Source organism: Gopherus evgoodei, chromosome 13, assembly GCF_007399415.2.
Source record: "Gopherus evgoodei ecotype Sinaloan lineage chromosome 13, rGopEvg1_v1.p, whole genome shotgun sequence".
NCBI lineage: Eukaryota > Metazoa > Chordata > Testudines > Testudinidae > Gopherus > Gopherus evgoodei.
The window spans coordinates 31,400,036-31,542,639 of NC_044334.1; the positions used below are offsets into that span (position 1 = coordinate 31,400,036).

Consider the following 142,604-nt stretch of genomic DNA (forward strand, 5'->3'; position numbering starts at 1 on the left):
TCAGTACCTGTTTCATAAGCCCAAAAGCGATGGTCCACTGTGTGCATCTGCTCTGTGAATTCCAAAAGTCATCGACTGTTGCTCTATCCATGTCAGACAGCACACCTGGCAACTGTGAATCCTGTTGAGTTAGGAAATTCACGATTAACTGCACTGCCATCCACGCTGTGTTAATGACAGTCAGAGGACATTGGAGAGCAGTGCAGGATCCATCCTTTCACAAAGAGATGGCGGGGCGAACAGCAAACAAGGGCCATTGAAAAAATACTGCAAACCGAAGAGAGAAGCCCATGGAATGCTGGGACAGAAAGCAATGCATTGTGGGACATTGAGCCCGGACCTATGATGCACTGCAATCCACTTCCACCTTCCCACAAGATCTAGCAGCAGAAGGTGGTGAGCTGAACTGTGAGATAGCTACCTACACTGCTCTCACTGTCGATGCTAGTGCCTCAAGTGTGGATGCCCTCTGCCGACAGAGGGAGCGCCGTAGCGTGAATGTGCAATATTAATTTTCTTATAGCTCTTTTTGATCATCAATAAAGCTTTTGCCGACAAAACTCTGTGGTATAGACAAGGCCTTGAATGCACACCAGCAAACTATCCTGATGTAAAGGAAGTAAAAGGAAGGGGCAGAACTGGTTAAACTCTGCCCTTCAGTAGGTGTGCGTGCTTACCACATGCACCGGTGTCGGAAGTTTTTCCCCTAGCAGTACCCATAGAGGAGTGCCCCTAGAGACTCCTGGAGTGACGTCTCCATGGTGTGGTATAAGGGGCGCTGCGCGCTCCCCCCCCCCCCCAGTTCCTTCTTGACAGACAGCTCCGACAGAGGGGAAGGAGGGTGGGATGTGGAATGGACATGAGCAACCCATCTCAAAGAACACCAGTTACGGAAAAGGTAACTGTCTTTTCTTCTTCGAGTGACTGCTCATGTGCATTCCACAGTAGGAGATTCCAAGCTATATCTGTTGGGGGTGGGTAGAAGTTCATAGACACTCGGGACGCAGTACAGCCCTGCCAAACCCAGTGTAGTAAGTGAAGGCCCTGATGAAGGCCTAGTATGAGGCCTGAGGCCTGAACTAAAGTAATGGTCAAGACTTTGCTAACATAAAGCAAAGTGAAGCTGTGAGCCAGAGGCAGGCCCTGCTCACAGAAGCTGGCAAGGAAAGGGCTGATGCTGCAAGACGATACGTACCTAAAAGGTACTGAACACTAGAGATCAGAACATTCACATACTTGCACATTCCACACAGATAACAAGGAACAGACTGACCCATCCCAATGACAGGGGCAAAAGGGTAATATGATGGATAGAGTTGTTTTGTTCAAACCAACATGTACAAGGTGAGAGGCGACACCTTACTGCGTAGAGGGGTTGTACATTGCTACGTAGAGGGGTTGCACCTCAGTACGTCAGGAGTGATGTGTAACCTGTTTGTACCTGTGTATAAGAATGCATCCCTGGGGAGGTGTCTTTGTCCAGCCGAGGGGGCAGTGGAAAGTCCCGCCACTGACTGAGCTGAGTCCATTGACTGTGGGTACATATTTGTAGTATGCCCTGTAGAGTAACGATCTGGAGGGAACTACTATTGTGTCCAATACGGCAATAAAACTGGCTGACGTGCCTTCATACCTTACTAGACTCTGTGGTCATTGGGGGTTCTCGTCGAGTCTGCTGTGTCAGCTATCTGCAGAGCTGGGGCAGCGCACAAGAGGGAACACACGCATGCAGCCGAGTGATACTAACATTGAACAGAGCAGAGCACCACACCGGTAGCTTCTGACAACACATCTGACAACAACCAGCGTCCTCCTTGGTTTGGGAGATGATCGCGTAATGTGAGGTGAACGTGTGAACCAAAGACCATGTGGCAGCCCTACAAATGCCCTGAATGGGGACGTGGACCAAAAAGGCAGCCAACAAGGCTTGCCCCCTAGTCGAGGGTGCCCTCACAATCGGCGGCGGGGGACTCCTGCCTGGTCAGAACAGGTACGGATACATGATGTGATAGAGTTGGAGAGCCGCTGAGTGGAGATTGGCCGACCTCTCTTGCATTCGGCCAAGGCAATGAACAGCTGAGAGGACTTCCTGAATGGTTTAGTCTGCTCTAGATAGAAAGCCAGAGCCTGTCACATATCCAGGGTGTGGAGGCGGCGCTCCTCACTGGTCGTATGGGGCTTGGGGCAGAGGACCGGCAGGAAAATGTCCTGACCCATGTGGTTGGTGGAGACCACCTTTGGGAGGAATGAAGGATGCGGGCGGAGCTGGACCTTATCCTTATGGAACACCGGGTACAGGGGTTCAGATGTCAGGGCCCTCAGTTCCGAGACCCATCTAGCTGATGTGATCGCCACCAGGAAGGCTACCTTCCATGAGAGGTGCGACCAGGAGCATGTAGGTAGCGGCTCAAACGGGGGGCCTGTGAGGCAGGCCAGCACCAGGTTCAGGTCCCACTGTGGGACTGGGGGCCTGACACACAGGAAGAGACGATCCAATCCCTTAAGGAATTGGCCAGTCATAGCATGGGAGAATACCGTGTGTGCCTGCACTGGCGGGTGGAAGGCTGATACGGCTGCCAAGTGTACCTGATGGCCGAGGCTGAAGGAGGTTGTCCAAAATGAGCTGGATCAGGGCAGCCAGGGGGAAAACGCCTCACTCATCCGCCCATCAGGAGAACCAACACCGCTCTGCCAAGTAGGCTCGGCACATGGAGGGTCGCCTGCTTTCGAAAAGGACACGCTGAACCCCCTCCAAGCACGTCCTCTCCTCTCAGCCTAACCATTGAGCAACCACGCCATGAGGTGGAGTGCTGCTAGGTTGGGGTGAAGGAGGCAGCCCTGGTCCTGGGAAAGCAGGTCTGGGCAGGACAGCAATGGCACCGCAGGGTGACTACCAGGCCCGTGAGGGTTCTGTACCAATGCTGCGTAGGTCATGCCAGGGCAATCAGTAGGATCTGGGCCCTGTCCATCTTTATCTTTTCCAGGACCTTGACTATCAGTGGAAATGGGGGAAAGGCATAGAGAAACCGGCCCGACCAGGACAGGAGGAAGACATTGGAGATAGTACCCTATCCCAGTCCCCCACACCTGCAACCGGGAGCTGCCCTTGACCAGCCAGTCTCCAGGTAGGGGAAGATCTGGACCCCTCTGGTGCCTGAGGTAGGCTGCTAATACTGACATACACTTTGTAAATACCCTGGGGGCAGTGAACAAGCCAAACAGAAGGACCATAAACTGGTAGTGCTCCTGCCCAACCATGAAATGGAGGTAGCGTCTGTGCCCCTCAAATATATGGATGTGGAAGTACGCGTCCTGTAGGTCGAGGGCAGTGTACCAGTCCCCGGGATCCAGGGAGGGGAGGATGGAGGCCAGAGAGACCATGTGGAACTTGAGCTTCACCAGGTTCTGGTTCAGGCCTCCCAGGTCCAGGATGGGCCTGAGCCCCCCTTTGGTGGGAGAAGTACCCCTCTTGTTTGAACTCCACGGGCACCACTTCCACCGCTCCTAGACCAAGGAGCTGCCCCACTTCCTGCTCAAGCGGGGCCTCGTGAGAAGGGTCCCCCAAGAGGGATGGAGGCAGAGGGTGGTTGGGCAGGATTGAGGACCCACTGGTCCGAGGTCGGTCGCGACCACTCCGGGAGAAAAGCACACAACCAGTTGGAGAAAGGAAGCTTTATTGTGGGTTGATCCCTGATGAGAACTGGCAGGGGGCCCCCAGGCATCTCGTCAAAACTGTTTCCCAGCCTGTTTGCCCTTGGAGAACCCAGGCTGGAAGGCAGACCGGGACTGCCTCTGCGGGCATTTCTTATTGTCCCATGACTTTTTATCAGTGGGTTCATATTTAGAGTGGGTGGCCTGGAAGGGAGCCTTCTGCAGCTTAAATTCAGGTTTAGCCAGAGCTGGAACATAGAGGCCCAGAGTCTGAAGTGTCGTACAGGAGCTTTTCAAGCCATGTAGTTTTATATCCATTTGTTCTACAAACAGAGCCTTGCTGTCAAACGAGATCACCTGCAAGGAGTCTGTGCCTCACTAGACAGCCCAGACAGATGGAGCCACGACGCCCTTCTCATGGACACTGCGGAGGCCACGGACCGTGGCCGTGTCCACCGCATCCGATGCTGCCTGTATGGTTGCCCTGGCATCAGCTCTACCCTCCTCCAGCTGAGCTTTGAACTCCTTCCTGTCATGCTTCTGGAGGGAGTCCTTGAACTTGGGCAGAAAGCCCCACAGACTGAACTCAGGCTGGCCCAGGAGAGCCTGATGGCTTGCCACCTGTAACTGGAAGCTCGAGGACAAATAAATTTTCCTTCCAAATGAGGTGCGGTACTTTGCCTGTCCACCAGCACAGGAGGATCCACCACCTGGTCGGTCTCTGGGCACGGTGCATCAGGGGCCATGGTGCCCACTGGTACCATTGTGCCGGCCACGGGGCCCAGTGTCACTGCACCTGCTGTGGCACCAGGGGAGCAGGCTGTTCAGCCTGGCTGGCCCGACCTATTGATGGACAGCTACGAAGGAGGCTGGGCTGATATATGACCTGCCGCTGTCCCTGGACCAGGAGGAGCGGTGGCAGCGAGAGCCGTGCTGACCCCAAGACCACGACCTTGACATGGAGTACCAGTACCGTCAGTAACAGCTGCTCGGCAATCGGATCCAACAGGCAGATCCGCGACGGTGACTTGCAGGCAATTGACTCCAGGAGCTGTGGGAGCAGTGCCAGTGCCATGGCAGGGTCCTGGAGTGAGACGACGAACAGGAATGGCATTGACATTCCTGTCGCGACCGGCTGCGATAGGCCCTCCAAGACAAGGACCTTTGGCGGCGTCTGCATCCGTCCCATCACTGTTTACTCCTCAAGGTGGAGCAGTTCCTGGAGTCCCGGTCAGACGGAACCCAGGCAGACAACCTGGTGAGAGTCTATGGTGACCACGGCCGGCTTTAGGAAGTGCGGGGCCCGATTCGAACAGTTTTGACGGGGCCCCGACAGGGATGACTAAAAAAAAAAAAAACACGTAAAAAAACACGTGGGGCTTGTACTCACCAGGCAGCACTCCTAGTCTTCAGTGGCAGGTCCTTCACTTGCTCCGGATCTTCGGTGGCACTGAAAGACCTGCCGCTGAAGTGCTGCTGAAGACCCGGAGCGAGTGAAGGACCCACCGGCAAAGACCCAGAGCGCTGTCGGGTGAGTAAAAATTAAAAAGGAGCCTGTAGCCAGGGAAGGGATTCTCCACCACTTGCCCCACCCCCCAGCGGCTCTGCCACTGGGCGCGCGGCCCTCTTAGGCGCGGGGCCCGATTCGGGGGAATTGGTGGAATTGGCCTAAAGCTGGCCCTGATGGTGACCTACGTGGACTATGTACGGGATGGTTGCTGAGCAGCAAAAGGCATCAGGAACATTCCCTTCACCGAGACCGGTACCAAGTCGGGGGTGACTGCGGAGATCCCAGCGGTGGCTTGCCTCTGGAATGTGGGTCCAACATTGGTGGTGCTCCTGGTACCAGCATGGACACGTCGTCCCAGGTCTCCTGCAGGGCATGGAGGGCATCTGGACATCCAGGGAAGCCTGCTTGGACTGGGCCAGGCTATTCCGCTCGACTTGAGTTGGAGGCCTAGAGGCCAATGGAGATCAAGGACTGCTCAACACGGGCCTAGTCTCTGCCCCAGATTTACTTTGGTACTGCGGCGGAGAAGGCCTCTTCTTGGCCTTCTTGGCATGCTCCGCAGATGGGGAGCAGTGCCAACTAGTTGATGGCACCGGGGGGTTGCCACACACTGTCATTGAGGTGCCCGGTGCCAATTTGGAGTGGTGCGCCGGAGTCAGGGTCAACGCTGACTCCATGAGGATGGCCTGGAGCTGAATGACTCTCTCTCTCTTGGTCCGAGGCTTGCAAATCTTACAGCGATCACTGAGATGGGTTTCACCCAAACAGTGTAAACAGCCCATGTGCGGATCACTTACTGGCATCGGGTGCCTGCAAGTGTCGCACGACTTAAAACCCAGAGCACGGGGCATGCCCCATGCCCTGGCCCGAGCACACTAAACTAAACTAAACTCAAGCTAACTGAGTACTAACTGTAGGTCACATACACTGAACAAACAAGAGATCTGGGGATAAGCTACAGCCAAGCTGGAGCAGAGCAGTTCAGAAGCACCTTCACTGGCGGCAAGAAGGAACTGAGGGGGGGCAGCAAAGAATCCTGTGGCACCTTATAGACTAACAGACATTTTGGAGCATGAGCTTTCGTGGGTGAATACCCACTTCGTCAGATGCATGTGGTGGAAATTTCCAGGGGCAGGTATATATATGCTAGCAAGCAAGCTAGAGATAACGAGGTCAGTTCAATCAGGGAGGATGAGGCCCTGTTCTAGCAGTTGAGGTGTGAAAACCAAGAGAAGAGAAACTGGTTCTGTAGTTGGCAAGCCATTCACAGTCTTTGTTCAATCCTGAGCTGATGGTGTCAAATTTGCAGATGAATTGAAGCTCAGCAGTTTCTCTTTGAAGTCTGGTCCTGAAGTTTTTTTGCTGCAGGATGGCCACCTTAAGGTCTGCTATAGTGTGGCCAGGGAGGTTGAAGTGCTCTCCTACAGGTTTTTGTATATTGCCATTCCTAATGTCTGATTTGTGTCCATTTATCCTTTTCCGTAGAGACTGTCCAGTTTGGCCGATGTACATAGCAGAGGGGCATTGCTGGCATATAATGGCGTATATTACATTGGTGGATGTGCAGGTGAATGAACCGGTGATGGTGTGGCTGATCTGGTTAGGTCCTGTGATGGTGTTGCTGGTGTAGATATGTGGGCAGAGTTGGCATCGAGGTTTGTTGCATGGATTGGTTCCTGAGCTAGAGTTATTATGGTGCGGTGTGCAGTTACTGGTGAGAATATGTTTCAGGTTGGCAGGTTGTCTGTGGGCAAGGACTGGCCTGCCACCCAAGGCCTGTGAAAGTGTGGGATCATTGTCCAGGATGAGTTGTAGATCCTTGATGATGCGTTGGAGGGGTTTTAGCTGGGGGCTGTATGTGATGGCCAGTGGAGTCCTGTTGGTTTCTTTCTTGGGTTTGTCTTGAAGTAGGAGGCTTGTGGGTACACGTCTGGCTCTGTTGATCTGTTTCCTTATTTCCTCGTGCGGGTATTGTAGTTTTGAGAATGCTTGGAGGAGATTTTGTAGGTGTTGGTCTCTGTCTGAGGAGTTAGAGCAGATGCGGTTGTACCTCAGTGCTTGGCTGTAGACAATGGATCATGTGATGTGTCCGGGATGGAAGCTGGAGGCATGAAGGTAGGCATAGCGGTCGGTAGGTTTTCGATATAGGGTGGTGTTAATGTGACCGTCACTTATTTGCACAGTGGTGTCTAGAAAGTGGACCTCCCGTGTAGATTGGTCCAGGCTGAGGTTGATGGTGGGGTGGAAGCTGTTGAAATCGTGGTGGAATTTTTCCAGAGTCTCCTTCCCATGGGTCCAGATGATGAAGATGTCATCAATGTAGCGTAGGTAGAGAAGGGGCATGAGTGGACGAGAGCTGAGGAAGCGTTGTTCCAGGTCGGCCATAAAGATATTGGCATATTGTGGGGCCATGCGGGTGACCATAACAGTGCCACTGATCTGGAGATATATATTGTCATCAAATTTGAAACAGTTGTGTGTAAGTATAAAGGCACAGAGCTCAGCAGCCAGTTGTGCTGTGGCATCATCAGGGATAGTGTTCCTGACAGCTTGTATTCCATCTGTGTGTGGGATGTTTGTGTAGAGAGCTTCTACATCCATGGTGGCTAGGATGGTGTTTTCTGGGAGGTGACCAATGCATTGTAGTTTCCTCAGGAAATCAGTGGTGTCACGGAGATTGCTGGGAGTGCTGGTGGCATAAGGTCTGAGTAGAGAGTCCATATATCCAGACAGTCCTTCAGTGAGAGTGCCAATGCCCGAGATGATGGGGCGTCCAGGATTTCCGGGTTTGTGGATCTTGGGCAGACTAACATGGCTACCCCTCTGATACTTGAGGGTGGGGGCAGCGCACAGACATGGAAGCACCACTCTAGGGGTCGCTAGGGAGCTCCCCCACCGGTACTGCTAGGGGAAAAACTTCCAGCACTGGTGCACGTGGTGAGCACACACACCTATTGTGGAATGCACATGAACAATCACTTGAAGAAGAACAGTAGAAGACCAATATGGCTCCATCAGGAGCTCTTTAATGACCTGACAACCCAAAAGAAATCTACAAAAGTGGAAACATGGACACGTTGCTAAGAAGGAGTACAAAAGAATAGCACGAGCATGTAGGGACAAAATCAGACAGGCCAAGGCACAAAACGTGTTACACCTAGCCAGAGACATAAAAGGCAATAAGAGGTTCTTTGAATACATTAGGAGCAAGAGAAAGATGAAGGCAAGTGAAGTCTTCTAATCTTTTAAGGAGAGCTAATAAATGATGATAAGAAGGCCGAGAGGTATAATGCCTGTTTTGCTTCAGTCTTCACTAAACGGGTTAATGGTGACCAGATAATCAACGCAACTGTTATGAACAACAAAGAGGAAGGAATGCAAGCCAAAATAGGGAACGAATCAGTTAAAGAATATTTCGATAAGATGTACTCAAGTCAGCAGGGCCTGATGAAATTCGTTTATGGTACACAAGGGATTAACTGAAGCAATCTCAGAACTGTTAGCAAAAACTCTTTGAGAACTCCCAGGGGACAGGAGAACGGCTAATATAGCACCTAGCTTTAAAAGAGTGCACAATGTGGACTGGAAAATATAGACCACTCAGCCTAACTTCGATACCTGGGAAAATACTGGAACAGATCATGAAACAATCAATTTTAAGCACCTAGAGGATAAAAGGGTTATAAGGAATAGCCAGCATGGATTTGTCAAGAACAATCATACCAAACCAACCTAATTCCCTTTTTTGACAGGGTTGTTGGCCTAGTGGCAGAGGGAAAGCAGTAGACGTGCTAGATCATGATTTTAGTGATGCTTTTGACACAGTCCCACATGACATTCTCATAAGCAAATGAGGGAAATGTGGTCTAGATTAAATTACTGTAAGGAGAGAGCACAACTGGTTGAAAGATTTTAGAGCAGTTTTCAATGGTTCACTGTCAGACTGGGAACGTGTATCTACTGGGGTCCCACAGGGTCAGTCCTGGGTCCGGGAAGACTCAATATCTTCATTAATGACTTGGACAGTGGAGAACATGCTTATACAATTCATGGATGACACTAAACTGGGAGGGATTGTGAGCACGCTGAAGGTCAAGATTAGAATGAAAAATGACCTGAACAAATTAGAGAATTGGTCTGAAATCAACAAGAGGAAATTCAATAAAGACAAGTGCAAAGTGCTTCACTTAGGAAGGAAAAATTAAATGCACAGCTACAAAATGGAGAATAACAGGCTACGCAGCAGTACTGCTGGGAAGGATCGGGGGATTACAGTGGATCACAAATTGATTGTGAGTCCCCTGTGTAATGCAGTTGTAAAAAGGGTGAATATCATTCCGGGCTGGATTAACAGGAGTGTCATATGTAAGACATGGGAGGTAATTGTCCTGCTCTATTCCACACTGGTGAGGCTTCAGATGCAGTATTGTATCCAGTTCTGGGTGTCACACTTAAGGAAAGACGTGGATACATTGGAGAGAGCCCGGAAGAGAGCAACAGCAATGATAAACAGTTTAGAAAACCTGCCCTAGGAAGAAAGGTTTAAAAACTGGGGATGTTTATTCTTGAGAAAAGAAGACCAAAGGGGGACCTGATCATCTTTAAAAATTAAAGGGGTTGTTATAAAGAGGCCAAGCAGTGACCAGTTGTTCTCCATGTCCATTGAAGGTAGGATGAGAAGTAATGGGCTTAATCTGCAGCAAGGAAGATGTAGGTTTGATATTAGGAAAACCTCTACTAGAGTAGTTAACTACGAGACAAGCTTCCTAGGGACGCTGTGGAATCCCTGTCACCTGTCAGGGCCAGTCTAGGTTTATTTGGTCCTGCCCCCGCACAGCAGGCTGAATAGATGACCTCCCAAGGTCCCTTCCAGCCCTACACAGCTATGATTTTATACTTCCGCCAAGCAGTGTGCATCCACACCAAAGTAAGACGCCAGTGGCACGAGCTTCCTCGCAGCAGTGTCCTGCCAAAGCTCTCCCCACATCTCAATAGCAGAGTATCTGATAGGTCGCCTCTCCTGGTAAGCAAGCAGCGCTGTGATTAATCAGTGACAAAGTGAGGAATAAGTTGCAAAATGTAATCAGTGCTTGGGAGGAAGAAAGGAATAATTGAAAAGCGTTTCTGTGCCGGGATAGCTTTAATCAGTAGCTCCTTTTTGCTGCTGCAGGCTATTTTTCCACTGAAGATTACTGATTTTTACACAGATGCAGATTGGATACGCAGGGCTTGGACGATGCACCCCAAACTGGGGGAGCAAGGAGAGGGAGAACCATCCTGCAAATGGATGTCTTTATTCTGGGCTCTTTTTGATGTTCATAACGAAGGATTGAACAGAATTCTTCTCTACCTTCCACCACAGCCAATATCTCCAGCAAAAGCCAGAGAATGGCCCTGGCGTCACCCCACAGCTAGAGCAGAACTAGGCCCCTTATTAGCACCCAGCCCCACGCCCAGCACTGATTGTCCTGAAGGCAAAGCACCAGGCCTTGCTGAGTACTAGTTACGGGGGTTTGGAATGAAGCTGGGATTTAGGACACAGCAGTTGAGGAATGACTTGGATTAGTTAGCCTGGAAGGAAGAGTTAGGGACTGATCCTGCTAACTACTGAGAACCTTCAGTTCCCAGTGAAGTTAGCAGGAGATGAGAGTGCTCAGCACCGCACAGGGTCAGGCCTTTTCAGGGGACTTGACTAAATTATCCCAGACTAAGACCCGGACTAAGGGATTGTAACTGAAGTCAATGGTAAAACAGCCATTGAGTGCAGCTGGACAGGGTCACGCTGTGTGAAGGTCACAGTTTAAACAGACCTGCCCTCTTCCTTTTGTGCCCTCTGCTGTGATACAGGATGGGGAGGGTGTCACTCAATGAAATCAAAGGGCAGGCCACTTAAACCAGTACAATGAGATTCTCCTTCACACGGGGTGCAATCGACCTGCAGAACTTTCTGCTGCAGGAGGGCTAGATACCACAGCTGGATCTACAAAGGACCGGAAAATCCTACTTCCCCCTCATGCAGCCAAGGGCTATTAAACCCCCTGACCGGAAATGGTAGGCACAATCAAGACCGGCGCTAGGGTTTTGAGCGCCCTAGGCGGAAGGCAATTTCGCCGCCCCGCGCGCTGGTCCCGCGGCTCCGGTGGAGCTGCCGCAGTGGTGTCTGCGGGAGGCCCACCAGAGCCGCGTGAGCAGCCGACCGCCCACAGGCACCACTGCGGCAGCTCCAGCGGGAGCTGCCTGCCGCCCCCTCCGGCGGCGCTCTGACCCAGGGGACACCCTGGGCTGCCGGCTGCCGTGGAGGCGCCCTGAGCCAGGGGACACCCTGGGCTGCCAGCTGCCACGGAGGCACCCTGACCCGGGGGACGCCCTGGATTGCGGGCTGCCGTGGTGGCGCCCTGACCCAGGGGACACCCTGGGCTGCCGGCTGCCGCGGCGGCGCCCTGACCCGGGGGACACCCTGGGCTGCCGGCTGCCGCGCCCTGACCCGGGGGACACCCTGGGCTGCCGGCTGCCGCGGCGGTGCCCTGACCCGGGGGACACCCTGGGCTGCGGGCTGCCGTGGCGGCGCTCTGACCTGGGGACACCCTGGGCTGCGGGCTGCCGTGGCGGCGCTCTGACCTGGGGACACCCTGGGCTGCCGGCTTCCACCGGCAGCTCAGACTCCCTCTCTGTCCCAGCAGCAGCGGCTGCTCAACCATTTAAAAAAAATTAGGGGGCGCTTTTTGGCGCCCTCAAATCTCGGCACCCTAGGCAACCACCTAGTCCGCCTAAATGGTTGCACCGGCCCTGGGTGCAATGGGAACTTGTTTGTCCAAGATGTACCATTGCCAGAACCAGAACAACGAACATAGCTGCACTTATGGTCTTGCCTAGTAGAGCAGAAGGTGAGGTTAGCAGGTGCGGTGGCTGGATGGTCTGATTCAGTACAGCTGGAGCTGGGATACCCTGTTGAATGCAGGAGTGGGCTGACCCAGCATGAAAGGAAGGCAAATCACCACTGATCAGATTCATTTCAGCAGGAGGGAAGAGTGGACCGAGCAGACCAGTGACCTGGTGTTGCAAATTCAGAGTACAAACCCTTCTGTCAGAAACCGTGAGGGTGATGGTCATGCCTAGTGATCAGAGCTGGAGCAGTAATGCGTGTTGGTCAGAGCCAAAGTCAGGAGCCCAGGGCGGGGTTGGAATGAGGCTGGAGCAGGCTGAGTCTTGGGGAGTCCGTTGCCACCAACAGGTCAGAGTGACCTCCAAACCCTGGAGTGACAGACTGAGTGGCCGGACCACCTGTGAGGCTTTTATACCTGGTCTGGGAGTCACAAGACCAGTTCCTGGCTTGTGGATTGGCTGAAGCCTAGCACAGGAGTGACTCATCATTACACCTTCTGTCGCAGAGCTATGGATGAACCAAACCGTCCTGCACTAGGGAAAGCTCCAGTGCAACCAGTAGGTGATTCTGCATGGGCCCTGCACCCCTCACACAGCCTAGGAGAGGAGCTGGGGGTGCCCTGTTTGCTGCATTGACCCCTACAGTCCCCATACATCAGGCTATGTTTTTTCTCATGGCCTGCTAAAGCTGCACACTCTCATCAGTGACTATTGGGACAGGGTGGCTTGCTGGCAAATATTCCCCATTGAGAAGGCCTGGGAGGCTGCTGTTGATCGTTCAGTTCTACTACCCAGTGCCTAAAAATGCATCCCCTTACCCGCTGCCGGGGGCAAGGCCAATCCCTTGGATAAGTTCTGCCCCACTGACAGTTTGATGGGTGATCCGTGGCCACTGGCTGCACCAGCAGTGGCTGGTGTTACCCATTGTGGGTGTCCTTGGCTCATTATAGTCCTGCTGTATCACAGCATCTGGCTATTAAAGCCATAGCAGCCGCAAGGGACAAAGGAGGAGCTTGTGGCTACAGCTGAGAGGTAGGAGTCAGGAGGCTTAGGCTTGACCCTGTGACCTTGGGCAAGCTGTGTCTGCTCCCTCTGCCTTGGTTTCCTCTTACATACAGTGAGGATACTGGGACTGATCCAACCATGCAAGTGGGGAGGGGCTGTGTGAGGTTTGGGGAATGTTTGTAAAGTGCTTTGAGCTCCTCAGCCAGAAAGAGGTTAGAGAAGGACAACAGAATCATGGTGAAAGCCGTGCCCATAAATACAGAGCATAAGGCCCATGGCAGGAAATGCCACTGGCCTGGGGACCCAGAGCAACACATCCCCAGTGAGAAACCATTTAACAGCCATTGTGCCAGGGAAAGGTGGCAGCCGGTTTAAATTCCTCTGTGGCTCTGCACAAGCAGTGGCAATGAGCCAGGGATTGGTTAGGAGTGTGCCATGGCACTTCACAGGCAGATATGGAGTTGGAGTTTCCGCCTGGAGCAGCCCACAATCTGAATAAGCCAAACTCAATTCCTCGCCCACCCACGCACATAGTGCCCCGCCCATGTGCTGCTCTTCTCACTGCTTGGATGAGATGGGAATACAGTCTCCATGACTTAGACTCACAGACTTTAAGGCCAGAAGGACCATCACAACCATCTGGTCTGACCTCCTGTGCACTGCAGGCCACTGAAACCCACCCACCCACTTCTGTAACAGGCCATAATCTTTGGCTGAGTTACTGAAGTCCTCAAATCCTGATTTAAAGACTCCATGTTACAGAGAATCACCCCTTACTAGTTGAAACCTGCAAGTGACCCAGGCCCCATGCTGCAAAGAATGGGGAAATTATTCAATCCCTGGTCTCTCTGTCGGGACTGCCCACAAGGAAGGGGGCCATTTGGGGTGGTAGCTATTACAATACAGACCCACATGGGGCTGGACTGAGACCCAGCAAACTCGTTTCACACCAGCCACCCAGTTGCTATCAGGTGGTAATGACATGCAGTTACTGCTGCAGTGCATCTCCTCTGCAACATCACCTGTCCTCTGCTCCCTACACTGGCTTTCCATCGAATATTGAACTGAGTTCAAGGTCTCAGTCCTGATCTTCAAGGTGCTCCAGAGCCTGGGAACAGGGCGCCTAAAAGCCCTAAAGCTCCAGGAAGGGGACTGTGGAATGAACTCCCCAAGCCACCCCAAACCTCACCACTTTCGCGCCAAGGGCAGGACGCGTTTCATTGACTATGTCCCCCTGGCGCAAGGAGAGAACAAACTTGTGACCGGTGTTAGTCACATTGCTTAATGCCAGACTGGGAGATGCTCTGATGCTACAGTGTTGAGCACAGCACAAGCTCCCAACAGAACAGAACTGCGCAGGCTCTGCCTCCCATTGCTGGGCCCCTGGAGCCAGCCAGTCCCTGGCAAGCCCATGAGACTGATCTGACTGAAATATCTTCCTGCACATTCCACAATGCCCCATTTCTCACCACTTCCTCCGAAGCATCTAGGACCCATCGATATCTGTTGGAGGCAGGAGACTGGGCTAGATGGTCTGATCCCGTCCTAGGTTCTGGCCTTCCTCACTGCACAGCTTGTCCACATTCACAGTGGGATGGAGTCCTGCACATGTTAGATATGTGTGACCTGTCTGGCTGGGGAGAACATAGGGGAAACATTGACAGCAGGATGAGACTGAGAGATGGGCGCTCAGCCCTGCTTGGCACAGAGGCACCTGCTGGAATGTATTTGTGTTCCCCACACAGCCCTACACACGGGCGTCTCCCAGGCGCTCTCCAGCAGTGCCTAGGCAGAGTTCTGCACCTCCTTTGCTGCCACAAACAGACTCCCTGGCTCTGGGCAACGAAGGGCAGGCTCTAGAGGCCAGGCCAGGCCATAAGCCATCTGGCACGATGTGGCATGGCACAAGAAACTCCTGTCTGCTCCAGCTGCAGAGCCCTGCAAATGGAGCCAGGTTTAAAGACAGACCCAGGGCAAGGGGGGCCTTGTGGGAACTGCGCCAAGCAGAGTCTAGGAAGCTAAGGCTAGGGAGCACTAGCTAGTGACTCTCCAGGGCTGGGGTCAGCCTAAGCCTGGGGTGAGAGGCCGGTGCTCCCTGGCCTTCCTCCCGCTTCCTGCAGGTGGTTTCACTGCTTCGTTGCGCGGTGGCCGCTCAGATGTTCACTTGCTTGGCGGTGGGGGGAGCATGTGCGCGCCGGGCGCCAGGCAGAGGCAGAGGCAGGCACCGCACAGAGTGGAGAGAGGTTGTCAGAGCAAGTCTAGGGCTGAACTCCTGCTGGGGAAACTTAGCGCACTGCCCCCCCTGCGGCACCCGGCCCGAAGCCAGGCCAGCCCCCCAGAGGCCCCGGGGCAGGGGCTAGATGGGATCCGTGCTCCCGAGAGTCCCGGGGTGAAGCACTAGGGAGGATGCCCAGCCGTGTGCCGCTGCCTGCCTGAGAGCCGCGGGGATGGGGAGCGGGGTTTGACTGGAGCCAGCCGCCAGCGGGACCGTTTTGCGGGGGGACCCCAGCAGTGTGTGTGGAGGGGCGCAGGGCGGCCAGCGAGGCTGCCATCTCCCCCGCCGCCAGCCGGAGCCGCTCGCCCGCCCCAGTCTCTGCCGGCCGGGAGCGGGGCAGCTCTCGCTCTCCCGGGGGGCCGGCAGGTGCGGGGGGAGCCCTCTCCCCTGTCCCACGCTCCGGCCCCGCCAGGGCGCCTCGGATGAGAGCGGGGGGTCCCGCGGGGGATCCGGGCCGCTCCCACCATGCCGTTCCACCCAGTGACCGCGGCGCTCATGTACCGGGGCATCTACACTGTCCCCAACATCCTCGCGGAGCAGCACCCCGTCGAGATCCCCGAGGACGAGCTGGAGGGTAAGTGACCGGCGGGCGGCGGGGGCCCGGCCCGGCGATCTGCAGGGGGGCTGCAGCTCGGGGCTCCCTCCCTTTGCAGGGTTACTTCGCCCGGCAGCCGCACAGGATGGGGGGGGGGGAACCTGTTTCCTGGGAGCGGGTCGCGGCCGGAGTTTGGCAGCGATCAGTGTCCGCTGCGATCGCCAGAGCCAGCCCTGCGGAGCGCGGCCGGGGCTGCCGGGGGGTCGCACTCGGGGGCGGCGCGGCGCGGCGTGGCTGGGCCGTGGGGCGAGCCAAGCGAGCTGCCCCGCAGGACGTGCCCGGTGCAGGGGGAGGAGCAGGGGCCAGACGAGCTGCCAGGGATTAGCGCCCCAGCGCCAGCGGGCTGGAGAGCGGCGGGGAGCGGGGCGCGGGGGGACAGCCCCGGTGCAGAGGAGAGAGGAGCAACGGGCGGGGGCCAAGCGCTAGAGCAGAGGGCACCTCCCACCCTGCCAGGGCAGGGCCCTGCTCAGGGGCCGGGGAATCAGCCCCCGCCCCAGGGCTGCGCTGCGGCCCCAACTTGACTTCCCCCCCCCCCGCCGCCTCCCTGCTGGGCACGCTGCGCCGGCCCGGAGAGCCCGGGGGCCGCTGTCCCCGTGCCAGTGCGGCAGCCCCGGGCGCCGGCTGCCAGCCACCGCCATTGGCATTCCGCTCGTGTCGGCCCGGGAGATCCGTGCGGGCTCCCGCCAGCCAGGCAGCCCCGCCACGCTCCCCATGCGCCCGGCCGCGGCCAGTGCGGGGAAGCGGTGTCAAGGCAGGAGGCGCAACCCGGGAGGGGCGGAGGAGCCGGGCGCTCGGCGTGGGCTGCCGCATGCAACAAGCGATTGATCCACTGCCACAATGGCACCGTGACAGGGCATGGCCGGTGCTCGCTGGCCCAGCACGGCCCGGGTCACCCTCACAGGGCACGGCCAGTGCTCGCTGGCCCAGCGCGGCCCGGGTCACCCTCACAGGGCATGGCCCGTCCTCGCTGGCCCAGCACGGCCCAGGTCACAGTCACAGGGCACGGCCGGTGCTTGCTGGCCCAGCACGGCTCAGGTCACCCTCACAGGGCATGGCCGGTGCTCGCTGGCCCAGCACGGCCCAGGTCACAGTCACAGGGCACGGCCGGTGCTCGCTGTCCCAGCGCGGCCCGGGTCACCCTCACAGGGCATGGCCGGTCCTCGCTGGCCCAGCACGGCCCAGGTCACAGTCACAGGGCACGGCCGGTGCTCGCTGGCCCAGCACGGCTCAGGTCACCCTCACAGGGCACGGCCGGTGCTCGCTGGCCCAGCACGGCCCAGGTCACAGTCACAGGGCACGGCCGGTGCTCGCTGGCCCAGCACGGCTCAGGTCACCCTCACAGGGCATGGCCGGTCCTCGCTGTCTCAGCACGGCCCGGGTCACCCTCACAGGGCACGGCCAGTGCTCGCTGGCCCAGCGCGGCCCGGGTCACCCTCACAGGGCATGGCCGGTCCTCGCTGGCCCAGCACGGCCCAGGTCACAGTCACAGGGCACGGCCGGTGCTCGCTGGCCCAGCACGGCTCAGGTCACCCTCACAGGGCACGGCCGGTGCTCGCTGTCTCAGCACGGCCCAGGTCACCCTCACAGGGCACGGCCGGTGCTCGCTGTCCCAGCGTGGCCCGGGTCACCCTCACAGGGCATGGCCGGTCCTCGCTGGCCCAGCACGGCCCAGGTCACAGTCACAGGGCATGGCCAGTGCTCGCTGGCCCAGCACGGCCTGGGTCACCCTCACAGGGCACGGCCGATGCTCGCTGGCCCAGCGCGGCCCGGGTCACCCTCAAAGGGCACGGCCGGTGCTCGCTGTCCCAGCACAGCCCGGGTCACCCTCACAGGGCACGGCCAGTCGTCACTGTCCCAGCACAGCCCAGGTCATAGTCACAGGGCACGGCCGGTGCTCGCTGTCCCAGCGCAGCCCGGGTCACCCTCACAGGGCACGGCTGGTCATCGCTGTCCCAGTGCGGCCTGGGTCACAGTCACAGGGCACGGCCGGTGCTCGCTGTCCCAGCGCGGCCCGGGTCACCCTCACAGGGCACGGCCGGTGCTCGCTGTCCCAGCACAGCCCGGGTCACCCTCACAGGGCACGGCCAGTCGTCACTGTCCCAGCACAGCCCAGGTCACAGTCACAGGGCACAGCCGGTGCTTGCTGTTCCAGCGCAGCCCGAGCCACCCTCACGGGCATGGCCGGTCCTCGCTGGCCCAGCACGGCCCAGGTCACCCTCACAGGGCACGGCCGGTGCTTGCTGTCCCAGCACAGCCCGGGTCACCCTCACAGGGCACAGCCAGTCGTCGCTGTCCCAGCACGGCCTGGGTCACAGTCACAGGGCACAGGCAATTGTTGTGGTTGCAGCACAGCATGGGTCACACTCACAAGGCATGGGCAATCGTGGTTGCAGCATGGCATGGGTCACATTCACAGGGCATGGGCAATCGTTGTTGTCCCAGTGTGGCGTGGGTCACACTCACAGGGCACAGGCAATCGTTGTGGTTGCAGCGTGGCATGGGTCACACTCACAGGGTACGGGCAATCATTGAAGTTGCAGTGCAGCATGGATCACACTCACAGGGTACGGGCAATCATTGCAGTTGCAGTGCAGCATGGATCACACTCACAGGGCACAGGCAATCATTGTGGTTGCAGCGTGGCATGGGTCACACTCACAGGTACGGGTAATCATTGCAGTTGCAGCGCAGTGTGGGTCACACTCACAGGGCCTGGGCAATTGTCATTGCTCCAGCATGGTGTGGGTCACACTCATAGGGCATTAGCCATTGTTGCAGGCCTAGCACAGTATATCACAATTGTACAGCATGGGCGATTGACGCTGTTTTAGCACATTGTGTCACAATCTTACGATGGGTGATTGTTGCTTTTTTTTTTTTTAAATCCCACTATGTCATAAGCAACGTTTACCTTTCTATCACCCTCTGACCCACGTGGTTTGTTTTTGTATAACAGTGTCACCGTATCATTATAAATGCCTGTTGCTTTCTCACAGTGTGATTGGAGCAACAATTGCTTTTATATCACTATAACGGCAAGACATCTGGTGGCACCTTAAAGACTAACAGATTTATTTGGGCATAAGCTTTTGTGGGTAAAAAACCCACTTCTTCAGGTGAAGAAAGCTTATGTCCAAATAAATGTGTTAATCTTTAAGGTGCCACCGGACTCCTCGTTGTTTTTGTGGATACGGACTAACAGGGCTACCCCTGGTACTTTACATCACAATGTGTTTCTATCAGAATAAGATATGAGTAACTGTTGCTTATGTGTTGCAGTGAGCTGCGTTTATGTAACATTTTGTCACACTAGTACACTGACAAGCTGTTGTTATTATAATCACAACATGGGCTGAGTGACGGTTACTTTTCTATCCTATGACATGAACAGCTCCTGCTCTTCTCTTGTGTCAGGATATGACGAGGGTGGTTTTTGCTTTTCTTTAACTAGGTCCCAATAATATGACAGGACCACCTGGGGCTGCCCTAGCACAATGTAATGTGAGCAGCTGTTGCTTTCCCATCACAATGCAACATGACTGTTGCTTTCCCATCACAGTGTGTCAGGATGGAATGTGAGCGACTCTTGCTTTCCTGTCACGAGAACAGCTGGGTCACAGTGGCTGTGTTTCCCGTCGCTTTCCCATTGTTAATTCCAACAGGGATTCTCTTCTTCCGATTTCCAAAGCAGACACAGGAGGGAGCAAGCAGCAAGCGCTGGGGCCCTATAAAGCTTTCTCCATCCCATTCCTACTCACACACACCTCCAGCTGGCACCTCCTTCGCCACCTCTGCCAAGGGCTAGTGTTCAGGCAATCTGGCCGTAGGAGGCAAACCACCCTCCCCCCTGCTGTTTGAACCCAACCTGCCCAGAAATGCCTGGCAGCAAGTGGTGCTTCTGCCCCTGTAATCCCTGCTCTGCCCACAAAGCTGACATTGAAATGTCCCCTTTGGATGTCTTGTGTGCAATGAGTTGCGGGCTCTCAGTTTAAGGGCTGGTGAAGAGGCGTGCACCAGGCAGAAACGTCCCCAGCTCCTGGCAGCCAGATTGAGCAGAGAGGCCATGGGCCAATAGGATCACAGAGACTGAAGTACCCTAGAAGTGGGCAGGGTAGGCTTGAGGCACTGGGGTGAGGTTGGGTGCAGAGAAGCTGGCCCTGCTCTTGTCTCTGTCCTGGGGCTGGAGGGAGTGTCCCCCCCCCACCCAAGACATCCTCCCCAGCGCTGAATCCTAGGGCTGGTCAGAACGTCCTTTTCATTGGTATATGGCATATCACAGTGTTCCCCAGACATCCTGGTCTCAGGGCAGATTTGGACAGGAAGCTTTCTGTGGCCCAGAGATGCTCTGCTCATCTCTGTTCAGAGAGAGGAAGGCAGAATGGACAGCCAGTGCTTTTCAAGTGCAGAAAAGACGTTTCAACACAAACCCGCTTCGCGAAACATTGGGCAGGTTTTGGTTTCATTGCCATGTGGAACGGGCACAGCTCGAAACCACAAATGTTAGCACAGAACAGAATTGCCGTGCACTGGCCAGGTCCGCAACCTGCACGGAGGTTAGCCCCACTGCAACCACTGCAGCATGGGCTGGCACATCCCAGCTAGCTCACTAAAAACCAGCAGTGTAGCCAGGATGGCACAGGCAGCAGCACAGCCTAGCTGCCCAGTACTATCCCGCCTGCAACCCTAGGTACATACTTGGGCACCTCACCCCTACCACCGCCTGTGCCACCATGGCTACCCTGCTATTTTTAGTGAGCTAATGGGTATGCCTGCACGTGCTGGCCTAATTGAAGCATAGGCAGACCCTAAAGGAGAAAACATCCCAGCCGAGAGCAAGGTTCCTCCGGGCTCTTTGATTTCACTCAGGGAAGCAATGAGGCAGGTGACACCAATGAAGCTTGCTCCCACATCTGTCCCTGCCAGGCTGCTGGCAAGCTTGGCATAGGAGGATTCCTGAGCACCTGGATCACCATAGGCATGTCAGAAGCTGGAGTGCCAGGAACTTCAAAGCCCCGCTCTCTCCCTTTCCCCTCATAAATAAGATCCTCCCCTCGACCTTCTAAAGTCTCCCCCTGCTCTTTTGAGAATATGGTACAACTTGCCCATTCCCATCCTGAATCATGGGATTTGAGGAACATATGAACTGCTTGGCACAGACCATTTGGACCCTCTAGAGCAATGTCCCATCTCCCCGCTGTACTGGACCAGACCAATGGCCCATCCAGTCCAACCAGCTGATGGCCCCAGCTGTATGGTGTCAAGTCTCCAGGGCTGTTCAATGCCTGATGCGAAGCCCCCACAACCCATCTCGTTAGGCTGTGCTGTGCTGATGTGCATTCTTTGCTGCACTGCCAGCCTGGCATCACCTTCTGCACAGAAATAGATGGGGAATGCTGGATGTGGAGTTTGGGGGTTCATGATCTTTGCAGGAAGTGGTGGGGTTCCCTGGTGCTTGGGAAGACTGAGTCTTTCTGTGTCACCGTAACCTGGGTTCATGTTCAAGTGTGATTTGGGTTTTGTAGAAACCTGTGTTTCACTCTGAATGGAGCCTGCACTCTCTGTTAGAGGTGGGGGAGCCGAGATGGGTGAGAGCCATATATGATATCCAGGCTGTTGCTCCTGTTCCTCCTTGCTGTTCCTAAGCTCACACTCTGCCTTTGATTCTTGCTTCCTGCTCACCCTCATTTCTTTCTCCCCTCTCCATCTCTGCTCCTTTCACTCCCAGTCTCCCTCTTTAAATGGAACAAGAGCCCAACAACCCAGGAATACAGCAGCTGAACCACTGGGGTCAAATGCCTCCCTCTAGAAGCCTGCTGAAGCCAGTGGGCTTCCATGAGGAAGACTTTGGTGTATGGTCTCAAAATTAGAGTGCAAGGAAGGACAATGCCATAGTTAAGGCTCCCAGCTGGGACTCAGGAGATCTGGATTCAATTCTTATCTCTGCTACTGACCCCCTGCATGACCTTGGAGAAGTCACTTAGCCTCCTTGGGTCCTGTGATGTTCCCAGTCTCTTGTCTATTTGGACTGTAACTTCTCCAGGACAAGGACTGGATCTAACTGCACAGTGCCCAGCACAGTGGGGCCTGGATCATGGCTGAGGTTTCTAGCTGCTGCTGTAATACTGAGGAGTTAACAGTGTTAACAACATTCACAGTATCTCTGCATAGATTAATGCCTGACCCTGGAGCACTCTCCCATCCTACCCCGGGGAGTTCCCCAGGTCAGTCACATTTGTGTGAAACACATATATTTCCTTTTCACTGCTCCCAGGGCATGGGGTGGCCAGGTGCTCTCAGCGAGCCATGTCTCTGCCAATCCTCATTATCTGGCCCTTTTTCCTGTCTCCTCCCCCTCTCTGCCTTTCCCACCTAAACAGCCTTGTATCCTCAGACATATCCCCCCCACCCTGGCCCACCCCCATTCCTGATGCCTCTGAACATTTCCACTGCAGCGTCTTCTCTGCTCATCCTTCTGGAGTGGAGGGTTCAGGCTGAATGCAGCAGCCAAGGTCAGGCTGAACCATTGCTTCAGAGCAGCTCCCTGCACCTCTCAGGATGCTCCTGCATGCAGTGGGTCCTTCCAGCCAGCCCCTCCCTCAGCCCCCTCACAGGCCCCTGTTCTTCTTGGCCCCACACTGCTCTGAGCCCCCTCCTGTCTCATACCAGCTGCCCTGCCTAAGCCCTCCCACATGCAATATATAGCCTCACTTTCTGGTCCCACACCCCCTCCCCCTCCTGCATGCAGTACGCCCCAGGTCCTTGCCTTGACCTACTCCCTTTGGGTATGAACTATGCCCCCATTCCCTGCTCTACCCCCCTTTTCAGTACAGCCTCCCTTCCCCACTGTGCCCCTCTCTGGAGCCCTGCACTGGGCAGAGAGCTTTCAAACCAGCCTGTCCAGGCAGGAGTGTGGCTTGACAGATCCAAAATCACCTACCGTAGAGCACTTCCTTTGCTGTCCCCTGATCTTTCTTTATGGCCAAATCCCATGACTACCCCAGTGCTGCCCCACCTCTAACAGCCCTGTGCACGTTATGGGTGAGTTTTCTGACTGGCCACTGGCTCCTAGTCCATGTCATGGAGGTTGTGTCTCTAAAACCCCTGGTTGGCTTTGCAAACCTAATCCTCCATTTCCAAAACCTGGTGGGATCATAAGCCAAGCCAAGCCTCCCCTGGGAGGGCAGCAAGTGTTGTTATCTCTGTGTTACAGATGGGGAGACTGAGGCATAGGATATGAAGTGACTTGCCCAAGGTCCCCAACAGGCCATTGACAGAGCCAGGAGTGGAACCCTGGCACTTTGGGTATCTAGCTCCACCCAGCCCCCTGTGCTCAACTACTAGACAGCACTGCCCCTCACATCACCTTTCCCTCTTTTAAATCAGCAATGAAAGGAGCCATCCCAGCCAGCTCACACCAGGGCACTGATTAAATTCCTCCTCCTAAAGGGGTCCCAGATAAGGATATTTATATTAGAAGCAATTGTAAGACTGGAATCATTTCCTTTAGACAGGATAGGAATAAGAGGGAACCAGAGTCTATGTAATAGTGAGAAGATTCGGTGCTTCTGTTCTTTGTTTCCTAACACAAGAACAAGGGGACAAACAATGAGATGGAGATGGGGGGCGGGTCAAAACCAAGCAATTTTCACACAATGCATATTCAGACTGTGGAACTCACTGCCACTGGAAGCCAGCAAGGCCAAGAATTTATAGCATGAGTCAAAAGGGATTGGGCATGTATATGGACAGTGAAAATATGCAAAGTTATCCCAACTAATTATAACAATTGTGGAAGAAAGATAAAACCTGGTGCTTCAGGGCTTAAGCTGATCTGTGACTATAACAACCCAGGGTCAAATCTAATATGGGATCAGATTATCCCAAACCTGCTACTACTGGGTTTTTACACCTTCTGCTGAAACACATTGTGCTGGCCACTGATGGAGAGAGAAAACAGGACTAGGTAGACCTGCCTATGTTCCTAGGTGAGCTAAATGCCAGGGTATTGGAAGGTGTAGGCGTTTATCAGACAAGAGCTTGGTGGTGGCTGTCAGGGTGTCCTGAGCTGGAGGAGTGGGGAACATTACCAACTCCCTGGTGTTCCTCTGCCTGGACATGCTCTCATCTGCACAGCAAGCTATCAGTGTTTGGGTGGGACGCCCTTTTCTTTGGAGGGACCTGATACTTAGCTCAGTGGTGGCAGGACATCCTCAGGCTCTGCAAGGTGGGAAGGTGCCAGCGCAGAAGACATTGGGCTGCTCAGGGCAGTGGTTTCACAGCAATCAGGACATTCCATCTACTGAGAGGCCCCTCAGCACAACACATCAGCTCCTTGGAACCGTGTTATGAAGGACAACGTTTGTGTTTAAATCAGACTCCTCCCATGGCTCCTGAGTTAGCAGGGATTCCAAGTGTGGGCAAACTACGGCCCATGGGCTGGATTCAGCCCACCAGCAGCTTTAATCTGGCCCTCAAGCTCCCATTGGGGAGCGGGGTCTGGGGCTTGCCGCGCTCCAGCCAGGGAGCAGGGTCAGGGGCCACTCCACGTGGCTCCCAAAAGCAGCAGTATGGCCCCACGCCACCTCCTATGCATGGGGCAGCCAGAGCTAAAGGTGCAGGCCCCTTGGCTTGGTGGCAGTAGCAGACACCTATAACACTATGTGTCCAGCCATGAGCAGGGGAACAAAGATCTGTACTGTGGTGATTTCCCTTGGCCAAATGTTTTCCAAGCCCGCTGGAGGGTAACAGGAGAATTTCTATTCTAGTCTAGTTCTTATACAGCCCTCACCATCATTGCACATGGGGAAGAAGCAGGTGATCCAGGTTCATGGACACTCCCGCCTGCCTGGTCTCACTGTTTGACTTTGTGTTTTGTAGCAGCCATTTGTTGATAACATCAGCAGGATCAATTCAATTCAATTAGGCCTCAACTCCTTGGCATCCGCAAACTGTTGCATATGGATGAGTTAGGAGCAGGCATGGAGGCAGAGGGGCCAGGACACACAGTACAAATCAGTGACAGGACGAATGAGACAGAGACGGTGCCTTTTCTTATGTCTAAGTGCCAGGCACACCAGCAGCACAAAGGAAATGATCAATCATTTTAATGAAGATCAGATCATTACACTTGGCATCTTCAAGTTACTTACAGCCATCAGCTAATTAATCCTCATAAGCCCAAGGGAGGTGGGGAAGTATTAGCATCATATTTCAGAGGGGGGAATTGAGGAACACAGGGGTCAAAGCCAAGATTTCAAACCTAAAGTTAGGTCCCAATTCTGAAAGTTCAGGCTACCTCTGCGGTTACTGGGAGCTTCTTAAAATGAGCCCGTGGCACAGCAGAGAAAGGCACAGTGTTCAGTGTCTGTGCTGCAAGGATACCCACCCAGCACTGACTGAGGCCTTGTCCACACACACAACTAGCCCTGGTTTCACTGAAATCAGTTTTAAAACTCATTTAGCAAAATTGGTGCCAACCCTGGCCTGGCCTCTGATCTCAGTTTAGAACTGGTTATGCTGGCTCAGCTCCTGCCTGCTCACCACTGCCAGCTAAGCAAAAACAAACCCAGTTAAATGCAATTTAAGAGTGTCCACACAGGGGCTTTGCACCGGGTTAGTTAAAGTCATGCAACTTTGTGTTTGGAGACAAGGCCGGAAAGTCCAAAGCCCCGCCCCAGTATGCAAGGGGCTCAGTGTAAGATTCTCTGGGCAGGAGGTAGCTTCTTCTTGGGTGGTTCCCAAGTCCTGGTCAGTAGCTTGGAGGGGATGCCCCAGGGCTCTGGAGTTTGTGCTGGCAGCCCAGCTTTGGCGTGTGTATCCAAATGGAATGGCTAAGCCCTCTGAGGCCTGCCTGCCTTATTATTCTGAGACAGCCACCCTGTCTTTGGCAAGACGACATCTTTATCCCACCTCCTGCACCCATCCTGCTCCCACATTTCTGCCTGTTGAGCACCTCCTCAGCAACATCCCACAGTGAAATCCTGGCCTCAGTGAAGCCAATGGGAGATTTTACCATTGACATCCACGAAGCTGGGACTTTGCTCCGGAAGGGACCACACCTTTTACACAGGGTGGATCTGTTCAGAGCAGGGTCTGATGAGAAGGAGCAGCCCCTGCAGAAAGAGGTGGGAGTGGAAGCAAACAAGAGCAAGGTGATGGCCAGGCAGGCAGGCAGCTATCTCCCACTTCCTGCTCACCCTGGATCCTGACATGAGCCCTGGGAAAACTTGGCCCCAATTTCACAGCTATGCCCCGATTGCCACGTTCTACTCAGTCCACTGTGCAGTGGTGGAGAGCCGCCTGAGAGCTGCTCAGCAGCACTGGGCATGGAGTGGTGGGGTCAACCTAGTTCCCAGCAGACAAGTATCCATGTCTCAGAAACCACCACCATCAACATCACTAGAACTAACTGTCAGTCTCAGCAGAGAGGCTGGGTGATCAATGGGTTATGGAGCCTGAATTCCCTCTGCCAACTGCAAGCATGTCTACACAGAACACTCTAGGAAATTAATCTGAATTAACTAAAGGTGTGAATTTAAACGGCATTATTAGTTAGATTGCATTAAACCCCTGTGTGGACACTAAAAGCAGCAAAGAATCCTGTGGCACCTTATAGACTAACAGACACACTTTCCAAAGTAAAGTAACCTTAATTCACTTTAAATTTAATTCACTTCCAATGTTAATTTGGATTAACTTTCCAAAATGTCCTATACCTAGAGAAGCCCTGAAAGGTGTCGCCTCCAGCTGTCTCAGCTCAGCAGTGGAGCAACCAGGAGAGGAGCTTATTCCCTTTGGTGGAGGTCATTGTAGCCCACACAAGTGGAGAATATGGGCCTTTGTCACCCTCTAAGTGACTGGGCTACATAGGTGGCTAACAAGGCTGCTGCTGTAGCTGGTTAAAAAGATTCTGGCTTTAGTGCATGTGGGAGACTCAGCTTTTAGCACAGTCAGTCAAGGGTTCAAGGCCGCCTGATGGCCTGGGGGTTGGTCTCTAGCTCACATGACAAGGCAACATTGCATCAGTGTGTGGAGCCAGAATGCAGCTGGGGAAGTGCGTGGGGACCAAAGACAATGCAGGCCGAGAGCAGTGAGTGCATGCACATGGCTGTAGTTGTGCAGGGGCACATCCCCCAAGCTAGCCCCAGCAGGAGGTGCTGGACTGATGGGGGAACCAGAGTGGGGGACCCTCTCAAGAACAGTCTGGAGGCCTGGTACTGTACAGCATCCAGGCAGCTGGATTTTCAGACTAAAAAAGTTGATGTTATGGAGGAAAAAAGCCACAGGAAATGTACCAGGTTTTACCAGGGGGCTTAACTGTAACTCCCCAGGGGCATCTGGGCCTTTAGAAAAGGAATCAACAGCTGCACCCAGAGCCAGGTGGGCCAGACTAACCTCCACTGCTCCCTGCAATGCTGGGACTGCCTCTTCCTTTCAGAGATTCATACACCCCCTCCATCTTCCACTTGCTTCACTTTCCTCCACCTGCTTCCCTTCCCCTTTCAGATCCACCCTTTGGCTCTGTCCTCCATGGAGCCCCCAGCCCTTGGGTCAGGAAGGCAGAAGGAGCTAACTGCATGAGCTTGTTGTATCATAGAATATCAGGGTTAGAAGGGACCTCAGGAGGTCATCTAGTCCAACCCCCTGCTCAAAGCAGGAGCAATCCCCAGGCAGATTTTTGCCCCAGGTCCCTAAGTGGCCCTCTTAAGGCTTGAACTCACAACCCTGGGTGCAGTAGGCCAATGCTCAAACCACTGAGTTGTCCCTGGTGTGTAGAGGTGAAGGGCAGCCCACAGTGGAGGGCATGGGCTTCTTCCCATCTCCCCAGGGAGGCTGCCCGAGCTACCGTCAGAGGTGAGGAGGCAAATGGGGGGCTCCCAGCTGGGGCGCTTCTGCTTCTCGTGGTGACCGAGTCCCAGTCAGGTACCTGCTGCTCCTGTGTCAGCATGCCCTGCCTGGGGAGCGCTCTGTCACCAGAGGAGGGGGCTTAGGGCAGGCAGGGAAGGGGGGACATGCACATTTTAACACACACACCAGTCTGCAGGGCAGCCAACCCATCTTTCCCCTGCACTAATTGTGCTGATCCGGCCCTGAATCCTCACCCCCCACAGTTGGAAGGTGCTTGGATCTGGGGGACTTGATTTTAAAAAGTCCTTTGTTCAAATCAAGCCATTTGTGGCACGTTTCCCTGAGTTCCAGCTCTGGGCACTGCAGGAGCCACAAGGGGAACAGAGGCCATGAAATGGCAGCTAAGCAAACACAGCTCCAGCAGGGAATGCCACAAGCCAGAGACACTGAGCTTCTTAAAGCTAGAGAGACAAGGGGGACCTGGGCATCCCATCCCATCTCCCCAGTCCTGCCTCCAGTTCACGCTCTGCTGGGAGAGGAATCTGCCCAGACACCCATAGCAATCATTGTCTAGCTGCCAGAGCAGTTAGAGACCGCCCAGGGAGGGCACAGAGGCACCCACCATTCTCTCCTCCCTTGCTGTGTATTGGCACTGCTGGCAGGCACCCTTTCAGCCCGGATATCTGCTACAGAGTAGAAACTGGAGGGGCCTCATAGGAGAGCAGCCCAAGAATTGCTGGGCCCAGCCTTGGGAATTGCTAAGGAGAGAGCAGGAGAAACACCTGCGCACAGCTGAGGCAGTGTGACTAGGGGCCAGTAGCCCCTGGGGCTGTATTCACTCACTGGTGTAGGGCTAGCATCCACAAAGGCTAATGGGAGCTGCCGCCCCAGAGCAGGGCCTCCAGCGTTCTTTGTGCTTCGCTATTAATAACTAGCATCTTGCTGTTCGACTCAGCGCTACACAGGCCACTCACCACATAGGACCCTGATTCAGGTCCCCTTGCTCTCTCCATGGAGCCCCTCCCCTGCAATGATCTCAGTGGGGGCACTTAGGAAGTCAGGTGCCATCCAGAGCAGAGGTGGAGAGCAAGAGGGTGGGGTAGCGCTGGCTGCCTGGTGCTGTTGACGGAGCTGGGTTGTGGCATGCGCCGGCATGGGTTAAAGTTCTAATCCTTACCCTGCCATCGGGCCCTGAATTAGCCAAGACCAGGCTGATCTTTAAAAACCCGCCCTTTGGAGCCCAGCAGTGCACAGCATGTTGACTGCATGTAACCTTAGGGAAATCTGGCCTCTATCATCAAATTGTCCAATGCAACCCTTGGTTTTTGGTGCCAATTTGAGGCACCACCTGCTTTTTAGCCCCACCCTGCCATGACTCCCATTGGCTCCTACTGTTATTTCCATTCTTCCCAGGAAAGAGCTTGCTGCCTGTAGGGGGGCCCCTTTGCACACACTCCAGTGGCAGACCAACAAGTCTGCCTGCCTCAGTTTCCCCATGAAAGGAACAATCTCTCATTGTCCATTACAAAGTCCCTTCTCTGTGCATAATCTGGTCAGGAACACCAGGGCAGTAGTTCCCCAAACCCTTGTGGTGAAGCCATTCTTGACACACCCACCGTAAACATACAAAGGTACAGCTACTTTTCCATTGTCTCTGCAGGGGCACTACCTCCAGATTCCCACCAAGAGCGAACAGAAGCACTGTGTTCCCCATTCCTGATGCAGGGCCCCCACTTTCCAGACCCCCAACCTGAGAGCAACCAGTCTCCACAAACCCCAGGTCAGGTGTCCCCAGGAGATCTCCCCAGTGTCCCACTCCCCAGGCACAGAGTCCTACCCCTGCTCAGGGCACATCTCTCCCAAATCCACTCTCCTGCTTCTGAGCTCTGCTTCCCATCACTGAGCTGGAGCTGCCCCTTTTGCCACGGCCCCAGCCCGCTGCTCATCGAGGTCACCAGCTTTGGGCAGCACTCACCAGCTGTTCCGCTGCTGTTCAGTTCTCTCTAGCAAGTCTCCTGTAGTGCTCTCCCAAACAACTCTTGCCAGTTCTTTCCTGCTGCTGCTTCCTGTCCCTGGCACCTCTTGGACAGCTCCCATCTCCTCCCTCTGTAGCCAAGCCCAGGTGTCCTCTTTTAAACCTAACTGGGGAGTCAGCTCACCCGTCACAGATGCACTGGCCTCTTCTCTCTTAAAGAGCTAGTGACAGTCCCGTCTCCAGCTTAGGAACTAAATGGGCTACTGGCCATCATGACCATACAGTCCCCATCTGGTTGTGTAGCTGAGGGCTGCAGACGCTGGCAGGCCAGGGCTGCTGAAGGGGCTGCAACTGCTAACACACCTGGGCTGGTAGTGCCTAAAGGCCAGCTGTGACTAGGGTGACCAGATGTCCTGATTTTATAGGGACAGTCCTGATTTTGGGGGCTTTTTCTTATATAGGCTCCTATTACCCCCCACCCCCTGTCCTGATTTTTCATACTTGCTGTCTGGTCACCCTAGTTGTGACAGAAGTGGAGCTGAGATGTAATAATCTGCAATCATTTTATGAACAGTGTGTGTGACCAGGTCAGCAAAGGGAAGCTATTTTGTAGTGGGTTATAAAGCTTTTTTGTGTGAATCTGATCCACCTTATACCAGGACTGTGGGAAGAACAGATGGTGCTTGTGGTCCCTTCTGACCCTATGATTCTAAGAACCAGGGAAGTAATTCAGTGGCTTGCCAGCTAAGAACATTTAGGTGCACATCAGGAAGACGATGGGGTCCAGCTGCTAGCTTGAAAGATCCCTCGTCTTGTCTCCAATACGTGGTTTTGCAGTGCTAGGACCTATCAGATCAAAGGACTACACACAATTAAAAGAGCATTTTCATTCCTAGAAGTTGTGGGGGCCTGCGGCACTCCAGAAGCTGCTAGCTAGTCAGGCTGGTACAAAGAGTGAGAGACGCCTTAGGGAACAGCAAGCAGTGCCTTGAGGCTGGTTTGTGTTTAAGGTCTGTTCTCTCTAGAGTGCTGTTGTTCTAGATAAATGATCCTTTGTTTCAAAGGGGCCTTTTGGTCACTAATTACCACTGTCCCTGTGTTATAACCTTATTCCCAGATTTGGACCTTAGCGTCCAAAATATGGGGGTTAGCATGAAAACCTCCAAGCTTAGCTACCAGCTTGGACCTGGTACTTGCTGCCACCACCCAAAAAATTAGAGTGTTTTGGGGCACTCTGGTCCCACTGAAAAACCTTCCCTGGGGACCCCAAGACCCAAATCCCTTGAGTCTCACAACAAAGGGAAATAATCCTTTTTCCCTCCCCCCCTCCAGGTGCTCCTGGAGAGATACACAGACACAAGCTCTGTGAATCCAAACAGAGTGACTCCCCCTCTCCGTTCCCGGTCCTGGAACAAAAAGGACTTTCCTATTCCCCCAGAGGGAATGCAAAATCAGGCTAGCCAATTCAACACACACCGATCTCCCCTGATTTCTTCCTCCCACCAATTCCCTGGTGAGTACAGACTCAATTTCCCTGAAGTAAAGAAAAACTCCAACAGGTCTTAAAAGAAAGCTTTATATAAAAAAGAAAGAAAAAATACAAATAGTCTCTCTGTATAAAGATGACACAACACAGGGCAATTTCTTAAAAGAATATTGAATAAACAGCCTTATTCAAAAAGAATACAAATCAAAGCACTCCAGCACTTATATTCATGCAAATACCAAAGAAAAGAAACCATATAACTTACTATCTGATCTCTTTGTCCTTACACTTAGAAACAGAAGATTAGAAAACAGAGCTACTTCTCCAAAGCTCAGAGAAAGCAGGCAGCCAGAAAACAAAGACCTCAGACACACAATTCCCTCCACCCAAAGTTGAAAAAATCCGGTTTCCTGATTGGTTCTCTGGTCAGGTGTTTCAGGTGAAAGAGACATTAACCCTTAGCTATCTGTTTATGACACCCTGTTCCAGAAGAAACAGAATTGCAGATGCTGGACATAGGAGGTCAGGCCTGGCGGGGTTAGCACCAGGAATGCAGCTCTGCTGCTGTCTGAGAGTGGAAGAAACGCATGTTTCCACCACAGAAAAGAGGGGATAACCTGAGGCCATGGGCTGGGAATGACCAGGAGGTTTTAGCCCCCCTACCTGTGACACTAATAACCAGCCTTGGTATGAGGAGACCACATCCTAATACTTCTCCAGGGAGCTCTTCCAAAGGCGAGGAAGTACCATTATCCCACTTTACTGCAGGGGAACAGTGGCACAAAGAGATTAAGTGACTTGTCCAAGGTCCAAGAGGGCATCCGCGGTCCTTGAACTCAGCCCTCCCATGTCCCAGGCCCTTCCCCAGTGACAGGAACACAAGCCGTCTCTCCTTCACACCTCGAGCTACTCTGCCCCCATCAGTAGCTCTTGTGGGAGGAGAATCAGATTTTACTGCTGTCTGCATCCCACTCTGGAGGAGAGGGACCAGTTGCTCTGACCTGCTTCTCCCATCAGTTCCCCCAGAGACATGCCAGTGGTGAGAGCTTAGCTGTTCCCACCTCCCTCGCCCTACTGGAGGCTCAAGAAAGAGGATGTGTAACCACCTGCCAAGGGAGGGAGGCGGGGAGGAAGGGGCCAGGAATGGCTGCAGAGGTGGGTTAAGGGGAATCAGAGGCATTGAAGGGGTCAGGTGTGAACCTCAAGCGATGAATGGCTTTTCCCTCACTCATAAACATTCATTTCAGATAGATTCCTGTTCCTAGCCCGTGCCTTTCATTGTACATCCACAGTGCGAGAAAAAACCCACAGCACCACGGCCCTGAGCCCGGGTCAGCTGACAGGCTCACGGGGCTCTGGTTGCGGGGCAAAAAATAGCAGTGCAGACGTTTGGGCTCTGGAACCCTCTCCCCTCGTGGAGTCCCAGAGCCCAGGCTCCAGCCTGAGCCCAAACATCTACACTGCAATTTTATAGCCCCACTGCCAGAGCCCGAGTCAGCTGAGCCAGGCCAGTCGTGGTCCTGTCACAGGTCTTTTATTGCAGTGTAGATGGACTCTAACAATCCCCTGCTAATCACCCAAGGAGCGGCTGCTTGCACAAGTTTCTCTCTCATGCACTCCCATGAACTGTCTCTTTCACTAATTCACTTTTCTCTCTTATCTGCATATCCCTGTCTTGTGCCTCTCTCTCTCCTACCTCTTACTTCATGACAGATTGGCCTCTGCTCACATTTGTTCACTCTTCTCTCTGGCCCTCCCTTTCTTTTAATTCCCTCTCTCTTTCTGCTCCTACTGCTTGATCCAGCAGTGATGTCAAAATGCAGCTTTGTGAGATCACTGTTTCCAGGACAACAAATTGTGATGTCACAGAGAAAGGAAACCCCCACTTCAGGATGCAGCAGTCTCTTGTCCTTTGTTCCTAAGCAAATATTGATGATTCCACCTTTCCCTTCCAGTACTGAACCCATCTCCTTCTTCACCTAAACCTCCCTGTTTACTCCCTGCTCAGCCTGGAGCAAAGAGCCTCCCAATTCCCAGCAAACTATTAAACAGTGCTCCGTACAAATGTCCTAAAAATTACTGTAGTGACACCACTGACCTCCGCAGGGTCAGCTCCCACCTCTCTATCTAGGAGGCTCCCACTCTGCCTCCTGCTCTAGAAAAAATATCCTTTGTAGAAACAGATATTTTGATAACAGAGGCCTCTTAAGGCTAGCACTCAAAAGATCCAGTGGTTAGGCACTGAAGCTAGACAAAATTCAGCCTTGAAATAAGCACTATTTTTGACAGTGAGGGTAATAAACCATTGGAACAGTACACCCAAAGATATGGCAGATTCTCTATCACTGTCAATTTTTAAATCCAGATGGGCTGTTTTTCTGAGATCTGCCCTAGTTCTACCCGGAATTCACTCAGGGAAGTCCTAGGGCCTGTTAAGTAAGACTAGATCATTACTTTGTCACATCTGAACCTCTCTCAGCACTAAATCATTAGCACAAGATTCTATCTCCAGTGTCCCCTGCCAGCCAGACAAGGATCCAGGAGTGTTATAGTCTGCATGCACAATGTCCTATCACCATGGACTCTTTTCTCAGGAGGTCATCCAGTCCAACCCCCTGCTCAAAGCAGGACCAATTCCCAACTAAATCATCCCAGCCAGGCCTTTGTCAAACTTGACCTTTAAAACCTCTAAGGAAGGAGATTCCACCACCTCCCTAGGTAACCCATTCCAGTGCTTTACCACCTTCCTAGTGAAATAGTGTTTCCTAATATCCAACCTAAACCTCCCCCACTGCAACTTGAGACCATTACTCCTTGTTCTGTCATTTGCCACCACTGAGAACAGTCTGAATCCATCCTCTTTGGAACCCCCTTTCAGGTAGTTGAAAGCAGCTATCAAATCCCCCCTCATTCTTCTCTTCTGCAAACTAAACAATCTCAGTTCCCTCAGCCTCTCCTCATAAGTTATGTGCTCCAGCCCCTTAATTATTTTTGTTGCCCTCCGCTGGACTCTTTCCAATTTTCCCACATCTTTCTTGTAGTGTGGGGCCCAAAACAGGACACAGTACTCCAGATGAGGCCGCACCAATGTCAAATAGAGGGGAATGATCACGTCCCTTGATCTGCTGGCAATGCTCCTATTCATACAGCCCAAAATACCATTAGCCTTCTTGGCAACAAGGGCACACTGTTGACTCATATCCAGCTTCTCGTCCACTGTAACCCCTAGGTCCTTTTCTGCAGAACTGCTGCCTAGCCATTCGGTCCCTAGTCTGTAGCAGTGCATGGGATTCTTCCTTCCTAAGTGCAGGACTCTGCACTTTTCTTTGTTGAACCTCATCAAGTTTCTTTTGGCCCAATCCTCCAATTTGTCTAGGTCCCTCAGTATCCTATCCCTGCCCTCCAGTGTATCTACCACTCCTCACAGTTTAGTTTCATCTGCAAACTTGCTGAGAGTGCAGTCTATGCCATCCTCCGGATCATTAATGAAGATATTGAACAAAACCGGCCCCAGGACTGACCCTTGGGGCACTCCGCTTGAAACCAGCTGCCAACTAGACATGGAGCCATTGATCATAGGAATCAAGAGCCCAGGATTCTATTCTTTCCTCTACCACATGTACTTGGGCAAGTCATAGCACCTCTTCTTTCCCTCCCACACTTTGTCTGTCTTGTGTATGGAGACTACAAGCTCTTTGGACAGGGATTGTCTCTTACCAGGTGTATGTGCAGCACCCGGCACAGTGTGGCCCTGATCTTACATGTGTCCTCTAAGGGCTGCTGTAATATCAGTAGCAATGATTATCTACTGAACTACATAATTTCCCCCCCTTAAAATGGAAAAGCCCCATCTCCTGTCAAATCAAGACCCCCCCCAAACATCCCACAGCTCCTCAGCTTCAAACTGCCCTTAAATATATTTTGTATAACCTTAATCCTTCCAATTTCCTCATTCTGTCTGCCAACGCAGCAGGCCATCTAAAATCTCCCAGGAAAATCAATTGTCGAGCTGTCTGGAAAAAAGAAGAAATTTCAGGGGGGAGGCTTTTCCCCAGTTGCCATGTACCCTAAGGGAGACCCGAGAATATCCCCATATCAAAGGCATGGCACCCTTCCTGGCAAATGCCAAATACCACACCACGAAAATACTGCCTCAGACACAGGAGCTGCCATCGAAGAGACCAGAGCAGGCTCCTGGCCCCAACACTGGCTATTACCAGCTGTTTCAGAGGAAGGTAGTTATGCCATAGCATAAAGGAAGTCCCCTCCTGACCCGTTAGTTAGAAGCTAGTTCATGCCCTGAAGCATGCAGCTTTATAATGACTGTCAGTCCCCATGGACTAAAAAGGTGAGTCACTGAGCTGGCCTCGAATAGGGGATCCCAAACCGTGATCCATGCAGCTCTTACTGCTGGTCTGTGGAGAGCTGGCTGCTCACATGGTGCTCATGTAACCTACTGGTGGGTGTATTACAGGTCACCCTCTGTGCTGAGCTGCAGAGGTTATGAGTCTGTCTCTGTCAGCAGTTGCAGAGATGTGACTCTTCCGTTCAGTCTGTAGCAGCTCATGTGTTTAACTCTAGAGCAGAGGTGGGCAGACATCTGGCCTGCAGAACCGTCCTGCCCGGCCCCTGAGCTCCTGGCTGGGAAGGCTATCCCCGACCCCTCCCCTGCTCTCCCCTCTCCCCCACAGCCTCAGCGCACCATGCTGCCAGCGCTCTGGCCCACTGCTTCTGCTGGGCAGTGTGGCGGCATGATCGGCTCCAACAGGGTAAGGGGGCAGGGAGTGGGGTGTCCCGGGAGGCAGTCACGGGACAGGGATCAGGGAGCAGTTGGATGGAGTGGAGGTTCAGAGGGGGTGGTCAGGGGACGGGGAATGGGTGTAGGGGTTGGATAGGCATGGGAGTCCCAGGGGGCCTGTCAGGTGGTGGGGGGGTGGATAGGGATCAGGGCAGGAAGCGGGGGGGGTTGAATGGGGGCTAGGATCCCAGGGGGAAGTTAGGGGCAGGTGGTCTTGGGAGGGGGCGGTCAGGGGACAAGGAGCAGGATGGGTTGGATGGGTCAGGAGTTCTGAGGGGGGTAGTCGGGGGTGGGTTGTGGGAGAGGATAGATGGGGGCGGGGGATTCCTTGTCTCCAGCTGCTGAACTGCATTAAAAGAAGCAGGGTCTGTTAAACCTGTACGTAACCTGCATTGCCAGGTAAGCAATGCATAGAGTTGCCATGGAGAAGTTATGAGGTTGGGAATGGCAAAGGATGTGATCCATGCAGAGGCTGATGGATCTACCCTCTAGCACAGTTCCCAAGCTACCTTTCTCACTCTAAATAAGGGCTTGTCTACATCAGAAAGTTGCAGCGCTGGTGAGGGAGTTACAGCGCTGCAACTTTGAAGGTGTACACATCTGCAGGGCACCACCAGCGCTGCAACTCCCTGTTTGCAGCGCTGGCCGTACTCCCGTTTTGTCTCGGGTGTAGAGGATCCAGCGCTGGTGATCCAGCGCTGGTAATCCAATGTAGACACTTACCAGCGCTTTTCTTGACCTCCGTGGAAGGAGGAAGCCTCTGGTAATCAAGCTGGTCTCCTTCCCCGGCTTGCTCTCTCGTTCCCGGAACCCCGAGCAAGCAGGTCTCCTTCCCTGCGGTTTGCAGGGTGGTTCGGGGAACGCGAGAGCAAACCGCGGCGAAGCTGGTCTCCTTTCCCGGTTTGCTCTCTCGTTCCCGGAACCCCGAGCAAGCAGGTCTCCTTCCCTGCGGTTTGCAGGGTGGTTCGGGGAACGCGAGAGCAAACCGCGGTGAAGCTGGTCTCCTTTCCCGGTTTGCTCTCTCGTTCCCGGAACCCCGAGCAAGCAGGTCTCCTTCCCTGTGGTTTGCTGGGTGGCTCCGGGAACGCGAGAGCAAACCGCGGTGAAGCTGGTCTCCTTTCCCGGTTTGCTCTCGCGTTCCCGGAACGCCGAGCAAGCAGGTCTCCTTCCCTGCGGTTTGCTGGGTGGCTCCGGGAACGCGAGAGCAAACCGCGGCGAAGCTGGTCTCCTTTCCCGGTTTGCTCTCGCGTTCCCGGAACCCCCCTTGAAGCCGCCCAACAGCGCTGCAGTGTGGCCACATCTAACACCACTTGCAGCGCTGGTTGCTGTAAGTGTGGCCACTCTGCAGCGCTGGCCCTATACAGCTGTACTAATACAGCTGTAACAACCAGCGCTGCAAAATTTTAGATGTAGACATGGCCTAAGTACTTTCTTCTCTGTGGCCCAGTGCCCCAGATACCACAGGAACAAGGCTCATGAACTCTTATCATCCCACATCAGTCTCCAGACCAGCCACTGGTTCCAGCAGATCCACCATCCTTTGCCAAGTAACTTCCCCATCAGAAGCTGGGTGACTGACCAGCTGGTTGGACATCAGAACAGTCTGAGAACTTCCTGGAGGAGCAGGTCTCTTCCAGGCAAACCAGCCAAAGGCTGCAGCCACCTTGCCAGAAAAAGGAAGATCAGTCTCTCTCTCTCTCTCTCTAAACAGTCTTTAGGAAGAGTAGGCAAAGTGGTTGTAATTCTAGAGCAGGAATTGGGCTGTAACAAACTTACATCAACAGGCACTCCAGTGCAGATTCACCTTTTATGCACACATTCAAGTTACTCGCTTCATACCCGCTGTCAGCGCGCGCAGTGGGGAAAGCACTTTTCAATTCCGAGCAGACTGGAGGTGCTCTGCTCCACTTTCGAGAGGTAGGAGTTCAAGTGTTGTGTGTTCTTAACTCAATCACAGACAGTTACATCATTTTTTCATGAGTCTTGCATTATTAAAGGTATTCTCACAGCACTAGATTTAAGCAGGCAAGTTCCTGGCTGAGCTGTACATCAAGGTAGAACTGGAATTATAAGGCTATTCCTCGCCCACCTTACATGTTATCCGTCACAGACTTTGGTCACGTCCATTATGATCCCGCTATTTGCAAACAGTGTCTAGCACCCTCCCAGGCCAGATGTTCATGAGCAAGACCTGGGCAGCTCAGCTGTAAGTCAAGTAAAGTATTTTCCCATCTCTCTCCTGTCTTCTTTCCTTTACAGACAGCGAGCTGAGCCCACGGACCTCCTTAAACCCCAGGGGAATCTAACCTTAGGCAATAGCTTCCAAATCAATCTGAGAATGTTGCGTTGTCACCCCACTGCAGGGGCAGAGTTAAGGTTGTTGAGGTTATTTGAGTGTGATTGTGTGTTGTTATGGCAGAGCAACCTTAACTCTGAATTAGAGTTGCCAACTTTCCAATTTCTGAAAAACTGGACACCCTTACTCTGCCCCCTCCCCTGAGGCCCTGTCCCCTGCTCCCTCCCCCAAGATCCCATCCTCTGCTCACTCCTCTCTGCCCCTCACACCCTGCACCCAGCTCAGGAACCACCACACTCTCCCCATCACACCAGTTAGATGCAGGGGGGAGGCTCCTTCCATAAGCTACTCACTCAAGTAGTCTGTGGAGCAGCTGGGAATAAAGCCCAGGAGTCCTAGCTTCCAGCCCCCACTCCCATTCCAGAACTAGGACCCAGGGATAGAACCCAGTAGTCCTTGATTCCAGCTCCCCCCACCCCACTCTAAGCATAAAATACCATTCTCCTCTCTAAGCTCAGGAGCCCTGAGTGCCAGCTCCCCCTGCTCTAACCCACTGGCCCCCACTCCCCTCCTAGAGCCAGGGAGAGAACCCAGGAGTCCTGGCTCCCAGCCCCTCTGCTTTAACCACTAGCCTCCACTCCACTCCCAGACCCAGAGAGAGAACCCAGGTGTTCTGACTCCCAACTCCCCCCAACCAGCTGCACCAGGCTCCCAGCAATGAGACAGGGGACAGTCCCAGACACACCCTGGCATCTCTTGCCCATCTGACTCCATGGAACTGGGAGCAGGGAGCTGCTCGCTTCCACCTGGGGAACTTGCCCCAGTGTTTGTAGCCACCCCCCCGGCAGCCACAACCTGCTCTCTCTGGCTGGCTCCAGAAAACTTACACAGAAATATTGATTCTGGGGTCTCCTCGCTTCTCCCAAGGGGTTTAATAAGCCTCTGCTCCTGGTTCATCTGCATCCCACGGTGAGGAGCTCTTGAGGCCCTGGTTCCCGGGCTACCTCAGCTGCAGCTCAGGCGGGCTGGCTGTAAAGGCCCCGAGCCTGCCAACTTCTGCCACCTGGAGTGAGCAGGTGCCCGAGTTCTCAGGGAGCAGTGCTGGGGGACAGCCAATCTCCTCCCTGGGTGGTGATTGCATCATGCATGGAGCCAGAATTGGCAGCCCAGCCTGGCCCACCCCTTCCAGGGAAGTGGCCCCACACAACACGCCAAGCCTGGGCCCCTCTGCAGCCAGTGCCAGGCAAACAGAGTGGGGCCAGGGGCTGCTTTCCAAACAGCCCCTCTCCCAATATCCGCGCCCCATGGGTAGCTGGCTGCCCCCTTCCTTCCTGCAGCCACACTAGCATGCTCAGAGCTTGCCCTCTTCTGGCCAGCTGGGATCTCGGGCCGGGCAGGACGGATGTGCTGAGCGGAGACTGCCAGGTCCCCTTTTCGACCGGACATTCTGGTCAAAAACCAGACACCTGACAATTCAGAGTCTAAATTTTAGTGCTAATGCCCTTGAAAAGCAATATGTGTACACAGACCTCTGCCATGTGCTTGCATCTTAATGCCATCTGCGCACCTTGGAAGAGTAATACTACCCTGCAGCCAGACGATTCATCATAGACGATTCACAGACTAAGACATTGGTTGCACTGGAGGAAGGTATCACACAATGAGGAAGGAAAGGGAATCTTTACTACCCTCTCCTCCTGTCACCCCTCCCGCCACAGACTTTCCCATGTGGTTGGTGTCTTTAAAATTTGAAAGTGTGGCAAGCTGGGCCAGCCTGCCCTATGCACTTGAGGGGGAGCTGTGCTGATCAGCTCTTTTCAAGTGCAGCTCTCCCAGCCTGAAAGCAGGACACAGCACCAAGCTGTTTGCTTTTAGGGAGGGCAGGCAGGCCAGAGACGACAAGCACATTCCCCTAGAGGGGGGCAGGGAGCAAAGACAGAGAAAGAAGGGATGGAGAAAGGAGAGGGGAATGGTGGGAGTGTTAGGAAGAGAGGGGGGTGGAGGGAGGAATGGTGGGACAGGAAAGGGGGAGTACGGAAATGAGGAAATGAATGACAAGAGAATGGAGGGAAAGAGAAAGCAGGAGATGGAACACGGGAGACATGGGAAAGGAAGGAATGAGGGATGCAAACAGAGGAGAAATGCGGGAAATCAGTCTGATAAAGGATTACAGAGTCAGAGTGAATGGATGTAGATTGATTAAAAAGAAGGACTGTGTGTGACAGACACGCCCCCACCCATGGGGGAGAGAGAGTGTGAAAGAGAGCCCCCATAGTGGGGTGTATACATATGTACGTGAGATCCCTATGGTAGTGTACACAGGCACCAACTTTCTTCTTTCCAGGTGGGTGCCCCACCCTACTCTGATGCAAGGCCCTGCCCCCACTCCACCCCTTCCCCCAAGGTCCCACCCTTACTCTGCCCCCACTCCACCCTCTCCCCTGAGGGCCCACCCCACCTCTTCCAACTCTGCCCCTGCTCCTCCTGTCCACCACCAAGCTGCTGATCCGCAGTGGCTGGTGGGTGCTGAGCGCCCTCTATTTTTTTTCCATGCTCCAGCACCCACAGCATTGGCAGCTATGGTAGTGTGTACGTGTGCACACACTTGAAAGATCCCCATATACAAAATACGAGGACTTGCTGGCACCTCATTATCTCAGGCATTTAACTCCACAGTGACAGGTTCATCATGTTTTAAGCTTATCTGACATAAAAACAGTAAAGGACTTGCTGCTTGACATCAACATGGAGATGTTGGTCTACTTGCCTTGCATACATGAGATAGGCACATTTCTGTTCTTTGTATTGTTGGCATTATCCCCACGAGCAGCACCAGGCCCCGCTCTCCCCACCCCTCCCTCGCAAGGCAGCACATCAGGCCTGGTATCTGGTATGTCAAGCTGGATTCTTTGGATATTGCAGATAGGGTTACCACCTGGCTGCTTTTTGACTGGCCTGGCTGGATTTTTTATGGATTTGCCAGTTACCAGAAAAATACTTTAATCTGAGTCTGCCAGGTTTTTTTTACATGTGGCTAAAGATTTGCATTGTTCTCCCAATATGCTGGGATATCTCATGGTAAAAGTTTCTTTGTCCAGCTAAAGATGCTGCAGTGTTCCCACTTCTGCACTTTAAGCAATAACAGATCAAACCTGTTGAAAATACAGCAGTTGTCTGCAAACGCATGGCACAGGTGTGTGTAAGAGGGGTTGGGTCACAAGAGAGTGAGGAGCCATGTGATGGTGTCTGGCTTAGCTATCCGTGTTCTCCCGCTAGATCCTGTAAGTGGCTGTTAAAGGAAGGGTTGCAGAGTTGTCTTGTGGTTGGGATTGCGGTGGGCTTGCCTTGGCGGGGGATAGGTTCCGGGGGTTTTGCATTTCACAGGTGGTAACCCTAATTGCAGAGTGAGGGCTGATGTTACTGGAGCCTGATCCTCCTCCCATTGAACTAATAGGACTTTTCCCATTCGCCTTGGCAGGATCAGGATCACACCCACACTGTTACCTAGGCCTGGTTCCCCCCGCAGCCTGCATGGCCCCCCTGGGACTCTAGCCCACAGTTGGGGGCTACACCATATTTCTCTGCATATTTCTTTCTCCTTCATTGCTTCATCCTCTCCTGCTGAGACCATTTCTCTGCACTGTCTCTCCCTTTGGGGGTGGGATTCACCAAATCTTCCTGGTGTGGAAAACAAGCTATGGCCGCTTTGTTTGTTGTCTCCATAGTGGCCATTGGTGGTTGGAAATGGAGAAGAGTCCAATCAGAACCTTGAATCCAGGACCTCCCTTACCTTAGGGTGTAGAATCCAGATTCAAAAGTGGATCTGGATTCAAATTTTACAGCTTGTGCCTCTCTCTGTAATGGGAGATACACCCCAAGGCACAGACACCCCAAAACTGGTAGATGGTTTCAAAATAACTGTGCTTTGCCCTGAGAAGATGCTTTTCATCTATATAGCAGAACACTCTTTGAAAATGAGGGGCTGTAGCATAAGCCCAATTCTAGAGATGGAGAAACTGAGGTAAAGAGAAAGCATGACTTGCCTAGGATCATGCATTGAGTCAGCAGCAGAACTGAGAGTGGAACCCAGCTGTCCTGGCTCCCAGCCCTTTGCTTTGTCCATTAGGACATAGCAAGGCCCAATCTGCCCTACAAATCTGGTTGTGGATCCAAACTTTGCCTCTCCAGCTCCATCTGTTCTCAAATGTGTGCCCTCCTGGTGCGTTTACTTTAATAATAATCATCACTAACTCTTGACAGCACCTTACATAGGTCAGTCTCCACACACTGTACAGAGGAGGTCAGGATCATGATCTCCATTGTACAGATGGAGAAACTGAGGCACAGAACGGCAAGGTGACTTGCCCAAGGTCACCTAGCTACAAAGCCAGGAACAGAATGCAGACCTCCTGAGTCTAGTGGACTCTCTACTAGGCCACACTGCTCTCCTGCTAGCCTCCTTCCGGGCACAGGCAGGGCAGATGCAAAGAAACGAGGGATATTAACTCAGCCTCTGTACCAGAGACCCTTGCTAGCACTCGTTCTGCCCCAATAACAAAGAGACTGGGGATCCCACAGCAGCCAAAGTGAGCATTTGGGCAAGCAGTCCCATTATGCTAGGCAGGGTGGGCGTGCCCATGCAAACGAAATCAGCCCCTGAAGTCCTTTTCCACAGCTCACCACCAGATGTCAGGGGACAGCTCTTTCTGACTCTGCTTACACCTGTACTTCCCTCTGCTAATGGGACAGCCGTGGAGGCCCACAGTCCAGCTAGCAGTGGGGGGTCCTGGGGCAGGCAGCCACAGTCAGCAGGGGATGGGAAGAGTCGGATCTATGAAATGGTGGCCCTAGGCAGTGCTCAGGTCTAGTGTTGGAAGACAGGAAGGGGCTGAGGAAAGGGGATGGGGACTGATCACCTCAGGGTTTTCTGCTCAGAGACACAAGTGGTTCACACAGTGAAGGAGGGGCTGGTGGGCACCCAGGACTAGCAGTGTGAGTGTCCTCAGAGCAGTGCCCGCCCCGTGCCATGTGTGTGCAGAGAACGACTCTCCAGACACTCTTTGCATAGTTGCCAGTTTATGTGATGTGCCTGGCACGCCCGTGTCTCGGCCCAGCTCACCTGCAGGGCCCAGCTCACTCCTGGGTGAGCACCCCTGTGATCCATGGTGAGGCTGGCCACATTGGCCCTTTCCCCCTCATGATTCACTCCCTGCCTTCCTCCTCCCTTGTCTGGCTGCAGGGCCCCTTTTCCCCCCTCCCTGCATGCCCCATCTGCCACCTGTGAGCGAGCTTTGTACTGTAGGTACAGGGAACACTCAGGCCAGCAGGAGCCCTTTGATATTAGCCCCAGTCCCACAGGTATATGGGGCCCATGGAGAGAGCCTCTCTGCGCTAAAGGCTGCCTCATGGACTGTCTGCCTGTGATGCTGCACAGTGGAAATGAAGGGTGTGCCAGGCTATGAGAGATGAGATTGACGGCTGGCATCATCTGATGGGGAAAGACGTTAGAGCATGGGTGCAAGTGGGCACAGAGGCACGGGAAAGGGTGGGGGTGCTGCAGAGCAGCTGCTTCCCGCTGAGATATAGGTGCCAGGTGCTCAGTATTTGACCAGAACTCCTGGTTGAAAAGGGATCTTGGCGGCTCCAGTCAGCATTGCTGACCAGGCTGTTAAAAGTCTGGTCAGCAGCGCAGCAGGGCTATGGCAGGCTCCCTGCCTGCGTTGGCTCCGCATAGCTCCTGGATGCAGCTGCATGTCCCCCCTCCAGCTCTTAGGTGTAGGAGCAGCCAGGGGGCTCCGAGCTCTGCCCCCACACCAAGCACCAGTTCCTTAGCTCCCACTGGCCAGGAACCGTGGCCAATGGGAGCTGCGGTGGTGGCAGCACGTGGACCCGCGTAGGAGTCTGAGTGAGGACATACTGCCGCTTCCAGGAGCTGCTGGAGGTAAGAGCCACCCAGAGACTGTATCCCTGAATGCCCCCATGCACCCCAACCTCCTGCCCCAGCCCTGATCCCCCTCCCGCCCTCTGAACCCCTCAGCAGTAGCGGATTTGCCATGGAGTCACTGGCGCCATGGCACTGGGCCCACACTCCAGGGCCACTCTTCTCCGCTCTCCTGCTGCTGCTGGCACTGAGGCTGCAAGTAGGGCAGCCGAACTCCCTCTCCCCTGCCTCCTGTCACAGCTTGCTCCGTTCCGCCCTCCCCCTCCCTGCCGCTGATCAGCTGTTTGCCGGCAGGAGAGCAGCCCCAGCATGCTCACCTGGGGAGAGGAGGCAGAGAAGAGGCGGGGCGGGGCCTTGGGGAGGGGGTGGAACGAGCAGACATACTCTGACTGCAGAGCTGCACAGCCAGACTGAAAACAGAAGGTGCTGCTCAGCTCCTGGGACTTTGCAGCTGGACAGCACCTTCTGGGTCCTAGTGCTGGCTGAGCTCCCTTCTGTGTGCTGGGAGCCACCCTTCATCTTGTACAACAGTGAGTGCCCATGGTGGGGCAGGCAGGGCAGGGGGACAGAGGCAGTGGGGAGGGAAGGGGATGGGAGGGGAGGAGATGGAGTGGCGGGGAAGGGGCATGGGATGGGGAAGAGAAGGGAATAGGGCAGGTGTCACGGAGTCCCCAGGCGATGCGCTGGAACTGCTCCCCACAAAGCCAGGCAGGACTTTGGGGAGCCTCCTCTCCCTTGGAGCAGACTGTCCCCAGGGCAAGAAGCTCACATGGCTTCACCTCCTGGGTCCCTCGGAGCATTCAGCATCCTCTGCCCCTCCGTGTGCTTCCCACAGTGAGGCCACTCAGGCTGGGTCTTGAGGAAGCCACCAGGTTGTGCACCCCCACTTCCCAGTCAGACGTGATTCTCAGCCAGCCAGTAAAACAGAGGTTTATTAGATGACAGGAACACGGTCTAAAACAGAGCTTGTAGATACAGCGAACCAGATCCCTCGGCTGGGTCCATTCTGGGGGGCAGTGAGCCAGACCCCCATGTCTGCCCTCACTCCTCGTCCCCAGCCAGCTCCAGACTGAAAACCCCTCCAGCCCCTCCTCTCTGCTTGGCTCCTTTCCCGGGCCAGGAGGTCACCTGATCTCTTTGTCTCCAACACCTTCAGTTGGCACCTTTGCAGGGGAGGGGCCCAGGCCATCAGTTGCTAGGAGACAGAGTGCCAGGCATTTATGTTCACTGGCTCTTTGCTCCGCAGCAACCATATACCCTTATCCCACCACCTAGATACTTAAGAACTGCACAGGGGACACTGAGGCACCAACACCGTGTTCAGAGAAAACATTAAGAACATTCCCAGTTTGTCACAGCAGGGATCTGCAATCTTTGGCACGTGTCACGCCAGGGTAAGCCCCCTGGCGGGCCGGGCCGGGCCGGTTTGTTTACCTGCCGCGTCTGCAGGTTCGGCCAGTCGCGGCTCCCACTGGCTGCGGCTCGCTGCTCCAGACCAATGGGGGGCTGCAGGATGAGGGATGTGCTGGCTGCAGCTTCTCACAGCCCCCATTGGCCTGGAGTGGCAACCCACGGTCAGTGGGAGCCGCAATCGGCTGAACCTGCGGACGTGGCAAGTAAACTGGCCTGGCCTGTCAGCAGGCTTACCCTGGTGGGCCACGGGCCGAAGGTTGCCGATCCCTGAGATAGGGAAAACAGGCGCCCAGCATGCGGATCCCCTTAGTAGCAGCTAGGGCTCCCCAGTTAAGCAGGCCCATCAAACCCTCACCCTGACAAGCCCCACCTCCCCTGCATCTGTACCACCTCGACGAGCTCCCCCCACACACCTTCCCTACTGAGCCCCAACCACCTACACCTAGACCCCCACCCAAATGAACCCTGTAGATAAATCTCTGTATTAAGCATCTTCACATGACTTTCATATGACTTTGTATTATGCCTCTCTGCATAACCTTGTGTTAAGCCTATCCATATATAACCTCTAACTTTCATATGACTTTGTATTATGCCTCTTCATATAACCCTGTATTAAGCTATTTCCATACAACTTTGTATCAAGTCTTTTGATATAGGAACTTTGTATCAGATCCCTATGTAGAAAAACTTATAGAAAACTTTTGTGTTAAGCCTAGGTATAATGTTATAACCCCTAAGGACAGTTAAAGTAGAAGAAAAATGTCTTTTTGCTAGGAGTAGAGCAGGGGCACGGGTGCCAAAGACGGCACACAAGCTGATTTTCAGTGGCGCTCACACTGTCCAGGTCCTGGCCACTGGTCAGGGGGGCTCTGCATTTTAATTTAATTTTAAATGAAGCTTCTTAAACATTTTTAAAACCTTTGTTTATTTGACATACAACAATAGTTTTGTTATATATTATAAACTTCTAGAAAGAGACCTTCTAAAAATGTTAAAATATATTACTGGCACGCGAAACCTTAAATTCGAGTGAATAAATGAAGACTTGGCACACCATTTCTGAAAGGTTGCCGACCCTTGGAGTAGAATAAGATCTCTTCCGCCTCCCCTTAATCAATTGCCGTGTTGAATGAATGAGGTGTGAATGAGCAAGGCATGGAAGGCAGCACCTCCAGACAGCTAGTTGAAGAGGGGATGAAAGCCAGATCCAAGGACAATCAAACTTGTCAAGTGGACTCACTAAAGAATAGCAGACATATTGACAGCCTGGGGGCCTAGGGGGTTTAGAAGCCAGCAGTTTCTTCTGGAAACACCCTCTTTGAACAGCACTGGGGCAACAGTCAGAAGGAAGCAGCACAAAGGACCAACTGAAACAGACACAGATTTTGAGTCTGGTACAGATTTGCATGAGAGGGAAGCTGCTATAAATGTGAGGTGTCTTGCTGAGGACCCCAGGTCTCGTCTTTTCTACATTGGAGCATGGATCTGGATTGGCAGAAGCCCAGCTCCACCCCTTCCCTATCTAACTCACCTGGCCAGTGAAGTTAAGGGGAGCAACTAGTTGATAACAACAGGACAGAGTGTGTTTGAGTGTGTGTATGTGAATGCATGAGTGTAATATAGATCATATGCATATGATACCGTGTTGATTGATGCCACATTCATTGGTAATACATGCATTTGCCTTATTCCCCCTGAAAAGATCCTGTGCAGTACTTTAAGTACAACAACCCCACCTCCCCTGCACCCAAACTCCCCCCTGCTGCTGAACTCCAACCACTTTCACTTGGTCCCCCCTGCAGACTCCCATTGCCCCTGCACCTGGCACCTCCCTGTGCATCCAGATACCCCACTGAGCTGCCTGCACCCAGGCTGCCCCCCACAGAACCCTCTTAGCCCCCTCTGGATCTCCCCACACTAAGTCCCTCTGCACTTGGATCCTGCTGCCTAGCTAAGCCTCCCTGTCTGTATATGGTGCACCTGGCACAAAAGGGGCAGGGCTCCAGGGTGTTTCTGTGCCAGGCCTGGCCCTTGTGCTGTGTCAGGGTCAGGTTCAGTCTCACTGCCAAGTCCCTGTCCCAGGGGGGTGGGAGAGGCTGCAAGGTATTCTCCCACCTCCATGAAGCCAGTGGCCTGTGCTCCCCACTGCCATGGTGGAGCTTCCACATTTATTTATTATAAAAAATATTCAGAATTTAAAAATATTATGCATAGTATTTGTTGCAGAATTCCCTCAGGAATATGAGGCAGTGTACAGCTGTGATGGTGGGACTGTGAAGGGGGTGCTGGACAGTAGGAGATCTGTGGGTGGGGGAGCTGGGCAGGGGGTATGGTGTTGTTACCGAAATGTCGAGTCCACCTAGCTGAAAGCCAATGACAGCCAGACAAGGATAAGGAAAGGTTGCTTTATTCTGCAGAAGAAAGGAGAGTTCTGTTCCTTGTTACAAAAAACTCTACTCATACAAAACCCAAGAATCTTTTATACATACTCACACACAGGCTTCAGTTGTGTTAGCATTTGATTGGTGGTTAGCAAACCCTGCACTTCTGCAATCTGCTCAGCAAAAACCGGCTTAGGACCAGCTTCAACAGCCTCAAGACCGATAAGGGAAGACAGTTCAAAAGTTCAGGTTACTGTGTCGGTGAGGTGTCCAATTTCTCCTAATGGTTGCCAGCTATTATAAGGCTACTAACTGTTAGGGGGTCGCTGCTGACTGTTACAGTGTGCAGGGTGCTGTGCAGTTGTGGTGGGAGGTCAGTGGGAGGGGTCTCTAGGCAGAGGGTGCTGAGCATAGGGATCTGTGGGGGAAGTCTCTGGGTGAGGGGGCGCTGGCATAAGGGCTGGGCATTGGGCAGGGGGCAGTGTGGAAGGGGCACGCTGGCAGCACAGGGCTGGGGGGTAGTGCCAGTGTGCATCTAGCAGTTTGGGTTTGTAAACAGTGCCCTTGTGCTGGGCTGAGTGGGGCCACTCCCACTGTGCCTCATTGCCCCCAATCAGCCCCTCGCTCTGTGGACCATCCCCCATCACATGCCCTATTTCCCCAATGAGGGCCCACAAATATGTTTGGCACCGGGCCCACAAAAAGTTAATCCAGCCCTGCCCCTCAGTCCCAGCCCGGAGCACCCTCCTGCACCCCACCCCCCTTCTCCTGCCCCAGAGCCCCTTCCATACTCCAAACCCCTCAGCCTTAGCCTGGAGCCCCCTCCCATACTCTGAACCCCTCATCCCCAGCCCCACCCTAGAGTCCGCACCCCCATCTGGAGCCCTCACCCCCCCCACGCACACACCCCCCCCAACCCACTGAGCCAGCCCTGTGAAAATGAGTGAGTGAGGGTGAGGAGAGTGAGCAACAGGGGTGGGAGGGGGGTGGAGTGGAGACCCAGAGGAGGGGTGGAGCAAGGGTGTTTGGTTTTGTGCAAGTAGAAAGTTGGAAACCCTATGCTGGGGTGCAAAGCTGTTTCGTGCTGTTGTGGTTCCTGGGCTTACAATTGCTTTCAAAGAGAGACCTGATGGTGAAAAAGATCAAACCCAGGTGCTGGAGGCAGGGACCCTGCAGGGCAGAACGAGGACACTCCATGGCCAGCAGCTCAGGGAAAGTAGGGAGGGGAAGGTGTGAGCCATTGCTCAGGGTTCTCTCCATATCTGGCCTAGTGTTTCTATCTCCCCTGCCCCATCCAGCTAACACAGGCCCAAGCCCAGCCAGATTCCAGCCCAAGGATAAATGGACACAGAAACCCTGCTCTCCTCCCAGACTATGGGTGCACAGACACACCGGAGCAGACAACTCAGAAACTGGACATGCAGACACACCAGGCTGGGCCCCCCAGGTGCTGGCAGGACTCCAACTGCCACATTGAGCAGCTGGCCCAGCTACTGAGGCTGTGGGGTGCTCCTGCAAATCAGAGAGTAAATAACACAAGGTTGCTAACTATGTTTGTTTCCCCTTCACTATTTGTTTGGTTCATTTACTGAGACTAGATTTACCAGCTGGGACTTGCCAGAATCTCTTCCCTTCCTTCCTTTTCTTCTCGAATCACCCAGCATCTTCCAGTTCTCCAAGCCTATATAGAAATAACTGCCCAGGGCCTGAGCTCAACCCTGCATCTGAGGGAGGCCAGAGTTCCCACCTTACCTCTGGGGATCCTGCAGATCTCCAAGCCTGCCCTTTGTCCCTGGGATTCCTGGGTCTCTAAGCACAGACAAAGGCTCCCCCACCCCCGAGTTGCAGATCGCTCTCAGCAAGCTGTGTGTGATGGAGTGCTGGGAATCAGCCACTGATCCAGTGCTCTGGGCACTGTTTCCAATTAGCCCCTCCTCTGGGAGAGGGCCTGCAGAAGGAGAGAGGCTCTTGATTACCAGACCAGAGTGGGGCTGGGTACCTAAGGAGCTAATTAGCACATACACATTTCCATCCCCAGCTCTGGTAGTTAAGCTGAGGCTGTGTGAAAAGTGGGGCTGCAGGAGTCTGTAGAAGCACTGTGACTAAACTACAGGGGGTATCTCTGAGCTCTGTGTGAGAGCAGAGAGGATGGGCACAGAGGGTGCCTCCCCTGCTGGAAGGGTACAGCCATTGCTGTGCTCTGGAGCTGGTCCCAAAGACATCACTGATGGGTCTGAGCTCATACACTCGGGAGAGTGAGACAGACACTAACATCTGATGCTGTCTGATGGACACCAGTGGGAATTAACATTCCACCAATGCTGCAGAAACCTAGTGGCCCCACACAAGAGATCTCATGCCCTCCAGGAACCCTCCATTCTCCCCACATGGCTGGAGGGGACAGGACTCTTCCTCAGGAGATGAGCCAGTCTCTGCTGCAGTTATTTCCTGCCTAGCAATGAGAGCGGCAGAGGAGAGAAAAAGGGGGTCTCTGCCACCCACCACTCATGGATGAGTTAGACACTGTGTGGATGAACAAGGGATGTGGGGCTTCCCCTGTGACTGCTCGGCTCAGCAAGCACATGGAGACAGGCACCAGGAGGAGAGACAGAGACTGGTTTTAACTGAACAAACATGACATCTGGAAGGCAGTGAGTGAGCACCTGATTTACCATGGGGATCTCCCAGAATAAATCACTTTGTGGGACTGAAATGCTTGCAGTGGGGCCTGGAGACTTTAAGGAGAGAGAGAGCTTTTTTTGCAAAAGAAAGTTACATTAGGGGGCCTTAATTCTTTGACTGATCAAAATTCCCATGTACAAATGGGCGCTTCATTATGGTGAAAACAAATGAGCCTGGGTTCTGGCAGACCATTGGTGCAGATGGGACGACATCATCATCATCACGTTCCCATTATACTTCTGGCGTTTAGGGCAGCAACGAAGCTCCTCCACTCCTGCCTATTTCTGGCAAGTCTTTCAATGGTTCCCCAGCTGTGCCCCAGGTTTCTCAGCTCAGCTTCCACGGCTCTTTGCCATGTTGTTTTTGGACAGCCTCATTTTTGCTTGCCTTCAGATGTCCATCTAATCGCTATTCTGGTAATAGGATCAGTTTCCATCTGAAGCACATGGTCAATCGATCTACAGTGCCTCCTGGTTACGATTGTGCTCTGGTCCTCTTGGCTGCTCTGTGTGACTAGATCTTGGTTTGAGATTGTTCTGGGCCAAAAGAGGGGACAAGAGTGTGGCTTAAAGGGTTAACACGACACACACCCATGCATGCAGTTCTGCTGTGCTATCCTGATCCCCCTCATAGCATGATTTGCTCTGGGGGGCAGAGTCTGCACCAACTGAAAGGGATGTAAAGACAATTGAACCAGCATCTCCAGGAGTCAAAAACCAGAACGGTGTTCAGGAGGGTGACCGGAGTGAAAAAAGGGTTAACAAGGAGGGAGGCTGAAGAAACTGACCTTGTATAATGCAGTGCTGTAACTGCTATGTGCTCATTTTGACCCCCACCCCATCCCTGGCGATGGAGGTGCTGCGGGGCTATACCTGGGCAGCACACCAGAGCTACCACCCCCACAAATTGGGCCCGTGGCACAGTACACGCCTAGGTTGCCTAGGCCTTAGTTGGTACATAACACGCATACGGCTGTGGGAGCCACTGGTATCCTCTAAGTAGAACAGAACTTAACCAGTTTGCAGCCTCCAGCCTATAGCCAGTCTTGCTGTGTGTGCGCACCTGTCATAAACAGATAGCTAAGGGTTAATGTCTCTTTCACCTGTAAAGGGTTAACAAACAGTGACCTGCAACACCTGACCAGAGGACCAATCAGGAGACAAGATACTTTCAAACCTCAGTGGAGGGAAACCTTTGTTTGTGTTTTTGGGTTTGGCTTTGTTCTCTCTGAGTCCTGGAAGGGACTAGACATGCAACCAGGTTTCTTGCCAATCTCCTTGCTACAGTCTCTTATATATTCAGAATAGTAAGTATTTAGTAAGGAAAGCGGTTATAGTCTTTTGATTGTTTTTTCCTTTATTTGCAAATGTGTATCTGGCTGGTAGAGTAATGTGTATTTGGCTGAAAGTATTTTAAATTGTATTTCTGTTGGAGGAGGCTTTTTTTCTCCAGTTTCTATGAGCTGAAAGACCCTGCAATATTCCATCTTGAATTTACAGTGATTTTCTTTATTCTCTTTTCTTTTTATTAAAAGTTTTGCTTTTAAGACCTGTCTGATTTTTTTTTTCCCCTTGTTGAGGCTCAAGGGAATTGAGTCTGTACTTAACAGGGAAGAAAGAGAAGGGAGGGGAGAGGGGTGGAATCCCTTTGTTTTGGGTTCACAGCTTGAATCTGTATTGCCTCTGGGTGAGGGAGAAGGGGAGGGGGGAAGGAACATCCCTCTCTGTTTTAAGATTCAAGGAGTTTGAATCACAGTGATCTTCCAGAGTAACCCAGGGAGGGGAAGCCTGGGAGAGGCAATGGTGAGGGAAAGAGTTTACTTTCCTTGTGTTAAGATCCAGGGGGTCTGGGTCCTGAGGGTCCCCGGGCAAGGTTTTGGGGGGACCAGAGTGTACCAGGCACTGGAATTCCTGGTTGGTGGCAGCGCTACAGGTTCTAAGCTGGTAATTGAGCTTAGAGGAATTCATGCTGGTACCCCATCTTTTGGACTCTAAGGTTCAAATTGGGGAAAGATACCATCACAGCACCCTGCATTGTAATCAGAGTCTGGGCTCAAACCTGGATGTGCCTAGCCTGTAGGCAGCGGCTCAGTCAGTACTGCTAACAGGGAGCCCCCAAGTCACTAGGGGCCGTGCCAGGTTGAGGCAGCTAGAAGCTGCTCTGGGCTGCTCAGAGGCTATGACTGACAGGGGCTGGGAGCCATAGAGAGGCTCTTTGAACTTCATGGCATATAAGGAGGCTTGGAAAGATCAGACTTTTATCAGGAAATGTCAATTTCACAGCACACATGCAAATCAGTGCAAAGATGTTTCCATCAATAATAACTGAGATTTACAGAGAGGCACAGTAAGAAATGCTGCTTCTGAGGGCTTGATTTGAGGAGATTGACTTTGTGTATTTTGCATGTGATGTTGACAATTTGTGCTGTACGGTTATAAAGCTTTAGCTTTCTGAATCTCAGCATCTACTGGCATTAAATAATTGTCTGAGCCCCACGATTGTCTGACCCCTCCCCACAATTTCCCTAATGGAGAACATTTATGCTGATTGAAATAGAAAAGCTTAAAAATAAGCATCGACATTCTCCATCTAATTATACAGAAATAAAGCTCCAATCCTGCCCCTCCTACGTGTGAGGAGCCAGCAGAGGATGAAAACCAGCTGCTGTTTGCTAGGCTTGCGTAGAGCTGAGTCAAGCCTCCCAGGAGGTGCTGATGTGGTAGAAGTAGAGATTCAGGGACCTGTCTTCTGTGTCTGTCTGTCTGCGTGTGGTGGACAGGATCAGGCCAGTGATGCAAGCTAACAAAATCCAACTGACCCCGAAGCAAGGGCTCAAAGCCTTGCTCCTGCTCTGCCCCGATGACACAGCATGGCCAGAGTCTGAGACCAGTGTCGGTGCGGGCACTGCATGGGCTGCAGGTATGGGGCACAACAGAGGAGAAGCCAGTGGTAGGGTCCACACACAACACGCTGTGTCTGCAGGTACCAGAGCACCTCAGTGCTAGTTCCTGGGTTCCACAGCAAGTTGCCTTGGTCACATCTGCATTGTACAGGCCTCCAGCCCGCACTGACTAAAACCCAGCCTCCTCCTGCCCCAGTGTGTACGGGCTCAATGCAGCCCTGGAATGGATTCTCTTGGTCACTGGAGCAGGTGAGGAGGGGGCATAGTCTCTTCTTGATTTGTCTTAAAGTTCTAGTGAGGTCAGTAATCCGGTGGGGATGGTCGCAGGATACTGCAAACCGGGGCCCAGCTACCATGGGAGTTAAGCACCTAGATGCCTTTGCAGCCCTTGGCCCAAAAATCTAACTTTGCACATCAGGGTTTGTACCCCTTAACACTCCTTCTGCAGGGAACTTTAGTGTCCTGAGATGCAGTGATAGCTCAAAGCCAGGTTAAACAAAGAACAGCAGTGCCACTTCGTATCCCCCAAACGAGCTGAGCGAGCGAGCGAGTGGCCATTTGCTCTGGCAATAAGCAGTAGGAATTCATTTGTCTGCAAAGTCTGCACAGACCTGATTTCTGTAACATCACAGACACAGCAAGATTCTAGTGGGTGGTCTATGGGTGGAGACTGACATAGCATTCCCTCTCAGATCTGAACCTTAGAGTTCAGAAAATGAGATACTAGCACCTGAATCCTCTAAGCTTAATTACCAGCTTAGATTTGAAAGCACTGCCACCACCCAAAAATATAGTGTTTTGGGGCACTCTGACCTCCCCAACCTTCCCTGGGGACCCCAAGAACCCAGATCCCTTGAGTTCTTAAAACAAGGAGAAATAAACCATTCCCCCACCTTTCCCCCTCCCAGAATTTCCCTCCCTGGGCTATCCTGAGAGATACTGATCCAACCTCTAAATCACCATACAGAGAAGCATCTCCCTTCCCTTCCACAAAGAGGCAAACAGATTCAAGGAAAATAGAGAGAGATTCTATCTCTCCCCCCTCCCGTCTCCCCCACCCATTCTGGTGAGTTATCCCAATCCCCTGGAATAAAACAAGGGAAACAAGAGAAAAAAACAATCAGGTTCTCTAAAAAGAAATCTTTTAATAAAAGAAAGGAAAAAGTAAAGAATTATCTCTGTAACTTCAAGATGTAAATATTACAGGGTCCTATAACTTACAGACACCAGAAAGAGACTTTCCCCCCAGTACCAATACAAATCAAAATATTCCCAGCAACTACACATATAAAAGTTAACCAGCCAGATCCACAATTGCAAATAGAGAAAAACAATCAAAAAACCTAAACCACCTGTTTTTACTTACTATTAGAAAAGAAACTTAGAGAGCCTGTAGTAATGTCTGGTCTCTCTCAGACCCTCCTAGAGAAGAACACACAACGGACAAAGAACACACACAAAAGTTTCCCTCCACTCAAATTTAAAAGTATCTTGTCTTCTGATTGGTCTTCTGGTCAGGTGTCCAGTTCCCTGCTTGTAACCCTTTACAGGTAGAAGGGACATTAACCCTTAACAATCTGTTTATGACAGAGACATGTCTAGCTAAACTATTGAAAAGTTTGTTCACTGTCTCACATATGTATTAACAATGCAAAACAAGCTAGAGATATAAAGTTACATTCTCAAATGACATAAAGTACTTCATTATTATTGTTCATTAATTGTTATTACTCTTACTATTCACCAGTTACACTGTGCTGGCACCAGACAACTACAGCTAGGTCAGAGCATCAGTGTGCTTGGTGGAGTACAAACAAACACTCAATGACCATTTTTGGCCCAAAGTCTTAGTGACTGCATACTAGCGAAGAGTTAGGAATTGTTTATTTGTATTACTGCAATGTCGAGGGCAGGGCCGCCCAGAGGATTCAGGGGGCCTGGGGCAAAGCAATTTCGGGGGCCCCTTCCATACTATACAATACTATATTCTCGTGGGGGCCCCTGCGGGGCCCAGGGCCTGGGGCAAATTGCCCCACTTGCCCCCCTCTGGGCAGCCCTAGTGGAGGAGTCCCAGTCAGGGGCCGGGGCCTGACTGGGGGCATTCTGGATTCTTAGTGTGAATTAGGGAGCACATTTTATTTTAAATGTACAGCCTTTATTATCTTATCTTCTTTAAAAAAAAAATCCCTTATACTCTGTTTCTGTTGCCCAGTCGTCAAACACTGAAGCCCTCCAGTAGCCAGAAATTACCTCATACCTATCTCATAGAAGATAGGTATAAGGTAATTGAAATTCCTGCTTCACCTCTCCCAAATGTTATAGCCTAGTGAAGAAAGGACCTACCTTATATTCGAAGTGCCTGAGTGCGAGCCCTCTTGAAAGTTGTTCCCTTTAGTAACATTGCTATTAACTCATTTCCTATCTCTTTCAAACGGATTCTAGGTTCATTGATCGTGAAGAGAGCTGATCAAAACCATTTCATGCAGAGCAAGAGCCAAATTGCAGCAAGAACAGATCAGCCACTGAGTGACAGCCCGGGGGGCTGGAACAATTTGTATAGTGGGAGTGCTGGGAGCCATTGAACCAAACTGTAAACTTTGGATATGATGGAAACCACTTCATGCGAGAGGGTGTGGCAGCACCCCCAGTTCCAGCACCTATGGTGACAGGCAGTGTGGTATAGTGGTTAGGGCACCATGTCAGGGGGCCTGCGTGCTACTCCCCATTTGACCACTAATCTGCTGTGTGACCTTGAGGAAAACTCTTCTCCATCTACCTTGTCTGCTTGGATCCTAAGCTCTTCAAGCCAGGGACTGTTTCTTATGATGTGTCTGTACAACCCCTAGCACAGGGGTCCCCAACGCGGTGCCTGTATTGCGCCATGGCGCCTGTGGGGGCATCTAAATGCGCTCTCCTCCTGGCTGGCAGTGGAGCATCGGCCAAAATGCCACCGAATTTCTGCAGCATTTCGGCGGCGATGCCTCTCAATGACGTTGCTTGTTGGCGGCAAGTGGCGTCATCGAGGGGCGTCGCCGCCTAAATGCTGCAGAAATTCGGCGGCATTTCAGCGGATGCTCCACCGCCGCCATGGTCCTTCATCTGATGCCTGCCAGACAAAAAGATTAGGGACCACTGCCCTAGCACAATGGGGCTCTGATCTCAGTCAGGATTCTAAGTGCTGCCACAATACAAATATTTATTAATAATGGTATGGGCTGGGTTAAACCTCACTGACACTGGGGTGCAACCACCACCTTTCCCTTAAGGGAGCTGTAAGAAACCATTCAGCTCCTTTATGGAACGAGGTAGCTGAAACAATAGAAGCCTCCTCCCACAACAAAGACACTTATGAAGTCACTTGGCACTTTGAACTACATGGGCAGAGGGGCTCCGCTGGGTATTAGAATCATAGAATAGAATATCAAGGTTGGAAGGGACTTCAGGAGGTATCTAGTCCAACCCCCTGCTCAAAGCAGGGTCAATCCACAGACAGATTTTTGCCCCAGTTCCCTAAATGGCCCCCTCAAGGATTGAATTCACAACCCCGGGTTTAGCAGGCCAAAGCTCAAACTACTGCACTATCCCTCCCCCAAAACAAAAGTATTGTTTTAGCAGAGTGTGTGTAAGAGAGAGAAGCAGGAGAAACACCACAGCAAGGGACAGCAAAGTCAGCAAGGAAGCACCAGACACAGCCACAGAAGAACTAGCCGTGTGAGCCTGAGAAAAAGCTAAAGGAGAGAGCTTTGGGGCAGAGTGCTAGCAAAAATAAGCATGGATCTATGAGCAGAGAAACTGTCTGCTGCTGTTTGATTCCTTCTGTAATGAGGGATACAGGACTTTGTATATTCTTTGGGGGAAGGATTGCATCAAAGATATAACTGATTCCACCTCCAATTTCTCTACCTTATGGACACAGCCTGCAGGAGCCCAAATTTTGGCTAACCAATTGGGCCAAAAAGGGATAATGATAATTAATAAGCAGTCATGGTCAAAAAAGGATAGACTATGCAAATAGTCTTAGAATCCCAGCTGTTGCAGAGGGGGAAGCCAAGTGGGTCATCTGGCCTATCACGTTACCAGGGCAGTGTGCCTGCAGTCTTCCCTGGTGACGTAAAGAAGGAAATTATCATCACCAGAACAGGATACCCTCAAGACTAGATAGGCTCCATCCCCCACTCTCAGAGCTCATGGGTTTCTGGCCAGCAAAGCCACCACTGTGAATCCATTATCTTTCACCACACACAAAGAGCAAATGGGTATTTTCAGCCTGTAATCTTTATTTTACAGGCAATGGTGGAAAATAGCTAACCTTGGAAGGATTACGATTTTATCGGTAAATGTCGGTCAACATGGATTTCGCCACACATGCACAAACTGACAAAAAATATTGTCACTGATAATAGGCAAAATGTAGAGATAGGCAAGGAGCAAAAAATGCTTTTTGAGAACTTCTTAGGGTTTGAAGTAAGGCTATTTACTTTGTATCTAGTGGCATCTGATGTTGACAATTTGTGTTTCAATGGTTATAAAGCTTTTACTTTCTGAATCTCAACATCTATTGTTGAAAAATAATTGTCTGACCCATCACATTGTCAGATGTCTCCATAATTTCCGACAACCGTGAAAATTCAAATCAATAACGATAGGGGGGAAATGCTTAAAAAGAAATATTTGTCAACATTATAAAAAACTGAAAAGTAAATTCTGCCACTCTTAGAAATAACAGCAAGAGGGAACAAAATTGAAAAATCCTTGGCTGGTGTGTAAGATGCTGCTTGGTCTCTGCCCCATAAAATGCCCTGATAGGCAGTCTCCTTAGGACTTCAAAGGCATAGTATAGAGAAAAGAAAGTCCTGATAGTTCCATAGCTACATACACCACAGGGCATGACAGCATTCACCTCTGAAATGGGTGGGGCCTTGTCACATTCTAGAGCCAATCCCCTTCTGTCCTGCTCAGCAAATCCCTTAATATTTTCATTCCCTCCCTTCTCTTCGCACGCAGACCCCCCTATCTCGCCTACCATTCCCTCTCCTCTGCCCTGATCAGGGGTGGCTCCAGGCACCAGTTCAGCAAGACTGTGCCTGGGGCGGTAAGCTGGGGGGGATGGGGAGGGTGGCGTGCCGGTCGCGGGGAGGGCGGCAGTCAGGGAGCCTTCAGTGGCATTTCTGCGGGCGGTCTGCCAGTCCCACAGCTTCGGTGGCTGGTGTGCCGAAGGCGCGGGACCAGCAGATCTCCCTCAGAACCGCCGTTGAATCCGCGTGACTGGCAGACCTCCCGCAGAAACGCCACCAAAGGCTGCCTCACTGCTGCACTTGGGGCAGCAAAAAACATACAGCCGCCCCTGGCCCTGATTCAGCCTGTGCTTCCCTTCCCGACAGCGGGGAGGTGCTTGCCACCCTGTAAAATCAAAGCCTCCCCCTCCCCAGTGGTTTCTGGCTCTTGGTGTTTAATTTACACCCTGCCATTTGCAGCTGGTGAGGTCTGGACAGATGGGAACCTCAGAGTGAGCTAAATACATCAGACAGGGACACCAGCTGCCTCTACCCCACACAGCTGCACAGAAGGAGAGAGCAGGGACAGTCAGGGAGCTGATGCAATGCAAGCTACAGGCACAGGGCACATGCAACACATATAGAGTGATATTGACCAGAGATGAGCAAGCACGTCCAGTGCAGGACTAATTAGGTTTTCTGTGAGACTGAGGTCAGTACACCCAGCCATGCCAGAACACAGCTGATATTGACACACACACGGGTCAGCATAACATTACATCCTCAAAGACACAGCACCACAGGCCCAGGGTGAGGTTTGTTCAAAAGCACCAAAATTAGAGGTAGTCCAAAAATCCCAATTATTTTTCATGGGACATTTTTTAAAGATTGGGCTGTTTTCTGAATTCCCTGTGAAATTATTTTTTTTATTAAATCAAAACCTGAAACTGAAAGGCAAATGACTTTTTTTTCACTTTTCAAAAACACTTTTTGCGTTTGGGTAAAAACCAGATGATCTGTTTCCTAAACCTAAGAGTCAAAAATGTTTACCCAACAGCTGAACATTTTGCCAAAATCCAAAACGTTTTACAGTGACCGATTCTGTGTCCAGCTTGTTACTGAGAAAATGGACCAATTCAACCACAGCAAAATGTCCTGCAAAAATGTTCATTTTGGTTGAGAAACATTTTTTGTCAGAACAATGTGTTCTGCCACCCAGGTCTGCCTCTTTGTGGCCCTGGACAAGTCACTCCCCACCCCCATCTGTAAAACTGCAGTAATACTAGCTACACTCTTGTTAAACACTGTGAACTCTATGGAGAAGCAGTGCTATATATGTGCAAATATTCGCTAGCTAGATGAGTCTCTTTCTCTCATATACACACAGTTACATACCCATACTATTATATGTAGCATAATAATACCTGCTTACATCATTAAGTGCTTTCATCTTGCAATTGATTCATTAATGACTTTACAGTCGGGTGCATTGGGAACCTCAGATCAAAGGCCTGCTGCCTGTAAGCGCAGTGCGTTCTTTGCAGTACAGTAGAGTATTCCAGTCAGAAACTGACACCAAAAAACCCACTGGGACAGAAACAACACCAGCAAAGACTCGGGGGTGGAAGGAGTGGAGGATTGCACTCAGACACAAGCCTTACAGAGTTGTGGGGCTGCATAAATATTTTATTAGGATGATGTTTTTAAAAAGTGAACGGTACAGAGTTTAAGCATAGAAGATTCTGGTTATCAGGGAATAACGTACAGATTATCAAGGGGTGCGAAGTTCGATTTAGTATCAGATGGCATAAGGAATACATAATCTGCAATATCCCCAAGTGGGAGTAAAAGGTTGATGGGTCAAAGTACAGACACTGAGATATGAGGGTATCTTGTTCATATGATGGCTGTGTTCAGGTGTGGAGTATAATGAGAGGACACGATGATGAGGATGGACTGACCCTCATTTGGTGAGATTTAACGTTCAGTGAGTTTATGGTTCCAGTTCATATGGTCCAACGGAAAAAGTCTCTGTCCCTTTCTTGTGTTCGATGCACACACCTCCTGGTAATCTCAGTGGCCGGTGTTCAGTGTAGATGTCCCTGGACCATGGGATGGTGTTTGAGACCATGAGGCACTGCATGAGCCATGCGTAGCATCAACTGATCCCGCAAGTCCTCAGCACACGCTTGTTGCAGGAGTCCCAGGCACCCAGGGCTCCAATGATCAGTGATCCATCCGCACCTCGTAGCCCTTCGCTCTCAAGATGTCAGCCAAGGGGGTGTACTTTTCCAGCTTACGAGCTCGGCTTTGTGAAAGGCCGGGGTCCTGTTCTCAAAGGAGACCATGACGTCGATGAAGACGATCTTTTTCTGGGCCTCGGTGACGATGACACCAGGTCGCAGCTGGCTGTCGGTACCGGGGATGGTGCAGTTCACAGCGACCTCACGCAGGTGCGGTGTGATGGCTTTCAGCGGGTGGTTCTGGCTGGCATTGTGATACAGCTGCCAGGCTCTGGAGTGGGGCTTGCAGCTGCACAGGACGTGATGGGGGGTGGGGTCTCGTAGTAGCTGCACTTCCTGCAACACTTGTTTTGGTTCCCATGGCGGACAGCTCTGTTGAGCGGGACGCAGTTGAGCCAGGCACAGTGGATGAACCGCCAGTCAGCGAAAGAGGTGAGGCTGACCCCGGCGAGGAATGGTTGCTGGCATCCCACTTGCTGGTCAACTTGAAGGCTTTACCCTGGTCCTGTTTACACTTCAGGGTTTCCACATACAGCGAGTGGATGGCGGCCTTCAGGGTCCTGTCCAGCATGCCCCTGGTGCTTGGGATGATGATAGTGTTGTCATCAGACCTGATCTGCAGCACCAGGACTCCCAGCAACTGGCACTCTTCGCACCACTCCTAGTGCCAGCTAACATGCTTCCCCAGGTGACACGTGGCATTGCGAGCGCGGGACCTCAGTGAAACAATGTTGCCCCCGTCCTGTGTGATTTTGCCATCCAGGGAGCCACTCAGGAAGGTGATGATGTCTTGGCTGGAGGGGGCTGTGCCGATCTGCTTCTTTGTCACGTCACACAGGGCGTTCACCGTGATGTTCCTTACCATGGCATTGGGACACGTCAGCAGGCGGAAGGTGTCATAAACAGATAGCTAAGGGTTAATGTCTCTTTCACCTGAAGCTCCTGACAAGAGGACCAATCAGGAAACAGGATTTTTTCAGCTCTGGAGGGAGGGTTTTTTGTGTGTGTTTTTTTTTTTGTTCTGGTCTGTCTGCCTGCTTTTCTCTCAGCTTTGAGAGGTGATTTCTGTTTTCTAATCTTCTGTTTCCAGTTGTAAGTACGAAAAGATCAGATAGAATTTATATGTTTCTTTTGTATTTACATGAATATAGTTGCTGGAGTGCTTTGAATTGTATTCTTTTTGAATAAGGCTGTTTATTCATATTTCTTTTAAGCAATTGACCCTGTATTTGTCACCTTAATACAGAGACCATTTGTATGTCTTTTCTTTCTTTTATATAAAGCTTTCTTTTAAGACCTGTTGGAGTTTTCTTTAGTGGGGAACTTCAGGGAATTGGGTCTGCAGCTCACCAGGGAATTGGTGGGAGGAAGAAATCAGGGGGAGGTCTGTGTGGGCTAGATTTACTAGTCTGACTTTGCATTCCCTCTGGGTGAAAAGGAAAGTGCTTTTGTTTTCAGGACTGGAATTACAGAGGGTGGACTCCCTCTGCTTAGATTCACAGAGGTTGCTTCTGTGTATCTCTCCAGGAGCACCTGGAGTGGGGAAGGGAAAAGATTTATTTCCCTTTGTTGTAAGACTCAAGGGTTTGGGTCTTGGGGTCCCCAGGGAAGGGTTTCGGGGGGACCAGAGTGCCCCAAAACACTCTAATTTTTTGGGTGGTGGCAGCAAGTACCAGGTCCAAGCTGGTAACTAAGCTTGGAGGTTTTTCATGCTAACCCCCATATTTTGGACGCTAAGGTCCAAATCTGGGACTAGAGTTATGACAGAAGGCGTGGGTGATCACCACAACCTTGCATGGGTTGCCCATGCAGGGGACATTGGCGCCACCGTGCCTGTAGGCAATGTAGATCTGTTGTAGCTGACTCTTTGGGGAAGGAACAGCCACTTCTTCACCAGTTGCCGTATGATCTTGTCTGCCTTGTTGAGGGGCACCTTCACTGTGGCAGATCCCCACAGGAAGAATGAGATGCAGGGGATCAGGAAGGTGTTCAGGGTGTTTATCTTCAAGTGTAAACAGAGTCTGAATGAGCTCTCCCCTGACATCTAGCGATGAGCTGTGGAAGAGGGCTTCAGGAGCTGATCTCGTTTGCATGGGCACACCCACCCTGCCTGGTGTTGGATTCCCCCCCTTGTTATTGGGGCAGGATTGTGTGACTCAAGGGCAGAACTGTACTTGGTGTAGCCCAATGGAGGGACTCACCTCAACTAAATGGCACTTGCTAGGCAGAGGACATGGGTTCCAAAGCCCTATGAAGTGAGAAAGGGAGTGATAGATATTTGTGCGTGGCAGTGCTGAAGTTTGGGAGATGCCCTTTTCTCGGCTGTGCAATAACAGCTCATTTAAATTCATTGGGAGTTTTGTTATATGTCATATAACTGAAATCACTGATCTTTAGGTATCAGAGGGGTAGCTGTGTTAGTCTGGAACTGTAAAAAGTGACAAAGAGTCCTGTGGCACCTTATAGACTAACAGATGTATTGGAGCATGAGCTTTCATGGGTGTTGCATCCGACGAAGTGGGTATTCACCCACGAAAGCTCATGCTCCAATATGTCTGTTAGTCTATAAGGTGCCGCAGGACTCTTTCTCGCTTGATATTTAGGTGTAAGTATTGGATTTGTCTTGGCATAGTGTCTCTTGTGCAAGAGACTGCCCTCTGTGCTCCAGCGGGGAGATTCCCCTACTAGCAGCTGAAATCACTGAGAGCTGTGTTAAGTATGAGACCTGTAGATATCCTCTACAGTGAGCCAGTGAGCCAGTGGCTGGCCTGGCAAAGGAGGGTGGCTTACAAGAAGTGGAAGATTGGACAAATGACGAGTATAAAAATATTGCTCAGGCTGCAGGAGTGAAATGGGGAAGGCCAAATCACACTTGGAGTTGCAACTAGCAAGAGATGTTAAGAGTAACAAGAAGGGTTTCTTCAGGTATGTTAGCAACAAGAAGAAAGTCAAGGAAAGTGTGGGCCCCTTACTGAATGAGGGAGGCAACCTACTGACAGAGGATGTGGAAAAAGCTAATGTACTCAATGCTTTTTTTGCCTCTGTCTTCACGAACAAAGTCAGCTCCCAGCACAGCATGGGGAGAAGGTGACCAGCCCTCTGTGGAGAAAGAAGTGGTTCAGGACCATTTAGAAAAGCTGGAGACGAGCACAAGTCCGTGGGGCTGGATGTGCTTCATCCAAGGGTGCTAAAGGAGTTGGTGGATGTGATTGCAGAGCCATTGGCCAGTATCTTTGAAAACTCATGGCAAATGGGGGAGGTCCCAGATGACTGGAAAAAGGCTAATATAGTGCCTATCTTTAAAAAAAGGAAGAAGGAGGATCTGGGGAACTACAGGCCAGTCAGCCTCACCTCAGTCCCTGGAAAAATCATGGAGCAGGTCCTCAAGGGATCAATTCTGAAGCACTTAGAGGAGAGGAAAGTGATCAGGAACAGTCAGCATGGATTCACCAAGGGCAAGTCATGCCTGACTAACCTAATTGCCTTCTATGATGAGATAATTGGGTCTGTGGATGAGGGGAAAGCAGTGGATGTGTTATTCCTCAACTTTAGCAAAGCTTTTGATACGGTCTCCCCAGTATTCTTGCCGGCAAGTTAAAGTAGTGTGGGCTGGATGAATGGACTATAAGGTGGATAGAAAGCTGGCTAGATCATCGGGCTCAGCAGGTAGTGATCAACGGTTCCATGTCTAGTTGGCTGTCGGTATCAAGTGGAGTGCCCCAAGGGTCGGTCCTGGAGCTGGTTTTATTCAATATCTTCATTAATGATCTGGAGGATGGTGTGGACTGAACTCTCAGCAAGTTTGCAGATGACAGTAAACTGGGAGGAGTGGTAGATACGCTGGAGGGTAGGGATAGGATACAGAGGGACCTAGATAAATAAGAGGATTGAGCCAAAAGAAACCTGATGAGGTTCAACAAGGACAAGTGCAGAGTCCTGCACTTAGGATGAAAGAATCCCATTCACTGTTACAGACTAGGGACCGAATGGCTAGGCAGAAGTTCTGCAGAAAAGGACCTAGGGGTTACAGTGGACGAGAAGCTGGATATGAGTCGACAGTGTGCCCTTGTTGCCAAGAAGGCTAACGGCATTTTGGGCTGTATAAGTAGAAGCATTGCCAGCAGATTGAGGGATGTGATCATTCCCCTCTATTTGACGTTGGTATAATAATAGGAGATATACCTATCTCCTAGAACTGGAAGGGATCTTGGAAGGTCATTGAGTCTAGCCCCTTGCCTTCACTAGCAGGACCAAGTACTGATTTTTGCCCCAGAAGGATTGAACTCACAACCCTGGATTTAGTAAGCCAGTGCTCAAACCACTAAGTTATCCCTCCCCCTGTGGAGTACTGTGTCCACTTGTGGGTCCCACACTACAAGGCGGCTCTGGAAAAATTGGAAAGAATCCAGCGGAGGGCAACAAAAATGATTAGGGGGCTGGAGCACATGACTTACGAGGAGAGGCTGAGGGAACTGGGATTGTTTAGTCTGCAGAAGAGAAGAGTGAGGGGGGATTTGATATCTGCTTTCAACTACCTGAAAGGGGGTTCCAGAGAGGATGGATCTAGACTGTTCTCAGTGGTGGCAGATGACAGAACAAGGAGCAATGGTCTCAAGTTGCAGTGGGGGAGGTCTAGGTTGGATATTAGGAAAAACTTTTTCACTAGGAGGGTGATGAAGCACTGGAATGGGTTACCTAGGGAGGTGGTGGAATCTCCTTCCTTAGAGGTCTTTAAGGTCAGGCTTGACAAAGCCCTGGCTGGGATGATTTAGTTGGGAATTGGTCCTGCTTTGAGCAGGGGGTTGGACTAGATGACCTCCTGAGGTCCCTTCCAACCCTGATATTCTGTGATTCTATGGTGGGGAGGTGTAGTGATTAGATAGCCAGCAAAGAGGAGTGGTGAATGAGTGCCTGGGCAGCGGAGTGAATAAAATGCCTTCTTGCCACCTCCACCCAGAGCAGAAGATGAATTCTGCAGATGCACCTCCAGACTCTGAGTCTGCACTGACCAAGGGCAGCAACTATGACTGGGGTGCAGAGAAGGGATGGGCACGTTAACAGGACTTTTGGTTGCTGGAGTTAAGAACCTAACAGAAAAGGACACTGCCCAACTAACTTGGGTCTTTTGCTCATGGTTTATGCTTATGAACCCTGTTTGCAGTGTTTCCCCAAATTAATGCCGAGTTACTTCTCTCCTTTTATTAAAAGTTTCTTTTCTGCACTCAGACTCTGGGCTTGCGAGAGGAGAAGTATTGACTCTCTGAGGCGCCCAGAGGTGGGGTGTAATTGTCCCAGGTCACTGGTTGGGGGCTTGGGCTGATTTTGTGTGGTACTGTTGAAGAGAAACCCCCAGATACTGAACCTGGCCCTTGTTGCTGCCAATTTGGGCAGAAGGGTAACACAAGGTTATAATCATAACAACTAACGATGGTGATCAGTAACAACAGCTGTGTGGCTTGGTTCAGTGGCTTTCACTACCTGAACTTGGATATACAGGACCTGGCTGCTGGTAGCCCTGCATACATCTGTACACGTGTCTGAAGACATTTTACGATCACCTTGGGCAGCTTTCCATTGATCCTGTCTGATGCTCATGGAAAGTTGCAGCACAGGCAATTTGCATTGAGCAGCCATTCTTTTCCATTTGCCACCTGCGCTGGCCCATGGGCAGAGCCCAGGGATGGCTCCAGGCACCAGCTGACCAAGCACGTGCTTGGGGCAGCACCTTGGCGCAGGGCGGCGCTCAGAGGGGGTTTTTTTTGTTTTTTTTGGTTTCTCAGGGCAGTGCTGGAGGTTTTTTTTTTCTTTCTGCAGCCCGGTGCTCGGGGGGAGTGGGGCTTCGGGCAGGGCGGGGCTTCGGCGGTGTGAGGCACTCGGGGGGGCAGGGGCTTGGTGCAGCGCTCGGAAGGGGGGCAGGGGATTGGCACAGCGCCCAGGGGGGTGGGGGCTTAGAGCAGCGCAGTACTCGGGGAGGCGGGGGCTTGGCGCAGCGCAGTGATGGGGCGGGGCTTCAGGTGGCGTGATGCTCGGGGGCGGGACTTCGGGCGGCGTGACGCTCAAGGGTGGGGCTTCGGCGGTGCGGCGCTCGCAGGGTGGGTAGGGCAGGGTGGCATTCTTCTTTTTTGCTTGGGGCAGTGTCATGGTCTAATTCCGCACTCTGAACCTTAGCGTCCAAAAGATGGGGTACCAGCATGAATTCCTCTAAGCTCAATTACCAGCTTAGAACCTGTAGCACTGCCACCAACCAGGAATTCCAGTGCCTGGTACACTCTGGTCCCCCCAAAACCTTGCCCGGGGACCCCCAAGACCCAGACCCTCTGGATCTCAACGCAAGGAAAGTAAACCCTTTCCCTCACCGTTGTCTCTCCCAGGCTTCCCCTCCCTGGGTTACCCTGGAAGATCACTGTGTGATTCAAACTCCTTGAATCACAAAACAGAGAGGACAATTCACCTTCCTCCCTCCTTCTCTTTCCCCCTCCCAGACTCTTCCTGAGAGAAAGTAATCCTGGCACAGAGAGAAATCAGCCTCTCTCTCCCTCTCCCCTCCTTTCTCCCCACCAATTCTCTGGTGAATCCAGACCCAGTCCCCTGGGGTCTCACCAGAATTAAAAAACAATCAGGTTCTTAAACAAGAAAAAGCTTTTAATAAAAGAAAGAAAAACAGTAAAAATTATCTTTGTAAATTTAAAAAAAAATGGAATAGGTACAGGGTCTTTCAGCTATAGACACTGGGAATACCCTCCCAGCCTAAGTATACAAGTACAAATTAAAATCTTTTCAGCAAAATACCAATTTGAACTCCTTCCAGCCAAATACACATTTGAACTTCTTCCAACCAAATACACATTTGCAAATAAAGAAAACAACCATAAGCCTAACTCGCTTTATCTACCTAGTACTCACTATTCTGAATCTATAAGAACCTGTATCAGGGAGATTGGAGAGAAACCTGGTTGCATGTCTGATCCCTCTGAGCCCCCCGAGAGAACAACAACCAAAACTAACAGCACACACAAAAACTTCCCTCCCTCAAGATTTGAAAGTATCCTGTCCCCTGATTGGTCCTCTGGTCAGGTGACAGCCAGGCTCACTGTTCTTGTTAACCCTCTATAGTCAAAGAGATGTAAAGTACTTCTGTGCTATTAACTTTTCTTATCTGTTTATGAGAGCAGCAAAAAAGTTAGAGCCGGCCCTGGCAGAGCCTGGCCCTGAGTGCTGGGGAGTATGCTGCCCTGGGCTTGCTCGGAGCGTGGCAGCCTACTCCGGTGCTGGGATTTCCACTCTTTTTCACTGCAGCAGCTTGTGCCTTTCTTTGCATAAGTGCAGTGATGTTGGGGCCCCTGGGGTAGCAGGCTGGCCGGGAAGGGCCAACGTGAGACACACAGGAGATGTGAGACACACAGGAGATGTGAGACACACAGGCAGCCCATGACATAAGTGAGCACGGAGACATACACACACTCATGCACTTCCCCCACACATAGCTCCTGATTTATCAAGGCCTTTCTCAGCCCTGCAGCTCGGTTCACCAAAGATTTATCTGTCTTTCAGCGTTTATCGGATCTTCCTGTTGATGTCTCCCCTTTCCAGTACGCAGGGCATAAATCACACCCATACGCACAGCGCTTGGATTGGCCAAGCCCAAGGAAACAGCTCTCCCTTCCCCCTCTTCTTGGGACTTGTGTGATGCACACAGTGCTGATTCCCATGCTTTCCTGCTTTGAGAGGCCTGGAGCTACCGTTGGGTGATTTCCTGGGAAGGGGAGCAGAGCTTTGCAGAAGAGGAAAGGATTTTAAAGACGGCTCTGTTCCTCTGGGGGATTTTTGCAGAATTGTGAGCTCCGATCCAGTAATAACAATGAGTCTTTGTGGCACCTTAAAGACTAACAAATTTATCTGGGCATAAGCTTTTTGGGCTAAAACCCACTTCATCAGATGCATGGAGTGGAAAATGCAGTAAGCAGAATATATAAACAGCACATGAAAAGATGGATGTTGTCTTACCAAGTGTGGGGTCAGTGCTAATGAGGCCAATTCAATTAAGGTGGACGTGGCCTATTCTCAGCAGTTGACAAGAGTAAATATCAAGAGAGGGGAAATTACTTTTGTAGTGCTAACGAGGCCAGTGCAATCAAGGTGGACATCGGCCATTTCCAACAGTTGATAAAAAGCTGTGAGTATCAGCAGGGGGAAATTACTTTTTGTAGTGACCCATCCACTTCCAGTCTTTATTCAGACCTAATTTGATGGTGTCCAGTTCTGCAGTTTCTCACTGGAGTCTGTTTTTGAAGTTTTGTTGTTGAAGAATTGCCATTTTTAAGTCTGTTATTGAGTGTCTAGGGAGACTGAAGTGTTCTCCGACTGGTTTTTGAATGTTATAATTCTTGATGTCTGATTTGTGTCCATGTATTATTTTGCGTAGAGACTGTCCGGTTTGGCAGAGGGGCATTGCTGGCACATGCTGGCATATATCACATGGATAGATGTGCAGGTGAACAAGCCCCTGATGGTGTGGCTGATATGGTTAGGTCCTATGATGGTGTCCCTTGACTAGACATGGGGTTTGTTGCAGGGTTTGGTTCCTGGGCTAGTGTTTTTATTGTGTGGTGTGTAGTTGCTGGTGAGTATTTGCTTCAGGTTGGGAGGCTGTCTGTAATCGAGTACTGGTCTGTCTCCCAAGGTCTGTGAGAGTGAAGGATCATCCTTCAGGATAGGTTGTAGATCCTTGATGATGCGCTGGAAGAGGTTTTAGTTGGGGGCAGTAGGTGATGGCTAGTGGGGTTCTATTACTTTCTTTGTTGGGTCTGTCCCGTAGTAGGTGACTTCTGGGAACCAAGGGCCGGCTCCAGGCACGAGAGAAGGAAGCAGGTGCCTGGGGTGGCCAATAGAAAGGGGTGGCACTCCGTCTGTTATTGGGGCGGCACATCCAAGTCTTCGGTGGCACTTCGGTGGCAGCTCAATCGCTTCGTTTTGTTTTTCCTTCGCCACTTGGGGAGGCAAAAAAGCTGGAGCCGGCTCTGTGGGTACCCTTCTGGCTCTGTCAATCTGGTTCTTCACTTCACCAGGTGGGTATTGTAGTTTTAAGAATGCATCAAAAAGATGCTCCATACATCCATCCATTCCTCCATTCAGGTTCTTATATGAGACCCACCAGTGTTCCCTCTAATTTTTTACATCCATGTGTGGAATTAATTTTGTTATGTGCACCAATATGGAGGTGATGTGTGGCAGGGGTGGGGCCGAGGGGTTCGGCCTGTGGGAGGGGGCTCAGGGCTGAGACAGAGGGTTGGGTGTTTGAGAGAAGTGAGGGCTCTGGGAGTGTGGGCTCTGGGGTGGGGCTGGGGATGAGGGGTTTGGGGTGTGGGTGGGGGATCAGAGTTAGGGCAGAGGGTTGAGTTGGAGGGGTGAGGGCTCCGGCTGAGGGTGCGGGCTCTGGGGTGGGTCCAGGGATGAGGGGTTTGGGGTGCAGGCTGCCCCAGGACTGTGGGTGCCTCTTCCCAGCCGTGGCAGCTCCGGCGGGGCTGGGCCAGGCTGGAGGAGGGGCTCTTCTCCCCGTGGCCACACAGCTTAGAGGGAATTTAGCCCACCACCACCACTGTAGGATTTGAGTGCCTGTCAACCATTAACAAATAGACATAAACACTAACAGTCTGTCGCCCACTCCTTCCCAGCCCCTAGGGGAAATAACTTGATTGGCTTACAGGACTGTCATTTGCTTGTCTGGGTGTGTGACTCTTGTCTATGTGGGGAATTCATGGAGGGCTAGCTCAGAAAAAAATAGCTTTGCAATGAGTGGGGAGGCCTATGGTCTCTTTCTTGCGGCAGTGAGTTCCACAGCCTATGCCCAGCTCCCATGAGAGTTCTGTCTCCTGCGTTCATGAACCTCCCACTTTGGAGTCAGAGTCAGGGCCCTGGAGGAACCTAGCTGTTGTGGGACATTGTGTCCATGGCGGGAGAGGCATCTCTCAGGCAACAGGGCCTGTCCCACTGAGGGCTGGGACAGCAGAGTCCTTTGCTGGACTCTGTTCAATGGGGTGCAGCACTGGGGTGATGTGCTCAGGCGCCAGGCGGCATGTTCCCAGGGCGTGCAACTCCATCCTGGCAGGTGAGCCGCACTAATGGAGCCGGGTGGTCCTGAATGTCCTCACCGGGGCCAGGTCTGTGTCAGACAGGACAGGGCACGATCATCTGACAAGTCACAGTTGGAGAGGGGCAGTTTGTGCTGCCCAAGGCTGCAGCTGATTTTACACTCAGCAGGCAGGTGCCCTCGATCGTGGGGGAAGTTATGGAAGAGGAGAGATCTTCATGGCACTTCCCTCTTCATAGCAGCATCTCCTCCGTCTCACTTGGGTGCAGCATTCACCAGCTGCTCTTTGTCCAGGGGCTGGTCACATCAGCCGGAGTGGAGACACAGAGCTGTCTACAGCTGGCAGTGCAGCCCAGATGGCCTCACCAGCTCCCAGCAGTCCTGGGTTTACAATAGCCCATGATCAGAAGGGGCCCTGGCCTGCTCCACTTCCACTGCACCCCAAGACCCCGCTGGCTCCCCCCGCCCACCACTTGCTCCTCTTGGTCTGCCTGCCAGCTGCCTCTTTGGCCCCGACCCCCTGCTCTTCTCTTCCCCCCTGGCCAGACCCCATTGCACCTCTGGCTCTGGGCAGTCTCTGCTTCCCACCACCTGTGGGGCTCCATCTGTCTCCTCGGAGCTGAGCCACCTAGGACTGATGCAGAAGCCTTGGCAGTCTCAGCTGGGGGCGGAGGAGGAGAGCTTGGCTGGGCCCCTCCAGGGGAAGTGCATCTTGTGGCCTGGCTGATCACATCACTCCCGAGGGACTGGAGCGATTCCCTGCCCCGGGACCAGCTCTGGCTGCACTGCCGGCTCCGCCTGGCAGATACAGTTGCCTCCCAGCAGGGCCAGTGAGTGCGGCCAGGAGGCAGGACATGGGGGAGTAGGTTTTTTGCGGGGCGTTGCTGGGTTGTGAGGGGGCAGGGAAGATGTGTGTGTTGGGGACTAGGGAGTGGGGGTTCTGTGTGGGGTGCTTGGCAGTTGTGGTGGGGCTGTGGGGCGCTGGACAGGGGTGGTGTTGTGCAGGGTGCTGTGCATTTGTGTGGAGGGAGCTGTGGGGGGTGGGTTCTGGGCATAGTGGGTCTGGGGGGGCTCTGGCCATAAGGAGTCAGGAGGATGTGGGGGGGGCTGTGTGGCACGGCATGGGCCCACCCCCGACAGGAAGGGGCAGGCTGGCAGTACAGGGCCGGGCGGGCCACAGTGTGTCTGGCAACTGCCAGTTTGTAAATTGTACCCTCACATTGGGCTGGGCAGAGCGGGGTTGCCCCTGCCATGCCATGGCCCATTGCCCCTGACTGGCCCCTCGCTCTGGGGACTGACCTCCCCACGCCATGCTCCATTGCCCCCATGAGGGCCCACAAATAGGTTAATCCAGCCTTGCCTCCCAGTGACTTCCTGTAGATGCTGAAGAGCATGGGGAGAGGAATGAGGCTCAGGTGAGGGCTCTGAAGGGGGAGGAAAAGTTGCCCAGAGCAGCCTCCTGGGTTTGGTAGAAGGGGAAAGACCTGAGTTATTTCAGGGCCTTTCCATTCACCCTTTGGTGGAGCCAGGGCAGCAGTACTGGGTGGTCAACACTGTTAAATGAATATGGATCCTATGGACAAGAAGTGGCCATGCCCCAGAGTCACAAGTGCTGTCTGTCCCATGCTGCCCTGGCCTGAGAACTGACTGAGATGGCTCCAGGCCACTGGCAGGTGGCACTGGAGCCAGGAGTTTTGCAAGCTTCTCCATGCACTTACTTAGCTAAGGGAGGTCACCCTGTGGCAACAGTTTGTGGGGTCTTTCACAGAGAGCAATGGTTTCATTAGTGCCGGGGGCGGGTGGGAGAGTCCCCTCATCGAATGAGATGCTGACAAGCGGTCAGTGGGGCTTGCAAGATGTTCTCCACTCTCCCTTACTAGTTCAGAGTCACAGGGGGTGACTGGCTGCCTATAGTACGTCTGTGACTATTTCCTGCGAGAACGGCGTGAATTCCTGAAAGGAGGCTGCCTGGCTCCCAGCCCTGCCCTCAGTTGGTTCTGGGAGGCTGATCAGGCCATCCTGAGATGGAAGAGGATAATTCCTCACTGCAGGGATGTCAATCAGAAGTCTCTTAGGTCATGTTTGCCCTGAAGCTCCAAGCAAGTCTCCCAGCGCACAGACACACACTAGCTACACTCGAATTCATGTGCTAAAAACAGCAGTGGGGATGTTGCAGCATGGGTTAACCACCTGAATATGGACCAAAGGGGGCAGGTGGGCTTATACATGGGTGGCTAGTCCATGTCTGTCTTTGGTACAAAATCCACACTGCTATTTTTAGCACTCTAGCTTGAGCAGAGCTAGCCCGTGTCTGTCTAGTTGGGTTGGGAGGCTTGCTCCCAGCTGCAGTGTAGACATGCCCTTAGAAGGAGAGTGTTTCTGGAGAGCAAAAGGAAACCATAAGAAGGAATACATCAGACTAGACTAATGGGCCATCAAGTCCCCAGGTTCTCAATCATGGGGTCACAAACAAGTGTCATCCCTGTGACAAAGTTCCTCCTCTACCTTGGTGGGTCCTGCGCTTATTGGCAGATTTGCTCACCTCAGTGATCTCCCCCACAGTCTGGATCAACTCCTTCTGTGTCTGATCAGGAGTTGGGACGTTTAGGGGGAACCCAGGCCCACCCTCTACTCCGGGTTCCAGCCCAGGGCCCTGTGGATTGCAGCTGTCTATAGTGCCTCCTGTAACAGCTGCATGACAGCTACAATTCCCTGGGCTACTTCCCCATGGCCTCCTCCAAACACCTTCTTTATCCTCACCACAGGACCTTCCTCCTGGTGTCTGATAACACTTGTACTCCGTAGCCCTCCAGCAGCACAGCCTCTCACTCTCAGCTCCTGGTGCCTCTTGCTCCCAGCTCCTCACACGCACTTCCTCTCCTCTGGCTCCCCCTGTCCCCCACCTGATTGGAGTGAGCTCCTTTTTAAACCCAGGTGCCCTGATTAGCCTGCCTTGATTGGCTGCAGGTGATCTAATCAGCCTGTCTGCCTTAATTGGTTCTAGCAGGTTCCTGATTACTCTAGTCCAGCCCCTGCTCTGGTCACTCAGGGAACAGAAAACTACTCGTCCAGTGGCCAGTATATTTGCCTTCTACCAGACTCCTGTACCCCACTGGCCTGGGTCTGTCACATCCCATAATGCCAATATTGTGATTAACCATTGGAATGACTTCCCGAGCTACAGATGTGGTGGATCATCATGTGAAGTCTTTCTAACAGACACGCTGCAGCTGAGCCAGAAGTTATGAGCTTGATTCTGGAATCACTGGGTGAATTCTCTGGCCTGTGTTATGCAGGAGGTCAGATAAGATGATGTGGCCTTAAAATATATGAATCTAGACTAGGATCCTGTGTCTGATAGTGGACAATACCAGATGCTTCAGAGAAAGCTGTAAAACCCCCAAAATCATCTCAGTGGGGAATAGTTACACCATGGGGAATTTCCTCCTGATCATAACTGGTGATGTGCCTATGCTGTGAACACAAGGGTTGAGATCCCTTGTCTTTTTGTCCTACCCAGTGTAAGTGAAGGTGCTGTTCCCATTCGCAGATGGGTCTCGTCCATTTTGTAATAACATGCAAGTTATTTGCTGCCATAATACCTTGCAGCAGGGAGTTCCATGGTGCGAGATTTGATCCAATGTGCAGGGAGATATTTAATTTTTGGCTTGATTAGACACAATGGGCCAAACTCAGAGGTGAATCCAATCGATGCAGGAGTAACTGGGTGAAATTTAAAGCCCTGAGATATATAGAGGAGGTCAAACTACGTAATTTAATGGTCTCTTCTGGCCTAGAACCCTGTGATTCTGGGAATGGATTATTATATGATAATGAACTGCAGCTGATCAAAATTTTTCATTCAGACATTTTGTTCTGACAAAAAGTGGTCTTTTCTTTCAACAAAACGCTTTGTGAAAAAATTGTGTTTCTTTCAAAATGTTCAGGATTTTTTAGTACGAAAAAAACAAAACCAAAAATGTTTCATTTTTTGAAAACCAAAAACCATTCAAAACGGACACATTTTCCGTTTTCTGCCTTCTGTCTGAAAACCTGAGAGAAAAGTTTAGGGAAAAAATGAAAGATGTTGCAGGTCATTTTAAATGTTTTGCAGAAGATACTGCCCACTTGCCAACCAGCTCGGAATGGACTCTAAGACACCATCATTTATATCTTCTCCCAGTCCCTTCAGTGTATAATTTACGCCAGTTGAGACACCTCTCTGAATTTGGCTCATTGAACATTAAACACTCAAGTGCTGTTGTATCAAGGAATTGCAAAAACCAAGTGCTAATCCGACTGCCCAGCCCGGGTAGAGGAGGTACAAATCCTTCATCCCTGGAGCCTTCTGTTTATATGCAGAGTAGGAATGATTCCCTGGCCCAGAGCTGTATCATACTTGAGACATGTTGTCTACTCCCTTTTTCCAGATCATTCGCAAAGGTGTTAAAGAAGACCAGCCCTTGCACTGATCTCTGTCAGTACCCACCCCACACCTCTCCACAGCTCTAAACAATGATGTGAGGTTACAGCCTGTATGCTTTTATTAAAAATATGCTAATCAGTGACTATCATGTAACTGGAATATGCTTCATACAAAAGGTCTCTTGTAAGGTGTCATTACAAAGCTTGTAATCTACTGAGTGTGACCATCCTATTTGTATAAATGTATCACTCTTGGATCTGAAACAAGAAATATGAAATATAACTCCGAGGGCCTATTGTAATTATGCAAAGTGTGGGACATTAATGGTGGTTTGGAATCTTGATGACTCCCATTAACCAGGGCAATTGACTGGCTGGCTCTGTTTGCAGGCAGGCCTTCCTGTGAGTCAGGCTGGGAGGAATGAAGGCTTGAAGTCTTGCAGTGACATGTGATCCTGTCACCTGAACTGGAATCCATCTTTATCCTGGTGTCTTTCCATTGAGAAGGAGGGGTGGGCACCCAGAGAGGGACAAAAGGATTCCCGCCTTATGCAAAAGATATATATAAAGTGGTGGAACAGAACAAAGAGAAATGGCGCCATCATGAAGAATCCCCTAGCTACCACTTGAGCTGGAACAAGAGCTGTACCAGGGGAAATAATTGTGCCCAGGCCTGGAAGGTCTCCAGTCTGAGGAAAAAACTTACTAAAGCATCTTTGAGGGTGAGATTATCTGTATTCAGTTTGATTAGACATAGATTTGTGCATTTTATTTTATTTTGCTTGGTGACTTATTTTGTTCTGTCTGTTACTACTCGGAACCACTTAAATCCTGCTTTCTGTGTTTAATAAAATCACTTTTTACTTAGTAATTAGCTCAGAGTATGTATTAATACCTGGGGGAGCAAACAGCTGTGCATAACTCTCTATCAGTGTTAGAGAGGGCGAACAATTTATGAGTTTACCCTGCATAAGATGTATCCAGGGTAAAACGGATTTATTTGGGTTTAGACCCCACTTGGAGTTGGGCACATAGGCATGTGCATGGGGTGTGCGGGGTGTGCCCAGGCACACCCTAATGCCCGTGGGCCGGATCCAGCCTCTCAGGCCTTTGGATCCAGCCATAGGACTTGACCACCGTGGAGCCGCAGGCCCCACTCAGAAGCAGCCGGCACCACGTCCCTGGGGTACAGGGGGGGCAGAGGACTCTGTGCATTGCTCCAGACACTGCCCCCCGCAGCTCCCATTTGCCAGGAACAGGGAACTGCGGCCAATGGGAGCTTTGGGAGAGGTACCTGGAGACATGGTAAGGGCAGCACGGGGAGCTCTGTCCTCCCTCCCCGCCCCCCAATGGATCGCACAGGGAGGTGGTGAGCGGCGCGGTGTGGGGCCAGGGCAGGCAGGCAGGGAGCATGCCACTGCCACACTGAGCCGGTGCAGGTAAGTGGTGCCAGGCCAGACCCCAAACCCCTCCTGCACCCCGTCCCACAACTCCCTGCCCTGAGCCCCCTGCCTGCACCTCGCACCTCAACCCCCTGCCCTGAGCCCCGTCCTGCACCCTGCCCCCCAACTCCCTGCCCTGAGCCCCCTGCCACACCCCGTGCCCTTCCTGCACCCAAACCCCCTGCCCTGAGCCCCCTGCCTGCACCCCGCACTCCTCCTGCACCCAACTCCCTGCCCTGAGCCCCCTGCCTGCACCTCACACCCCAACCTCCTGCCCTGAGCCCCCTACTGCACCCCGCACCCATCTTGCACCCCATCCCCCTGCCCTGAACCCCCTCCTGCACTCTGCATCCCTCCTGCACCCCAACCCCCTGCCCTGAGCCCCTTCCTGCACACCTCACCTCCTCCTGCACCCCAACCTTTATGATGTTCACCTTTAAAAAAAAATAATAAAATTCCCTGGGTGCACACCCTAATGAAATGTGCTGCGCATGCCTATGGTTGGGCATCTGAGTGTTAAAGACAGGAACACTTCTGTGAGCTGCTTTCAAGTAAACCTGCAGCTTTGGGGGCGAGTAATTCAGACCCTGGGTCTGTGTTGGAGCAGATGGGAGTGTCTGGCCCAGCAAGACAGGGTGCTGGGGTCCTGAGCTGGCAGGGAAAGCAGGAGCAGAGGTAGGCTTGACACATTAGTTGGCAGCTCCCAGGGGGGTTTCTGTGATCCAGCCCCATCACAGATGCCATTTACCTTTTGCCTGCAGTCCTTCAGCCAAGTTTCTAATCAGTGTTCCCATACAAGCCAAATGACATGAATGTTATGGATAAGATGTCATGAGCCGCTGTATCAAATACTTCACTAAAACCCTGCTGTATTATATGCACTGCATTCTTGTCATCAGCTAATTTTACAATTCTATTTAAAAAAACAATCAAGCTTACCTGGCAAGATTTGTTTCTTTATAACACATTAATTAATTGCTCATAGCTCTTCTTTCCTCTGTCTTTAGTGATTTTTCTTTTCATCTGCGTATTTGCACTGTTTACTTTACCTGTGATTGCAGTGAGACTGGCCATTGCAATCTAGTATTTGTCAGGTTCGTTCTTTGTTCACCAGAATGAAGACCAATACCATGTTTGCTTTTCTCCAAACTTCTCATACCAGTCCAGTTTTCTAGAGACTCTTCAAAGTATTAGTGTCAGTAATGGAGTAACTCTTTGAACTAATTCACTTAGCAGTAGTGGATGCTATTATAAGGGGATGATGAATTCTGTATTCATGGTGCCCTTCCATCCCTAGGCTTAGTCCTTCCACATCACAGTTGTGTGGCACACCGATGGTAGGAAAATCGCCCCATCATTGTCCAGACTGTACCGTTCTGTGACTAAAGAGATTTCAGGTCTGTCAATCTGGTATCATTTGCCAGCTCTAAATTCACTTGAAAGAGGGAGAGCTAAAAAACCTCACATTACATGATTTCTAATTCATGTTTAATGTTCCTATTTATTTCAAATGGCCAATTTCTCACCTGATGTATCTGTTCTGTTCTTTTCCTTCCTTACATTTTTCTTCTCTCTATGAAAAAGCCACACAGTGAAAGAAATGAAATAGAGGAAGGCTGATCTGGGGCAAAGGAGCTGACCCGGGGCTCAGGAAATCTGAGTTCCTTCCAGACTGCCACAGACTGGATGACCATTGGCAAGTCTCTGTGGGCTTCATTTCTCATCTGTAAAATTGGGCTAATAGTTCTCCTTTTCTCATGATGTAGTCGTGTTTCAGTGCTGGGGTTCCCGGGTGCTGTGATATAGCAGCACGGATACAGTTGTCTCTCAGTGCTGGGGGTTCCCGGGTGCTGTGATATAGCAGCACGGATACAGTTGTCTCTCAGTGCTGGGGTTCCCGGGTGCTGTGATATAGCAGCGGGGATACAGTCATCTCTCAGTGCTGGGGTTCCCGGGTGCTGTGATATAGCAGCACGGATACAGTTGTCTCTCAGTGCTGGGGTTCCCGGGTGCTGTGATATAGCAGCGGGGATACAGTCGTCTCTCAGTGCTGGGGTTCCCGGGTGCTGTGATATAGCAGCGGGGATACAGTCGTCTCCCAGTGCTGGGGTTCCCGGGTGCTGTGATATAGCAGCGGGGATACAGTCGTCTCCCAGTGCTGGGGTTCCCGGGTGCTGTGATATAGCAGCGGGGATACAGTCGTCTCCCAGTGCTGGGGTTCCCGGGTGCTGTGATATAGCAGTGGGGATACAGTCGTCTCTCAGTGCTGGGGTTCCCGGGTGCTGTGATATAGCAGCGGGAATACAGTCGTCTCTCAGTGCTGGGATTCCCGGGTGCTATGATATAGCAGCGGGGATACAGTCGTCTCTCAGTGCTGGGGTTCCCGGGTGCTGTGATATAGCAGCACGGATACAGTCGTCTCTCAGTGCTGGGGTTCCCGGGTGCTGTGATACAGCAGCGGGGATACAGTCGTCTCTCAGTGCTGGGGTTCCCGGGTGCTGTGATATAGCAGTGGGGATACAGTCGTCTCTCAGTGCTGGGGTTCCCGGGTGCTGTGATATAGCAGCGGGGATACAGTCGTCTCTCAGTGCTGGGGGTTCCCGGGTGCTGTGATATAGCAGCACGGATACAGTTGTCTCTCAGTGCTGGGGTTCCCAGGTGCTGTGATATAGCAGCGGGGATACAGTCGTCTCTCAGTGCTGGGGGTTCCCGGGTGCTGTGATATAGCAGCACGGATACAGTCGTCTCTCAGTGCTGGGGTTCCCGGGTGCTGTGATATAGCAGCGGGGATACAGTCGTCTCTCAGTGCTGGGGTTCCCGGGTGCTGTGATATAGCAGCACGGATACAGTCGTCTCTCAGTGCTGGGGTTCCCGGGTGCTGTGATATAGCAGCGGGGATACAGTCGTCTCTCAGTGCTGGGGTTCCTGGGTGCTGTGATATAGCAGCACGGATACAGTCGTCTCTCAGTGCTGGGGTTCCCGGGTGCTATGATATAGCAGCGGGGATACAGTCGTCTCTCAGTGCTGGGGGTTCCCGGGTGCTGTGATATAGCAGCGGGGATACAGTCGTCTCTCAGTGCTGGGGGTTCCCGGGTGCTGTGATATAGCAGCGGGGATACAGTCTTCTCCCAGTGCTGGGGGTTCCCGGGTGCTGTGATATAGCAGCGGGGATACAGTCTTCTCCCAGTGCTGGGGGTTCCCGGGTGCTGTGATATAGCAGCGGGGATACAGTCGTCTCTCAGTGCTGGGGTTCCCGGGTGCTGTGATACAGCAGTGGGGATACAGTCGTCTCTCAGTGCTGGGGTTCCCAGGTGCTGTGATATAGCAGCAGGGATACAGTAATCTCTCAGTGCTGGGGTTCCCAGGTGCTGTGCTATAGCAGCGGGGATACAGTCGTCTCTCAGTGCTGGGGTTCCCAGGTGCTGTGATATAGCAGCAGGGATACAGTCGTCTCTCAGTGCTGGGGTTCCCGGGTGCTGTGATATAGCAGCGGGGATACAGTCGTCTCTCAGTGCTGGGGGTTCCCGGGTGCTGTGATATAGCAGTGGGGATACAGTCGTCTCTCAGTGCTGGGGGTTCCCGGGTGCTGTGCTATAGCAGCGGGGATACAGTCGTCTCTCAGTGCTGGGGTTCCCAGGTGCTGTGATATAGCAGCGGGGATACAGTTGTCTCTCAGTGCTGGGGTTCCCAGGTGCTATGATATAGCAGCGGGGATACAGTCGTCTCTCAGTGCTTGGGTTCCCGGGTGCTGTGATATAGCAGCGGGGATACAGTCGTCTCTCAGTGCTGGGGGTTCCCGGGTGCTGTGATATAGCAGCGGGGATACAGTCGTCTCTCAGTGCTGGGGTTCCCGGGTGCTGTGATATAGCAGCGGGGATACAGTCGTCTCTCAGTGCTGGGGGTTCCCGGGTGCTGTGATATAGCAGCGGGAATACAGTCGTCTCTCAGTGCTGGGGGTTCCCGGGTGCTGTGATATAGCAGCGGGGATACAGTCGTCTCTCAGTGCTGGGGTTCCCGGGTGCTGTGCTATAGCAGCGGGGATACAGTCGACTCTCAGTGCTGGGGTTCCCAGGTGCTGTGATATAGCAGCGGGGATACAGTCGTCTCTCAGTGCTGGGGTTTCCTGGGTGCTGTGATATAGCAGTGGGGATACAGTCGTCTCTCAGTGCTGGGGTTCCCGGGTGCTGTGATATAGCAGCGGGGATACAGTCGTCTCTCAGTGCTGGGGGTTCCCGGGTGCTGTGATATAGCAGCGGGGATACAGTCATCTCTCATTGCTGGGGTTCCCGGGTGCTGTGATATAGCAGCGGGGATACAGTCTTCTCCCAGTGCTGGGGGTTCCCGGGTGCTGTGATATAGCAGCGGGGATACAGTCGTCTCTCAGTGCTGGGGGTTCCCGGGTGCTGTGCTATAGCAGCGGGGATACAGTCGTCTCTCAGTGCTGGGGTTCCCGGGTGCTGTGCTATAGCAGCGGGGATACAGTCGTCTCTCAGTGCTGGGGTTCCCGGGTGCTGTGATATAGCAGCGGGGATACAGTTGTGTCTTAGTCCTGGGGTTCCCGGGTGCTGTGATATAGCAGCGGGGATACAGTTGTGTCTTAGTGCTGGGGTTCCCGGGTGCTGTGATATAGCAGCGGGGATACAGTCTTCTCCCAGTGCTGGGGGTTCCCGGGTGCTGTGATATAGCAGCGGGGATACAGTTGTGTCTTAGTGCTGGGGTTCCCGGGTGCTGTGATACAGCAGAGGGAGGACAGTTGTGTCTCAGTGTCAGGGGAACCCAGGTTCTCTGTTGTAATCCAGAGCTGAAGGAGTTAACACAAAGACCTTGCAGTGCAGGTTGGTATAGGTTGCCTGAGAACCTGATACAATTCTTCTAATCGACATTTATGGTTATGGAACCAGTAATTGAGGGGAATTATAGCTGTGCATGTGCATTGGTCGTGCCAGCACGTGTCCGGGGTTCTAAGCAGCCAACAGAGAAGCTTTTCCAAAGGGAGATCCTCAGGAGGTGGCCCTGGAGAGTCACTGCCTCCTTCGCCAATGTCACTTTCCTATAGGGGGCATTTCACTATGAAGGGAGCCAGGCACTAGAGCATGGAGAAGCAGCTAGTGGCCCTTGTGCTGTGGACCTGGTGCAGCAGGGGCGGAGGCATTTGAAGAACCCGCATTCTGGATGTCAGTGCTGCCAGGCGATCGGGAGGCCAAATGTGCCAACCTCTGCTCAGCTAAGTGCGTGAAGGAAGAGGAGCTGGAGCTTGACTGCAGTGTGGGGCAGGGAGAGAGGGCTTTGGGAAGGGGGGAGCAGGTGTGAAGAGAGAGGGGATGGAGGCAGGACCAGTAGGGATGGTGGGAAGGTGAGATAGGAGCATGCAGGTGAGAGCAAGAGGTAATGAGGGCAGGGAGTGGAGAAAGGGGACCAAGTAAAGGAGAGTAGGAGGGACGGGAAGGAAGGAAGATCCTGGGAGGGCTGGGGGAGTGAAGCAGGACAGGGAGTGAGAGGCAGTGAAGGTAGGATCAGCACATCAGAGGGCTCAGGTGAGGACGCCGCATACAAGAAGGGGGTGCTGGCAGCTGTGGGTCCCCTCCCATAGGGGCCATGTGCCATGTGAAAACCAGCCCCTTGGGGACCCAGAAATCACCAGATCTTCTCAAGAACACCCCCAGAATGGCAGGCAGAGGAGTCCGTGTAGCCAGAACAGAATGGCCGTGATCTGCTGTGCTGAGAAGGGAAAGACTCACAGGTATCTGCAGTGACCAGCCCCCGTGGGATTGGCCAGGGGCTCAGCTGGAGGGAGGCATGTAGGGAGCCATCGCAGTATGTGACCAGACCCTTCATTGCTTACCCACATGGCACACACAGAGCAGCTCAGCAGTCCCTGCTCTTTAGCGGATTCCCCGGCAATTGTTTGGGCAGGTCCCTGCTATAGACGAGGAAGTGATAGCGGTGATTAATTTGCAGAACGGTGATACGAAGCAGAGATATAATTACAGGCAAATGCCCAGAAAGCAGCTGGTGCGATGGTGAGGTGGATAGTTAAGTAAAGACACAGAGATGCCTATAGACTTAATCACCTGCGTGGCAGCAGGGGAGGGGAGGTGTCGTGCTCACTCGCCAGCTAAACGCCAGCTTCCTCCCATCTGCAGAGAGCTGCCACTGCGAACTCTTGTCTTTGACCCTGCCTGTTGAAATGATGGGTCCTCCTGGACCTGGGTCTGTCACATGACACAGGACAACTTTGCTCCTGCCTTTGGCTATTGCTACACTACAGTTTAAGTCAATATAAGTTATGTCGCTCAGGGGTGTGATGTAATACATGGCAATTTAAGCTACCACTGCTCACTGTGAGTGGAGCAATTAAGCCAACAGGATTAGAGCGGCTACACAGAGCACTTATAGCCGCATCAGCGCGGCTGCACTGCTATAAGCTCGCTAGGATAGCCATGGCCTGAGGCCCTGCTTACTACACAGAATAGATCTTGGTACAAAGCCCTGTCTAAAACCCATGGGCTAGGCATAAACGTGCTGTGGTCCAGTGCTTGACTTGGTGTCATGAGGGCTGAGTTCAACTCCCATGTCTGCCACTGCCTTAGGCCTGCTCCACTTAAAAGTTTAGGCAACATGGTTATGGTGCCCAGGGGTGTGAAGCACCATAGTTAAGCCGACCTAACCCCCAGTGTAGATGTGGCTTGGTCGACAGAAGAATTCTCCTGTTGACCCAGATACCACCGCTTGGGGAGGGGTATTAACTAGATTGACAGAAAAACCCCTTCCATCACTGCAGGAAGAAGCTACACTACAGTGCTGCTGAGTGCAGACATGGCTGTACTGAGAGACCTTGGACAAGTCACCTCCCCTCTCTGTGCCTCAGTTTCCCCATCTGTAGAATGGAGATAATGCCACTGATGCCGCTGTGTAAAAGAGCTTTATAATCTCTAGATTAGGGACCCAACCTAAAGCACAGTGAAATTCAAAGATCAGACCCAAGAAGCCCTCTGTAACTTCTCAGTATTATGCGACCTAGTTCATTTATAAGCTCTGTTTTCAGACACATCCCCTCTAAAATCAACAAATAAAGACCCATGGGAGTTTTGACACAGTCCACACGTGACATTCTAATAGGTGAGCTGGAGAAATTCAGGCTTGGCAGAACTACCATTAAGTGGATACATAATTGGTTAAACAACTGCAAACAAAGAGTAACCATTCATGGAATGATGTCGGATTGGACAGAGGTTGCAAATGGGGTTCCACAGGGATCTGTTCTGGGCCCAGTGTTGTTTAACATCTTCATTAATGCTGTGGATGTAGGACTAGAGAGCAAACTGACCGAGTTTGCAGATGACACAAAGCTGGGGGTGGGGGTTGCCAGCACTTTGGAGGATAGAGCTAAAATTCAGAGGGATCTTGATAAATTGGAGAACTGGGCTATAGATAACAACATAAAATTCAACAAAGACAAACGTAAGGTGCTGCACTTAGGAAGAAAAACCAAATGCCCAGGGATAACTGGCTTGGCAGCAGCACCACTGAGAGGGATCTGGGAGCTCTGGTGGATCACATCCTCAACATGAGTCAACAGTGAGATGCTGTTGCCAAAAAAAGCAAATGTAATGTTAGGTTGTATTCCCAAAGGCATAGCATTCACGTCACAGGAAGTGATAGTGCCGCTCTGCTCGGCTCTGGTTAGGCCTCAGCTGCAGTGCTGTGTCAGTATTGGTTACCAGTGTATAGAAAGGATGTAGAGAAACTGGAAAGGAACCACAGGTGAGCGACAAAGATGCTCAAAGAGATGGACTGCAGGCTATATGAGCAAAGGCTGAAGGAACTGGGTATGTTTATGTAACCCTTCTGCCAGGTGGACCCAGCAGCAACCAGAGCCATGTTCAATATCTAGGGGTTTCTTTCCATCGACACAGCACAGGACCAGCTCGAGCCCCCGCCTAGTAACCTGGGAAAATTACACACCACCCGTGGGCATCTCTGGGAGGCAATACTTCCCCACTCACAAGCACAGAGTTTGAGTGCTGAAAATTAACTTTTAATGAAAGGAGGGAAGTCACGTGACATTAATTAGGGAAAATGCCACAAGCAGGATTCATAATCATAAAGCTGTGAGCAGGACACCCACCCCAGAGCGCATGGGGCTGTGCCTTCTGCCTCATGTTCTTGAGTCTAACAAGCAAAAGTTCCTTTTCTGTGCCCCTCTCTGCTCCCTCACCATACCCCACTCACAGTGGTTGTCCTTTAGCCAGTGAGGACGCCAGGATTTAGAGGCGCAGCTGTGTGTGTGTTCGCCTCCCACCCAGGGAGAAAGGCACCTTGCTTGCTTCAGCATCTGAGCACTTGCTTTGGTTGGCCGCCCTGCCGGCTGCAGTTCCTCTCCGCTGGCTGTCCCACCAGTCCTGGATCCTGCTGCCTCGCTAGTCACTCATTCACTAGCTGACTGTGAGTCACCTTCTGTTGCTGCTTGCCTCTCTGCTGTGACCTCTGCACATCAGTCTCTTAGTAATTCTGAACTCTGCAGGCTGTGCAGAAACTGCCCCACCTCAAGTGATTGCAGTTCTGACTGATTATTTAAAATAGTAAAGAGGCTCCTAATGAAGCTTATACAGCTCTTTATTTGAACAGTGGGGAGGGATAGGTTAAACCAGTCTGGAAAGGACCCTAGAGGAGGTGCCACACACCTCCTGGCTAGAGCACCTGTGCCCACCCCTTTTACTTCCACAGGCCAATGGCATTTGACCCCCTGGCTTAATGAGGTCCTTTCAGCGGAGGGTCACTCTCATTTAGGACAGGTTAAGCACAGTTCATTGAATATCAGGGTTGAAAGGGACCTCAGAAGGTCATCTTAGTGATGTCCAACACCCCCTGCTCAAAGAAGAACCAATCTGTAGACAGATTTTTTGCCCCAAATGGCCCCCTCAAGGACTGAATTTACAACCCTGTGTTTAGCAGACCAATGCTCAAACCACTGAGCTATCCTCCCCCCCTTGTTCACAATAATGCCAACGTTGGTAACAGCATTTCACTAGCCCTGCATTCAGTACTAAGGTGATTTGTAATCCAACACCAGCCAAAGTTGATCACTTTGAGCAGCACAGCGCTCTATCTACTGGATAACTAAGCAGAGTAGGTGTGTTCATGTAAATACCGTTTGCTCTTGAAGTATCTCCCCCTCCCCCTCCCACCTAGCTGTCAGGGAAGAATTCAGCAGACCATGCTTACAGCTAGTTTGGAAAAGAGGAGGTTAAGGGGGGGACATTATAGCAGTCTTCAAATACTTGAAAGGCTGCCATAAAAAAGATGGAGAATAGTTGTCCTCTCTTGCTACAGAGGGCAAGACAAAATGCCATGGGTTCCAACTACAGCAGTGCAGATTTAGATGAAATCTCAGGCAAAACTCCCTACCTGTAAAAACAACGGAACAGATGCCCAGGGAGATCATGGAAGCTCCTTTCTTGGAGGCTTTCAAAAGGAGGCTGGAGCCATCTGTCTGGGATGGTTTAGGGTACGTCTACACTACCCGCCGGATTGGCGGGTAGTGATCAATCTATCGGGGATCAATTTATCGCATTTAGTGTAGACATGATAAATCGATCCCCAGTCACTCTGCTGTCGGCAAGAGGCGGAAGAGGAGTCGACGGGGGAGCAGCGGCAGTCGACCCCGCGCTGTGAGGACGTGAGATAAGTCGACCTAAGATACATCGACTTCAGCTGCACTATTCTCTCCCCCTCACCCCCAGTGTAGACCAGGCCTTTGACACAACTCCTGTATCTTGGCAGGGAATTAGACTAGATGACCCCTGTGGTCCCTCCTAGCCCTGTGATTCTAAATTGGTAGAATTTTTCTACCTTGTTTCCTGCAACTCAAGCAGCTGGGTCTGGAGTGAGAGCTTCCCCCCAAATCCAGGTGTTATGTGATGTTCACAGTTGGAACTTTCACATAACCCTTTTTTAGACACGTGCTCACTCAGAACTCAGTAAATACCCAGGGTGCAGACACAACAGGGATGGCTCCGCTCCATGGTTGTTAGAAATGAATCCATTAAACAGCAACACGACACTTTCAAAGGGCTGCAGCTTGTGGGCTGGAGTTGGCGGTTGGCACGGTGTAGTGAACATGCTGAAACACCAGGGAATGAGCCGCTCTCCAGACATCACTGTAACAACCGTCATTAGGCTGGAGACAGTAAAATCATGCCTGTAAAAGCTATTTTTAAGATTGGTTATTTTTCAACAAACAGGTATTTAGGCACCTAACTCCCATTGATTACCGTGGGAATTAGGCATCTAAATATCTTAGAGGCTCTGGGCTTTGGTCTCTCTGTGCCTCAGTTTCTCATCTCTGCACTGGGTATAATAGCTCTGCTCTGCCTCCTGGGAACGCATGAGGATAAACGTGTTAGAGATCATGAGGTGCTCAGGGACTGGCACCGGAAAACAACTCTCGACAAATAATGCTGTGAGTTTAAGCAGCACATTTCCAGCTGAAGATCCCATCCCTACAGGACAGCAGACATTCCCAGTGAGAATCACTACTATGCCGAGGGGGTGGGGAGAATCGGACCCCTGTCTGTACTACCCCCTGGGAGTCAATGCCCCAGGGCAACCCAGCTGCCACACTCACTCCCCTCCCTCTCCACAGAGATCCGGGAAGCCTTCAAAGTGTTCGACCGGGATGGGAATGGCTTCATCTCTAAGCAGGAGCTGGGCACAGCCATGCGCTCCCTAGGCTACATGCCCAATGAGGTGGAGCTGGAGGTCATCATCCAGCGGCTGGACATGGATGGTAAGTCTCATCTCTCCTGTCTCTTCTGCTCCTGGGTGTGGCGCTGCCCCGCAGACCCTAGGAGCTTCCTGGGACCCATGCCTATGACAGGCCTGCGGGGGCACAGCAGAGAGCTCCCTCATTCCCCTGCGACTTCTCCCACATTCCTTCCTACTCCATCCTCTCTCCCTCTTTCAGCTCCTCCCCTTTGGAGGGTGATGCCTCTGGTCCCCAGCGCCCCTACTCTCAGTACATGGGACTAGGCATGGGCCTGGGGTGCAAAGAAGAAAGCCCAGTCGGGGAGGCAGCAAGCCAGGGTTGTCACAAGAGGCCAGCACTTCCCCAAGAGTGAGCCTGGCTGGACCGGGAGGAGGTGTGGCCAGGGGATGCCCTCCCAGGGAGGGGGAAGGCAGAAACACTGCTTGCCCACGGGGGTGACTCCCCCATTCCTGGATGCTGTCCCCCACACACTCCATATCTTCCTGTGTCTGTGGGGATTCCAGCCCAGAGGGGCAGAGATGGCAGGGCCAGGAAAGCCCTCCCAGGTGGCCCATTCTGATTCCCTGTCAGGGCAGGATGTCTCACTGCCTCGCTGGGGTCTGGGTAGCTGCAGCATCTCAGCCAGCAGGGAGAGTCACAGACTAGAGAAATGGGGTCAGAGGTGCTGGAACTAGGGATGCTGGGGAGGCTACTGCACCCACTGGCTTGAAGTGGTTTCCATTATATCCAGGGTTTACAGTTTGGTTCAAGGGCTCTCAGCCCCCCCATACAAATTGTTCCAGCCACCTTGCATGGGGTCATCATTTACCCGGCTCAGCCTGCTCCCCATGCCCCCAGACTACCGCAATCACACTGCCCCAAGCAAACCCCTCTCTGCCAAAGTGCCCCATCACTCTCTCCACTGAATTCCTCACTCCCTCTCCTACCATTGCTGTCATCTCTCTCCGATCTTTTGCTGTCTCTTTCCGGCTAGCTTTCTTTCACACCATCTTTCTCATTTTGGGTTTCTCTCCAGCTCCTTCTCCTGCCACCTCTTCATCTTTCACTTTCTCCATCTCTCTCTCCCACTCATTCACTGGCTTCATCCCTTCATCTTTCATGGCTCTCTGGCCATCTCTCAGGGTCCCTCGTATCCCCCCGAGTAACTCTCGTTGATACATATCCTGCAGCGGGGAACCGTACTCTTTAGCATTCTCCTCCTCCCTTATCTTTCTCCTTCTTTCCATCTCTCCTACACTGTTCCATCCTCTGTCTTCCTGCGCTCCGTTGTCTTGCTGGCGTGACTCTTAATGCAAGCCGCATTGCCAAAGCTATTACAGATTTGATGTCACCAGCTAAAGAGAATATTTTCTTTGAGAATGGATATAATCTCTTTGCTGTAAAAGGTGACAGCTCAATGAAATACGCTCAGGTGAGTGAGTGTGACTGCAACTGTCTGAGTATGGGATGGACGTGCTGCCAGAGCTGCCTTCCTCCGCAGCCACTCACACTGCCTCTGCCCTTTGCCGCAGTGGAGCTGAAGCTATGCTGTCAGCTCGCCAGCTCTTGTCTTGGAGTACCTGGGCCAGTGGGAAAGGAAATGCAGCTGAGCCATATTCCAAGGGCTTCTCCTTTTCTCTAGTTATTTTCCATTTTTGCTGCCATCTCCTCATTGCAGGCACCTGATCCTTCTTGCCCTTTTACATTTTAAACATTTGTTAAAGAGGTGAAAGGCAGCTAGTTCTCAATGGTAGCAGATGACAGAACAAGGAGTAATGGTCTCAAGTTGCAGTGGGGGAGGTTTAGGTTGGATATTAGGAAAAACTGTTTCACTAGGAGGGTGGTGAAGCACTGGAATGGGTTACCTAGGGAGGTGGTGGAATCTCCTTCCTTAGAGGTTTTTAAGGTCAGGCTTGACAAAGCCCTGGCTGGGATGATTTAATTGGGGTTGGTCCCGCTTTGAGCAGGGGGTTGGACTAGATGACCTCTTGAGGTCCCTTTCAACCCTGATATTCCATGATTCTGTGATTCTAGTTACAGGCTCAATATTTAGAGTTTACAACAGGATTTACAAAATCCTAATAGGAATAGAAACATTTGTGTAAGATGTGGCCATGTGTGTACCGTACTGCCTTCCTGGATGTGTCCATCACAGGAAAAGTAGCCTACTACTGCTACCAGGTAACGAGATCACTCCTGTACTTCAAGTGATGGAGTGCTGTACTGTGGATCTGAAGGCTTAGGGTTCAACCTCCCTGCTGAGCCCTGGAAGGGACTGTTTCAGCTGTAGGAATTTTTTTTTTTTACTGAAAGCAGTTTTAAATGCACACCTTCCCCTGCAGCATGGGGAACCTAAACATCACAGTGCTATGCTCAGCCCCAGAACCAGGAAATGAAATTGACCAGCCTACAGTCGTTTCACTGTCAAAGCTGAGTACTGTGAAAAAATAAGCAACATGACCAGTGAACAATAAATTAGCTTTCAATAAACGCTTTCAGATTTAATCTTCTAAAGTGCTCTTGGTAACAAGGATGAGGGGAAAATGCAGATATCTGTGTGCATGCATGTGGACTGTGTCCATTTAGGGAGTCAGCCAGTGTAACATTGGAACCAGAATGCAGTTTGATCTCTGTTTCCCGTCGCACCATCTCTCCTTCCCACACATCTCAAGCTGTAGTGGAGTCAGCTGTCCCTTCTGTGACAGGAGAGTCCAGGGCAGGACAGTGCAGGCTGGGAGCTGCAGGACCAGAGAGAACTCCAGGGGATGTCCCCAGCAGCCTTGTAAAATAATTTGCTGGAACTCATTACAGTTAAGTCCTGTCTCTTTTGCCATGAAGGATCCATCACTTTCCATTATCTAACTGTTTGCTATCAGAACCCCCAGCACCAGACAGCTCTGCGGCATGAGTCTGGGCTTGTTTTATGGTGAAGCCCCTTCCCTAGGTCTTTGCCCTCCCTCCCAGTCTCACTGTGTCCTCCTCCCCTCCAGACTATCACCACACTGCCTCTAAGGCCACCCTCATCCTTCCCAGAAACCCTCATCAGCTCCCTTTAGTGCAACAGACATCAGCCTCTCCCAAGCCCTGTGGCACCTCCTACATCTCTGAGCTTGTCTTCTGCTTTCCCAGCCACTCCCAGCTCTCCTGCCAATCCCTTGTCTTCCTGCTCACCTTCCACCCTGTAACCCTGGCAGGACCTCTCACCTGCTCCGTCAGGTTCCCTATGTTTGACCCCTTGACTGCACTCCTGGCCCTGTTATTTCATTTGTTGTCCCCCGGAATCGGTTGGTTTCCAGGTCCTGTGGATCCTCCCCTTACGCTGGGGGGAGGCTTCGCCTGTCCACTTCCTGGATCCCAATAGGATGAACCTCTCACCTCCTTCAAGTCTCTCCCTAAAACCCACCTCTTCCAAAAATACTTCCCCCTCCCTCTCCTCCTGGGCCATCGCTCCTCTCATCTGTGTTAGAAGGGGTAGAGAATATCTTTGCCTCTGTGGCTGTAAGGAGCTGGGTACTCTACAATGCACTATAAACACTTAGTATAAATATTAATCATCATCATGATCATGGCGACTGTGATGACATACGAGCTTCGTTTAGTGGAATTCAATGACCTGGTGTGACTACTAATTTGCAGCCTGTTTCTCGAAGGCTGGGAAGAACTAGGCATCACCGCCCCAGCCCAGCTCTGCTGCACTGACTTTGATCAGCTGTGCTTCTGTTAGTGACGTCTCGTGGGCGTGGTGAGATCCCAGATAGTGCCATGTAGCCCAGTGAGAGCTAGAGGGGATCAGAGAGCCTTAGGCTTGAGATCCAGAGCTGCTGGATTTGTTTCCTTGCAAGAGGTGATAACGTTACTAAGACCAACAGCAACATAAAGACTGCAGGGAACATGCTGCTAGCGAGACGTGTGTCTATTGCACATATACCACACCCTGTCAAGTAAATAAATGAGGGACTTGGGATAAGAGTTTGTGCTGGGCCTTCAGAAGGGGCTTTGAGATTCTCCATCAGAAATTAGAGCAGCCCAAGGGGTGCTCTAATTTATGGAATCCTCCCAAGCGCTGCCTATGCAGTGCCTGCAGCAGTGCAGAATCCTTATAGAGTGGTGAGCTATGGAGATGCTCCCTCCGTGCCAGAGCTTGCAATGGGCACTGCATAAGGCTGGTTATGACAACTCTACACCATGCCTGCATTGCAGGCCTTTTCCCCCAGCCCATTGCTGCATAGTTTCATCCCCTATGCATCAGCACAGCAGCATTTGGAAGCTGGGGCAAGGAACAGAACCAGTCCCTTTGTTTTTCCACACAGTGGGCTGGACTCTGGTCTCTCTGACATGGGTATGATAGGGAGCAATTCCACTGTACAGATGGCCACAGAGTAATGGAGATCAGAGGCAGGATTACAGTCCTTTGATCACTTTAAAATCTGCACCTTTCGCTCTTTTACTGATCTGGGACCTTAAACAGCATGTTAATTTATTGGATGGGGTGGGGGGGGGTCTTAACTTTTAAAAGCCCTTCAGGCAAGGCTGCCAGCTCCCTCCCTTATTAATTTTTAGTGCCAGCACTGGAGACCAAAGTTCTTTTTAGCCACAGTACAGACCAATGTAGGGCAAGCACCCCACTGCTCCACAGGGGTCCAGTTCTGGGCAAGAGGGGGAGTTTAGTCTCCAAACATCATTCTCTCCTTGCTCAGGATGCCATCAACAAGGCCAATTCAGCAAGTTGTAGAGATGGTTTTGTGAGATCCCAACTCATTTCACACCTTCACCCTCCAAAGGTAGCCCCCCATCCATCCCTAAGGTTTTTGTCCTGCAGGATGGACTTGTCACAAAGCTTTGTTCATGGTGATGCATGGTGTCTTGAGCACTAGGCCTACTGGTGTAGGACAGACACCTGATTCCAGGGAGGGCAGCAGTTCCATCTCCAACACCCCCCAGCCTCTTTAAAGGCTTCCTGACCATAGAATATCAGGGTTGGAAGGGACCTCAGGAGGTTACCTAGTCCCCCAGACAGATTTTTGTCCCTGATTCCTAAATGGCCCCCTTAAGGACTGAACTCACAACCCTGGGTTTAGCAGGCCACTGCTCAAATCACTGAGCTATCCCTCCCCACGTAGAAGAGAAACACACCCAAAAAGCATGGCACCTGGCCTACCATGCCTGATCTCCCTCCCCCCCGCCCCAGCCTGGGGATGATCTTGGCCCCCGAGATAGGTTCAGAAATTGAACTCCCTGCATTTGGGCTGTTCTGTTTCCTGCCCAATAGGGCTTGTACAGGGATTGAAGGGTTCCCTTCACACCAGCAGCCAGACCGTGTTCAACTATGACTGAGACAGGGGGAGGCAAATATGTCACTCGTGTTTCATGTACTGCATGCCAGGTAGTAGCACGTGAGAACTCCAAACTCGGAAAACTAAACTGGCTCTTTACTAAAAGGACAATTTAGAAAGAGCATTCCAGCCATGTGCACACAGACTGATTTTGTGGGGAATCTTCACACTCTTCCCTCCTACACCCTATGCTCCTCCCTCCAGGTTCCATGCAGGTTGCTACAATGGGGAGGGGGTAGTTTAAATGCCACTCTGTTCCTAAAAGAAACTCGGCCTCATTAGCTAACATCTTTCCTTTCTGGACTGGTTAAACATACTGGTGCTCCAACTTCCCATCCCCTTGTAATAGTGCTCTTCCTGCAGCATCCCCAGAGCTCAGATGGTCCATCTTCCCTGGTAATCCCTCCCCAAGTTCTGATCCCCAGCTCACCAGCGGCATTGTCACAGAAGCTCCCAGGCTCTGCTCTCCAGCTCAGCCCTTTCATTGTGTCTCAGAACCTTAGCAACGAGGTGGGATCAGAGTTTCTTGTTGTCCTTTGCTGGCAACAGTTCAGGGAGCCCTGTGATCTTTGGGGTTTTTTGTCTCTGAGTGTCCGATCCTGCTGGCGGGCTGCAGTTCTGGAGATGGCCCTACTCTCTCAGAGACAGCTGAAGGAAGTTACCAGCATAAAGGAGAGCATTAATGATGGTATCCCCTAATAATTACCCAGAGGCTGCTGGCTTTGCTGGCACAGGCCCCAGATCTCTGGGATGGATATTAGCAGGTCCCAGAAGGAGGCTGCAGCCCTGTCTACACTACAGGATTATTCCGATTTTACATAAAACGGTTTTGTAAAACAGATTGTATAAAGTCGAGTGCACGCAGCCACACTAAGCACATTAATTCGGTGGTGTGCGTCCATGTACCGAGGCTAGCGTCGATTTCTGGAGCATTGCACTGTGGGTAGCTATCCCGTAGCTATCCCATAGTTCCCGCAGTCTCCCCCACCTCTTGGAATTCTGGGTTGAGATCCCAATGCATGATGGTGCAAAAACAGTGTCACGGGTGATTCTCGGTAAATGTCGTCACTCAATCCTTCCTCCACGAAAGCAACGGCAGACTATCATTTCACGCCCTTTTTCCCTGGATTGCCCTGCCAGACACCATAGCATGGCAACCATGGAGCCTGTTTTGACTTTTGTCACTGTCACCGTATGTGTACTGGATGCTGCTGACAGACGCGGTACTGCAGCGCTACACAGCAGCATTCATTTGCTTTGCAAGGTAGCAGAGATGGTTACCATCCCTATTGCACCGTCTGCCATTGTAAATTGGCAATGAGATGGCAGTTATTGATCATTTTGTACCGTTTGCCATTAGAAAGTGGTGATGATGGTTATCAATCATTTTGTACTGTCTGCTGCTGTTATGGGTGCTCCTGGCTGGCTTCGCTGAGGTCGGCTGGGGGCGCATGGCCAAAAATGGGAAGACTCCCTGGGTCATTCCCTTCTTTATGTTTTGTCTAAAAATAGAGTCAGTCCTGCCTAGAATATGGGGCAAGTGTACTAGAGAGCCAGAGAGCACAGTTGCTCCAGGTCAGATCCCACAGAAATTATGAGCTGCATGCCATTCTAGGGGGTGCCCCAGCAACAACCCCACCCATTGCTTCCCTCCTCCCCCAACCCTCCTGGGCTACCGTGGCAGTGTCCCCCCATTTGTGTGATGAAGTAATAAAGAATGCAGGAATAAGAAACACTGACTTTTTAGCGAGATAAAATGAGGGGGAGGCAGCCTCCAGCTGCTATGATAGTCCAGGGAGTACAGAATCTTTTCTTTAGACATGAAGGGGGGGGGGGCTGATGGAGCTCAGGCTCCAGCTGCTATGATGAGGATGGTTACCCAGCATTTTGCACCGTCTGCCAGGAATGACAGGGAGTCATTCCCATTTTTACTCAGGCGCCCCCGGCAAGAAACGATTTTTTTCCCTTTTCTTTCACAGGAGGGAAGGGTGGTAAATTGACGAGATATACCCTGAACCACCCGGGACAATGTTTTTGACCCTACAGGCATTGGGAGCTCAGTCAAGAATGCAAATGCTTTTTGGAGACTGCGGGGACTGTGGGATAGCTGAAGTCCTCAGTCCCCCCTCCCTATCTCCATGAGCGTCCATTTGATTCTTTGGCTTTCCGTTACGCTTGTCACACAGTACTGTGCTGTGGCCTCTGTTTATCATAGCCTGGATATTTTTTCAAATGCTTTGTCATTTCGTCTTCTGTAACGGAGCTGTGATAGAACAGATTTGTCTCCCTATACAGCGATCAGATCCAGTATCTCCGGTATGGTCCATGCTGGAGCTCTTTTTGGATTTGGGACTGCATGGCCACCCGTGCTGATCAGAGCTCCATGCTGGGCAAACAGGAAATGAAATTCAAAAGTTCGCGGGGCTTTTCCTGTCTACCTAGCCACTGCATCTGAGTTCAGATTGCTGTCCAGAGCGGTCACAATGGTGCACTGTGGGATACCACCCAGAAGCCAATACTGTTGATTTGCAGCCACACTAACCCTAATCCGATATGGTAATACCGATTTTAGCGCTACTCCTCTCGTCAGGGAGGAGTACAGAAACCGATTTAAATAGCCCTTTATGTCGATATAAAGGGCCTCGTAGTGTGGACGGGTACAGCGTTAAATCAGTTTAATGCTGCTAAAATCTGTTTAAATGCATAGTGTAGACCAGGCCTTAGACTCAGACTTTAAGGCCAGAAGCAACAATCATGATCACCTAAATCTGGCCGCCTGCATATTGCAGGCCACAGAACCCCACCCACCCATTGCTGTAACAGACCCCTAATCTCTGGCTGAGTTACTGAAGTCCTCAAATCATGATTTAAAGACTTCATGTTACAGAGAATTCACCATTTACACTAGTTTAAACCTGCAAGTGATCCATGCCCCACACACCAAAGGAAGGCGAAAAAAACCAGGGGTCTCTGCCAATCTGACCCAGTGTCTGTGTCCTGAGGACAGGTTTAAAGTACAGGCAGGTAGGAGAGCTACAGAAATGATCAAAGGTTTAGAAAACCTGACATGTCAGGGAAGGTTAAAAAAAGGGCTTTGTTTAGTCTGGAAAAAAGAGGACTGAGGGGGGAACCTGATAACATCTTCAAATACCTTAAGGGCTGTTAAAAAGAGGATGGTGATCAATTGTTCTCAAAGGATGAACAGAGGGTCAGCTCTGGCTGAGATCGTTCCCTATCTCTCTCTCACTCGGATTGTTCTCCTTTTTTCTCTGCCCTAGCTGTCTCGCTCTCCTTCACTCCTTTCTATTTCCCTCCCATCTCTCTGCCTGTCATCCCTTTACACCACCTCTGCATCACGCTCTCTCCTTCTCACTTATCCTTCAAGCCACATGATAGGCAGGAGTCCATGCTCTCACTGACTGGCCAGGTCCCTCTCTTGGTGCCGATGGCTTAATCCATAGTGCCCATGTGGCTCACACTATCCCTGCCTCTGTCCCCCATGTCGCCCGCCCCTCCCGGCTGCCACAGATATTGCTATGCAATGGTGTCCCCACACAGCATGGATGCTCTGTGCTGTGAGCAGTGGGGGATTCCCCAGCACCAGCCCAGAGACTGTATCTGGCCCGTTAACAGGGCTGCATTTGGAAATCTGGGTTTGGCACAAGCAGCCAACCCTGCTGTGTGAACTGTGCAACAGAGCATTACCACACATGCGTCCTTTGAGCCAGGGGGACGGGACGGGGCACAAAAGCCACTGGGCAGAGCTCCGGCCCTGTCAGAACTTCAAAGCTGACTGAAGGGTTCAAAACTGACCCATTTTTCATCTAGTCAAAATTTTGCATTTACTTATTTAAAAGTGAATATTGAAAACACCACAGAAATGGTTATCAAAAAATTAACCTTTGGGAAAACATTTCAACCCAAACTATCAAGGAGGAGGGAAGGGCAGGGGCTTTTCTGAAACTAAATCGCGGAAGATTTACATCAGATTGTAAGCTCTGGGGGCAGGGACGGCCCCTTTGCTCTGGGTGTATACAATGCCTAGCACAACAAGCGCCAGGCCAGGGCCAGGGCTCTAAGGCGCTACCACAACACAGATAATATTTTGACAGTGTGATTGATTTTTCTTGAAAAAACGAGTCATTTTGGGGAAAGTGCCAGTTTTTCACTGGAAATGAACCTTTCTGTGCGAACCTCTCACCCATACGAATCTCACTGTCCCTGTCTCCAGCTGGGCTCCTGCCTCACGGCCCCCCCGGCTGCCCCCACAGAGTGCTTGTTGGCTCTTGAACCCTGAGCTCCTCCCTCTCTCATCCAAGTTCAGCCTATTTTCTTTGCTATTTCGCATGCTCTGCTGCCTCTCTGCAAGTCCCCATCTCCACTGCTCCCAGCTCTGGGCCTGATTCTCACCGACACCAGCACAGAGTAGTGGGAAAAGCTACTCAATCTAACCGGGAGCATTTCATGCCCCTTTGCACAGTTCCAGGTGTTGGGCAATGCAAATCAGGCCCTTGTTTCCACGTACCCAGCATCTCTTTCTGTCCAGGACCAGTCTGCCCTGCCCCCACACCTGATTCTCTTGCAAGTTTCTTTTGTCCCAATCTCCCTTTACCACCCACTGTCTCTCTCCTTTTCAGTTCTTCTTCCATAGCTATTGGGTCCCATAGGTCTTGTGGTAGGGGAGGGGAGGCTAGGGAGGGATTTGGCCTGTTCCCGTCTTTCCACAGGCCCTCTAGTGCTGATGCCCCCTGCTGGTGGTTGATGGGAAGAGGCAGCACTGAGGGGATGGAGGGGTGGATCTCTCCAGCGAGGCGCGGGGCATGGGCAGGACTCCCCCCACCCCACCTCCAGCAAATCACACTGGCCACATCCCCATGCCAGAGATGGAGCCCCTGGATCAGCAATCCCAGAGGGTCTGTGATTGCCACCCCCCAGAGCAAACCGTTAGCATGGGTCAGAAAACAGGGGACCCCTTCCTCCCCACCCCAGTTTGACAACATGGGGAAATCATTTTGTTGATGTTCTCAGAAGGAAATGTGACTTTTAAATAAAAACAATGTTCCAGTTTGGGCTGAAATCAGTTTGGGTTTGGCTGGAAAATTTATACACAGGCCACCAAAGGGGGAGAGAAGACAAAGCTCCAGTGAGCGTCCCACCTGCACCCAGGGGAGGTAACTCGTGCCTCTTTCTTTCCCAGGGGATGGGCAAGTGGATTTTGAGGAGTTTGTGACATTACTGGGGCCCAAGCTCTCCACCTCGGGGATCCCCAAGAAGTTCCATGGCACAGACTTCGACACTGTCTTCTGGAAGGTAACTGGTACCTCATCTGTGGCCCTCTCCACACCCTTCCTTCGCCCTGACGCCTTCTCTTGAGATCCCCAAACCTGGGGTAGGGGAGTCATGAACATAGAGGGAGAGCATATCCCAAAGTTACTCCAGGCCAAGAAGTACAGATTGATCCCAGTTCTCCCCCAAAACCGCTGGGGCTCTACCGTGGAAGGAGCAGCCAGTGTTTGGGGTTGGGTGGGGGGCGAGCAGATGCATCATACAGAGAAGAGGCTGTGGTAGGACAGCACCCATGAGAGTTCCTCATTTACCAGGTCCCCAGCAAACAGCCACTGCCTGTACCAGCCACAGCAGGCTCCAACGTGGACCCTCTTTATTCCAAATAGCACCAAGGGGCAGCTGATGGGGTCAGTGCAATCACGTAAGCAGACAGCCTGAGGGGGGAAGGAGCAGACACAGGGAACGCAGCTGGAGGCAGGAGAGGTAACAACTGACGTGCCCAAGGAATGCTCATGTGACTCCCCAGAGAACCTGTGCTGACCCCACTGCTCCTACCCTGCCTGTGGTGCAGCACGGACACACTGCTGCCTTTTGCCCCAATGACAATTGCCGCAAGCCCAGCCAGAGAGCCCCCCGCAAAGAGCACTGACCTCCTCCCTCCACCACACGCCCCCCATCAATGAGCCCACCCTTACCATACACCGTCCCACCCCTCCAGCAGTGAGCCCTCACTCACCCACCCAGCCCAGCACCTGTGTCTGCTGAAAACCCCACTTGAAAGTTTCTTGGAAGGGATTCTGGGGGTGGGAGGGAGTTGGCCTTGACCACACCTCCTTTCTGGAAAGCTTGGTCTGCTTTCTGTACACCAGAGAAGTGAAGGCGCAAGCTATGGGCCTGCCTCATGCCCACTCCTCCCTTGCTCACAAGAGAAACACCTTAGGGGAGCATCTTCTTTAATGTGACTTAGCTTTGTTTTGACATGAGCAGCTGCCTCTGGATCAACCCTACCTTTGGCCCAGCCCTGTTGGTCTCAGTGGGGTTACAGCAGGGTACAGCCTGGCCTCTTTCTGATTTGCACTGCTCCCCAGGAGCCCAATTCACCCATCTTTAGCATCTCCAGGAGCCTCTCCTCTGGGTGGCTCATCAGCCCTCCTTGGACGCACGCTTATACGGCAGAACCCTGGGCAGGGCTTAGTTTCATTTTCCTGGTTGGGGGTGGTTTCCTGTTTGTGCTTCAACTCCTAAAAAGGAGACAGTCAGGGCCCTGATGGGAAAACTGGACTCAGGGCCCCTGACTCCTACAGTGACCAGACAGCAAGTGTGAAAAATCGGAATGGGGGGTGGGGGTAATAGGAGCCTATATAAGAAAAAGACCCCAAAATCGGGACTTTCCCTATAAAATTGGGGCATGTGGTCACCCTACTGTGTCCAGCCCTATAAGAGCAAAGAGCTCCTGGTGTCAGTGTGACTAGGGGCTGGTGGGGTGCAGTGGCGTAGCCAGGTTTTAACAGCAGGGGGAGCAGGCAAACATAAAAAAGGCACCCCCCCTTGGCTCCTCCTCTGGCCACGCCCCCCGGCTCCTCCGGCCATTTCGTGCCCCCTCCCCGCCTTGGCTCCTCCTCGGGCCACACTGGGGCCATGCTGCGCCCCCCCGGCCACGCCGCCCCCCCATGGCTGTACAGGGAGGCTGGCAGAGGACAGAGGTATGAGGGGAGGTGAAGGGGAGGGAAAGGCAGGGGCACGGGGTACATGGGAGGGGTATACGGGGTATGGAGCTTGGGGAGGGATTACTGGGGATAGGAGTGGGCTGGAGTCCCCAGGGCTCTCTGTGCAGGTGGGGGGCTGGAGCTGCCCCCAGGACCGGGAGAGCCTGGGAGGGGCTCGCCGCATGCAGCACCAGCCCAGCTCAGCGCTGGCCCTACCTCTTGGGGGATGGGGGAAGAAGGCAGCGAGCCCCGCCAGGCGCAGTCCGAGCGAGCTGCGTCCGCGCCAGCTTGCTGCAGTCGCCCACCCCATGGCTTCTTCGGCTGTGTTGCTGGCAGCGCTGGCCGGCAGGCACCACTTCTGCCCCGCAATCAGCTGTCTCCTTCCTGCTGGGAGACACAGCTGATCAGCGGGGGTGGGGCAGAATCCGGGCAGGCCGTTCAGAGTGGAGCCGATGAGGTGCCGCTTTTTTAAAAATGTGGGGAGGAGAAGCACCTGCTTCTGATGCATCCCACTAGCTACGCTACTGGTGGGGTGCACTGTAGGGCACAACAGTCTAGTCTTTGCTCCAGCCATCACTCTGGCAGGGCAGCTGCCTATCTGTGATATTGCCATCATAGACTCATAGACTGCCATCATCATAGACTCATAGACTTGTCAATCACACCGTGGGCCTCCCCTGGCTCCCCTTCCTCCCTACTGCCAGCACCGGGGTCAATGTGTCCCTGCCCTCAATGGTTAGGTCACATGACAGCCATGACACCATACATACTGCATGACGGCCAGGTGTCGGGGACCACGGTGCCAGGCCTGTCCCCATGTGAGATCAGCAGCTGCTGTGCTGCGGCTGTGTTCCCTGCGTGACCAGAGATGTGCGGTGGTGACTGATCAATGACAGCTGTGCCAGGCTCTGGTCCCCATGACACACAGCTGGAAGGGAGATCACGTGAACATGGGGTGGTTCTTGCAATCCCCCCCTGAGGGGTCTGTGTGCTGCTTCCCCTTCCCACAGTGCGACATGCAGAAGCTGACGGTGGATGAGCTGAAGCGGTTGCTCTACGATACCTTCTGCGAACACCTGTCCATGAAGGACATTGAGAACATCATCATGACGGAAGAGGAAAGCCACATGGGCAATGCTGAGGAGTGCCCCGTCGACGTGGAGCGTAAGTGACCCTTCCCCAGCACTGTCACTCACTATTGCTACCATAGCGCCTAGGAGCATGGCCCAAGCCCCACGGTGCTAGGCTCCGTACAGACACTGCCCCAAGGAGCTTACAGTCAGCATCCAGGGACTTGCTGTCCATCTCTGCTGCCGCCTGGAGCAGCCAGACAGGGCTGGCCTTACCATGAGGCGAACTGATGCAGCCGCCTCAGGTACCAGACTGTGGGGGGGCCACTAGGACCCAAAGTGTAGAAAATTGTGTCTGCTGCTGGTGCACAGAGATGGTGGGGCGCTGTGCTGGAGGAAGGAGGGCACAAGAGACATAACAGGCAGGCAGGAGAAAAGGTGAGAGGGAATAACAGAAAGCAGCAGGAGCTGCAGGGAGAGAGAGGAGGAGCCTCTTATGTACCTCTCCAGCACCCCCAGGAGCCTGCACTGATTCACACCAGCTTCTCAGTGAGCTTCCTGGTTCCTGCTGCTTCCCTGAACCCACTTGAGGGGAACAGGCAGTCACCTGAAGTAGTAGGAGCCAGTTAGGCCCTTAAGACACTGATATCTTCCCTCACTCAGGCCCTGCTACCAGCCTGCTTATTTGTCCCCTTCAACTGAGTGTTGAGAACAGGGCCGGCTCTAGCCATTTCGCCGCCCCAAACACGGCGGCACGCCGCAGGGGGCACTCTGCCGCTCGCTGGTCCCACGGCTCCAGTGGACCTCCCGCAGGCGTGCCTGCAGATGCTCCACCGGAGCCGCGGGACCAGCAGACCCTCCACAGGCACGCCTGCGGGAGGTCCACCGGAGCTGCCTGCCGCCCTCCCGACAACCAGCAGAGCGACCCCGCAGCATGCCGCCCCAAGCACGCGCTTGACGCGCTGGGGCCTGGAGCCGGCCCTGGTTGAGAGCCACTATAGCTGGCACAGAACAGCAGTCATGAGTGAAAGAAGAAAACGCCCCTCTGGGGCAGCATTCAGAAAAAGAAAGCAAATAAAGGAAGCTTTTCTATCTAAGCAGGAAGGAGCTCTCCTGAGATACATAGACACAAATGTTCACAGTGAGCCTTCTGGCCCCAGTGAGGATGTGAGTGCTTAAACTCTCAAGCTTTTTTTGTCCCATGCAGTTCTCATTCGTTGAACTTGGTGGTCAGCGATGCAGCATCAGCTTCTACTGAGATTGCCAAATTTTTAATGTAATTTGAACAGGGCCGGCTCTAGCCATTTCGCGGCCCCAAGCACGGCGGCACGCCATGGGGGGCGCTCTGCCGCTCGCCGGTCCCGTGGCTCCGGTGGACCTCCCGCAGGCGCCCCTGCGGAGGATCCACTGGTCCTGCAGCTCCGGTGGACCTCCCACAGGCGTCCCTGTGGAGGATCCGCTGGTCCCGCGGCTCCGGTGGACCTCCCACAGGCGTGCCTGCGTATGCTCCACCGGAGCCTCGCAGGAGTGGCGCCAGGGTTTTTGGCGCCCTAGGCGGGGGTCCTTCCGCTCTCCCGGTCGTCAGCAGCAATTCTGCAGCGGGGGGATCCTTCTGCGCTCTCGGTCTTTGGGGCACTTCAGTGGCAGGTCCCGGAGTGAGTGAAGGACCCGCCACAGAATTGCCGCCGAAGACCCAGAGCGCAGAAGGACCCCCCGCCGCCAAGTTGCCGCCAAGAGTGGCAAAATGCTGCCCCTCCAAATCCTGGGGCCTTAGGCAACCGCCTAGGTCGCCTAAATGGAAGCGCCGGCCCTGGAGCCGCAGGACCAGCTGACCCTCTGCAGGGACGCCTGCGGGAGGTCCACCAGAGCCGCCTGCCGCCCTCCTGGCAACCGGCAGAGCGCCCCCCCCCGTGGCATGCCGCCCCAAGCACGCACTTGGCGCACTGGGGCCTGGAGCTGGCCCTGAATTCAAAGCATCTATGTATTTTTCTCTGCATCAACTCATCGATGGCAAATTTTGAAGCAACATCTGGAAACATCCTCTCTGACACTGAAACCACCGAGTGCCATGATGGGAAAGTCGAGTGGAGGCGATAAAGCCTAACACACACCAAATTTGGAAGATAGATGATGCCATAGTTGCCAGTATGGAGGATAATGCTATGACAGGAATGGTTCATGGGAGAACAGTGGCAGAGGGAAATGGAATCACCAGAAACTTACATAACTTCACATTTCTGTTTAGCTTAGTGTTGTAGCCTGACATAGTGTTTGAAATAAATGTTGTAAGCAAGAGACTCCAAGGTGTTGACCTTGATATATCTGGAACAACGGAACAACTGGACAAAGCAAAGTCATATCTACAGTCTTACCGGTCAGATGAGGGATTTCAAAACGTTCTGAAGAGCGCACAGAAGTTGGCAGAGGAACTTCACACTTAAGCTATTTTCCCACCCATTCAAGAATACAAGAGTCACCAAAGATGACGATATTTTGATTACGAGGCACAGGATAATCCCATAAGAGACCCCAAACAACAATTCAAAGTTGAATTCTTTAACCGGGTGCTAGATTGTGTAATACAGTGAGTTGAAGAACGTTTCATGAAGCTGAAGGAACACAGCAGTATATTTGGGATGTTGTAGGATATTCCAAAACTCCTCACTATACCTGACGAAGACCTACACCATCAATGCAGGGCACTAGAGACAGTGTTGACACATGATGACGTGCACGATATTGATGCGAGTGATTTAGGTGATGAACTGAAAGCCCTTCCAAGATACATTCCAGCAGGATCAACTCCAAAGGCTGTTCTGGAATATATGTGCACAAATAAGATGACCACCCTCTTTCCAAATGCTTTTGTTGCTCTGCACATACTTCTAACCCTTCTTGTAACAGTTGACAGTGGAGAACGCAGCTTCTCCAAGCTGAAGTTAATAAAAACACATCTATGCTCCACAATGACACAGGAGAGGCTGGTCAGCCTTGCAACCATCTCAGTAGAGCATGAGCTGGCCCAGACTGAGGACCTTCAAGAAGCAGTTCAAATCTTTGCAACCAAGAATCAGGGCTGCCCAGAGGATTCGGGGGGCCTGGGATCTTCAGCGGCAGGGGGCCCCCGCTACAGCGGTGATTTGGCAGCAGGGGGTCCTTCCGCTCTGGGACCCGCCACCAAAGTGCCCTGAAGACCCACCGCCGAATTACTGCCGAAGACCTGGCACTTCGGCGGCAGGTCTTGCTTCGGCAGTAGTTCAGCGGCAGGGAGTCCTTCCGCCCCAGGGCAGAAGGACCCTCGGCCACTGAAGACCCGGAGTGGAAGAAGTTCTGGGGGCTCAGGCCCTGCAAGAGTTTTCCATGGCCCCTGGAGCAAGTGAAGGACCCCACTCCAGGGGCCCTGAAAAACTCTCGTGGGGGCCCTTGTGGGGTCTGGGGCAAATTGCCCCACTTGCCCCCTCCTCTGGGCAGCCCTACCAAGAAGGCACGGAAAGCATCACTTTGATTATTCAAACAGAGAAAAATGCCAGTGTTTACTATGCAGACAAGAAAAGTTACATTTGCTGTTCAGGCGTTTGAAAGTTAAGGGTTACTTAAAATTTTTGAACAAGGCATTTTAAGTTGTTAGTTCTCCTTTTTTGGGGTGGGTAGCAAAGCAGTACGATGAGAGGGGTAGAACAGGAAGAAGGCAGAATTGAGACCTTTCAGAGTTTTGTCCCAAGCAAGGGGACATGGGGGCATCATTTGAGCTCCCCGCCTCAGGTGCCAAAATGTTGTGGGCCAGCCCTGCAGCCAGACCACGGTAAGGAACAAGCCATACTTGCAGTCCCTGTTCCCCTGTCACCTGCCCACATCAGCCACCTTGCCCCTACAGAGTTGTCTGGAGAAGCAGGGAGCAGCTCAGTGGGCTTGTTGTGATGCATCGCGAGCGAATATGGGTCTTCCCATTCACCATGGGACACTGGGCTGTGTCCCTCTCCCCCCGGCCCGGTTCCCCCCTCTCAGTTCAGGGGGAAACCCAGGAGCATGAGACGGTCAGGCCATGTGTGGCTGGGGGTCCTTGGAGTCCTTGGCTTTGCCCAGCACTCTGAGCTAGAGGCAGGTTTTATGCAGTCTGAGTGCCATTTCACATCCGCCCTCTGGACCAGGACCGGCACCGCCAAAGCAGAGGGGATATTTGCCCTCCCACAACGCTCTTCAAGGGATCCCAAATTGTTGCCAGGAAGGCAGAGATAGGTCCCAGGTTAACCCATGCTAAGCGGAGCAACAGCAGCAGAGCTGTTTTCATCCTTTATAGAAATCACAGCAAAATACTAACAGAACCCAAATTTTACTTCTTTAAAACTCTTAACACACAATGTTTTCCAGGGGTCTGTCTAGCCCCAGACTCCTGGAAGGCTGTTTGGCTTTTAAATAGCAACATCAAGTGGCCCCACAATACCCTCTTCAAACACCTTCCACTGCCTCCCTGGTCTCCTTGCTGCTATAAGCCTCTCCCCCAGCACCTCTTTGGGCTCTTTGTGACACTGAGCACCATCTAGGGCTTCTCCCCAGAGGTCCAGTGCCTGCCTTTGGGTCAGGGCTGGCCACAAGGGCTTGCTCCAGATCTGTGTCTTCCAGGTTCTCCCAGGCTTCTTCATCAGCCTGCAGGAGCCATCCTTCTTCCCCACAGTCTCACCAATCTCTGGTCCTAGATTGCCAAGTTCCTTTCCCTCTTTCCCTGCAGGCCCCCCTGCTGCTGCCAGCTTCCTGTCTTTATAGTCATCACCCAGCTCCTTCCCCACCTAGGCTTCACCCTTAATAAGGCCTGGCCCACCCTCTAGGTGCAGCCAGGCAAGTTAATTGCTCCCCCAGGCTCACATTCCCCCTTTCAGAGCCAGGATGAGGTATACAGCCTGTCAGCACAGAGAATGACAAAAATTATTGCACCCCTGGAGGAAATCCCATACAAGGAGAGATTGAAAGGATCTCGGGCTGTTTAGTTTAGAGAGGAGACAAATAAGAGGGGCCATGGCAGAACCTAATGTCTAGAAGGACAGCTGGCCTGTTCCGCCCCAGAGATGGCTGCATTTTGATAATGGGTAAGGTAAGGTCTTATCCCTAATTGCCTATGGGAATCAAAGTGCACTTCCTGATTTCTAACTGTACACTCCTCTCTCATTAGGGGATTCCCTGCACTCTGATTGGCTGAGGAGTTCTGAGTTGTATGACTATAGAGTTATTTATCAGTTATGGTACAGTATGCAAATCCCAGTGTTCTGACTGGCTGACAATCAGAGCATTGTTAGACAATCACAGCATAGGGCTTTGTACTTTCTTGAGTAGATATATTACAATTATGCAAATACATCTGCTCTGCTGCAGTAAATCACTCTGCACTGATTGGCTACTGCTCTCAATATGAGGCCAACAAATATGGCTGATTAATATGTGGCTCCCCTGTCCACACCCTATTCCCCAGCCCACCCAAGAGAATGTCAAGTCATTACATTCTGGGCATGTACACTTCTGAGCTCCCCGTACTCCCTGTATTCTACACACATCTCATGGAGGTCACCACCTTCTACCCATGTATACTCCATGTTTCAGACATGTCACCCTGTCTAGTCACATGTACACCACAGAGGTCACAAATATTTCCATACAGCGTCCAAACACACTGGAGATCACCATGTTCCATGTACATGTGGTTGGTAGAAATCACCTTGTTCCACACCCACCTGGCCGTAGAAGTCACTGTGTTCCATACACACATGGACTGTGGATGTTGCTGCCCCACAAAGGCTATGATTCAGTAAAAGCAGTACAGTCTCTATGCTCAGCCACTGCAGAGACCATTGGGATCGTTGTACATCTAGAACATGGTGACTTTTGTGAGTACCCAACATCACAGGCCTTCTGGGTGAGGAAAGGCACTGACACGCTGCCCGATGCCTCTCCCCAAGGAGCCAGGGACTGCGCCAGCCAGAGAGACTGAGCCCTATTACTCCTTTTTTTTAAATTTTAATTAAGAAAGTGACTGTTCTACTCTGGCTCTGGGCTGCTCAGAATTTTAATGCAGGAGGAGGCCACTTGGGTGCATTGCGGCCCAGCTGCCGCTCTGCATGGCAAGTGGCAAAGCACCATGCCAGGGCTTTGCAGCAAAGCCACCTGGCATCTTGGAGGGACCTGCACAGTGAGTCTCGCGCCTGCAGCATCCCAGGTAGGAGATGCCAGGAACTTCCTAGCGGGAAGGACTGCAAGCAGGGACAGCAAATGGAAGGAAGCAGAAGGCTGTCTGAAGTCTGTGTGTGTGAAGGGTGTGGGTGAATCTTTCAGATGAGGCTGGGACTAGGCGGGTGACAGAAGACACCAAACTAACCTGCATCTCCCCTTCCTCTCTCTTCCTCCCTTCCCCCGCAGCCTGCTCGAACCAGCAAATCCGACAGACGTGTGTCCGGAAGAGCCTCATCTGCGCCTTCGCCATTGCTTTCATCATCAGCGTCATGCTGATCGCCGCCAATCAGGTGCTGAGGAGCGGGATGAAGTAACCCAGACAGACAGACTGCTTACCAGAAGAACAAAGACAGACAGACATATATAAATATATATATATATTATAGAATATACACACAAAGGGGGGAGGAAAAAAACAAACTATTCCTCCATGGAACGTGTCCTGTGCACACCCACCAACTCCTCACCCACATCCGCCCTTCAACTCCTCCGCTGGGAGCGCCCTTCCAGGAGATGGGGCCATCGTGTCTGCTGAGCGCATGGGTTCCCCTGGGGCGGCTCCCACTCGCCTCGGGGCAAGAGAGGTCACCTGGACTCGCATGGCTGTTTGTGGAACATTTAGATTAAAACAAAAGTGCATGTACCGTGCATGGAGTCCCCCCCCCCATTCTGAGTGATGCAAAAGCGTGTGCTTTTATAACCGGAGATTAGAGTCCTATCAGATATATAATATATTCTATATCTCTATATTTATGATAAACCAAATCATCACGTAAGCAATACACACTCACTGAGATTTTCTATTTGAGATTCGGGCATTGCATGGACCTCAATAGCAAGGGCTGGATTCCACCACTAGCTGTAGTACCGTCTCCCCATAACCATCTCCACACGTCCCAGAAACCACACACTTTTCACCTCAGCTGTGCTGCTGTTGTCATTAGGGAGCCTGTTGTATATGGCCCTGGGTGTGGGGGCATTGGCAAAGACAGGCTGCAGGAATCGTCAGGTTTTACACTCAGTCTATACTGCAGCTCGGGTCCCGTTGCCATCAGAAAATCCACATGTGAGACATTCCCTAGCTGCTCATGCCAGGGCATAAATAAAGCTCCCTATCAGAAAGGGGCATCCGGGCTCGCCAAGGGAGCTCACATTGTGTGTGACTCATCTGCTTTTGGCCTGTTCAGCCCCCTCTGGGACTGTCCTACAGACTATGCCAAGTTGCCCACATCTTCCAGTGTGGCCTAGTGGACAGACCAGTGGACTGGGACCTGGGTTCTGTTCCCAGCTATGTCAGTGACCTACTGAGTGACCTTAGGTAAGTCTCTGTACCTCAGTTTCCTCAGCTGTAAAATGGAGATAATGCTGCTTCCCTGACGAAAAGTGCTGTATAACAGCTGGGTTATTAGCCCAGTAACCCTCTGGGCCCCAAAGATAGTCATTGATTGCAGAATGTAGCTGGCCATAGTCTGTCCTTGATCACATCACCTCCCCTCTTTGAGAGGGGGCTGCCTTCCTGACACAGCCCTCTCGTCCCGTGTCACCTCTCTGTGCTCCCTCCCCATGTCTATCCCTGACCACCACACACACTCACGCCCCTACAGCCTGGATGTAGCATCAGACCAGTGTCAATTTGGGTTTCTTTTTTTTTTTATGTTCAATCCAAATAAAAATGGAATTTATAAACTGATCTCGGTGTAGCCGGGTCCGGCTGTAATTGGGAGCGATCCTGGCCTGGGGCAAATCCTGCAGAGTGCTGGGGCGGGACCGGACCCCAGCACCCTGGCAGCTTTTCTATGGGACACAAGGGGGGCCTGTGCAGCTCCAGGTGAGTGAGGGGCAGGGGCTGGGAAATGAGGACAGCTGGTGCTGGAGCTATAGGTGGGAGTTGTAGGTGTACTGGGGAGTACAGGGTGTGTTGGGTGGGGAGTGAGGAGGGGCTGGGTACAAGTAGGTCAAGTCTGAGTGGTTACAAAGGGAAGTGGGTGGAGATGAGGGGTGTGTTGGGGTGACTAAGTGCTGGCAGGGGTGACTGCAAAGGGCGGTGGGTGTGACATGAGGTGAAAGGGGTAAGGGCGTGGCTGGTTTCAGAGGGAGGTGGGGGGCATGGGTGTGCTGGGAGGTGGGTGTACCCAGGGTGGGTGGGCTGGAGTTAGCTGTGGCTTTATGTAACTGGCAGGTGTCTTTAGAGACATCACCTTTGAAAACAATGTTCTTTTAAGACAAACTCTTCAGGCAGCACCAGTGAGGCTGGTGACCGCTCATGCCCAGCCCAGAGGCACCCAGCGCCATGCCACAGGCTGGAATATGTGGCCGTTGCTTCACATACAACCTTCAAAGCTGCACTGGCCACGCTGTGCTCTTTTCACTGCCACTCCCAACAGACCTCCCATAGACCCAGGTTCCTGACCCACATGGGCTTGGTGTGCGCAGATCTGGGGGCTGGCAGAAAAATATAACCCAGACCACAGCATCAGCTGGGAACTGGGAGCAGCTTCCATCCTGCCCAGGCAAGTTATGGCTAATGGTGGTAGCAGCTAAGTAACTTAGATTCAGAGATTCCAAGGCCAGAAGGGCCCATTATGGTCATCTAATCTGACCTCCTGTGTAGCCAGGGCCGGCTCCAGGCACCAGCGAAGGAAGCAGGTGCTTTGGGAGGCCAATGGAAAGGGGTCTCGGTCTTTGGCAGCAATTTGGCAGCGGGTCCTTGCGTCCTTGGAGGGAAGGCCCCGCCGTCAAAGAATGAAGCGGCACAGTAGAGCTGCCACCGATCGAGCCTTTTTTTTTTTTTTTCCACTTTGGCACTTGGTGCGGCAAAAAAGCTGGAGCCGGCTCTGTTTGTAGCACAGGCCAGAGACCTGCCCCACCATAATTTCATTTGGTGACCCCTAGTTCTTGTGTTATGAGAAGGGGTAAATAACATGTAACCCCCAAGGAGATGACCTAGATTCCTAGGGCTCTGTCTGCTGGCAGCTCAGGGAGCGGGAGCCAAGGCAAACTCAGAGTCTGCCCAGCAACCAATAGGGAGTGAGATGCCCTCCCAGGGAGTTCAGGAAAGGGGAGAAGCCATTCTGGAGAGACTGGAGTAAGCCAGGGCAAGGGCAGGACTGGGTGTGTGGGGAGCTGGTGAGTCCCAGGCCTGCAGGCAGGTTCCCCCTGAGAACTGGCCTCTAGGGACCTGACAGCAGATCCCCCAGCTGGGTTTTCCTTCCCCACTGATGATACCCAGTTGGTAGCATTTGCTGGGAAAGTTCCCCAGCCAGGCTGGGTTTGCCTCCAGCTTCTTAGGTGAGATTAGTCTCATAGACTCATAGACTTTAAGGTCAGAAGGGACCATTATGATCATCTAGTCTGTCCTCCTGCACAATGCAGGCCATACAATCTCACCCATCCACTTCTATAACAAACCCCTAACCTATGTCTGAGTTATTGAAGTCATCAAATTGTGGTTTGAAGACCTCAAGCTGCAGAGAATCCACCAGCAAGTGACCCGTGCCCCACGCTGCAGAGGAAGGCGAAAAACCTCCAGGGCCTCTGCCAATCTGCTCTGGAGGAAAATTCCTTCCCGACCCCAAATATGGCGATCAGCTAAATCCTGAGCATGTGGGCAAGATGCACCAGCCAGCACCCAGGAAAGAATTCTCTGTAGTAACTCAGATCCCACCCCATCTAACATCCCATCCCAGACCACTGAAAATTTGGCAACTGATCTTTGATCAATTTCCAGAATTAGGCTATCCCATCATACCATCCCCTCCATAAACTTATCAAGCTTAGTCTTAAAGCCAGATATGTCTTTTGCCCCCGCTACTCCCCTTGGAAGGCTGTTCCAGAACTTCACTCCTCTAATGGTTAGAAACCTTCATCTAATTTCAAGTCTAAACTTCCTAGTGTCCAGTTTATATCCATTTGTTCTTGTGTCCACATTGGTACTAAGCTTAAATAATTCCTCTCCCTCCCTACTATTAATCCCTCTGATATATTTATAAGGAGCCATCAGATCTCCCCTCAGCCTTCTTTTGGTTAGGCTAAACAAGCCAAGCTCTTTGAGTCTTCTTTCATAAGACAGGTTTTCCATTCCTCAGATCGTCCTAATAGCTCTTCTCTGTACCTGTTCCAGTTTGAATTCATCCTTCTTAAACATGGGAGACCAGAACTGCACACAGTATTCCAGAGAGGTCTCACCAGTGCCTTGTATAACGGTACTAACACCTCCTGCTAGTCCAGGGCTGCTGCCTGCTGGGTGTATGACCGGAGGCTGGGCTAGGAGGCTACAGTTTGGATGTTAGGGTAGTTGTATAACCTACACCTTGAGCGCTGAACCCCTTTGTGGTGAGCGGAAATCCTGGGACCGATGCAGCCTGACTCCTGCCTGAGGAGGATCCCTGCCAGCAGACAGCAGCCCCTCTGCAGTGACTGAGGAGTCCCGCATCATCTTCAAACCTGAGGATCGTTCATAGAGTTCGTGAGATCACCAGCTTTTAGTTAGTTAGTCAGAGAATTTGTTTTGGGGACCCCCTATTCCCTGAACTGTGTCCTCAAGCCAGGGAGCGAGGGTTTGAGGATTTTATAACCTGCTGCTTATTACACCTGTGGAGGGATTTACCACCTCCTCCCACTTGTGAGTCCTTTGGGCTGTGCTGAACCCAGTCAGCCACACTGCTAAACCACTGCAGGGAAGGATTTTGTGGTTATAGGTCATCAAGGGCCCCAGCAAAGTACGTGTACCAATGGGACACTAAGTTTAAATTTGCTACATCAAGTCACAGGTATTTTCAGTGTGGGCACTGGTGACCCTAAAAATAGTGTTTCACCCTGTTATGTTGTATTTGTCTCCTGTTTAATATAATTATTGTGTTGAATACATTTTTATGTGTTTGTGTTATTTCTTGGAAGTCTCCAATTATCTGGCAAGTAAGTGGGGATTACTCTGTAGTTAGAATTTTCTACCCAAGCTGCCCTGGTGACCCTGCCAGGAAGGAGCGACGGGGGTGGAGGCACCACCAAATAATTTCATAGAAAAAAATAAAGATTCACCCTGATGGGTGGGTGGCGGGATCCAAAAGAACCCAGACCTGTCCATCAAAACCTGTAAGCAGATTGGCATTAAAGGAGGTAACCATGTGGAGAGGGGCGCTACAAACACTTCCTTATTTAATTTCTCTACGCCAGTCATGATTTTACAGACCTCTATCATATCCCCCACACCCCTTAGTAGGGTTACCAGATAGCAACTGTGAAAAAACGGGACGTGGTGATGGCTAATAGGTGCCTTTATAAGAAAAAGTCCCAAAAAACGGGACTGTCCCTTTAAAAACAGGACATCTGGTCACCTTGCCCCTTAGTCATCTTTTCCAAGCTGAAAAGTCCCAGTCTTGTTAATCTCTCCTCATGCAGAAGCTGTTCCATACCCCTAATCATGTTTGTTGCCCTTTTCTGTACCTTTTCCAATTCCAATACATCTTTTTTGAGTTGGGGTAACCAGACCTGCACATAGTATTCAAGACGTGAGCATGCCATGGATTTACATAAAGGCAATATGATATTTTCTGTCTTATTATCTATCCCTTTCTTAATGATTCCCAACATTCTGTTGGCTTTTGTTGACTGCCGCAGCACACTGAGTGGATGTTTTCAGTGAATTAAGTTTTGTGAGATCCCTTTGTAACTCTTTGCAGTCTGATTTGGACTTAACTATCTTGAGAAGTTTTGAATCATCTGCAAATTTTGCCATCTCACTGTTCAGCCCTTTTTCCGGATCCTTATGAATATATTGAATAGGACTGGGCCCAGTACAGACCCCTGGGGGATGCCACTATTTACCTCTCTCCATTCTGAAAATTGACCATTTATTCCTACCCTTTGTTTCCTGTCTTTTAACCAGTTACTGATCCATCAGAGCACCTTCCCTCTTATCCCATGACAGCTTACTTTGCTTATGAGCCTTTGGTGAGGGACCTTGTCAAAGGCTTTTTGAAAATCTAAGTACACTATATCCACTGGATCACCCTTGTCCACATACTTGTTGACCCCCTCATTGGTGAGACATGATTTCCCTTTACAAAAAACATGTTGACTTTTCCCCCAACAAATCATGTTAATCTCTGTGTCTGATAATTCTTTTCTTTATTATAGTTTCGACCAGTTTGCCCAATACTGAAGTTTGGCTTACTGGCCTATATTTGCCAGGATCACCTCTGGAGCCCTTTTAAAAATTGGTGTCACATTAGCTATCCTCCTGTCATCTGATACAGAAGCTGATTTAAATGATAGATTACATATCACAGTTAGTAGTTCTGCAATTTCACATCTGAGTTCCTTCAGAACTCTTGGGTGAATACCATCTGGTCCTGGTGACTTATTACTGTTTAATTTATCAGTTTGTTCCAAACCAATGCAAAGAATTCATTTGATTTCTCTGCAATTGTCTTATCTTCCTTGAGCATCATCTTGATTGTCCAGTGGCCCCACTGATTGTTTAGCAGGTTTCCTGCTTCTGATGTACTTAAAAAATATTTTTGCTGGTATTTTTTGAGTCTTTGCTTAACTGTTCTTCAAATTCTTTTTTGGCCTTCCTAATTACATTTTTACACTTCATTTGCCAGAGTTCATGCTCCTTTCTATTTTCCTCAACAGCATTTAACTTCCACTTTTTAAATGATGCCCTTTTTGCCTCTCACTGCTTCTTTTACTTTGTTGTTTAGCCACAGTGGCACTTTTTTGGTTCTTTTACTCTGTTTTACATGCACTATTGTGAGAGAATTCCTGCGTTAGAAGAAAGAGGGTTCCTTAGAAGGATCAGAGGGGCAAATATCCCACCTGGGGGCAAATGGACACAGAGGGAGAACCCCAGGTAGACACACACATGTGACAAACAGCCCCTCTGAGATCTGCAAGAGCCTCTATGGTCAGCTTTCCTAGTAGTAATAGATGGTGGTCCAGTGGTTAGGGTATTCATCGAGAGATAATAATTAAGAGAGCCGGATTCAATTCCCTGTCTTCTCCTTAGTGTGTGCGCAACGTGCCTCAGGTGATACATGACCAGGCTTAATCACCGAATTTGGCCCACTGGTTGGGTCATTAGCTTCCCCGGCTGGGACTGGGTACAGACAGGGAGCGTGATGTGAACACTGATCCATGCCCCCACCCAGACTCCCTGTGTGCCCTGGGACAAGTCACTTAATCTCTCTGGCCTCAATTCCCCAGGAATAGAGTGGGGAGATGTCACAAGGGTAAACACAGCAAAGAGTCTGAGGCACTCAGGTATTATGGGAGTGTCATGGAGTGCCCACCCCACACTGGGATCTCAAGGGTTAATAGAGCCCTAGGGAGGCTGTGCAAGAGGCAGCCAATCAGGGCTGGGCTGGCCCATATAAGAAGAGCCCAGATAAGTTTCAGTCACTCCCTGGAGCTTGAGGAGGGAGGTGGACTGGCTGCCTTGCCGTTGGAGGGCAGCAAGTAGCCTGGACAGAGCAGTGCTGCAGGCAGAGACCCAAGGAGATAAAGGCAGTTCCTGGACACCTGTAGGGATCTGCCCTGAGGCAAGGGCAGAGAAGGTATGGGGGAAGATCTACAGAGGAGTCGGAGGGGACACAGCAAATGGGGGCCACCTTAAGAGTCCCTGCACCGGGACCCAGCATAGTGAGTGGGCCCAAGTGGGGGAAACGGAGTGTAACACAGCCCACAGTGTGAAGACAACACTGCGGTCCTGGGAGTGATGTGAGCAGGGCCGACTCTAGGCACCAGCACCCAACATGTGCTCTGGGCGGTACTTTTAAAGGGGCAGCATTCCTTTTTTTTTTTTTCTACAGTGGCGGCACTCTGATTTTTTAGGGTTTTTTTGCTTTGGCATTGGATTGAATGATTGGACTATAAGATGGATAGAAAGCTGGCTAGATCATCAGGCTCAACGAGTCGTGATCAATGGCTCGATGTCTAGTTGGCAGCCAGCATCAAGCGGACTGTCCCAAGGGTCGGTCCTGGGGCCAGTTTTGTTCAACATCTTTAATGACCTGGATGATGAGATCGATTGCACCCTCAGCAAGTTCACAGATGATATTAAGCTGGGGAGAGAGGTAGATACGCTGGAGGGTAGGATAGAGTCCAGAGTGACCTAGACAAATTGGAGGATTGGGCCAAAAGAAATCTGATGAGGTTCAACAAGGACAAGTGCAGAGTCCTGCACTTAGGATGAATCCTATGCACTGCTACAGGCTGGGGACTGACAGGCTAAGCAGCAGTTCTGCAGAAAAGGACCTGGGGATTACAGTGGACAAGAAGTTGGATATGAGTCAGTGTTGTGCCCGTGTTGCCAAGAAGGCCAATGTCATATTGGGCTGTATTAGTATGAGCATTGCCAGCAGATTGAGGGGAGTGATTATTCCTCTCTATTCGGTACTAGTGAGGCCACGCCTGGAATTTTGCATCCATTTTTGGTCCCCCCTGCTACAGAAGGGAGAGAGTCCAGCGGAGGGTAATGAAAATGATTAGTGGGCTGGGGCACATGACTCATGAGGAGAGGCTGAGGGAACTGAGGTTGTTTAGTCTGCAGAAGAGAAGAGTGAGAGTTGATAGCTGCTTTCAACTACCTGAAGGGGGGTTCCAAAAAGGATAGAGCTAGGCTGTTCTCGGTGGTGGCAGATGACAGAATAAGGAACAATGGTCTCAAGTTGCAGTGGGCGAGGTCTAGGTTGGATATTAGGAAACACTATTTCACTAGGAGGGTGGTGAAGCACTGGAATGGGTTACCTAGGGAGCTGATGGAATCTCCATCCTTAGAGCTTTTTAAGGCCCGGCTTGACAAAGGCCTGGTTGGGATGTTGGTGTAGGCCCTGCTTTGAGCAGGGGATTGGACTTGATAACCTCCTGAGGGCTCTTCCAACCCTAATAGTCTATGATTCTAAGTGACGGCAGCCAGATGCCACCCGAGGAGGGCGCACTGGCAAACAGAGTTAATCCCCAGGACCACATCAGGAGACGCTGCAGTGGTGAGTTGAACCCGTCACAGGGAGTAGAGGCCGTATAAGTACCATAGTTAGATTCCATTATCCAGGATCATTCTTCCACCAGGCTTTCAGAATTGCTATTTCCTCTATATTGCCCTTGATCTTCCCCAGGGAAGACAGCAGTCTGGCCCTTTAGTTAGCGATCGTCTTGATGGGCAGCATCCCAGCTATGCGGTTCATTAGGTCTTGCTAATTTTCCCTCCAGCTGCAGATTTTACTCTTACCTAGAAATTTGACTCAGCTTCACCATAAGAAAGATAGGAAGCAAGAACTGGTTTCCAAAAGCAGAAGAGCCTGAGCTATAAAAAGCACCATGGAATTCCAAGGGTCAGAGTTTAGCCGTAGCTGCAAAGTTCCTCGACTCAGCCCATCAAGAGCACGGGGGGTTGTTTAGGAACTAGCTGAGGGCGCCGTGGAAATTCGTTTTCTTTCAGTGGTGTAAGGAGGAGATGGATAGCTCATTGGTCAGGTCTGGGCGACAGGAAGCTTTCCACTGTCCGTTTGATTCCAAGCAGATCATCAGTGAGCAAAAGCTGAGCTATCCACCATCCAGGGGCAGCTCCAGGCCCCAGCTTGCCAAGCACGTGCTTGGGGCGGCAAGCCAATGGGGGCGCTCTGCCGGCACAGCGAGTGCGGCAGGCAGGCTGCCTTCGGCGGTTTGCCTGCGAAGGGTCCTCTGGTCCCCCAGCTCCGGTGGACCCTCCACAGGCACACCGCCGGAGGCAGCCTGCCTGCCGTGCTTGGGGCGGCAAAATGCCTAGAGCCACCCCCGCCACCATCTGGGTGACTGGGTGAGATGAGCTTGTAGGTCAGACAGCTCACTCCATCACAACAGGCAGCAGAAAGCCCAACGGTCACAGAGGCTGAACTCCCCTCTCACTTCTCCTGTTGTACCGCTCCAGCTCAGGGCTGAGGTGTGTTGATGGGGGACGACGTGTGGAAATCGTGCATTGCTGCATTTATGACAACAAATGCTGGCAGGGCTATTAAAGCTGGAGCTTCAGGATCAATCTCTAATTAACAGGGACCAGAGTGACGCCTAACGTGGGGGAAGAATGTCCAACATCTGCTGCGCCTGCAGGGAATTTGCACCTTCTTCTGAAGCACAAGGTCCTGACACTGTGAGAAACTTGATGCTGGACTAGATGGACTTAGGCTCTGAGCCAGGCTGCCCGTGCCTGGATTGTTTGCTGCCCATGCTGTGTCTCCAGGACGCTCACTGATGCGGTACACACCCCTGGAATAACATTCACAATGAAATGTGAGTCATTTGATCTAGTTAAAATAAATGTTGGCTACTCCCTTATTTTTCTGCTGCTCTGAACACAGGAACTCGACATAAAGTACAGAGGACTGCACGTGGCCAGTACCTTCCAGGTAGAACCCACACACTGGTACAGTGCACTGCTCACTGTGCCTGGTACCGTCCACACATGACATGGGTTCTGTGCTCCCGAATGTCGTAGGTCTGTCCACGTGCACCCAACCTGCTGTGTTGCTTATCAAGCCAGGTGAGCGCCAGTCAGAACACAACTGCTGCACGGCATTCCACTGATTGTTCATTCCCCATCGAGGAGCAGCAGTGAGAGGGTTAAACCCTTAGTGTCTGTGCTTTGGCTGTTCCTCTATTGATCCTGTGCCTCCCGTGTAATATGCAAGCTGTGCAATACCTGAAATTTGTTTGTTTGTTTGTTTGTTTTCAAGCCCTGACACTTTCTGTTGACATTCTATTAGGATTTTAGGGTTATTTGCCTTACAAAGTGCCTAAATCTGAAGAACAGGCAGTGCAAACCGCTAGAGATCGGGACCATTTGCCAATACTAATGACTAAATCCTGGCTCCGGGCAGCAGGCTAACCCTGGAGTCAACGCATGATCAAAAATGATCACGAAAAATCAGAGGCAAGACAACCTGAGAGAGAGACTCTTAGCTCAACTCCATGCCCAGACAGGGCTGGTGTTAGGAGAGGCTGCCTTGGGGGCTAGCTGCCTAGTCCCATGACTTCTCTGGGGCCACCCTGTCCCTAGCTCAGCTGGGTGCTGATACACCAATGCATCTCCTGCCCAGATGGTTGGACAACTTTCAGGTGGTCTCCCCCTTCACCAGGCCATCACCCCCCATCCACAGGCCAGCAGAGCTGCCAGAGTCTCTCCACCAAGAAACTGCCCTGGCCATTCAACCAGCCAGGGCAGCTTTCAGGGAGTAGGAGGAGTTCTGGGGGAGCAGAGCTCCCTGCCAGCCAGGAGCGGGAGTGGAGGTGACCTGACCTCCTGCATGCTCCCACCTGCTCAGCAGCTCTGGATTGCTGGGCTGTGCGAAGCCTCAGACCTCTGTCTGTGTGCTCCCTGGCTTGGCTGCCCAGGCCTCAGCATGATGAGTGGTTCAGTAGCTGTAGGAGATGTCACAGGAGCAGCTGCTGTGGGTTCGCTGTCTCAGCCCCTCTGACTCACTTGATGGGGGAGAGGGATAGCTCAGTGGTTTGAGCATTGGCCTGCTAAACCCAGGGTTGTGAGTTCAATCCTTGAGAAGGCCATTTAGAGATCTGGGGACTGGTCCTGCTTTGAGCAGGGGGTTGCACTAGATGATCTGAGGTCCCTTCCAACCCTGATAGTCTATGATTTCAGGAAGCAGGTTTCAATGGGTCTCTGCTTCAGCATTTCCGGCTGGTTGGAGTGAGGTCAGGGCAGAGCACAGGTAGGTCACTGGCCCAGCAGCCTTAGCTCCCTGCTCTGATGGCAATGCCCAGGCATAATAAGAGCTAGCAGCTGGTGCTGTAAGGTCTAATCTCCCACCTGCAGAGACAGGACTAGGTTTATAATGGTGCCATGGTGCCAGGCCCAGAGTCACAAGGGGCCTTGGCCGGCTGAGCCGGCCAGGAAAGCTGCCCCTGCCCATGCTCCTTCTCTCACTCTTCCCAGCCCCAGCCCCACTCTGCCCCTTCCCCTGACTGAGGCAGGGGTCAGACCCCCCCTGCCCTCACCGGGTGGTGGGAAGTGGAGCAACCCAGCCCCAGCTTGCTCTGCTCCGCTCCGCTGGCTCCCAGCCACACCATCGGTGAGTGCTGGGTGGCAGTTCCCCCGTGCCCCACAAGTCCCAAGGCTGGGAGCCAGGGGAGCAAAGCAGAGCGGGCTGGAGCCAGGTCACTCCACTTCCCGCTACCTGGTGAGTGTGAGTTCAGGCCCACCCTGCACTCACAGGACGGCAGGAAGTGGAGTGACCTGGCCCCAACCCGCTCCGCCGGCTCATGCTGGGGGGAGGTTCCCCCCTGCCGCCAAGCCTAGGGAGGAGATGGGGCAGTGGGGAAGGGCATGGGATGGGGAAGAGAAGCGGGTGGGTGGAGTGGGGGCAGGAGGGAAGCTGGAGGCCAGCATGCGGCATCCCCTTGGCAGAAGCTGGGGCTCCTCTGTTAAGCAGGCCCATTGAACCCTCACCCTTACAAACCCCACCTCCCCTGCATCTGTACCACCCCGATGAGCCCCCCGACACCCTCCCCACTGAGCCCCAACTACCTGCACCCTGATCCAAATGAACCCCACCTCCTCTGCACCTAGACACCCCCACTGAGCCCCAAACACCTTCACCTGGATCCCTGCAGAGTCCCATTGCCCCTGCACCTAGAACCCCCCAATGAGCTTCTGTGCATCCAGATCTCCCACTGAGCCACCCGCACTCAGATTGCCCCACAGAACTCTCCTACCCCCACCTGGATCCCCCCACACTAAGTCCCTCTGCACTGGGATCCTGCAGCCGGGCTGAGCCTGCTCTCCCACACCTGGAGTGCCTGGCACAGGGGGCAGGGCCCCAGGGTGTTTCTGGGGCAGGCCTGGCCCTTGCTCTATGCCCAAGGCTGGGTGCAGCCTCACTGCCAAGTCCCTGTCCTGGGGTGGGGTCAGGGGAGGCTGAAGGATAATCTCCCACCTCCATGCAGCCAGTGGCCTGTGCTCCCCACTGCCACAGAATCATAGAATCTCAGGGCTGGAAGGGACCTCAGGAGGTATCTAGTCCAAGCCCCTGCTCAAAGCAGGACCAGTTCCCAACTAAATCATCCCAGCCAGGGCTTTGTCAAGCCTGACCTTAAAAACCTCTAAGGAAGGAGATTCCACCACCTCCCTAGGTAACCCATTCCAGTGCTTCACCACCCTCCTAGTGAAATAGTGTTTCCAAATATCCAACCTAAACCTCCCTGTGATGGTACCTCCCATAAGGCTTTATGGAAATAGGCTTAGAACGTGTTTTATGCTACATATACCATGTAACATATCTCCATAAAGGTTACGATCTACTGACTGTATTAATCCTATTTGTATGCATGTATCATTTTTGTATTCTAAGTTATGAATGTTGGCTGTGTACTGGCTTGGTTTCTGAATTACCTTAGTAGAGCATTTGGTGAGTTCCTGGAGAAAGGAATGTTGAAATTAAGTACCTAATCAAGAAACACTTAAAGGACAAAAGAACAGGAGTACTTGTGGCACCTTAGAGACTAACAAATTTATTTCAGCATAAGCTTTCGTGAGCTACAGCTCACTTCTTCAGATGAGTGAGCTGTTGCCCACGAAAGCTCACGCTGAAATAAATTTGTTAGTCTCTAAGGTGCCACAAGTACTCCTGATCTTCTTGCGGATACAGACTAACACAGCTGCTACTCTGAAACTTAAAGGACAATGGATCTTGGAATGCACCAATCCACATAAGAAGTCTACTTGAGGACGTTCAAGGTAGCATGTAAACAATGGATGCGACCTGTAAAAACTATGAGTCGTGCATGGACATGTGACTTGCCCAGGTGACTCCTAAACTCCATCTTGGAGCTGGACTTTGCATAGGGGTGAGGAGGGGGTCTCCACCCACAAGAGAAAGTCTATTTAAACCCCTGGGAGACCCCTCCATTTGTCCTTCAGCTGGCTAAAGAGAGGAGCAATCATGAAAAATCCCCTAGCTACCACCTGTGCTGGAACAAGAGCTGTACCAGGCCTGGAAAGTCTCCAGTCTGAGGAAAAAACTTACTAAGCATCTCTGAGGGTGAGATTGTCTAATCAAACTGAATACAGACATAGATTTGCGCATTTTATTTTATTTTGCTTGGTGACTTACTTTGTTCTGTCTGTTACTACTTGGAACCACTTAAATCCTACTTTCTGTATTTAATAAAATCACTTTTTTCTTAGTAATTAACTCAGAGTATGTATTAATACCTGGGGGAGCAAACAGCTGTGCATCTCTCCCTATCAGTGTTATAGAGGGCAATTTATGAGTTTACCCTGTATAAGCTTTATCCAGGGTAAAACAGATTTATTTGGGTTTAGACCCCATTGGGAGTTGGGCATCTGAGTGTTAAAGACAGGAACACTTCTTTGAACTGTTTCAGTGAAGCCTGCAACTTTGGGGCAAGTAATTCAAATCTTGGATCTTTGTTGAAGCAGACAGGCGTGTCTGGCTCAGCAAGACAGTGTGCTGAGGTCCTGAGCTGGCAGGAAAAGCAGAGGTAGAAGTGGTCTGGGCACATCAGGTGGCAGCTCCCAGGGGGTTTCCGTGATCTAACCCATCACACTCCCCAACTGCAACTTGAGACTATTACTCCTTGTTCTGTAATCTGGTACCACTGAGAACAGTCTAGATCCATCCTTTCTGGAACCCCCTTTCATGTAGTTGAAAGCAGCTATCAAATCCCCCCTCATTCTTCTCTTCTGCAGACTAAATAATCCCAGTTCCCTCAGCCTCTCCTCATAAGTCATGTGCTCCAGCCCCCTAATCATTTTTGTTGCCCTCTGCTGGACTCTTTCCAATTTTTCCACATCCTTCTTGTAGTGTGGGGCCCAAAACTGAACACAGTACTCCAGATGAGGCCTCACCAATGTCGAATAGAGGGGAATCATCATGTCCCTCATCTGCTGCCAATGCCCCTACTTATACAGCCCAAAATGCCGTTAGCCTTCTTGGCAACAAGGGCACACTGTCGACTCATATCCAGCTTCTCGTCCACTGTAACCCCTAGGTCCTTTTCTGCAGAACTGCTGCCTAGCCACTCAGTCCCTAGTCTGTAGCAGTGTATGGGATTCTTCCGTCCTAAGTGCAGGACTCTGCACTAGTCCTTGTTGAACCTCATCAGGTTTCTTTTGGCCCAGTCCTCTAATTTATCTAGGTCCCACTGTATCCTATCTCTACCCTCCAGTGTCTCTACCACTTCTCCCAGTTTTGCTGAGGGTGCAATCCATGCCATCCTCCAGATCATTAATGAAGATATTGAACATTACCCCCAGTCCGCTCTTCACTCTAGAGACTGACCATCCTGCCCCCTGCACCTTGTCCCATGGAGGACCACAAATATGTTTGGCGCCAGGCCCTCAAAAAGTTAATCCAGCCCTGTACACAGATCCTTATCCTCCCCACTACCCACATCTAATCTCTGCACTGTGAGGTTCATTGACACCCACCCCCGCCCTCATCCGAGAGCTGGGGCAGAGATACAAATCCTAGGAGGTCACTGGCACCTTCTCAGCCTCAGAAACCAAACCTGCTGGACTCCACAGCATCAGCGCAGTTTCACTCTATGATTCTGAGTTTGTCTGAATCCCAAATCCACAGAGCAGCATGGGATGTGCAAATCCATGTGGATGGAACCAAGGACCATCTTCCCCACAAACCACTGTACTGAGGTACCCTGAGATGTGCTTGCCTCTAGTTCCATTCTCGTTCTAAAACAGATTGTAGTATAAACACACACATACACCCAGACACGTGTGCACACACACACGCATGCATACACAGACACATGCGCGCACACACACACACACACACACACACACACAGAGACATTCGTACACAGACACACGCACACAGAGACACCTATACACACACAGACGTACACAGTTGCATGTAAATAGATACAGGCATATACAGACACCTACACAGACACAGAGAGACGTACACACAAACACACTTTCACACACATGCACACTACACGTATGTACACAAACATGTATGCTCACACACGCACTCTGTGCTGCTCTACAGACCTCGGTAATTTCAGGTTCTAGTCACCCCTTCCCACCATGGTTCTACGTTTGCCTGGAAAGGGATCCAAGATGTAACCAGGATGGAGCTCCTGAAACCCCTCAAGAAGAGGGCTAGGGACCTGTGCAGCCAGGGAGTGCCACAGGGCTGCCTTCCTCTCCTGCAATCATCGCCCTACTCCCTGCAAGACAGTGCTTCAGCCTCTTCTGCTGTCCTCACTCTGCCTGACAGGAGCCATGCAGGTGCAGGCCATGAGAAGGGATGCAAAAGAACATATGATGAGCACCTGGCTAGATCCACTTGTATATGTGATAATTCCCTCTTACCTTCTGGAGCCCATCTAGCGTCCTGCTCTGTTTGTTTCCTGCCTGGCTGGCTGGGGCAGGGTTCTAGATCTGCACTCTCCTCCCTCCCCCGCACCCACTCACCCACCCCCCAACCCCCAAGCACTTTGGAGCATCGTTACAGAACCTCAGGCAGCCCTGCCACTCTGATCCAGGGCCCTGTCGCAGAGGGTCAGTCTCATGGATTGCACATGACACCAGCTCTCGTCCGCACTTCATCCCCAGCAATAATGAGCTAGTCCAACCGCTGTCTTGAGACTGCGAGCAGAGCTCTGCAGCAGCACTGGACTAGTCCATGATAGTCTTTGGACCACTACAGAAGCAGAGCCTCTGACCCATCACCTATTGCACCAGAGCCAGAAGGTGCCTGAGGCTGGGGCAGGTACAGAGACTTCTTCCCCTGGATTCACTGAGCAGGATCCAGGCAGAACAGCAATCCCTCCATTGAGTGCAGGACTCTGCTCCGTCCTAGCACCCCAGGGAACACGAAGCACCCCAAGGAGCACTGGAGCTGGCCAGCTGCCAATTGGATCACACATCAGCACCTTCTTCCTCTTTGCGCCTGGGAGCTCCAGGAGGGAATTGTTCCTTCCGGCTGCACAGATTCTCTCACAGCCTGTGCCCCACAGGCACAAACTGGGCCTTTCTGGTCCACGCTCTCCCCGTCTAGTGGTGGCTGGTTCATATATCCAGGCTGAGGGGCAGCCTTGGCTAACACAGGTGGGTCTTTTAGATCTGGCAGTAGAGGCCTGTGGGTTTAGCTCCAGAGGTCAGAGGGCCAATGCCGGCTGCCAACAACCCACCCAAGAGTGCAGCATAACACGTCTTCAAGTGAAGCCATCACACTTACTGCATTGCCCGACGCTCCCTCCGACAAAATGGCTCCCGGCTCACAGACAAACTAACAGCTTTCTGTCCATAAACATTTCCAGTGGAACCGCTGCCCCGATTCAGAGATTGCTGCTCCTTCTAGTCAATATCGAGATACATTTGGCCTCTGAGTAAACGTGAGTCCCAGCTTCCCCTTGGTCAAAATTCCTTCTTAGTTCAATAAATCTGGCTCCTGGCCATGGAGAAAAGGCAATAGTGGACTATTATTCCATCCTGGCTCCACAGAGCTGCATGCCAAGGAGTCGTGGAGGGGGCAGCACTGGAGAACCCCCAGCTGTCCCCCAGACAACAACCTCATTTATTAGCTTCCAAGACAGCAGCAGCTCATTGGAATTGGTTTCTTCCGGGGTCACCGATTGAAGGTGATTCTCATCACAGGGGCCATGGTATGGGGAGAATTGTGTCTGGTGTCCCCCTCCCATCTCACGCACAGAAGACTCCAAGTGGGGGACTACCCAATGAGCAAGGCAATAGGCAGCTCCTCCCCGGGCAACCCTGCCCTATGAAACCCAATGAGGAGTCCCACTTTCCTACTGGGACGTAGGAGGCTGCATGCCTGTATGATTTTGAGATCCTCAGATAGATGGGGCTAGAGGAAGGGAAAGATTATTATCTGATCATTGAGGCTGTAAGAAAATTGTGGGCCATGATTTTGTTTCAGAAGCTGCAAATTTTAGCAGACACCACAACTTTTATAATTGCACAATTTTAGTGGTATCCTGATACCGTGCGCCAGGACGCAACGCCACTCGCTCAAATTTGACTTGGCTGCCCTCCATCGTGACACAGCAAGTGCCATTCTGACTGGTGCACGGAGTCACAACACCACTCACATTTAGTCCAGCTCTCCTTCCGTTGCACAGGGTCACAATACCACTCAAATTTGGGCTGAGATTACCAAACCAAGTGATCACCTGCGTGCTGTTTGCCCACCACTATTCAAGGACTAGTGTATATACTGTAAATACACAAATTTCTCTAAGCATAGAACCAGACTCCATAGCACTGATTGCTCCTCTGTAGGGAATCTGACTTGCAAGGCCTTGATATCAGGCCACAATATTCAAAGCATAATATTCCAGCACAACTGCAGCTAGGATCTGGAAATTCATCACATTAGTGAAGCAATGGAGTTGCTCTGAGACAGACCTATCTGCCTCAGACTGCTTCTGTGAGAGCTGCTGGTTGGCTTTGCGGCTTAAGAAGACAACTCTGAATGACACTAATAAAGTCAAAAGAACCTGTCACAGTGGAACAGATAATTCTCTTCACAGGCCTCTTATCAGCTTCTGGAAAATAATAATATCTTTAAAAAGACAAATGGAAATGTTCTAGCTGGAGTACTGAGAAATCATTGAGGCCCGTCTCTGTGAGCGGAGCAGGAACAAGGTGCTAAGGTGACTCGGCTGCCTGCCGGGGCTGTTAACTGGGACATAAAGAAATAAACATATTGATTTTTAAAAGAGAGAGAGGGAAGGAGGGGGGGAATGCAAGGTTAAATAAATGGAAAATACAAACCTACTGGATATTGTGAAGGATCGCCCGAATCCCAAGCTGGCTTAACATCAAGATAGCCCATTCTATGCCATCCATGGGGACACAAATGATACTGCAAGGTGTGACACTAAGCGGATCAAGAGTGACTACAGGGTTCTGGGGGTACAGGTGAAGGAGTTTGGAGCGCAGGTGGTATTCTCTTCTATTCTTCCTGTCAAAGGTAGGGGCCCAGACAGAGACAGATGCATCATGGAAGTGAATGCCTGGCTGCGAAGATGGTGTCGCCAGGAGGGCTTTGGCTTCCTCCACCACGGGATGCTATTCTAGGAAGGACTGCTAGGCAGAGATGGCGTTCACCTTTCGAGGAGGGGAAAGACCCTATTTGCACACAGACTGGCTAACCTAGTGAGGAGGGCTTTAAACTAGGTTCAATGGGGACAGGTGAGCAAAGCCCACAGGTAAGTGGGGAACATGGAGACCTGGGAGATGGGTTGGAAACAGGAGGGAGCACGGGCTATAACGGCAGAGAGAAAGGAGGGTCAGGGCAAAACTGGGAGGCAAGATCAAATCAGGATCTTAGATGCCTATATACAAATACAAGAAGTATGGGTAATAAGCAGGAAGAACTGGAAGTGCTAATAAATAAATACAACTATGACATTGTTGGCATCACTGAAACTTGGTGGGATAATACACATGATTGGAATGTTGGTGTGGATGGGTATAGTTTGCTCAGGAAGGATAGACAGGGGAAAAAGGGAGGAGGTGTTGCCTTATATATTAAAAATGTACACACTTGGACTGAGGTGGAGATGGACTTAGGAGACAGAAGTGTTGAGAGTCTCTGGGTTAGGCTAAAAGGGGTAAAAAACAAGGGTGATGTCGTGCTAGGAGTCTACTACAGGCCACCTAACCAGGTGGAAGAGGTGGATGAGGTTTTTTTAAAAAACTAACAAAATCATCCAAAGTCCAAGATTTGGTGGTGATGGGGGATTTCAACTATCCAGATATATGTTGGGAAAATAACACCACGGGGCACAGACTATCCAATAAGTTCTTGGACTGCATTGCAGACAACTTTTTATTTCAGAAGGTTGAAAAAGCTACTGGGGGAAGCTGTTCTAGACTTGATTTTAACAAATAGGGAAGACCTCGTTGAGAATTTGAAAGTAGAAGGCAGCTTGGGTGAAAGTGATCATGAAATCATAGAGTTTGCAATTCTAAGGAAGGGTAGAAGGGAGTACAGCAAAACAGAGACAATGGATTTCAGGAAGGCGAATTTTGGTAAGCTCAGAGAGCTGATAGGTAAGATCCCATGGGAATCAAGATTGAGGGGAAAAACAACTGAGGAGAGTTGGCAGTTTTTCAAAGGGACACTATTAAGGGCCCAAAAGCAAGCTATTCCGCTGGGTAGGAAAGATAGAAAATGTGGCAAAAGACCACCTTGGCTTAACCACGAGATCTTGCATGATCTAAAAAATAAAAAGCAGTCATATAAAAAGTGGAAACTAGGTCAGATTATAAAGGATGAATATAGGCAAACAACAGAGGAATGCAGGGGCAAGATTAGAAAGGCAAAGGCACAAAATGAGCTCAAACTAGCTATGGGAATAAAGGGAAACAAGAAGGCTTTTTATCAATACATTAGAAGCAAGAGGAAGACCAAGGACAGGGTTGGCCCACTGCTCAGTGAGGAGGGAGAAACACTAACAGGAAACTTGGAAATGGCAGAGATGCTTAACGACTTTTTTGTTTCGATCTTCACCAAGAAATCTGAAGGAAGGTCTAACATAGTGAATGCTTACGGGAAGAGGGTAGGTTTAGAAGATAAAATAAAAAAAGAGCAAGTTAAAAATCACTTAGAAAAGTTAGATGCCTGCAAGTCACCAGGGCCTGATGAAATGCATCCTAGAATACTCAAGGAGCTAATAGAAGAGGTATCTGAGCCTCTAGCTATTATCTTTGGAAAGTCATGGGAGATGGGAGAGATTCCAGAAGACTGGAAAAGGGCAAATCTAGTGCCCATCTATAAAAAGGGAAATAAAAACAACCTAGAAAACTACAGACCAGTTAGTTTAACTTCTGTGCCAGGGAAGATAATGGAGCAAGTAATTAAAGAAATCATCAGCAAACACTTGGAAGGTGGTAAGGTGACAGGGAATAGCCAGCATGGATTTGTAAAGAACAAATCACGTCAAACCGAACTGATAGCTTTCTTTGATAGAATAACGAGTCTTGTGGATAAGGGAGAAGCAGTGGATGTGGTATACCTAGACTTTAGTAGGGCATTTGATACGGTCTCACATGATATTCTTACACTGCTCTACAGCCAAAATGCTTCTGAAATAAATGAAGTCCAACTTTACTAATTCTGGGTCACTGAGAACAAAAATGATGCTTAAAATTGTTGATTGGCTCTAGTTTTCAAGATATGCTATTGGGTCATGTAAGCCGGTCGTGTCAGGGCTCGTCCCCCTCAGGCGCGGCGGGGAGCCAGGGCGCCTCCTTACGCACTGCAGTCCGGGTCGGCTTAGCCCCTCGGCAGGTGTTGAGCGGGGTATAAGGTCTGTAAACAAGGTAGAGCCCCGGCCCTCTAGCCGGGGTCGGGGCTCTCAAAGTAACTAAGCCCCAGCCCTTGGACAGGGCGGGCACTAATAGTTCAGACTCAGGCCTTTAGCAGGGCTGAGCAAACACAGTATCAGCCCAGGCCCTTGAACAGGCCGGGCAGCAATAGTTCAGGCTCAGGCCCCTAGCAGGGGCTGAGCAAACACAGTATCAGCCCGGGCCCTTGGCTCGGGCGGGGCACCAAACACAAGTCTAATTAGCTCTGGCCCTTCCGGTCAGGGCCGAGAAGTGGCAAAGTCAAAGGGGCCCAGCCCGTGGTCCGGGCGGGCACCAAACACAAGTCTAATTAGCTCTGGCCCTTTGGGTCAGGGCAGAGCAGTGGCAAAGTCAACAGGGCCCAGCCCTTGGTTCGAGCGGGCACCAAACACAAGTCAAATTAGCTCTAGCCCTTTGGGTCAGGGCAGAGCAGTAACAAAGTCAATGGGGCCCAGCCCTTGGTTCGAGCGGGCACCAAACACAAGTCTAATTAGCTCTGGCCCTTCGGGTCAGGGCAGAGCAGTAACAAAGTCAACGGGGCCCAGCCCTTGGTCCAGGCGGGGCACCAAACACAAGTCTAATTCGCCCTGGCCCTTTGGGTCAGGGAAGAGCAGTGACAATAGGCGGGAAGAGGGGGAGTCTGCCACCCGGTTACGGGTGGCAGGGGGAACGCAGGCCCTCCCACTCCACTGCGTTCCAGCCCGGGGCCCTAGCAGCGGTCAAGACCCGCTGCGGTCAGTGGGGATCCTGGCCGCAAGACACTGACATGGGTTCGGGCTCTTCAGGAGCCAAACCAGGGTCGGCTATCCCCGGGCCACTTCCAACCTCCCCCTCTCTGGGTACCTGGTCCTTTCCAGCGTCGTCTGATGGGTCCCAGACCATGGGCTCCTCCGGGTACCGGTCGTGGGGAAGCTCAGGCCACTCCTCGGGGTATCGGGTACATGGCAGGTCAGGCCGACGTTCCTCCGGGTACCGGGTCTGAGGCAAGTCCAGTCAGCACTCCTCTGGGTAGTGGGCGCGGGGCAGGTCAGGCCAGCGCTCCTCTGGGTAGTGGGCGCGGGGCAGGTCCGGCCAGCGCTCCTCCGGGTAGTGGGCGCGAGGCAGGTCCAGCCAGCGCTCCTCTGGGTAGTGGGCGCGGGGCAGGTCCGGCCAGCGCTCCTCTGGGTAGTGGGCGCGAGGCAGGTCCGGCCAGCGCTCCTCCGGGTAGTGGGCGCGAGGCAGGTCAGGCCAGCGCTCCTCTGGGTAGCGGGCACGGGGCAGGTCAGGCCAGCGCTCCTCCGGGTAGTGGGCGCGGGGCAGGTCCGGCCAGCGCTCCTCCGGGTAGTGGGCGCGGGGCAGGTCCGGCCAGCGCTCCTCCGGGTAGTGGGCGCGGGGCAGGTCCGGCCAGCGCTCCTCCGGGTGGTGGGCGCGGGGCAGGTCCGGCCAGCGTTCCTCCGGGTAGTGGGCGCGGGGCAGGTCCGGCCAGCGCTCCTCCGGGTAGTGGGCGCGGGGCAGGTCAGGCCAGCGCTCCTCCGGGTAGTGGGCGCGGGGCAGGTCCGGGCAGCGCTCCTCCGGGTAGTGGGCGCGGGGCAGGTCCGGGCAGCGCTCCTCCGGGTAGTGGGCGCGGGGCAGGTCCGGGCAGCGCTCCTCCGGGTAGTGGGCGCGGGGCAGGTCCGGGCAGCGCTCCTCCGGGTAGTGGGCGCGGGGCAGGTCCGGGCAGCGCTCCTCCGGGTAGTGGGCGCGGGGCAGGTCCGGGCAGCGCTCCTCCGGGTAGTGGGCGCGGGGCAGGTCCGGGCAGCGCTCCTCCGGGTAGTGGGCGCGGGGCAGGTCCGGGCAGCGCTCCTCCGGGTAGTGGGCGCGGGGCAGGTCCGGGCAGCGCTCCTCCGGGTAGTGGGCGCGGGGCAGGTCCGGGCAGCGCTCCTCCGGGTAGTGGGCGCGGGGCAGGTCAGGCCAGCGCTCCTCCGGGTAGTGGGCGCGGGGCAGGTCCGGGCAGCGCTCCTCCGGGTAGTGGGCGCGGGGCAGGTCAGGCCAGCGCTCCTCCGGGTAGTGGGCGCGGGGCAGGTCAGGCCAGCGCTCCTCCGGGTAGTGGGCGCGAGGCAGGTCAGGCCAGCGCTCCTCTGGGTAGTGGGCGAGAGGCAGGTCAGGCCAGCGCTCCTCTGGGTAGTGGGCGCGGGGCAGGTCCGGCCAGCGCTCCTCTGGGTAGTGGGCGCGAGGCAGGTCCGGCCAGCGCTCCTCTGGGTAGTGGGCGCGGGGCAGGTCCGGCCAGCGCTCCTCTGGGTAGTGGGCGCGGGGCAGGTCAGGCCAGCGCTCCTCTGGGTAGTGGGCGCGGGGCAGGTCAGGCCAGCGCTCCTCTGGGTAGTGGGCGCGAGGCAGGTCAGGCCAGCGCTCCTCTGGGTAGTGGGCGCGAGGCAGGTCTGGCCAGCGCTCCTCTGGGTAGTGGGCGCGAGGCAGGTCCGGCCAGCGCTCCTCTGGGTAGTGGGCGCGGGGCAGGTCAGGCCAGCGCTCCTCTGGGTAGTGGGCGCGGGGCAGGTCAGGCCAGCGCTCCTCTGGGTAGTGGGCGCGAGGCAGGTCAGGCCAGCGCTCCTCTGGGTAGTGGGCGCGGGGCAGGTCCGGCCAGCGCTCCTCTGGGTAGTGGGCGCGAGGCAGGTCCGGCCAGCGCTCCTCTGGGTAGTGGGCGCGGGGCAGGTCCGGCCAGCGCTCCTCTGGGTAGTGGGCGCGGGGCAGGTCAGGCCAGCGCTCCTCTGGGTAGTGGGCGCGGGGCAGGTCAGGCCAGCGCTCCTCTGGGTAGTGGGCGCGAGGCAGGTCAGGCCAGCGCTCCTCTGGGTAGTGGGCGCGAGGCAGGTCTGGCCAGCGCTCCTCTGGGTAGTGGGCGCGAGGCAGGTCCGGCCAGCGCTCCTCTGGGTAGTGGGCGCGGGGCAGGTCAGGCCAGCGCTCCTCTGGGTAGTGGGTGCGGGGCAGGTCAGGCCAGCGCTCCTCTGGGTAGTGGGCGCGGGGCAGGTCAGGCCAGCGCTCCTCTGGGTAGTGGGCACGAGGCAGGTCAGGCCAGCGCTCCTCTGGGTAGTGGGCGCGGGGCAGGTCAGGCCAGCGCTCCTCTGGGTAGTGGGCGCGAGGCAGGTCTGGCCAGCGCTCCTCCGGGTAGTGGGCGCGAGGCAGGTCCGGCCAGCGCTCCTCCGGGTAGTGGGCGCGAGGCAGGTCAGGCCAGCGCTCCTCTGGGTAGTGGGCGCGAGGCAGGTCAGGCCAGCGCTCCTCTGGGTAGTGGGCGCGAGGCAGGTCAGGCCAGCGCTCCTCTGGGTAGTGGGCGCGAGGCAGGTCAGGCCAGCGCTCCTCTGGGTAGTGGGCGCGAGGCAGGTCAGGCCAGCGCTCCTCTGGGTAGTGGGCGCGGGGCAGGTCCGGCCAGCGCTCCTCTGGGTAGTGGGCGCGAGGCAGGTCCGGCCAGCGCTCCTCTGGGTAGTGGGCGCGGGGCAGGTCCGGCCAGCGCTCCTCTGGGTAGTGGGCGCGGGGCAGGTCAGGCCAGCGCTCCTCTGGGTAGTGGGCGCGGGGCAGGTCAGGCCAGCGCTCCTCTGGGTAGTGGGCGCGGGGCAGGTCAGGCCAGCGCTCCTCTGGGTAGTGGGCGCAAGGCAGGTCCGGCCAGCGCTCCTCTGGGTAGTGGGCGCGAGGCAGGTCCGGCCAGCGCTCCTCTGGGTAGTGGGCGCGGGGCAGGTCAGGCCAGCGCTCCTCTGGGTAGTGGGTGCGGGGCAGGTCAGGCCAGCGCTCCTCTGGGTAGTGGGCGCGGGGCAGGTCAGGCCAGCGCTCCTCTGGGTAGTGGGCACGAGGCAGGTCAGGCCAGCGCTCCTCTGGGTAGTGGGCGCGGGGCAGGTCAGGCCAGCGCTCCTCTGGGTAGTGGGCGCGAGGCAGGTCTGGCCAGCGCTCCTCCGGGTAGTGGGCGCGAGGCAGGTCCGGCCAGCGCTCCTCCGGGTAGTGGGCGCGAGGCAGGTCCGGCCAGCGCTCCTCTGGGTAGTGGGCGCGGGGCAGGTCCGGCCAGCGCTCCTCCGGGTAGTGGGCGCGGGGCAGGTCCGGCCAGCGCTCCTCCGGGTAGTGGGCGCGGGGCAGGTCTGGCCGGCGCTCCTCTGGGTAATGGCCGCGGGGCGGGTCCGGCCAGCGCTCCTCTGGGTAGTGGGTGCGGGGCAGGTCCGGCCAGCGTTCCTCTGGGTAGTGAGCACGGGGCAGGTCAGGCCAGCGCTCCTCTGGGTAGTGGGCGCGGGGCAGGTCCGGCCCGGCAGGAGCCCGGGCACCAGCGTCCGGCAGCCTGCTTCCAACTGAGTGCTGGGGCCGGGCTTTTATACTTCCTGTCCCGCCCCTTGACTTCCAGGGGGCGGGGACAGGCCGTGCTGACTCCACCCACTGAGGCGCCTGCTCTGGCTCGTCCCCCTCAGGCGCGGCGGGGAGCCAGGGCGCCTCCTTACACACACACCCCCTCAAGGCTGGCTTCCGGGCGACGGGGCCAGGCTCGTCCGTGCCCCCCAGGCGGGAAAGGAAGTCCGCGTTGGCGTGGTCCTTTCCTGCCCTGTGGCGGACGGTGAAGGCATAGGGCTGCATGGCTAGGTACCACCTTTGCAGCCACGCGTTGTGGTCCTTCATCCGGCACAGCCATTGGAGGGCGGAGTGGTCAGTGACCAAAGTGAACGGGGCCCCAAGGAGGTAGTAACGCAGAGCGTCGCAGGCCCATTTCGCCGCGAGGGCCTCCTTTTCGACGACTGCGTAATTTTGTTCTCTGGGGAACAGCTTCCGGCTGATGTAAAGAACCGGATGCTCCTCCCCATCCACCTCCTGTGAGAGGACAGCCCCGAGCCCGACTTCCGACGCATCTGTTTGTAGGATGAATGGTCGCTGGAAGTCCGGGCTAAACAAGACTGTCTTGCTACAGAGGCTTGCCTTAAGTGCCTGGAAAGCCTCGTCACACTCAAAGGTCCAGCATACGTGTCGCGGGCTGTCCTTAGTGAGGAGCCCGGTCAAGGGGGCGGCCACCGCTGCAAACTGGGGGATGAACCTCCGATAATAACCCGCCAGCCCCAAGAACTGGCGGACTTGGCGCTTCGTGGTTGGCGGTGGACAGGCGGCAATGGCCTGTACCTTGTCCACCAGAGGTTTCACCTGTCCATTGCCAATGGTATACCCCAAGTAGGTGGTCTCACGCCAGCCGATGCGACACTTCTTAGGGTTGGCCGTCAACCCAGACTCCCACAAGGACCTCAGGACGGCAGCGACCTTGTCCAGGTGGGTCTCCCACTGCTGACTGTAGATGACCACGTCATCTAGATAGGCTGCGGCGTAGTCGTGATGCGGTTGGAGGAGGCAGTCCATCAAGCGCTGGAAGGTGGCAGGTGCCCCATGAAGGCCAAAGGGCATCTGCGTAAAGTGATACAGGCCGGTCAGCGTGGCGAACGCGGTCTTCTCCTGGGAGGCCGGATCCAGGGGAATCTGCCAATACCCCTTGCTTAAGTCCAGGGTCGTAATATAGCGGGCCTCTCCCAACCGGGCCAGCAGCTCATCTATTCGGGGCATGGGGTAAGCGTCAAATTTGAAGATGGCATTAACGCGCCTAAAGTCTATACAGAAATGCTGGGAGCCATCGGGTTTAGGCACCAGGACGATGGGACTACGCCACTCACTTTGTGACGGCTCAATTACTCCCAGGTCTAGCATTTCCCGTACCTCGTCTTCGACGATTCGCCTTCAGTGATACGGCAGGGGTCTGGTCGTGGCCCAGATCACCACTCCCTGCTCCGTCTGAATCTGATGATAGGCCATTGAGGTGTACCCGGGCTTGGCCGTAAAAGTGCGAGGGAATGCTTGAAGGAGGCAGCGGGTTTGCTCCAGCTGCTCTTCTGTCAGTGTTTCCCCGAGCTGGGGTCCCTCGGGGTCCTCCGTAGTGTGTACCTGGGGTCCGAGTTCGGGGTCTGGTGGACAGGGATCGATCAGCAATCCTTCTCGCTCTCGCCAGGGTTTAAGGAGGTTAACATGATATCGTTGAAGCTCTTTCCGCCGGCCGGGCTGACGAATATCATAGGTGACGGGGCCCACCTTCCGCACCACCTCGTACGGGCCCTGCCATCGAGCTGGAGGGGAGGAGGAGTAAGACCTGGTCTCCAGGTTGGAAGTCTCGGGTACGCGCATCCCAGTTGTACGCCTGGGCCTGCATCTCTTGGGCAGTTTTTAAGTTTGCCTGTGCCAGGGTCCCAGCCTGCTTGAGACGCTCTTGGAGCTGGATCACGTATTGCAGGAGACCCTGGGCGGGTGAGGGGGTTTGCTCCCAGGTTTCCCTCATCAGGTCCAACAGGCCCCGCGGTTGGCAGCCATATAATAGCTCGAACGGCGAGAACTTGGTGGAGGCCTGGGGGACCTCTCGCACCACCAAGAGCAGGGGCAGGAGTAGTTGGTCCCACCGGCGGAGGTCTTCTGGGGGGAATTTTCGCAACATATCCTTTAGGGTGCGATTAAACCTCTCTACCAAGCCGTCTGTTTGGGGATGGTACACCGAGGTTCGCAGTTGCTTGATCCCCAGGAGCCTGCACACCTGCTCCAACAGCCGCGAGGTGAAATTGGTCCCCTGATCTGTGAGGATCTCCCGGGGCAAGCCAAAGCGGGCGAAGACCTTAACCAGCTCGCCTGCGATGGTGCGGGCGGTGATGTTCCGGAGCGGGATCGCCTCGGGGAACCGGGTGGCGTAGTCCAGCATCACGAGTATGTACTGGTACCCCGCAATACTCTTAGGGAGGGGTCCCACCAGGTCCATGGCCACCCGCTCGAAAGGGGTCTCGATCAACGGCATCGGGACCAGTGGTGCCTTGGGTGTCCTCGCTGGCGCGGTCAACTGACACTCCGGGCACGAGGTACAATAGTCCTTCACCTCGCGGTATATCCCCGGCCAATAGAAGCGCCCCAATATTCGGGCCAGGGTCTTTTCAGTACCCAGATGTCCGGCAGCCGAGACGTCATGGGCCAGTTTCATGACTGCCCGCCGATGACAGCGGGGTACGAGGAGTTGTGATCGGGGCTCCTTGGTGTGTGGGTCCCTCTCGACCCGATACAGGCGGTTCTGGCGCAACTCGAAGTGTGGCCACCGGGCAGCTCGCCCGGGATCGAGGATAGTGCCATCCACGGCGGCGAGCTGTTCGTATGCCTCGCTGAGGGTGGGGTCCGCTCTTTGGTCCCGGCAGAAGTCCGTGGGGGCCGAGGGATACCTGGCCTCGCCCGGGGAAGCATCGTCCCCATCCTCGGCGGCGGGGTCCTCCGGGGGGTCCAGCTCATCCTCCTCCTTTTCTGGGGGCCCCTGCTCATCGTCCTTCCCTTCTGAGGCCTCTCCTTCCAAGGCTGGTACGGGACCCAGGCTGCCTCTGGCATGTTGACGTAAGACGGCCGGAAACCCGGGCCAGTCCCGGCCCAGGATTACTGGATACGCCAGACTCGGTGCGAGACCTACCACCATCCGTCGGGTCTCCCCGTCTATTGTCAGTCGGGCCCAGGCGCTGGGGTACGGCCGTACGTCGCCGTGGATACATTGTAACCGAATTTCCCCCAGGCGTGCATCCGCTGGGGGACCTAAGTGGTTGCGGATTAAGGTCTGCCCGCAACCGGAGTCGAGGAGGGCCACGGTCGGGTACCCCTCCACCGTCACGGGCGCCATAATCTTGGTGGGCTGTCAGCGCCGGGCCCGAGCCTCCCCGGAGCAGACTTGGCTGAAGGTACATTCCGTTTGGGAGCAATCCCTCTGGAGATGTCCCGACCGGACCTCCTCTCAGGGCCCCCACTCCGCTGCAAGGTGCTGGAGGCATTTCAGCTGGAATTCCTGCTGCCGCTGAACCAGGTCCTGGATCAGCTGGCATTGTTGAGTCCCCAGCTGCTCGATGAGCTGCCGCAGCTGCTGGAGCTGGGCGTCCTGCTGCTCCTCTTGCCGTCGTGTCTGCGCCGCTTGCTGCCGATCCTGGTTCTCGGTCAGAAGGGCGGCGAGCTGGGATAGGCCCGTCTCGGGGGAGGGGGCTCCCTCTCCCGCGGGCCCCCGTTCACCGGCGTTAAGGGTCCGCGCCCACATCCTGGCGCTATGACCTCCCAGTGGTGCTTCCACGTGTAAGCCAGTCATGTCGGGGCTCGTCCCCCTCAGGCGCGGCGGGGAGCCAGGGCGCCTCCTTACGCACTGCAGTCCGGGTCGGCTTAGCCCCTCGGCAGGTGTTGAGCGGGGTATAAGGTCTGTAAACAAGGTAGAGCCCCGGCCCTCTAGCCGGGGTCGGGGCTCTCAAAGTAACTAAGCCCCAGCCCTTGGACAGGGCGGGCACTAATAGTTCAGGCTCAGGCCTTTAGCAGGGCTGAGCAAACACAGTATCAGCCCAGGCCCTTGAACAGGCCGGGCAGCAATAGTTCAGGCTCAGGCCCCTAGCAGGGGCTGAGCAAACACAGTATCAGCCCGGGCCCTTGGCTCGGGCGGGGCACCAAACACAAGTCTAATTAGCCCTGGCCCCTTGGGTCAGGGCAGAGCAGTGGCAAAGTCAAAGCGGCCCAGCCCTTGGTTCGGGCAGGCACCAAACACAAGTCTAATTAGCTCTGGCCCTTTGGGTCAGGGCAGAGCAGTGGCAAAGTCAACGGGGCCCAGCCCTTGGTTCGGGCAGGCACCAAACACAAGTCTAATTAGCTCTGGCCCTTTGGGTCAGGGCAGAGCAGTGGCAAAGTCAACGGGGCCCAGCCCTTGGTTCGGGCGAGGCACCAAACACAAGTCTAATTAGCTCTGGCCCTTCGGGTCAGGGCCGAGCAGTGGCAAAGTCAAAGCGGCCCAGCCCGTGGTCAAGGCGGGCACCAAACACAAGTCTAATTAGCTCTGGCCCTTTGGGTAAGGGCAGAGCAGTGGCAAAGTCAACGGGGCCCAGCCCTTGGTTCGGGCAGGCACCAAACACAAGTCTAATTAGCTCTGGCCCTTTGGGTCAGGGCAGAGCAGTGGCAAAGTCAACGGGGCGCAGCCCTTGGTTCGGGCGGGGCACCAAACACAAGTCTAATTAGCCCTGGCCCTTTGGGTCAGGGCAGAGCAGTAACAAAGTCAACGGGGAGCAGCCCTTGGTTCGGGCGAGGCACCAAACACAAGTCTAATTAGCTCTGGCCCTTCGGGTCAGGGCCGAGCAGTGGCAAAGTCAAAGCGGCCCAGCCCGTGGTCCGGGCGGGCACCAAACACAAGTCTAATTAGCTCTGGCCCTTTGGGTCAGGGCAGAGCAGTGGCAAAGTCAACGGGGCGCAGCCCTTGGTTCGAGCGGGCACCAAACACAAGTCTAATTAGCTCTGGCCCTTTGGGTCAGGGCAGAGCAGTAACAAAGTCAACGGGGCGCAGCCCTTGGTTCGAGCGGGCACCAAACACAAGTCGAATTAGCTCTAGCCCTTTGGGTCAGGGCAGAGCAGTAACAAAGTCAACGGGGCCCAGCCCTTGGTTCGGGCGGGGCACCAAACACAAGTCTAATTAGCTCTGGCCCTTTGGGTCAGGGCAGAGCAGTAACAAAGTCAACGGGGCGCAGCCCTTGGTTCGGGCGGGGCACCAAACACAAGTCTAATTAGCTCTGGCCCTTTGGGTCAGGGCAGAGCAGTAACAAAGTCAACGGGGCCCAGCCCTTGGTTCGGGCGGGGCACCAAACACAAGTCTAATTCGCCCTGGCCCTTTGGGTCAGGGAAGAGCAGTGACAATAGGCGGGAAGAGGGGGAGTCTGCCACCCGGTTACAGGTGGCAGGGGGAACGCAGGCCCTCCCACTCCACTGCGTTCCAGCCCGGGGCCCTAGCAGCGGTCAAGACCCGCTGCGGTCAGTGGGGATCCTGGCCGCAAGACACTGACATGGGTTCGGGCTCTTCAGGAGCCAAACCAGGGTCGGCTATCCCCGGGCCACTTCCAACCTCCCCCTCTCTGGGTACCTGGTCCTTTCCAGCGTCGTCTGATGGGTCCCAGACCATGGGCTCCTCCGGGTACCGGTCGTGGGGAAGCTCAGGCCACTCCTCGGGGCATCGGGCACACGGCAGGTCAGGCCGACGTTCCTCCGGGTACCGGGTCTGAGGCAAGTCCAGTCAGCACTCCTCTGGGTAGTGGGCGCGGGGCAGGTCCGGCCAGCGCTCCTCCGGGTAGTGGGCGCGGGGCAGGTCCGGCCAGCGCTCCTCCGGGTAGTGGGCGCGAGGCAGGTCCGGCCAGCGCTCCTCTGGGTAGCGGGCGCGGGGCAGGTCCGGGCAGCGCTCCTCTGGGTAGTGGGCGCGGGGCAGGTCAGGCCAGCGCTCCTCTGGGTAATGGGCGCGGGGCAGGTCCGGGCAGCGCTCCTCTGGGTAGCGGGCGCGGGGCAGGTCCAGCCAGCGCTCCTCTGGGTAGTGGGCGCGGGGCAGGTCAGGCCAGCGCTCATCTGGGTAGTGGGCGCGGGGCAGGTCCGGGCAGCGCTCCTCTGGGTAGCGGGCGCGGGGCAGGTCCGGGCAGCGCTCCTCTGGGTAGTGGGCACGAGGCAGGTCCGGGCAGCGCTCCTCTGGGTAGTGAGCGCGGGGCAGGTCCGGGCAGCGCTCCTCTGGGTAGTGGGCGCGGGGCAGGTCCGGGCAGCGTTCCTCTGGGTAGTGAGCGCGGGGCAGGTCAGGCCGACGTTCCTCCGGGTACCGGGTCTGAGGCAAGTCCAGTCAGCGTTCCTCCGGGTAGTGGGCGCGGGGCAGGTCAGGCCAGCGTTCCTCCGGGTAGTGGGCGCGAGGCAGGTCCGGGCAGCGCTCCTCTGGGTAGTGGGCGCGGGGCAGGTCCGGGCAGCGCTCCTCCGGGTAGTGGGCGCGAGGCAGGTCCGGGCAGCGCTCCTCCGGGTAGTGAGCGCGGGGCAGGTCTGGCCAGCGCTCCTCCGGGTAGTGGGCGCGGGGCAGGTCTGGCCAGCGCTCCTCTGGGTAGTGGGCGCGGGGCAGGTCCGGCCAGCGCTCCTCGGGGTAGTGGGCGCGGGGCAGGTTCGGCCAGTGCTCCTCCGGGTAGTGGGCGCGGGGCAGGTCTGGCCAGTGCTCCTCGGGATAGTGGGCGCGGGGCAGGTCCGGCCCGGCGGGAGCCCAGGCACCAGTGTCTGTCCTCTCCGGCAGCCTGCTTCCAACTGAGTGCTGGGGCCGGGCTTTTATACTTCCTGTCCCGCCCCTTGACTTCCGGGGGGCGGGGACAGGCCATGCTGACTCCGCCCACTGAGGCGCCTGCTCTGGCTCGTCCCCCTCAGGCGCGGCGGGGAGCCAGGGCGCCTCCTTACAGGTCAGTATATACGACCCTTGACTTGGGAATGGTGGGGGATAAGTGAGTTATAAAGGGAAGGGATCTCAATTTAAACCAGAAATGACTAAAATACATCTTCGACTGGATCTATGAATAAATCTATGACTGGGTTTGGACAGTACTTGCTTTTTAGGCAAAACAATGAATTCTGCAATCTGAAGCTGGTATTGCATCATACATGATATGAATTGCATCATGTTATTCCTAGAAGTCATGGATGATGCAATCATAACGAAGCTTACATCACTCTGCTGAACAAATTGCCCTATATCAGCTCTAGAAATCATACAGTGTCATGTTCTCTTATTTGTCAGTGTTTGATTTTGCAAAGGGACACATTTCTGTTTAGCCAAAGTGAGCAGAGATGCCTCGTACTTGTGTGAACAGTGCAGATAACTTCTGCTATGTTTGTGGTGAAGTGACTTTTGCATCACAAAAGCGCAGTATAACCACTATGGTTAAGAAAGCCTATCACCTTTATTTTGGCTGCAAAATTGGAGATCAGGACAAGAGGTGGGCCCCACACATATGCTGCAACACTTGTGCAGCAAATCTTCGCCAGTGGTTGAATAGGAAAAGGAAATCTATGCCTTTTGCAGTGCCAATGATTTGGAGAGAGCCAACAGATCATACCAGCAATTGTTACTTCTGCATGGTGCCTCCAGTTGGGAAAGGTGTGTCAAAGAAGAAAAAGTGGACTGTGCATTATCCAAACATTCCATCAGCTATACGCCCAGTACCCCACGGAGAAGGACTGCCGGTTCCTGATGCACCAGAATCATTCTCACTTGAGTCAGACGAGGAAGAGGAAGAGGATGAAACTTCTGGTCCTGAGCCATCAATGTCACAGGATCCACATTTTCTCCCATCCTCCTCCTCTGAACCACACCTCATAACAGAAGGTGAACTGAATGACCTTGTCAGGGATTTGGAACTACCCAAGAGTTAGGCAGAGCTGTTGGGCTTCAGACTACAGCAGTGGAATCTCCTGGCAGGCTATCAGGCCAAATGGAGCCCATCAATGCTTGCAGACTATTGCTGGACAGTGACAAGAGATGCGCCATTTAATGAATACAAGAGAAAAGCCAAGAAGCGCCGAGTAGACACTGAATAGGACTAAACTATGTACATAATAGTTTTTTGCCTTTTGTTTCATAATAAATTTTATTTATAGAACCCTTTTGCTGATTTTTAAAATGTTACATAAACAGGACAGGTGAAATATTATCATGTAAAGCAACCATAAACACATGAAAAGACCTAGGCTTACAATTTATGATTAAAACTCTACTATCTGCACAATATACATAGACATAAAATGTAAAAACTTAAATATCTTAGAAACAGTAGCCAATCAGTTGTTTTAATTGTCATATTTGAATTCAGCACATCAAAATACATAATAAATATCACATTTTATCTCTGAAGCAGACGACTTCTCAAAAATTGTAAACCAGTGTTATCGATAAACTAGGCAAATATAATTTAGATGGAGCTACTATAAGGTGGGTGCATAATTGGCTGGATAACCGTACTCAGAGAGTAGTTATTAATGGTTCCCATCCTGCTGGAAAGGTATAACAAGTGGGGTTCCGCAGGAGTCTGTTTTGGGACCGTCTCTGTTCAATATCTTCATCAATGACTTTGATGTTGGCATAGAAAGTACGCTTATTACGTTTGCAGATTATACCAAACCGGGAGGGATTGCAACTGCTTTGGAGGACAGGGTCATAATTCAAAATGATCTGGACAAATTGGAGAAATGGTCTGAGGTAAACCGGATGAAGTTTAATAAAGACAAATCCAAAGTGCTCCACTTAGGAAGGAACAATCAGTTTCACACATACAGAATGGGAAGAGACTGTCTAGGAAGGAGAACGGCAGAAAGGGATCTAGGGGTTATAGTGGACCACAAGCTAAATATGAGTCAACAGTGTGATGCTGTTGCAAAAAAAGCAAACATGATTCTGGGATGCATTAACAGGTGTGTTGTGAGCAAGACACGAGAAGTCATTCTTCCGCTTTACTCTGCGCTGGTTAGGCCTCAACTGGAGTATTGTGTCCAGTTCTGGGCACCGCATTTCAAGAAAGATGTGGAGAAATTGGAGAGGGTCCAGAGAAGAGCAACAAGAATGATTAAAAGTCTTGAGAACGTGACCTATGAAGGAAGGCTGAAAGAATTGGGTTTGTTTAGTTTGGAAAAGAGAAGACTGAGAGGGGACATGATAGCAGTTTTCAGATATCTAAAAGGGTGTCATCAGGAGGAGGGAGAAAACTTGTTCACCTTAGCCTCGAAGGATAGAACAAGAAGTAATGGGCTTAAACTGCAGCAAGGGAGATTTAGGAGGGACATTAGGAAAAAGTTCCTAACTGTCAGGGTAGTTAAACGCTGGAATAAATTGCCTAGGGAGGTTGTGGAATCTCCATCTCTGGAGATATTTAAGAGTAAGTTAGATAAATGTCTATCAGGGATGGTCTAGACAGTATTTGGTCCTGCCATAAGGGCAGGGGACTGGACTCGATGACCTCTCAAAGTCCCTTCCAGTCCTAGAGTCTATGAATCCTTGTCCCAGCTGCCAGGGACAAAAAGTAGGCGAAGCTGTATTGCCTCTATATTCCAGCCATTCCCTGCTGAAATGGCCCTTTGGTCAGCTGGGCATAACTTAGAGCAGTCCTGATGCTGCTCTAAGTTACACCAGGGACCAGTACTGCATCTCTCATAGCTGTGCCAAGCTCACCTTTGTTTGCAGCTGAGGATCAAGCCCAATTAAGTTCACTCAGAACTAGGCCCCAATCCAGCAAAGCACCTAAGCCTGTC

General features: G+C 52.8%; 1 protein-coding gene across 1 annotated transcript; it reads left to right on the plus strand.

The window, feature by feature from the left end:
• The first annotated feature begins 15,772 nt into the window (after nt 1–15,772).
• CABP7 (calcium binding protein 7) lies at nt 15,773–107,536 on the plus strand. The gene is made up of 5 exons (XM_030583004.1): nt 15,773–15,897; nt 87,479–87,622; nt 98,111–98,223; nt 100,916–101,069; nt 107,378–107,536. Exons 1-5 carry the CDS (start codon nt 15,789–15,791, stop codon nt 107,503–107,505), a joined length of 648 nt encoding a protein of 215 aa, XP_030438864.1. The 5' UTR covers nt 15,773–15,788; the 3' UTR covers nt 107,506–107,536.
• Nucleotides 107,537–142,604: the final 35,068 nt, after the last annotated feature.

Excerpts from the sequence above, each read along its gene's own strand:
- CABP7 (XM_030583004.1), top strand. The coding sequence starts at position 15,789 with ATGCCGTTCCACCCAGTGACCGCGGCGCTCATGTACCGGGGCATCTAC. Across the intron at positions 98,224-100,915 it reads TCGACACTGTCTTCTGGAAG|TGCGACATGCAGAAGCTGAC; the intron begins GTAACTGGTACC and ends CCCTTCCCACAG. Across the intron at positions 101,070-107,377 it reads GTGCCCCGTCGACGTGGAGC|CCTGCTCGAACCAGCAAATC; the intron begins GTAAGTGACCCT and ends CTTCCCCCGCAG.